The sequence below is a fragment of the Chlorocebus sabaeus genome, chromosome 19 (assembly GCF_047675955.1).
Source record: "Chlorocebus sabaeus isolate Y175 chromosome 19, mChlSab1.0.hap1, whole genome shotgun sequence".
Taxonomy (NCBI): domain Eukaryota; kingdom Metazoa; phylum Chordata; class Mammalia; order Primates; family Cercopithecidae; genus Chlorocebus; species Chlorocebus sabaeus.
Window position 1 is genome coordinate 31,655,719 of NC_132922.1, and position 121,896 is coordinate 31,777,614.

At 47.8% G+C, this 121,896-nt stretch overlaps 4 protein-coding genes and 1 long non-coding RNA gene across 10 annotated transcripts; 3 read left to right on the top strand and 2 right to left on the bottom strand.

Annotated features, from left to right (window-relative positions):
- The first annotated feature begins 31,318 nt into the window (after positions 1-31,318).
- CLDN5 (claudin 5) lies at positions 31,319-33,227 on the top strand. The gene has a single exon (XM_007975039.3). It carries the CDS (start codon positions 31,993-31,995, stop codon positions 32,647-32,649), a length of 657 nt encoding a protein of 218 aa, XP_007973230.1. The 5' UTR covers positions 31,319-31,992; the 3' UTR covers positions 32,650-33,227.
- Positions 33,228-35,639: 2,412 nt separating this feature from the next.
- CDC45 (cell division cycle 45) lies at positions 35,640-79,069 on the bottom strand. Of its 3 annotated transcripts, XM_007975042.3 has the most exons (20): positions 78,953-79,069; positions 78,504-78,698; positions 78,305-78,364; positions 77,491-77,583; positions 75,149-75,286; positions 73,686-73,829; positions 61,638-61,693; positions 59,985-60,033; positions 58,558-58,619; positions 56,827-56,877; positions 50,945-51,064; positions 48,942-49,073; positions 48,597-48,695; positions 47,824-47,985; positions 41,352-41,490; positions 41,191-41,274; positions 39,596-39,714; positions 39,348-39,424; positions 37,341-37,406; positions 35,640-35,772 (listed from the first exon to the last, which is right to left on the bottom strand). In XM_007975042.3, exons 2-19 carry the CDS (start codon positions 78,552-78,554, stop codon positions 37,342-37,344), a joined length of 1,701 nt encoding a protein of 566 aa, XP_007973233.1. In that variant the 5' UTR covers positions 78,555-78,698; positions 78,953-79,069; the 3' UTR covers positions 35,640-35,772; position 37,341. The 3 variants fall into 3 exon arrangements, with proteins under 3 accessions (XP_007973233.1, XP_072863129.1, XP_037850776.1); XM_073007028.1 differs by lacking the exon at positions 78,953-79,069 and having other exon boundaries at positions 78,504-78,768; XM_037994848.2 differs by lacking the exons at positions 75,149-75,286; positions 78,953-79,069 and having other exon boundaries at positions 78,504-78,770.
- Positions 79,070-79,319: 250 nt separating this feature from the next.
- UFD1 (ubiquitin recognition factor in ER associated degradation 1) lies at positions 79,320-109,415 on the top strand. 2 transcript variants are annotated; one of them, XM_007975040.3, is made up of 12 exons: positions 79,320-79,447; positions 82,882-83,014; positions 83,378-83,410; positions 87,239-87,360; positions 91,044-91,174; positions 93,768-93,840; positions 100,875-100,943; positions 102,126-102,191; positions 102,408-102,455; positions 103,276-103,364; positions 104,204-104,285; positions 108,589-109,415. In XM_007975040.3, exons 1-12 carry the CDS (start codon positions 79,445-79,447, stop codon positions 108,661-108,663), a joined length of 924 nt encoding a protein of 307 aa, XP_007973231.1. In that variant the 5' UTR covers positions 79,320-79,444; the 3' UTR covers positions 108,664-109,415. The 2 variants fall into 2 exon arrangements, with proteins under 2 accessions (XP_007973231.1, XP_007973232.1); XM_007975041.3 differs by having other exon boundaries at positions 79,326-79,447; positions 82,882-82,988.
- Positions 108,520-111,395, bottom strand: LOC103223004 (uncharacterized). 2 transcript variants are annotated; one of them, XR_005239161.2, is made up of 2 exons: positions 111,289-111,395; positions 108,520-110,752 (listed from the first exon to the last, which is right to left on the bottom strand). It is a non-coding gene; the product is annotated as an uncharacterized lncRNA (long non-coding RNA). The 2 variants fall into 2 exon arrangements; XR_493653.3 differs by having other exon boundaries at positions 110,982-111,384.
- Positions 111,396-111,451: 56 nt separating this feature from the next.
- Positions 111,452-117,445, top strand: C19H22orf39 (chromosome 19 C22orf39 homolog). Of its 2 annotated transcripts, XR_012089539.1 has the most exons (4): positions 111,452-111,527; positions 111,644-111,811; positions 114,811-115,516; positions 115,559-117,445. XR_012089539.1 is itself a non-coding variant. In XM_007975045.3 (3 exons), the coding sequence occupies exons 1-3, from the start codon at positions 111,504-111,506 to the stop codon at positions 114,934-114,936; spliced, it is 318 nt and encodes a 105-aa protein (XP_007973236.3). In that variant the 5' UTR covers positions 111,452-111,503; the 3' UTR covers positions 114,937-117,445. The 2 variants fall into 2 exon arrangements, 1 of the variants encoding a protein (XP_007973236.3); XM_007975045.3 differs by having other exon boundaries at positions 114,811-117,445.
- The last annotated feature ends 4,451 nt before the right edge of the window (positions 117,446-121,896 follow it).

Here is a 121,896-nt window from a genome sequence, read left to right on the forward strand (position 1 = left end):
TAGAAACAATGAAAAAAGGGAAAAAAACTCAAAAATCACCTTTTTTTTTTTTTTTTTTGAATAGCTCTAGACATTAAAGGCTTGCAGCAGACTGGGCGTGGTGGCTCATGCCTGTTATTCCAGCACTTTGGGAGGCCAAGTCAGGTGGATCACTTGAGATCAGGAGTTTGAGACCAGCCTTATAGCAAAACCCAGTATCTGCTAAAAATGCAAAAAAAAACAAAAACAAAAACAAAAACAAAAAACCAGCCAGGTGTGGTGGCACATGCCAGTAACCCCAGCTACTTGGGAAGCTGAGGCAGGAGAATCACTTGAACCGGGACGCAGAGGTTTCAGTCAGCTGAGATCATGCCACTGCACTCCAGCCTGGGCAACAGAGCAAGATCTATTTAAAAAAAACAAAAACAACCAAACAAAAACAGGCTTGCAGCAACATGAGGAAAACATTCAAGAGAAATGGCTCATTCTCAGTAAGAAATAAAGGCTGAAATCTTCCCAAATTTGATGAATTTGGAGTTAGTAGTTTAAAAAAAAAAAAAATTGTTCTAGCAAGAAAAGCCCAGGATCAGATGGCTTTACTGGCAAATTCCACCAAATATTTAAAGAGGGGTTAACACCAGTACTTCTCAGATGTGTCCAAAAAGCAGAAGAGGAAGGAACACTTTTGACTTATGCTGTGAAGCTCGACAAAGGCATCACAATAAAAAATACAGACCAATATCCCTTATAAATTCGGATTCAAAAATCCTTAATGAACAACTAACAAACCAAATTCAGCAACATGTTAAAGGATTGTACACCATGACCAAGTGGAGTCTATCCCAGGAATGCAAGGTTGGTTTAAAACACAGAACCCAATCAATGTAATACATCATATTAATAGAATAAAGGGACGGAACCACAAGGTTATCTAAATAGATAACAAAAGAATTTGACAAAGAAACATTTAACAGGCAGAGTGTGGTGGCTTATTCCTGTAATCCCAGCACTTTGAGAGGCCAAGGCGGGTGGATCACCTGAGGTCACAAGTTTGAGACCAGCCTGACCAACATGGTGAAACCCCATCTCTACTAAAAATACAAAAAATTAGCCAGGCATGGTGGTAGGTGCCTGTAATTCCAGCTACTCAAGAGACTGAGGCAGGAGAATCGCTTGAACCTGGGAGGTGGAAGTTGCAGTGAGCTGAGATCACACCATTGCACTCCAGCCTGGGCAACAGGAGTAAAACTCTGTCTCAAAAAAAAAAAAAAGAAAAAAAAACATTTAACAAAATCAGTGTACCCTTTAGTGATAAGAATCATTCAACAAACTAGGTATAGTAGGGAACTCACACAGTTTGATAAAGGGAATCTATGAAAAACCCACAGCTAACATCATACTTAATGGTACAAAACTGAAAGCCTTCCCCCTGAGATTCGGAACAAGACAAAGATGGCCACTTTTGCCACTTACTTAACATTGTACTAGAAATTCTAGGCAGGGCAGTTAGACAAGAAAAAATAACAAAAAGTCAACTAGAATGGAGAGAAAGAAGTAAAACAATCTCCATTTGCAGAAGACATGATCTTGTATAAAGAATACCCTAAAGAAGCTGGGCGTGGTGGCTTATACCTTTAATACTAGCACTTTGGGAGGTTGAGGTGGGTGGATTGCTTGAGCCCAGGAGTTCAAGATCAGCCCAGGCAGTCTGGCAAAACCCCGTCTCTACAAAAAATTAGCTGGGCATGGTGGCACACACCTGTAGTTCTAGTTAGGAGACTGAGGTGGGAGGATCACCTGAGCCTGGAAGATTAAGGCCACAGTGAGCCACGATCATGCCACTGCACTCCAGCCTGGGTGGCAGAGCAAGACCCTGTCAAAACAAAACAAAACAAAACAAAACAAAACCCTAAAGAATCTGCACAAAAACTGGTAGAGTTAACAAGTGAGTTTAGTAAAGTTGCAGTAAATAAGTGAGTAGTAAAATTACAAGATTGATATACAAAACCAGTTGCATTTCTATCTACTAGCAATGAACAATTTGAAAATCAAATTAAGAAAATATAGCATCAAAAGAATACTCCTTAAATACTTAGAAATAAATTTAATTAAAGAAGTGCAAGGCTGGTATACAAAAACTACAAAACATTGTTGAAAGAAAATGGAAAGATATTCTATATTCATGGACTAGAAGACTTAACATTAAGATCTTCAAATTTAATGCAATCCCTATCAAAATTTCAACTTTTTTTTTCCCCAGAAATGGACAAGCTGATTCTAAAATTCATTTGGAACTGCAAGGGACCAGAAGAACCAAAGCAGTCTTCAACAAGAACAATGTTAGAAGACTCACTTCTCCATTTCAAAACTTACTACAAAACTATAGTAATTGGCCGGGTGCAGTGGCTCACGCCTGTAATTCCAGCACTTTGGGAGGCCGAGGCAGGTGGATCACTTGAGGTCAGAAGTTTGAGACCAGCCTGGCCAACATGGTGAAACCCCATCTCAACTAAAAATACAAAACTTAGCTGGGTTTGGTGGCAAGTGCCTATAATCCCAGCTACTCAGGAGGCTGAGGCAAGAGGATCGCTTGAGCCTGGGAGGCTGACATTGCAGTGGGCTGAGATCGTGCCATTGCACTCCAGTTTGCCTGGGTGACCAAGTGAGACTCTGTCTCAAAAAAAAAAAAAAAAAAAAAAAAAAGTATATGTGTGTGTGTATATATATGAGAGAGAGAGAGTAATCATTACTGTGTGATATTGGCCTAAGTATAGATACAGAATAGAATTGAAAGTCCAGAAATAAATCTATACATTTATGTCAATGTCAGTTGACCTTGAATGTTTGCCAAAAACATTCAATGGAGAAAGAGTAGCCTTTTCAACATACGGTGCTGGGTCAACCAGATATCCACATACCAACAAATAAACTTGGACCTCTATCTCAGGGCTAATATGAAAATTAACTCAAAGTCAACTAAATACCTAAATGTAAGAGCCAAATCAATAAAACTCTTAGAAGAAAATAGGTAAAAATCTGCATGATCTTAGATTAGGCAATATTTAGATCTGGCACCAAAAACATAAGCAGCCAAAGAAAAAAATAGATAAATTGGACCTTATCAAAATTAAAAATATGCATCAAAGGACACTACCAGTAAAGTAAAAAAACAACTCATTGAACGGGTAAAAATATTTGCAAATTACCTATGTGATAAGGGTTGAGTATAGTGAATATTTATGAGCTCTTATAACTAAGCAGAAAAAGATAACTCAATTTGAAAATGGGCAAAGGATTTGAATAGACAGTTTTCTGAAGAAGATATGCAACTGGCCAATAAGCACATGGAAAGGTACTCAATACTATTGGTCATCAGGGAAATACAAATTCAAGCCACAATGAGGTACCACTTCACATCCACTAGGATGAGTACAATAATAATTTTTAAAAAATAAGTGATGGTAAGAACGTAGAAAAACGAACTTTCATACATTGCTGGTGAGAATATAAAGTGGTGCAGCTACTGTGGAAAAGTTTAGCAGGAATTCGGAACATTAAATATAGAAGTACCTTATGACGTAGCACTTCCACTTGTAGGTACTCAAATGAAAACATATGTCCTCACAAAAACTTGTACACAAATGTTCATAACAGGCTGGGTGCGGTGGCTCACGCCTGTAATCCCAACACTGTGGGAGGCTGAAGCGGGTGGATCAGTTGAGGGCAGGAGTTCCAGACCAGCCTGACCAACATGGTGAAAACCCATCTCTACTAAAAATACAAAAAAATTAGCTGGACGTGGTGGCGGCGCCTATAATCCCAGCTACTCAGGAGGCTGAGGCAGGAGAATTGCTTGAACCTGGTAGGCAGAGGTTGCAGTGAGCCAAGATCATGCCATTGCACTCCAGCCTGGGCAACAGAGCGAGACTCTGTCTCAAAAAAAGAAAGTTCATAACAGCGCTATTCACAATAGCCCAAAAGTGGAAGCAACACAAATGACCACCAACAGAAAAATGGATAAACAGAATAAAGGAATATTATTCAGCATCACAGATAATGAGGTGCTGAATCAGGCTATGGCACGGATGAACCTGGAAGATGCCAGACACAAAAGCCCACATACTGTGTGATTCCAGTTCTATGAAATGTCCAGAACAGGCAAACCCACAGAGACAGAAAATAGATTAGTGGATACCTAGGGCATGGGGTGGGGAGAAGTGGGGAATAACTGCCAACAGATTGGGGGTTTCTTTTGGGGAAATGGAAATGTTCTGTACATTGTGGCGATGCATGTACAACATAGGGAATATACTAAAAGCCACTGAAGTATAAACTTTAAAATGATTAATTTTATGTTTTGGGAATTATATCTCAATAAAAAATGTTTTAAAAAGGAAAGAAACAGCCGAGCATGGTAGCTCATGCCTGTAATCCCAGCACTTTGGGAGGCCGATCTCCAAAAGACAGAGGATCTTTTTGGAGATCCTCCCACTTTGGTGGGAGGATCACTTGAGGCCAGGAGTTCTAAACTAGCCTGGGTGACCATAGCAAGACCTCATCTCTACAAAAGAAAAATTTAAAAATTCACCAGATGTGGTGGCACGTGTTTGTAGTGCAAGCTACTCAGGAGGCTGAGGGAGGAGGATAGTTTGAGCCCAGGAGTTTGAGACTGCAGTGAGCCATGATTACACCACTGCACTGCAGCCTGGGTGACAGAGAGACACCTTGTCAAAAAAAAAAAGGAAAAAATTCCAACTAGAGCGGTCTTAATATAGCAATTTATTGGCTCATGCCAGTGGCTGTTCAGAGGTAAGGTAGGCTCCAGGACTGTTCAGCTTACAGGCTCTACAGAACCGTCATAGAGTCTGGACGCAGTGGCTCATGCCTGTAATCCCAGCACTTTGGAAGGCTGAGGTGGGCGGATCACTTGAGGTCAGGAGTTCAAGACCAGCCTGGCCAACATGGTGAAACCCCATCTCTACTAAAAATATAAACATTAGCTGGGGCCAGGCGCAGTAGCTCATGCCTGTAATCACAGCACTTTGGGAGCCCAAGGCAGGCAGATCACCTGAGGTCAGGAGTTCGAGACCAGCCTGGCCAACATGGTGAAACCCCGTCTCTACTAAAAATACAAAAAAATTAGCTGGGCGTGGTGGTGGGCCAGCTACTTGGGAGACTGAGGCAGGAGAATCGCTCAAACCCAAGAGGCAGAGGTTGCAGTGAGCTGAGATCGTGTCATTGCCCTCCAGCCTGGGCTACAAGAGTGAAACTCTGTCTCAAAAAAAAAAAAAAAAAAAAAAAACTGTCGCAGAGACCTGAGTACCTTCCATTGCTCCACCCCTCAGCTTTATCCTAAGGCTGGCTCCCTTAGTGATGGAAGGGTGGCTGCCAAACAATAGGAGTGTGGAGCTTCCCTCTTCGTGTGTTGCTAGGGGCCATGTTTTCACACGGCTGTATCTTGAAAATAAGAACCCTGGTCCCAGAAGCCCCTGTGATCTTGCACTGGCCAATTGCTGGCCCACACAGGGTCACATGCGCATTCTGAGTCCATCTCCAGCACGAAAGGAAATGCATACCCAGTAGGCTGGGGCCTAGCCTCTAAACCTATCATTGTCAGAGCAGTGGAGATGCTGTGATTTCAGGGACTAGTGACACCAGTGACTCGGGTCAGTCCAACAAGCCACCTTACAGCCACCTAGCAGAGCCTGGACCTGCCCCAGATCTCTGTTGCTGTAGATATTTTATGACGACCCCCACTGTGCAAGATGAAGAAATCTCCTTCCTGCTCTACCTCCCGTTTCCATCAGCTTTACTATTATTTCACATCATCAAAGTTGCTTACGTTTGCCTTTGTTCTCACATTACTATCTCCCATCTGGGACTTCCTGGTTGACAGGGTGGAAAGCTTGGGCTTCCTTTATGGTCATGCTGGCCTGCTGATCCTGGGGCCTCTGGCCCTGTGTTGGGAGGTGGCTGTGGGATGTGGGGCGGTCCCATCCCAGGGCAGACCTCTTTGTAGGGTGCCTGTAGTGGCTGTACTCCAAACACCCCAACCTCAGTGGCCTGAAACAGCAACAGTCATTTCTGTCATCTCTCATGGCTCTGGGGTCGACTGGGCTCCCCTGGGTGCTTCTGGCTCGGCTAGTCACAGAGGCTGGGGTTGCCTGGAAAATTCTTTCCCTCTTTCTGGTAGTTGATGCTGGCTGCCAGCTGGAACATCTACATGTGGCCTGTAAGTCTGGTCTGAGTTGCTCACAACATGGCGACTGGGCTCCAAGAGTGAGCCACTGAAGAGGACAAGGAGCAAGCTGTGTCAGCCTCAAAGTCACATAGCATCATTTCTGTCACAACCTTCCCAGGTGCAAGGAGAGGGAATATAGACCCCAGCTTTTGGTGGGGAGCACATCCGCGTTGTATCATAAGAACAGCACATGATTGTACACCCATGTTCATTTGCAACAGCCAATACAAGTGTATTTTTTAAAACACTTTTTGAGGCTGTCTCACTCTGTCACCCAGACTCAAGTGCAGTGGTGCAATCACTGCTCACTGCAGCCTCAACTTCCCAGCCTCAAGCGATCCTCCCACTTCAGCCTCCCAAGTAGCTGGGACTACAGGCATGCATCATCATGCCTGGCTAATTTTTTTTCTAGAGATGGGGTCTTGCTATGTTGCCCATACTGGTCTTGAATTCCTAGGCTCAAGTGATCCTCCCACCTTGGCCTCTCAAAGTGTTGAGATTACAGGCATGAGCTACCATCCCTGGCCCCAAGTGGACTTTCGGTTGATGAATGAATAAACAAATGTAATATAACCATATAGGGGAATTTTACTCAGCCTTAAAAAGGAATGAAGGGGCCGGGCGCGGTGGCTCACGCCTGTACTTTGGGAGGTTGAGGCGGGTGGATCACCTGAGGTCAGAAGTTCGAGACCGGCCTGACCAACATGGCGAAATCCCATCTCTACTAAAAATACAAAAATTAGCAGGGTGTGGTGGCAGGCGCCTGTAATCCCAGCTATTCTGGAGGCTGAGGCAGGAGAATCACTTGAAGCTGGGGGGAGGATGTTGCAGTGAGCAGAGATCTCACCACTTCACTTCAGCCTGGGTGTAAGAGTAAAACTCTGTCTTGAAAAAAAAAAAAAAGTGGAATGAAGGGCCGGGCATGGTGTCTCACGCCTGTAATCCCAGCATTCTGGGAAGCAGAGACAGGTGGATGCTTGAGCCCAGTAGTTTGAGACCAGCCCAGGCAACATGGCAAAACTTTCTCTCTATAAAAAATACAAAAAAATTAGCAAGGCATGGTGGTATGCACCTGTAGTCCCAACTACTTGGGAGGCTGAGGTGGGAGGATTGCTTGAGCCTGGGAGGTAGAGGCTGTAGTGAGACATGATCAGGCCACTGCACTCCAGCTTGGGTGACAGAGCCAGACCCTGTCGCAACAACAACAACAACAAAGGCTGAGTGTGGTGTCTCACGCCTGTCATCCTAGCACTTTGGGAGGCCAAGGTGGGTGGATCACTCGAGGTCAGGGGTTTGAGACCTGACCAACATGGAGAAGCCCCATCTCTATGAAAAAAAAAAAAAAAAAAGCCAGGCATGGTGGTGAGCGCCTGTAGTCCCAGCTACTTAGGAGGCTGAGGCAGAAGAATTGCTTGAACCTGGGAGGCGGGGGTTGCAGTGAGCTGAGACTGCACCACTGCACTCCAGCCTGGGAAACAGAGTGAGACTCTGTCTCAAAAAAAAAAAAAAAAATGCATGAAGTACTAATACATGCTACAAAATATATGAACTTTGAATTTTGAGGCCATTATGCTTAGTGAAACAAGTCAGTCACAAAAGGGCAAATACCTCATGTATGATTCCGCTTACATGAAGTACCTAGAGTAGTCGAATTCATAGAGACAGAGAGTAGATATGGTTGCCTCTAGGGAGGAGGAAAGAGAAGGGTTCTGGGGAGGTAGTGTTTGGCGGGTATGGAGTATCAGTTTTACAAGATGAAAAGAGTTCTGGAGATGGGAGATGGCTGTACAACAATGTGAATGTACTTATTGCTACTGAACTGCATACTGAAAATGGTTAAGATGAGGCCGGACGCCATGGCTTACGCCTGTAATCCCAGCACTTTGGGAGGCCGATGCAAGTGGATCATTTGAGGTCAGGAGTTTGAGACCAGCCTGGTCAGCATGGCGAAATTCCTTCTCTACTAAAAATACAAAATTAGCTGTATGTGGTGGTGTGCACCTGTAATGCCAGCTACTAGGGAGGCTGAGGCAGGAGAATTGCTTAAACCCGGGAAGTGGAGGCTGTAGTGAACCAAGATCGCGCTACTGCACTGCAGCCTGGGCGACAGAGCAAAACTCCGTTTAAAAAAAAAAAAAAGTAAAGTGCATGTCATGTATATTTTACCACATTCTTTTTTTAGACACAGAATCTCACTCAGGAGTGCAATGACGTAATCATAGCTCACCGCAGCCTTCACCTCGTGGCTCAAGTGATCCTTCTGCCTCAGCCTCCTGAATACCTGGGACTACAGACATGTGCCACCACGCCTGGCTAATGAAAAAAAGTGTTTTGGTTTTTGTTTGTTTGTTTGTTTGTTTTTGGTAGAGCTAGGGCCTTGCTAAGTTGCCCAGGCTAGTCTCAAACTCCTGACCTCAAGTGATCCACCTACCTTGGCCTCCCAAAGTGCTGGGATTACAGCCATGAGCCAGCGTGCCTGGTCTCATCTTAACCGTTTTCAGTATGCAGTTCAGTAGCAATAAGTACATTCACATTGTACCATCCACAATTTTTAAAAAATTAAAACGAAAAAGAGAATGTGCAGGCCAGGCACGGTGGCTCAAGCCTGTAATCCCAGCACTTTGGGAGGCCGAGACGGGCAGATCATGAGGTCAGGAGATCGAGACCATCCTGGCTAACCCGGTGAAACCCCGTCTCTACTAAAAAATACAAAAAACTAGCCGGGCGAGGTGGCGGGCGCCTGTAGTCCCAGCTACTCGGGAGGCTGAAGCAGGAGAATGGCGTGAACCCGGGAGGCAGAACTTGCAGTGAGCTGAGATCCGGCCACTGCACTCCAGTCTGGGCGACAGAGCGAGACTCCGTCTCAGAAAAAAAAAAAAAAAAAAAAAAAAAAAAAAATTAGCTGGGCATGGTGGTGCACGCCTTTAGTCCCAGCTACTCAAGAGGCTGAGGCAGGAGAATCGCTTGAACCTGAGAGGCAGAGGTTGCAGTGAGCCGAGATCGCATCACTGCATTCCAGCCTCGGCGACAGGACGAGACTCTGTCTCAAAAAAAAAAAAAAAAAAAAAGAAAAAAAGAAAAAAAGAAAAAGAGAATGTGCAATGGGTGATATCTTTGAATGTCTCTACATTTGGTGGCATCTTTGGAAAATACAATCTGCCACAGAATCATACAACATACAGTTCGGGGGCTTGTGCCTCTTATCCGCTGTTACCTTTATAAAATTCATACAAGCTGCGTGTTGCTCTACATTGCACGTATTCCACTGTATGGATATACCACAATGCATTCATCCAGCCTATTGTTGACGGACACTTGTGTGCACTCTAGTTAGCACTATTAAGGGATTAAGGACAATGCTCCCATGGATATTCTTGTACCACTGCTCTGGCACACATGGGTCCTTGTTTTCTGGCTCATGGGCTAGGCACTCGTTCTGCTTCGTGAGATACTGGGGAACTATCTTCCAAGTGGTTGTGTCACCTCACATTCCCACCAGGTGTGTGGGAGACCTGTTCGTAACCTCCCGCACAACACTCTAGAACCACCAGGAGACCTCCTTTAATGGACTCTGCTTGGTTTCTTTCCTGGCAGGACCTGCCCTTTCGCCCAAAGCTGCACGGCGGAGCCAGTTTGCTGCCTCCCCGACCACTGTGGTGGGCCCTCCCAGGAACTGCTCTGCCTGCCTCACAAAGCTGCTCTCAGGGCTGAAGCTGACAACTGCAGCCATCCTTGCCCTTGCTGGGGGCTCCTTCAGGGCCGTGTCTCCTGCCTGGGTATCCTTAACTATGCCCTGATCCTATCTGCTTCCTCTCTTCCAAAAATTCTTCAAACTCTTCCAAAATTTCTGGTCAACTGATGGCAGTCTCGAATATTTCCCGTCTTACTGTGGGCTTATTAGTTTTCACTGTCTTCACAGTTAGATTACATGGGACTGGGAGGGAGATGAGTGAGTGTGCAGGTTCTGTCTGCTCTCCTGGGCTCCTTCCCTGGCCAAAGCCCCCGGCCCTCCCCCTGGAGCCCAGCATGTGGCCAAGGATGCTCCCTGCCCCAGCCAGATTACAGGCCCCATGTTTCGCTAGTCGCGGCCACCCAGCTAAAACACATTTCACCTTTCCTCCCAGCTGGATGTGGCCGTATGACTATTGTTGAACAGCCGCTTCTGGGAAACTTTGCAGCAACCTACGCTCTGGGCTTCAGTCCTGCAAACTCTCTTGCAGGGCACTGGCTGGCCTCCCAGCACCGCACCCCAACTGACCCTCCCTGGGGTTCCGCCGTTGCCCCCCGCCCTCCCACTGGTACTTTTTCCTGCTTTTAGCCAGGTCTCCCGTTTCCCTTCACCCTGGTGAACTCCTGCTTGTTTCTCTAAACCCACATAAGGGGCAGCTACTCCTCCCGACCTCTTAGCTTGCCAGGTAGGTGGCTGTGTCCCCTCTGCCCAGCCCTTCTCCATCCCCTGTCACTTCAGTCTGTGGGGCCTGTCCCCACCGCCCCAGGCTTGGTCCACAAGCAGGTGGAATGAGAACGGGTGAGCCCACCGTCTGCAGCAGCGCCTTCTGCAACGCGGACGTTCCTTCCACCAGCATGTGCTACAGGGGCCAGGCCAGCCAAGGCCAGTCACAGGGCAGGACATCCCCACTTGTGCCTTTTCCGTAAAAGTATGAAGAGAAAGGAGTGTCTAAAGGGGGCCGATGAGGAGAGCCAAGGGCTAGATGTGTATGTGCCTGCATGCCCACGCACGCCCCAGGTCCTGCCAGCCCCCGAGGGGTGCGGGTGGGCAGAGAGGGACTGCACATCCTCCAGGGTGACTGGGCTGCCAAGAGCAGCCCCGGGAAGGGCTGCAGGCCCTGGGAGAGTGTCCCCATGCCCTCTGCATGGTCTGCTCTGGTCCTGGATGTCCAGCTCTGGCTCACTTCTTGTTTGGACAAACGCCCACCCAGGCCAGGCCTGGGTGCCAAGTCCTGAGGGCTTGACAAAGGCAGGGTGAGAGCCAGATAGGATCTAAGGACTGGCTCCTGGGAACAGTGTGGGTGCCCGCCCCGTGTTTACACCAGCTTCCTGCTCCTGGGCTCTCCGTCTGGCAAGCTGGGTGCGGCCACAGTCTGAGAGGGCAGGGAGGTCGGGGGCCTTCTCCCAGCCCTCCTGTTGCACTCTGCACACCAGTCACACCCAGCACGTGCGCTGGGCAACAACAGCATGTGAGCTGGTAACAGATGACACATGCTAAGGCTCTGGTATCGGGAGAATACCCACTGGAATGGGAGGAGGGAAAAACACTAACCTCAGACATTAACTTTGGAGGGCAACCATGAAACAGGCACAGTAGTTACAAGTGCCAAACAGGCTGGAGGGAAAGCAGGGAATAAAAGACACACACACGGCCGGGCGCAGTGGCTCATGCGTGTAATCCCAACACTTTGGGAGGCCGAGGCGGGCAGATCACTTGAGGTCAGGAGTTCGAGACCAGCCTGACCAATATGGTGAAACCCCGTCTCATCTCTACTAAAAATACAAAACTTAGCCGGGCATGGTGGCAGGCACCTGTAGTCCCATCTACTAGGGAGGCTGAGGCAGGAGAATCACTTGAACCCGGGAGACGGAGGTTGCAGTGAGCTGAGATTTTGCCACTGCACTCGTTTGGTGACAGAGCGAGACTCTGTCTCAAAAAAAAAAAAAAAAAAAAAAAAAAAGACACACACTCTTTCTCTCACCCAAAAGATGCAAGAAAGGAGCAATGAGTGGGAGAGTCGGGCATAAAATGTCACAGATAAACCCAAATGGGCCAGGTGTGGTGGCTCACGCCCGTAATCCCAGCACTTTGGGAGACGAAGGCAGAAGATTGCTTGAGGCAGGAGTTCAAGACCTGCCTAGGCAACATGGTGAGACCCTGTCTCTGCAAAAGAAAAAAAAGTTTGGAGTGGTGATGTGCACCTGTGGTCTCGCTACTTGGGTGGAAGGCTGAGGTGGGAGGATCACTTAAGCCCAGGAGTTGAAGGCTGCAGTGAGCTATGACTGCACTACTGCACTCCAGCCTCTGTGACAGAGTGAGACACTGACAAAAAAGAAGGAAGGAAGGAAGGAAGGAAGGAAGGAAGGAAGGAAGGAAGGAAGGAAGGAAGGAAGGAAGGAAGGAAGGAAGGAAAGAAAGAAAGAAAAGAAAGGGAAAGAAAGAAAGAAAGTCAAGGGAGAGAAAGATACACCATGCAAAGACTAACCAAGAGAAAACTTGTTAATTGGGTCAATATCAGATTGAATAAAATTTAAGGCAGCCAAGTCAAACATTGATTTGTTGGAAGTATATGAAAATATAAGAGAGGCTCTTATATCAACTTTATGCCAACAAATTTGGAAACAGATGAACTGGATAATTTCTTGGAAAAACACAGGTTTATTTTAATGGAAAAGAAAAGAAATAAACCTCAATTGTCTTAACAGGTTTATTTTAATGGAAAAGAAAAGAAATAAACCTCAATTGTCTTAACAACAATTACAGAAATGTAATCAGTAATTTAAAATATTCCCCTCCTCCCCCAAAAATGTTAAAATAACTTTGCAAACAAATTCTGCCTTTCAAAAAACAGACAATTCCAACCTTGTAAAAATTATTTCAGAGAATAGAAAAGTGAGAAACACTTTCACTTCAGTTTTACAAAACGAACCTAATCTTGATATACAAACTGAAGAACAGGACAAAAAAATAAAATTACTGGTAAATTTCACTCATGAACAGAGATGCAAACTGAATCCAATAATATATAAAAAAGATAAATCGACCGGGCATGGTGGCTCACAGCTATAATCCCAGCACTTTGGGAGGCCGAGGCAGGCGGATCACCTAAGGTCAGGAGTTCAAGACCAGCTTGGCCAACATGGTAAAACCCCGTCTCTATTAAAAATATAGAAATTAGCCAGGTGGCGTGGTGGTGCGCGCCTGTAGTCCCAGCTACGCGGAGGCTGAGGCAGGAGAATCTCTTGAACCCAAGAGGTGGAGGTTGCAGTGAACTGAGATGATTCCAGCCTGGGCGACAGCGAGACTCCGTCTCAAAAAAAAAAAAAAAAGATAAATCATCATGACTAAGAGTTGGATTTATCGCAAAAATACAAGTTTGGTATAAAATTACGTAGTGTGAATCACGACATTAACAGAATAAAACAACAACTACAACAAAATTTCAACAGATACAGAAAAGCCCTATCTTGTACTCTGCCCCACCCCACCCCACCCCTGGCAATCCCCATTCCACTTCCTGTCTCTATGAATTTGACTATTCTAGGCCCCTCCTCATATCAATGGAATCATACAGTATTTGTCCTTTTGCGTTTGGTTTATTTCACCTGGCATCATGTCTTTAAGGTTCATCTATGTTGTGGCATGTACTGGAATCTTCTTTCTTCTTAAGGCTGAATAAAGTTACATTGTATGGATATGCCACTTTTAGGTTTGGTTATTTGTTTATCTCGTCATTCACTGATGGACATTTGGGTTTTTCCACCTTTGGGATGTCGTGAATGATGCTGCTATGAACATGGAGGTACAAATGTCTGTCTGAGTTCCTGGTTTCCTTTGTATTATTGAATTGCTTTTACGTGCTTGTCAAAAATCAGCCGGTTATACTTTTGTGTGGGGCTGTTTCTGGGTTCTCTAGGCTGTTTCACTGAACGAATGTGTCTATCCCTCCACTAATGCCAAACAGTCTACACAAATCTTGAAATTTGGTAGAGTGACTCTTCCCACTTTATTCTTCTTTTTTGGAATTGTTTTAACTATTTTAATTCTTTGTTTTTTCTTATAAATTTTAGAATAATCTTGCCTATATCTATAAGAAATCTTTCTTTTTCCTTTTTTTTTTTGAGACGGAGTCTCGCTCTGTTGCCCAGGCTGGAGTACAGTGGCGCGATCTCGGCTCACTGCAACCTCCACCTCACAGGTTCAAGTGATTCTCCTGCCTCAGCCTCCCCAGTAGCTGGGATTACAGGCACACACCACTGCGCCCAGCTGATTTTTGTATTTTTACTAGAAATGGGGTTTCACCATGTTAGCCAGGGTGGTCTCCATCTCCTGACCTCGTGATCCACCCTCCTCAGCCTCCCAAAGTGCTGGGATTACAGGCATGAGGCACTGTGCCTGGCCAAGAAATCTTTCTAGAATTTTGAAAGGAATTGAACTATTCACATCTTTACCATGTTGAGTTTTCCAGTCCATTAACAGACCATGTCTCTCTATTTATTTATATCTTCTTTGATTTCTTTCACCAGGGTTTTGTAGTTTTCAGCATGTAAGTCCTTATCCATACAAACCTGTATTTGGTTAGATTTACGCCTAGTTCATTTTTTGAGTGATTGCAAATGATATTATTTTTTATTTTGGTTTTCATGTGCTCATTGCTAGTATATAGAAATAGCAATTGATTTTTGTATGTTTATCTTGAATCCTTGTATCTTGCTAAACTCATTTATTAGTTCTAAGGCTTTTTAAAAGATTCCGTGGGAATTGATACATCGACAATTATGGTATCTGAAAATAGAAACAGCTTTAGTTTTTCCTTTCTGATCTCTATCTCTTTCCTTTCCTTTTCTCCCCTTTCTGTAATGTCTGGAACTTCCAGCACTATACTGAGTAACAGTAGCGAAAGCAAAATTTTTGCCTTGTCCCTAATTTTCAGAGAAAAGTATTCAGCTTTCCACTATTAAGTATAATTTTAGCTGTAGGTTTTTTGTAGACACTGTTTATCAAGTTGAAGAAGTTTCTATTACTAGTTACCAACAGCTTTTATCATGAATGGGTGTTGAATTTCATCAAATACTTCTTTTGTGTCAATTAATATAATTATGTGATTTTTCTTCTTTAGCTTACATTGGTAAACACTGATTGATCTTTGGAAGTTGAACCAAGCTTGTATTCTAGGAATAAATCCCATTTGATCATGGTGTATAATTATTTTTATATACTGTTGAATTTATTTTATAAAATATTATTGGGCCGGGCGCGGTGGCTCAAGCCTGTAATCCCAGCACTTTGGGAGGCCGAGACGGGCGGATCACGAGGTCAGGAGATCGAGACCATCCTGGCTAACCCGGTGAAACCCCCGTCTCTACTAAAAAATACAAAAAACTAGCTGGGCGAGGTGGCGGGCGCCTGTAGTCCCAGCTACTCGGGAGGCTGAGGCAGGAGAATGGCGTAAACCCGGGAGGCGGAGCTTGTAGTGAGCCGAGTTCGTGCCACTGCACTCCAGCCTGGGCGACAGAGCAAAGACTCCGTCTCAAAAAAAAAAAAAAAAAAAAAAAAAAATTTTATTAAGAACGTTTGCATCTATATTCATGTGGGATATTGGTCTGTAGTTTCCTCTTTCTTCTTTTTTTTTTTGCTTTATTTTTGGTATCAAAGTAATATTGGTTTCATAGAATGAAGTGAGTTCCCTCTCTCTCTCTCTCTCTTTTTTTTTTTTTTGGTAAGAGAGTTTGAAATTGATTGGTGCTAGTTCTTTTTTAAACATTTGATATGGCCAGGCACTGTGGCTGACGCCTGTAATCCCACCACTTTGGGAGGCCGAAGCGGGTGGATCACGTGAAGTAAGGAGTTTGAGACCAGCCTGGCCAACATGGCAAAACCCTGTCTGTGCTAAAAATACAAAAATTAGCCACGCATGGTTGCAGGCGTCTGTAATCCCAGCTACTTGGGAGGCTGAGACAGGAGAACTGCGTGAACCCAGGAGGTGGAGGTTGCAGTGAACTGAGCCACTGTACTCCAGCCTGGGCAATGGAGCGAGACTCCATCTAAAAAAAAAAAAAAAAAAAAAAATTTTGGTAGAATTTACCAATGAAGCCGTCTGGCCCTAGACTTTTCTTTGTTGGAATTTTTTTTTTCTTTTTCCTAACTCAATTTGTTTGTTATATTTGCTCGTGTTTGTTGTTGTTTGTTTGTTTTTGAGATGGAGTTTCGCTCTTATTGCCCAGGCTGGAGTGCACTGGTGCGATCTCAACTCATTGGAACCTCCACCTCCTGGGTTCAAGCGATTCTCCTGCCTCAACCTTCTGAATAGCTGGGATTGCAAGCATCTGCCACCATGCCCGGCTAATTTTTTGTATTATATTTGCTTGTTATAGATCTATTCAGATTTTCTATTTCTGTTTGAGTCAGGTTTGGTAGTCTATGTTTCTAAGAATTGGTCAATTTCATCTAGGTTAACTAATTTGTTAGCATGCAACTGTTCATAGTATTCCTCTAAATCACTATTTTGGTCAGGTGTGGTGGCTCACATCTGTAATCCCAGCGCTTTTTGAGGCCGAGGCCAGTGGATCACCTGAGGTCAGGAGTTGGAGATCAACCTGGTCAACACGGTGAAACCCCGTCTCTACTAAAAATACAAAAATTACCCCAACGTGGTTGTGGGCACCTGTGATCCCAGCTACTCAGGGGGCTGAGGCAGGAGAGTCACTTGAACCCGGGAGGTTGCAGTGAGCTGAGATCGCACCACTGCATTCCAGCCTGGACGACAGAGCGAGACTCCATCTCGAAAAAATAAAATAAAGTAAAAAAATAAATACATAAAATCACTATTATTTATGTAAGCCAACAAGTGGTATCTCTTCTTTCATTCTAGATTTAGGTAATTTGAGTTTCCTCCCTCTTTTTAGGTCAATCTAGCTAAAGATTTGTCAATTTTGTTGAACTTTTCAAAGAACCAACTTTTGGTTTCATTGATTTTGAGGTTTCTTTATGGCCCAAGATATGGTTGGTTCTGTGGGCACTAGAAAAGAATGTGTAGTCTGCTGCTGTTAGGTAGTGCTCTGTAAAAATCCTGGTAGTTAATGGTGTTGAGATTCTGTGTTCTTGCTGATTTTCTGTCTAGTTTTTCTATCAATGATGAGCGAGAAATGTTGAAGCTTCAACTACAATTGTCCCATATTATCTATTTCTCCATTTAGATTTATCAGTTTTGCTTCACATGTATTGTCAGCTCTGTTGTTTGGTGCCTATATATTTAGAATTGCTATGTCTTTTTGGTGAATTGACACTTTTATCATTAATGTGCTTTTTGTATTTATTTTTTTTTTTATTTTATTTTTTGAGACTGGAGTCTCGCTGTGTCGTCCCAGGCTGGAGTGCAGTGGCTGCGATCTCAGCTCACTGCAACCTCCCCCTGGGTTCAAGTGCCTCTCCTGCCTCAGCCCCCTGAGTAGCTGGGACTACAGGCTGCCCGCCACCACACCCGCTAGGGTATTTTTGTATTTTTAGTAGAGACGGGGTTTCACGTGTTGACCAGGTTGTTCTCCAACTCCTGACCTCGGTGATCCACCTGGCCTCAGGCCTCCCAAAGCGCTGGGATTACAGGCTTGAGCCACCGCACCCGGCCCATTATGTGTCTTTGTCCTAGTAATTTTTCCTTCCTTCTTTCCCTCCTTCCTTCCCTCCCTCCCTCCCTCCCTCCCTCCCTCCCTCCCTCCCTCCTTCCTTCCTTCCTTCCTTCCTTCCTTCCTTCCTTCCTTCTTTCCACCCTCCCTCCCTCCATCTCTCCTTCCTTTCTTCCTTTCTGTCTGCCTGCCTGCCTGCTTGCTTGCTCTGTCGCCCAGGCCGAAGTGCAATGGTGTGATCTCAGCTCACTGCAACCTCTGCCTCCTGGCCTCCTGGGTTCAAGCAATTCTCCTGCCTCAGGCACCCCAGTAGCTGGGATTACAGGTGTGCACCACCATGCCTGGCTAGTTTTTGTATTTTTAGTAGAGATGGGGTTTTGCCATCTTGGCTAGGCTGGTCTCAAATTCCTGGCCTCAAGTAATCTGCCCGCCTCCACCTCCCAAAGTGCTCAGATTGCAGGCACAAACCACCGCGCCCGGCCCAAGAGTGCTATTTTATTTTGTTTGTTGTGTCTCTTTTTGTTTATTTCTCTTTACTTTTCACTGCTTTCCTGTGGCTTACTTGAATATTCCTTAAAATTACGTTTTGAGGCTGGCACGGTAGCTCACGCCTGTAATCCCAGCACTTTGGGAGGCCGAGGCGGGCAGATCACGAGATCAGGAGATCGAGACCATCCTGGCTAACACGGTGAAACCCTGTCTCTACTAAAAATACAAAAAAAGCCAGGCGTGGTGGCGGGCGCCTGTAGTCCCAGCTGCTCGGGAGGTTGAGGCAGGAGAATGGCATGAACCTGGGAGGTGGAGCTTGCAGTGAGCCAAGATTGCACCACTGCACTCCAGCCTGGGCGACAGAGCAAGACTCCATCTCAAAAAAAAAAAAAAAAAATTCATTTTGTGTTTTCGAGTGTGTCTCTTTGTATAGCTTTCCCCCATGTTCTTCCTTTCTTTTATTTATTTATTCTGAATGAATTATATATAAGCTACAACAGTTCATTAAAGAAATAATAATTGTATAGGTAAGATGTAATACATTCATGTAAAATTTCAAACAATATAGAAAGTCGTGAAATACAGAAAACGTACAGAATACAAAAAAAGTTAAAAATCCCTGATATTTCCCCCAGTAAATCCCAGAGTCTCCTACGCATAGGCAATAATAGATATCAATTTGGCATGTATGCCTTAGACTTTTATCTGTGCATTTGTATTCATAAAAGTAAACATAAAAGCACATAGTTGGGGCTGGGCGCGGTGGCTCACACCTATAATCCCAGCACTTTGGGAGGCTGAAGTGGGCGGATCACGAGGTCAGCAGTTGGAGACCAACCTGGCAAACATGGTGAAACCCCATCTCTACCTAAAAATACAAAAATTAGCTGGATGTGGTGGCGCATGCCTCCAGTCCCAGCTACTCAGAAGGCTGAGGCAGGAGAATTGCTTGAACCCGGGAGGCGGAGGTTGTAATGAACTGAGATTGCGCCACTGCACTCCAGCCTGGCGGAGGTTGTAATGAACTGAGATTGCGCCACTGCACTCCAGCCTGGGTAACAAAGTAAGACTCTGTCTCACTAAAAAGCAACAACAAAACAAAACAAAACAAAAAAACAGTACATAGTTTCATTTCTGTGGGAATTTAAGTTTATGCAGTATCATCCTACATGTAATGAGATAAACTTGAATGATGTTTTCACTAAATAAGATCTGTTAGAGATATGTCCAGGTCAGTGCATATAGATCGACCTCTTTTTAAATATATTTTTAATTTTTAATTTTTATTTTTTATTTTTATTTTTTCTTTGAGACGGAGTCTCACTCTGTCGCCTAGGCTGGAGTGCAGTGGTGCGATCTCAGCTCACTGCAAGCTCCGCCTCCTGGGTTCACGCCATTCTCCTGCCTCAGTCTCCCAAGTAGCTGGGACTATAGGTGCCTGCTACCACGCTTGGCTAATTTTTTTTTTTTTTTTTGTATTTTTAGTAGAGATGGGGTTTCACCATGTTAGCCAGGATGGTCTTGATCTGCTGACCTCATGATCTGCCCATCTCGGCCTCCCAAAGTGCTGGGATTACAGGTGTGAGCCACCGCGCCCGGTCAAGATGAATTTTTTAAGCTTCTACATATGAATAAGAACATGTGGTGTTTAACTTTCTGTCTCAGCTGTGTGTGGTGGCTCATGCCTGAAATCCCAGCACATTGGGAGGGTGAGGCAGGAGGATCACTTGAACCCAGAAGTTTGAGACCAGCTTGGGCCACATTGTGAGACCCCCCATCTCTAAAAAGTAAAATACCAGACAGGCACAGTGGCTCACACCTGTAATCCCAGCACTTTGGGAGGCCAAGGTGGGCAGATCATGAGATCAGGAGTTTGAGACCAACCTGGCCAACATAGTGAAACCCTGTTGCTACTAAAAATGCAAAAATTAGCCGGGCATGGTGGTGGGTGCCTGTAGTCCCAGCTACTTGGGAGGCTGAGGTGGGAGAATTGCTTGAACCCAGGAGGCAGAGGTTGCAGTGAGCTGAGATTGCACCATTGCACTGCAGCCTGGGCAACAGAGTGAGACTCCGTCTCAAAAAATAAATAAATAAATAAATAAATAAATAAATAAATAAATAAATAACCTTTCTGTTCCTGGCTTATTTCACTTATAGTGTTTTCCAGTTCCATTTATGTTGCCATGAATGGCAGGATTTTTTTTTTTTTTTTTTTTTTTATGGCTGAATAGTATTCTGTTGTGTATATGTACCACCTTTTCTTTATCCATTCCTCTGCTGTAAGAACACCTAGGTTGATTCGCAGTGAATAGTGCTGCGGTAAACATAAGGGTGCAGATGTGTCTTTGATCAAGGATTTCCTTCCTCTGGATTAACGCCCAGTCATGCAGTTGCTAGATGGTATGGTATGTCTATGTGTGGTTTTTATGAGGACCCTCCGTGCTGTTCTCTATTGTGGCTGGGCTAGTTTATGGGACCAGATGTGTGCACTTTCCCACGAAGAATGTGTAAGAGTTCTCTTTCCTCTGCAACCTCACCAGCATTTGTGATTTTTTTTTCTTCTTGATACCTTTGTATAGCTTTTTAGTGGTTGCTGTAGGATAAATATATATAAAATGTATATTATATAATCAAAGTCTCCAGGTGTCAATATTTTATTATTTGGAATAAAGTGTAAAAACCTGACCTCCCGGCTGGGCGTGGTGGCTCATGCCTGTAATCCCAGCACTTCGGAAGGCTGAGGGAGGCCGATCACCTGAGGTCAGGAGTTCGAGACCAGCCTGGCCAATGTGGTGAAACCCCGTCTCTATTAAAAATACAAAAATTAGCTGGGCGTGGTGGCGGGCACCTGTAGTCTCAGCTACTCGGGAGGCTGAGGCAGGAGAATCACTTGAACATGGGAGGCGGAGCTTGCAGTGAGCCGAGATCACACCACTGCACTCCAGCCTGGGCGACGGAGCGAGACTTCATCTCAAAAAACAAACAAACAAACAAAAAACCTTACCTCCCTTAATGTCCTGTTACCCTCCCCCATTTATAATACAATTATATATCTTAGATATTTCCTCTACATACATTGAGAACCATTTAAGCAGTGTAATAATATTTGCTTCAGCCATGAAACATAATTTAGGAAACTCAAGAGGAGGAGGAAAGTCTATTGTATTAATATTTACCAGTATTTTGCTTATCATGTTCTTTCTTCCTTCCTGATGTTCCAAGACTCTTATTTTACCATTTCCTTTCTGTTTAAGGAACATCCTTTAGCATTCTTTCAGCATATATTGCTGGCAACAAATTCTCTTAGTTTTCCTTCACTTGAAAAAACATATTTTCCCCCCTTCATTCTTGAATAATATATTGACTAAACATAGAATTCTGCATTGAGATTTTTTTTTTCTTTCAGCACTTAAAAAATGTGCTACTTTCAGGCCGGGCGCGGTGGCTCAAGCCTGTAATCCCAGCACTTTGGGAGGCCGAGATGGGCGGATCATGAGGTCAGGAGATGGAGACCATCCTGGCTAACACGGTGAAACCCCTTCTCTACTAAAAAATACAAAAAATTAGCTGGGAGTGGTGGCGGGCGCCTGTAGTCCCAGCTACTCAGGAGGCTGAGGCAGGAGAATGGCGTAAACCCGGTCGAGATCCACTGCACTCCAGCCTGGGCGACACAGCGAGACTCCACCTCAAAAAAAAAAAAAAATGTGCTACTTTCTTCTGGTCTCTCTGGTTTCTGAAGAGAAATTCTCTGTCATTTGATTCATTTTCTTCCCGGATAGGTGAGGTATCATTTTTCTCTCTAGCTGAATTGTCTTTAGGTTTCAGAAGTTCAATTAAGATGTTTTGAGCGTGGCGCGGTGGCTCCCGCCTGTAATCCTAGCACTTTGGGAGGCCGAGGGCAGCCAGATTGCCTGAGCTCAGGAGTTCGAGACCAGCCTGGGCAATACTGTGAAATCCTGTCTCTACTGAAATACAAAAAAAAAATTAGGCTGGGTGTGATGGCTCACGCCTGTAATCCCAGCACTTTCGAGGCCGAGACGGGTGGATCCCGAGGTCAGGAGATCAAGACCATCCTGGCTAACACGGTGAAACCCCGGCTCTACTAAAAAAAAAAAAAGAAAAAAAAGTTTGCCGGGTGTGGTGGTGGGCGCCTGTAGTCCTAGCTACTTGGGAGGCTGAGGCAGGAGAATTTCTTGAACCTGGGAGGGAGAGTTTGGAGTGAGCCGAGATGGTGCCACTGCATTCCAACCTGGGGGACAGAGCAAGAATCTGTCTCCAAAAAAAAAAAAAAAGATGTTTTAGTGTGGATCTCTTTAAGTTTATCATGTTTGAGGTTCAGTTTGACTTTTCTCCTCTCTCTCTCTCTCGATAGGGGTCTCATGTTGCCCAGGCTGGTCTTGAACTCCTGGGCTCAAGCGGTCCTCCCATCTTGGCCCTCAAAGGTGTGAACCACCACACCTGGCCTCACTTAACTTCTTGAATCTGTAGTTTTTTTTCTCTCTCTCTCTCTTTTTTTTTTCTTTTTGCTAAATTCAGGAAATTTCCAGCTATTATTTCTTTGAGTACTTTGTTAACCCCACTCCCTTTCTCCTCTCCTTTGGGCACTCTCATGACATGGATGTTAGGTCTTCTTTATGATCTCATATTTTCTGAGCCTTTGTTTATTCTTATTTTTTCAATGAATTTTCTCTCTCTTGTTCAGATGAGATAATTGGGTTAAAAAAATGTTTTTAATAGAGACAGGGTCTCACTATGTTGGCCAGTTGGTCTTTAACTCCTGGCCTCAAGTAATCCTCCTGCCTCAGCCTCCCAAAGTGCTAGGATTACAGGTGTGAGCCACTGTGGCTGGTCCAGATGGGATAATTGCATTGTTTCAGCTTCCAATTCACCAGTAGTTTCCTCTGTCCCTTCCATGTTGCTGTCCGGCTGATATCCAATGACCTTTTTAAATTTTGGTTACTATATTTTAGTTCTAAATTTTTTTTTTTTTTTTTTTTCAGAGACAGAGTCTTGCTGTGTTGCCCATGCTGCAGTACAGCGGTGCGATCTCGGCTCACTGCAACCTCTGCCTCCTGGGTTCTAGAAATTCTCTTGTCTCAGCCTCCCGAGTAGCTGGGATTACAGGTGCCTGCGGCCACACCCAGCTAATTTTTTTGTATTTTAGTAGACACAGAGTTTCACCATGTTGCCAATGCTGGTCTCGAACTCCTGAACTCAGGCAATCCACTTGCCTTGCCCTCCCAAAGTGCTAGGATTACAGGCATGAGCCACCATGACTGGCTTAGTTCTAAAATTTCTATGTGGTTCTTATTTCTTATTTCTTTTTTTTTTTTTTGATGGAGTCTCGCTCTGTCACCCAGGCTGGAGTACAGCGGCGTGGTCTCAGCACACTGCAAGCTCTGCCTCCCAGGTTCACGCCATTCTCCTGCCTCAGCCTCCTGAATAGCTGGGACCACAGGTGCCCACACCACGCCCAGCTAATTTTTTGTATTTTTAGTAGAGACGGGGTTTCACCGTGTTAGCCAGGATGGTCTCAATCTCCTGACCTCGTGATCCACCCACCTCAGCCTCCCAAAGTGCTGGGATTATAGGCATGAGCCACCGCGCCCGGCCGTGGTTCTTATTTCTTTGTAAGACTTTCCTATATTTTCATTTGTTTCAAGCATATCTGTAATCACTCACTGAAGCATTTTTATCATGTCTGCTTTGAAATCTGAATTAATTCTCACATCTGTGACATCTCCATCTTTATGTCTGTTGATTGTCTTTTTTTTTTTTTTTGAGGCAGGATCTTGCTGTGTTGCCCAGGAGAGCTATGGCACGATCTCAGCTCACTGCAACCTCCGCCTCCCAGGCTCAAGTGATTCTCATGCCTGAGCCTCCAGAGTAGCTGGGACTACAGGCATGCACCACTAAGCCTGGCTAATTTTTTATAGAGATGGGGTTTCACCATGTTGGTCAGGCTGGTCTCCAACACCTGACCTCAAGTGATCTGCCCACCTCGGTCTCCCAAAGTGCTGGGATTACAGGCGTGAGCCACCGCACCCGGCCAATTTAGTATCTGACTGATACTTGGTATGATGACTATTCTTCTTTTTTCTTTTCTTTTTTTTTTTTTTTTTTGAGACAGAGTCTTTGTCTGTCGCCCAGGCTGGAGTGCAGTGGCATGATCTCGGCTTACTGTAGCCTCTGCCTCCCGGGTTCAAGCAATTATCCTGCCTCAGCCTCCTGAGTAGCTGGGACTACAGGCGCCCGCCATCATGCCCGGCTAATTTGTTTGGATTTTTAGTAGAGACGGGGTTTCACTGTGTTGGCCAGGATGATATCGATCTCTGGACTTCGTGATCCGCCCGCCTTGGCCTCCCAAAGTGCTGGGATTACAGGCATGAGCCACCCTGCTGGGCCTGATGACTTATTTTCAATCAGAACTTAGATAATTTGGCTATTATAACACTGTGAATCAGCTGGGCGCGGTGGCTCACGCCTGTAATCCCAGACCTTTGGGAGGCAGAGGAGGGCGGATCGTGAGGTCAGGAGATCGAGACCATCCTGGCTAACACAGTGAAACTCCATCTCTACTAAAAATACAAAAAATTAGCCTTTTTTGTAGGTGTGGTGGCGGGCACCTGCAGTCCCAGCTACTCCAGAGGCCGAGGCAGGAGAATGGCGTGAACCCGGGAGGCGGAGCTTGCAGTAAGCTGAGATCGTGCCATTGCACTCTAGCCTGGGTGACAGAGTGAGACTCCATCTCAAAAAAAAAAAAAAAAAAAAAAAAGACTGTGGATCTTATTTAAATCTTGTGTTTTAGCAGGGGCTTCCTCTGACACCATTCTGGCAGTGACAGGGGACACTTTACTGCTAGGTGGAGGTGGAAGTCCACGTTCTCCACCCTACCTCCATTGACACCTGGGGCCACAGGGATCCTTGTGACTGCTTGGTGGGGCTGGGAGTTCCTGCTCCCCACTCAGCCTCCTGTGATACCCCAGGCATGGATGGGGGGAATGCCTGCTGCTGATCCCCAAGTGGCCTCCACTGGCACCGTGTGTGGGCGGGGAGAGCCTCATCACCTCTGGAAAATGATGAAGGTCCTTACCCTCTACTAGGTTCCTCTGACAGTACCATAGTGAAGACCTGGAGGGGGCCCTTACTACCATGTTAGGAGTGGAAGTCCAGGATCCCCATGTGGTCTCCACTGACACCGTGGTCAGGGAGGGGGACCTATTTCCACTCAAGTCCTCCTTGGCCTCTTCCAAACACCCCAGTAGGAGGCTGGAGCATCTCGTTACAGCCTGGCAAGGGTAGGAGTCTAGGCTCCCCACTGGTCTTTGCTATTGAGGGCAGGGTTGGGGCCACAGTTTTTTCTGTAATAGTTTGGCTTGAGTATAGTGATTGTTGTCTAAAATATTTTTGTTTTGCTAGTCTTTGTCCTGATCTTTTGGCTAGACAGAACAGGCTTTGCTTGGGACTTATTTTGTGCCTGTACCCATTGGTATTTCTGGGTGTCCAGCTCCTCTGTATGCAGTTTGGTATACATGAATCAAAAAGATAACCTAGGAGGCTGGGCATGGTGGCTCATGCCTGTCACCCCCGTGCTTTGGGAAGCTGAGGCAGGAGGATCCCTTGAGACCAGGAGTTACAAGATTAGCCTGAGCAACATAGCAAGATTATCTCTAGAAAAATTTAAAAAAAATATTAGCTGGGTGGTGGTGCATACCTGTAGTCCCAGCTACTTGGGAGGCTGAGGTGGGAGTATCACTTGAGCCTAGGAGTTCAAAGTTGCAGTGAGCTATGGTCGTGTCCCTGCACTCCAGACTGCGTGACAGAATGAGACCTGTTTCTGAAATAAATAAAGTAAGAATAAAAAACAAAAAGACAACCCAGAGAAACACCACCATTTCATCTTTGGCTCTAAGTCTCTAGCTTCTCTGCCTTCTTTATAATACTTAGAATCTCCTTATGTTTGCTTTATTTATAACATTTAGGGTTTTTATTTGTGGAAGGAATAGGGAAACATATGTTTATCTGTCTTCTAGGAAGCAGAAGTCTATTTTGTCTTTGTTTTTTGAGATGGAGTCTTGCTCTGTCATGCCAGCTGGAGTGCAGTGGCACGATCTCAGTTCATTGCAAACTCTGTCTCCTGGGTTCAAGCGATTCTCCTGCCTCAGCCTCTCAAGTAGCTGGAATTACCGGCGCCCGCCACCACACCCAGCTAATTTTTGTATTTTTAGTAGAGACAGGATTTCACCATGTTGGCCAGGCTGGTCTCAAACTCCTGACCTCAGGTGATCCGCCAGCCTCAGTCTCCCAAAGTGCTGGGATTACAAGTGTGAGCCACCATACCCGGCTACCTTCATTTATTTTTTTCAGGCTCATTCATGGACGTGATATTGTCTTCATTTTTGAAATATATTTTTGGTGAGTGTAGAATTTAGGTTAAGGCTGGGCGTGGTGGCTCATGCTGTAATCCCAGCACTGGGATTGGCGAATGGATCACTTGAGTTCAGGAGTTTAAGACCAGCCTGCACAACACGGTGAAACCCCATCTCTACAAAAAATTTAAAAAATAAAAATAAAATGAAATAAAATAAAATAAATTAGCTGGGTGTGGTGGTGCACGCCTGTAGTCCTAGCTATTTGGGTGCTTGGGCAGCTGAAGTGGGAGGATCACTTGAACCTGGAGGCTGAGGCTGCAGCAAGTCATGTTTGTGCCGCTGCACTGCAGCCTAGGTGACAAAGTGAAATCCTGTCTTTAAAAAAAGAAAAGAAAAGAAAAAGAATTTTAGGTTACAGGGATTTTTTTCTTGCAGTACTTTAAAGATGTTGCTATACTATCTTCTTGCTTGCATTGTTTCCAACAAGAAATCTCCTTCTTCTTGATTCCTCTGCACACAATGTGTCTTTTTCCTCTCCATGCTTTTAAGACTTTCTCTTTAGCACCAGTTTTACGAAATTTGGTTTATGATGTACTTTGGTGGACTTTTTTTTTTTTTTTTTTTTTTTTTTTTGAGAAGGAGTCTCGCTGTGTTGCCCAGCATGGAGTGCAATGGCATGATCTCGGCTCACTGAAACCTCTGCCTCCCAGGTGCAAGAGATTCTCCCTCAGCCACCTGAGTAATTGGGATTACAGGTGCACGCCACCACGCCCAGCTAATTTTTGTATTTTTAGTAGAGATGGGGTTTCACCATGTTGGCCAGGCTGGTCTCAAACTCTTGACCTCAAGTGATCCGCCCACCTCGGCCTCCTGAAGTGCTGGAATTACAGGCGTGAGCCACTGCGCCCGGCCTGGCTCGCCATTCTATAGACCCCTTGACCCTTCGTGGATCGTACCAGAGCTCCCTGCCCCCAACTCCCTCACCCGCTGGGGAAGTTAAAGCCACAATCACCTCCAATTCTGACTAACAGCCAGCGATGCCTACTCTGAGGGGCAGGTCTGAGGTTGGATGAGCTGTGAGGGCCCAGGGAGCCTGGGAGGATGGCACTCAGGAGTGGAAGAAGAGAACTAGGACTGGCATCGGCCTCCCCTGCAGCCTCGCAGCCTCCACCATGGGGGGCTTTGTTACCAGTAAGGAACTAAGGCAGAGAGGCCACCTCACTAGTCCAGACAGTTTCTTGCTTGCGGGGGAAAATCTGACTCCATGCCTGCGCTTAACCACAAAGAGTAACAACAATGCCAGCAAAACCATCGAGTCTAGCACTGTCCAATCTGGATGCTGCTCACATTGTCACAGCCGCCCAGTGGCCCCACACAGGGTGTCTCGGGCACCTGGTGCCAGCGGTCAGTGACTCACGAGGACCCCAGCTGCTGCTCTCAGCCTGCAGGAGTACTGGCTTGTGTCAAGAAAGGGCACCAGGCCACACTCTGTGCTTAGAGGCTCTGCAAACATTTGAGGAAATGGAAGGACACATCCTTAACTGTTTCAAAACTGAAAGATAGAAGAAACGCTGTTCTTCACTTCCCCTGAAATCAAATCTGTTAACTAGGAGCTTCCCAAACCCAAATCCCCAGGAATCTTGAGCCTAAATTTAGCTTATCCTTGGAAGGTCACCAGACTACCCTGGGGCAGGGTCAGCCAGCAGCTGCTCAAGATAAACTTGGCTTTTCTGCAGACTCAGGCTTTTCTCACACACAATTAATGAGATCCTGCCGTACTTCCCCTGGGAAAGCAGAACAATGGCTGGGGTGAGCAGTTGGCCTTGGCCAGCGCTCTTCGCCAAGGGCCCTTCGCCAGAGATCAGGGGTTTGTGTCCCTGCCTGAACAGGACACCTCCGATCTCCACCTGCAGGCTCTGGACCACCGTGGCACTCTGGACATAAGGTCACTTCTGTCCCTTGGATGCCCAGCCCCTTCCCACCTCTGGGATCTTGCACTGGCTATTGCTTCTGCTCTGGCTGGAACTTATTCCCCGGATCCCTGTGAAATGTCACCTCTTCAGAGAGGTCTTCACCACTGTCTTTCCTGCCCAGTTCTTGGTTGATAGGTTCCTGTCAGCTCTTTATGGGCAGAAGCTGCCTGTGCTGTGTGCTCTGCCTAGAGACAGTGCTTGCCACACAGTAGGTGGGCAGACCCTCCATCAGTGGCAGGAAAGGTGGGTGCACCCTCATGCCCCACTGGAGTCTGGCCTGAGCCACTCAGAGGCCAGCCTCCATCTCAGGTGGGTTTGTCCGGGGTAGTGTCAGCCCCTGCGGCCCTCTCTGGGCCTCTCTGCATTGGCACTGGTTCCACTGCAGCCTGGGGCCTCGACCAACAGGGTAGAAATCAGATTGTGAAAGGTGAAGCCTGAGACTCCTCTGCCACGTCCCTGTGATGCTGTGAGGCTGCCGCCAAAGAAACATGAGCTTGCTGGGGCCACCCTAGGGTGCCAGCTAGGAGAGAAGAAAAACAGGCAGCCAGGTGAGAAGGGAGAGCCTTGGGCTGGCTGCAGCCCCAAGCTGGCTAGAGGGCGACAGGCAGCCTCCTGTGCAGGACAGAAACACGAAGACAGCCGCCCTGTGGAGGTTATTCCTGGATACCGGGTGGGAAAATCAACAAGCAAATGGACAGGTCCAGCTCAAGCCTCTAAAAGCAATGCTGGGGGACGGTGCAGCAAGGTGTTCCTGGAAGTGATCTCGGCAACACAACTTAGAAGATGAGCAGGCCGGGCGCGGTGGCTCAAGCCTGTAATCCCAGCACTTTGGGAGGCCAAGACGGGCGGATCACGAGGTCAGGAGATCGAGACCATCCTGGCTAACACGGTGAAACCCCGTCTCTACTAAAAATACAAAAAATGAGCCGGGCAAGGTGGCGGGCGCCTGTAGTCCCAGCTACTCGGGAGGCTGAGGCAGGAGAATGGCGTCAACCCGGGAGGCGGAACTTGCAGTGAGCCGAGATCACGCCACTGTACTCCAGCCTGGGCAACAGAGCGAGACTCCGTCTCAAAAAAAAAAAAAAAAAAAATACAAAAAACTAGCCGGGCGAGGTGGCGGGCGTTTGTAGTCCCAGCTACTCGGGAGGCTGAGGCAGGAGAATGGCGTGAACCCGGGAGGCGAAGCTTGCAGTGAGCTGAGATCCGGCCACTGCGCTCCAGTCTGGGCGACAAAGCGAGACTCTGTCTCAACAACAAAAAAAACAACAAAAAAAAAGATGAGCAGGACCCAACCTGACAGACCCACACCACGGGCAGAAGAGGCCAAGGTAAGAGACGGCCCACGTGAGGCCCATAGGCAGGTGAGTCTGCTGGGGCAGAGTGTGTGCTCAGGGCCTCGCCAAGCCTGGTGACTAGACTGGCCAGTTCTAGCACATGGAGGTACACATCAGTCCAGCTGCTCTAGGGGTCGGCTCTTTGTCCATGGGCAATGTGAGCCATGGAGGGTCTTAGGTAGGGTGAGGCCCAGGAGAGGGGCCTGCCGGGGTGGCCTAGCTGGGCAAGGGCAGGTTCCTGATGAGCTGAGGAGGCCACAGCAGTCATCCCAGGAAGATGGTAGCATGGAAGGGCTGGGAGTAGGGGGATCCAGGGAAGGTCCCTGGGCTTGGGCTAGGGGGTAGTAAGAGTGAGAGGGTGGGTGGGTCAGCTGGACCCCTGGAGTACACAGAGATGTCCAGGAGGGTCTGTAGAAGAAGGGGCGTGGCCCATGGGTCTGCAGCAGGAGGGATGCAGTGACTAAAGTGATAGCTGGGAGAAGGCAGTGGTCCTCAGAGCCATACCTGGTGGGGAGAGGCCACGTGGGGCTGAGCAAAGAGGGTACGATTTCCCTCCAGCCTCAGGGCTGGGCACACTTGCCTTCAGAGCCTCCCCACACTAGGTGAGCCAGATGCTGGCCTTACCTCATTTACCATCTCAGAGCCATCTGAAGGGGGAGAAGGGAACCAGGCCCCAGGAGGCAGAAAGTCATCAAAGCTCCCACATCTGTGACCAGCCTCAGTGCCATGCTTTTTCTATGGAGGGTCCTGTCCAATGGAACTGAGCACAGACCAGATAAAAGAACTGGGCACCCAGTGGCTTCAGTCCAGGGCCTGGTGTTCAAACTTTACTGGAAACAAAGGGGCCGACAGAGATTGAAGAAAGAACTGCTAGAAAGGGGCTGGTGTCCCCATGGGACTGTGGGTTTTGGAGCCTTGTGCCCCCACCTGAGCCTCAGGGGGCCCGGAGTGTCCACCCCAGTGGACCTTTCGAGAAATGGCTGGGCCATTGTGCAGAAGAATGCCCGGAAATCCCGCGCCGCCCTCCCCCAGCAAGGATGGGGGCTCTTCCTCCTGGCCAGGAAACTCCAAGTTGGCTTCCGGAGGGTGGCCTGGGGGCTGGGGTGCCAGGGACACCATCGCCACTGGTGGGAGGGCAGGGCACAGCCCCTCCGTGTCCCTTTGTCTCTCCTGTCTGAAGGCCAGAGCAGGCTGCTAGGCCTGGGGCCACCACTGCCCCTGGGTATACATTCAGTGTGCTGGGTCACTGAGAATTTCCTGAAGTGGTGTCACCTGAGCTGGGCCCCCAAGCATGGGGTGCGGGCAGTACCGCAGGAAGACGAGCAGCCCCTATGAAGATTGAGAGGTCTGGGAAGCCCCTGCAGCTTGGGAAAGTGGGGGTCGCCAGGCAGGGGGAAAGCCCTGTGCCACCGCTTTGTGCCAGAGACTCAGGCTCCAGAGAGGCAGTGAGTGGCATGGCGGGTGTGAGGCTGGAGCCTGGGCCTGACCTCCATATGGCTGCCTGGCGTCTCCGTTTGCCCTAGGGGTGAGAGAGACAGTACCGCGACTAGGAGCGGGGCTGGAGAGAGAGTGCGGGAAAGGGCCTGGGTGGGGCTTGGACTCCGGGGCGGGCTTTCTGGAGACACCCCCTACAAGGGCCTCTACGGCTGTGACAGGGGTTGGGGGGTGGCGGCTCCTGCAAACCCGGGTCAGTGGAGTGGAGCTGGCTCCGGTGGAAGAGACCACTGGGCTCACTAGGGGATGTGGGAGTGGACCGGGTGGTGCAGGCTGGGGGTCAAGCGCCTTCTGAAGTGACGGGGCCGGAACACGCAGGGAGGCGGCTCAAGAAGCGCGCCCTAGTCCAGCCCAGAACGCGCTTGGCCGCGACTAGGATAACTGCGGGTGGGGCTGGGGGCGGCGGCCGGGCGGGGAGCCGTCCTGCGCCCTCAGCTACCCCCCAAGAGCCGTTGTTTTCCTAACTTCAGCTGCCAGGGGCTCTGTGATTGGCTGCGGGACGACGGCCCGCGCACGGATTGGCTGCTTCGGGCCGGGGGGCCGGGCCCGGGGGACAGAATCCGCCCCCGAACCTTCAAAGAGGGTACCCCCCGGCAGGAGTTGGCAGACCTAGAAGGTGCGACAGACCCGCGGGGCAAACGGACTGGGGCCGAGAACCGGGAGCGCGGGCGCAAAGGCACCAGGGCCCGCCCAGGGCGCCGCGCAGCACGGCCTTGGGGGTTCTGGGGGGCCGTCGGGCTCGCGTCTCTCCTCTAGCCATGGGGTCCGCAGCGTTGGAGATCCTGGGCCTGGTGCTGTGCCTGGTGGGCTGGGGGGGTCTGATCCTGGCTTGCGGGCTGCCCATGTGGCAGGTGACTGCCTTCCTGGACCACAACATCGTGACTGCGCAGACCACCTGGAAGGGGCTGTGGATGTCGTGCGTGGTGCAGAGCACGGGGCACATGCAGTGCAAGGTGTACGACTCGGTGCTGGCTCTGAGCACCGAGGTGCAGGCAGCGCGGGCGCTCACCGTGGGCGCCGTGCTGTTGGCATTCGTTGCGCTCTTCGTGACCTTGGCGGGAGCGCAGTGCACCACCTGCGTGGCCCCAGGCCCGGCCAAGGCGCGTGTGGCCCTCACGGGAGGCGTGCTTTACCTGCTTTGCGGGCTGCTTGCGCTCGTGCCACTCTGCTGGTTCGCCAACATTGTCGTCCGCGAGTTCTACGATCCGTCTGTGCCCGTGTCGCAGAAGTATGAGCTGGGCGCAGCGCTGTATATCGGCTGGGCGGCCACCGCGCTGCTCATGGTAGGCGGCGGCCTCTTGTGCTGCGGCGCCTGGGTCTGCACCAGCCGTCCCGACCTCAGCTTCCCTGTGAAGTATTCGGCGCCGCGGCGACCCACGGCCACCGGCGACTACGACAAGAAGAACTACGTCTGAGGGCGCTGGGCACGGCGGGGGCCCTCCTGCCAGCTACGCCTGCGAGGCATTGGACGAGCCTGGGGAGCCCCGCATGGACCGGCGGCTTCCGCCGAGTAGCGCAGCGCGCAGGCTCCGCGGAACGTCCGGCTCTGCACCCCGACGCGGTTCCTGGATGGGCTCCTGCCTGCGCCCGCAGCTGACCCTCTCCTGCCACCAGCCGGGCCCTGCCCTTAACAGACGGACTCGGACAGTTTCCTTTTCTGTGCGCGGCGCTGTTTCCACAGGCAGAGCGGGTGTCAGACTGAGGATGCCGCTTCCCCTCCAAGACGCTGGGGGTCTTGGCTGTTGCCTTACTTCCCAGAGGCTCCTGCTGACTTCGGAGGGGCGGATGGAGAGCCCAGGGCCCCCACCGGAGAGATGTGTACAGCTGGTCTTTACCCCATCAGCAGGGCCCGAGCCCAGGGGCCAGTTACTTGGCCTGGACCTCCCGGTCTCACTCCAGCATCTCCCCAGGCAAGGCTTTGTGGGCACCGGAGCTTGAGAGCGGTCGGGAGTGGGAAGGCTAAGAATCTACTTAGTAAATGGTTTGAACTCTTTCCCGCCTGTGTCCTGTTCTCTGTCCAGCCATCTCCCGTGTCCAGCAGCCCCATTCATCACCCACTAGCCCCGCCCTCCCAAGGACTCCTGTAGAGACCTCCTCCCAGGGCTGGCGGCTGGGGCCATTTTCCCCATCCTCCCTGCTACCTTCCCACCAGGTGGGAGACACAGCCACCACTTACTACAGCCCAGAAAGGCGGGATCTGCGGTCAGAAGAGCCGCTGCTGCAGTCATGGGGCCCTGGGGCCCGGGATGGGACAGGGGCGGGGGCAGCGGCAGACCCCAGCAGGGTGAAGCGCCCTCAACACAGGCTGGTGAGTGGGGGTCCTGCGATGTGGGAAGTGCTGGGGGTGGGCAGTCAGGCCGCTGGCTTCTCTCAGAAAGGGTCGAGCCCCACACAGCACAGGGCGAGGTTTTCCACTGCCGTCTCAGGGTTTGCCTAGTTCCGGGTCCCATCAAGTGGCCACAGGTCTGTAGAACTCCCGACCAGGCCCTTTCCAATGGTGGGTGGGGCAGGAATAGGGGTGAATGCAGGACACGCCGGTCAACAGTGGGGTTGCCATGGGAGGAGGTGCTGACAGCTGGTTGCCCAGAGTACCACAGCTTGGCTCCAGCCCCTTATCCTGGCTCCTTCACCAGTCCCAGCGTAGCTCCCTACAGAGGCTGTACCCACCCACCCTGCCGGCCTGGCAGCCTGCCCAGACTGGTACTGACAACCAGTGCCTGTGCCAGCCCCTGCTGGGGGCACCTTCCTCCTCCAGGGGCTGTATGACCTGGGAGTCAGGGCTGGCCCCTGCCAGGCATCTCGGAATAGGGGCTCCAGAGCCATCTAACAGTCACTGAGAGCTCATTGTTTTTAGCCTTGTTCTAGGTACTTTGAATTAACACATTTTTAACTTTTGACATAAAGCTAGAAGCAGAAGAGAGCAGCTGATGAAGGGGGCATGCTGCAGGGAAGAGCTCTAAGCCCAGCTGGAAGGAAGACTTGGCATCTGCTCCAACCTGGCCTCAGGGGCCCTGCCCAGAAATGTCTGGGCCACATCCAGTGGCAGGGAGTCTCCTAGGTCTGTCCAGGCTACCACCATGGGGCAGTGGCAGAACCCCAAGAATGTGGGCTCAGTGGGGCTTAGGGCAGCCGCTGGAATGTGTGGCAGCTTCCTGGGAGCTGCTGTGGAACCAGAGGTGGGATGAGTTACAGGGATAGGGGCCCCATAGTGCAGAGGTCCTCAGCAGGCCTGACCTGTGCCCCACCTGGGCCTGTAGAGCAGGGACCAAGAGCAGTCCCCAAGCTTGGGAGTGTGTGATCCCAGAGCTGTGGCCCTGGGCAGAGCCGGAAACAATGGTCCTTACACTCTTGCATCTGGCCACTGGGGCTGGGTAGTACCAAGTCTGGTGCGTTTGGTCAGAAGCCGAGGCTCAAGGCTGCCTGGGAGGGTTGCATCCCACACAAGCCGTTTCCTAAGAAAGGAAGGGCATGGGGCTGGGCATGGGATGGCTCATGGCTATAATCCCAGCATTTTGGGAGGCCGAGGGGGGCGGATCACAAGGTCAGGAGATCAAGACCATCCTGGCCAACATGGCAACACCCCATCTCTACTAAAAATACAAAAATTAGCTGGGCGTGGTGGCCATACCTGTAATCCCAGCTACTCAGGAAGCTGAGGCAGGAGAACCGCTTGAACCCTGGAGGCAGAGGAAGCAGTGAGCCGAGATCGTGCCACTGCACTCCAGCCTGGCGACAGAGCAAGACTGTCTCAAAAAAAAAAAAAAAAAAAAAAAAAAAAGGAAGGGCACGGAAAGGCAGCTGCACAGCCTCTGAACTTTCCCAAATGGCCAGGGTGGGCAGCTCAAGGGTCCCAGGGAGCTGTGCAAACCACCAGAGAGGAGGGGAGGGGCCCAGCCCCCAGTCCAGCTCTGACCCTTTTGTGCCCACTGCCCTTTGCCAAGGGCTGCACCAAGACCAGCCCCACCTATCTGTGTGCGCTTTTCCAGGTCACTCTTTCTGAGCTTTTCCCCACTGACTTAAAACCTACCCAAATCACTCCTGCCTTCAAAGACCCGAAAAAGTGCTGGACGGTGAGACCCACGGGTGGAGGGATGGCTGAGAGAGTGGACTAGCTATGTGGCTGAGGCCAAGTGGACCGGAGGAAGTGGTAGGTGGACAGAGCCAGGTGCTGGCTGGCACCACTAGGCAGTGGCCGGTGCAGGTGCTGTGAGGAGGCGGGGATGCTGAGGGGTACTGACCTCTGCCCACTGCCACCCGGAGGTCCTGGAGGACAGAGTGAGGAGATCTTGTACTTCGGGCCAATCCTCATGCTGATTTCCTGCCAGGCGCTGAGGGTACCTGGGGCCCAGGACCTATAGAAGACTCAAGGCACACCCAAGCACTGGCCTCGAGACCAGAGCCACAATGGGGACGGAGCCTAAAATAAGCATTTTATTTAATAAAAAATGGCTTCTACATCTCAAACCACGTACATAACTTACAATCTAAATGAAAGCCAGTTATATAAATAAGGAGGTCATTCCTGAAGAAATCAAATTCTAGAAAAGAAAACAAGAAAAAACAAGTTTCAAACAATGTTGATGTGCCACCACATTAAACAAACTGCCCAGGCATTCCCGCTGGGTAGTGCTTCTGAGTAGCCAGGACTGCTTGTGGGGGTGAGGCCACCCCAGACTCAGAGGCCTCTGCTGTCCTCACAGCACCCCTTGCCTGGGCTGAGCTGTCCTACATCAGAGCTCCTGCCCGCTGGTCCAGGCACCTTCTCACCTCACGGACCCCGCCCAGCTGCTCAGCCAGCCCCCTGGCACCCTCCCATGGGGTCTCTCCCTCTATCCCTCGGTACTCTGCTGCTCAGCCCTCCTGGCCCAGGCCACCTGTACCCCTGCCTCAGTGGAAGAACACACAGCAGCATAACATCATCATCAAGCAGGCTGCAGGGAAGGGGTCTGCCTCTAGCACCCACTCCACTGCCGGAGAGCCCCACCTCTGCATCTGCCCCACCCTACACAGTCCTGTGCTGATGCTCACATTCATCGTCTAAGGAGAGAGTGGGCCCCATTTTTGGATGAGGAAACAGGCTCAGTCTGATTAGGTGGCTGGTCCAAGGTCACTGCTGATGAGCCTACAGAACTTGCCAAAAACCCGAGGGTCTGACCCAGAACCCCTCCCCTAACATGGGCCCTGTGTAGTCCAGGCCACCCTGAGAGGAACTGTGGGGTCCCTGAAGCCCCCTGTGCTGTTGTCAGTCGAACACCCCCACTCCAGCCCCAACAGAACAGGTGCTTGCCCCTGGAGGGATGGACAGACGGACGGATGGGTGGGAGAGTGGGAAGGACCCCAGGCCTGGCCTGAGGGACCTCCTACAACAGAGCCTTGGCAGGGCCCTTCTGCCATAGCCGCAGCCTCCAGGCTAGGGCTCCGGGAGATGCAGGGCTGGATGTGGCATTCCCTCTGGGGAACCTGGGCTGAGAGATGGTCACAAAGACACAAGGCAGGCCTATTTCCTGGGAACCCTTAAGAAAGAGGTAGTACATGGGGCAGTGGGAGGTGTCCCGGGTCAGTGACCTGCCAGTGAATCCCACCGGGGCCCTCAGGACAGCTGTGTGCTGGTGAAGGCCCCAGCAGAACCGGCACTTTGGAATTCTCAGCTGAGTGGCTGCCAACAGCTTTGCTTTCTCATGAGCCAAGCACACAAAAGCCTGCATGCCTGCTCTGTGGGCTCTTGCCCAGCACTTGACATGAAGGCTGTGGGACAGGAGGCTCCAGGTGGCCTCCGAGGGCAGCACCAGGGAGTCTGTGTGTGACATGTGTCACACGGGATGCCCAGCCCCAGAGTGCGGTCAGCAGAGGGTGAATACCAGCTCTTTCTGAAGGGATCGCAGGGGCTTAATGAAATTAGCTACCTCAAAATGCCCCATTGTGGCCCTGCTGGCAGCCTAAGGACAGATGTGCTTAGGAAAAATGTGTTGGCTCCAATCTCCTCAAGAACGCTGCTTTGGTCTGAAACCCAAGTAAAAGCCTCCGTTGAGGAAGGACAGAGCAGGGCATCAGGGTCGGGCTCTGAGGGGGCTGCTACAGCTGCCCCTGCAGAACCCCTGTAACTCACCCTAGGATAGGAGGGAAACCAGTGCATCCAGAAACTTGCTCCGATCCTCAGCTTTCAGCTCAATTACTGAAGTAATGAAAGAAAAACAGCCGTGAGAAGGGAGGAGTAGGAACACAAGGCAGGGCACAGAACTGCCCCCGCCGCCTGCCCTCCACCGCATTCCAAAGTGTGCGGCTCCTCCTGGTCTGTGGTGTTCTGCACTCAGTGGTTGTGTCTCTGTCTCACTGTACCTCGTCGTCAGAACTGCTGTCTGCACTGCTAGAGAGGCCAGGGCTGGGGACTGCAGAGAGAACCCCGCCCCGGGAAGCCAATAGAGGGGACACAGGGAGGGGCCCTACAGACCTGGACAGAAACGGGCCTGCCCACCCCACCTGGCATGAATCCTGGTCCCCAGAGTGGGTTGTGGAAGTCCTTGGGTGGGGCAGGACACTTTTGGACGCACTCTGGCCAATGCCTCGGCTTCAGTGTTCTCTTCCCCACAAGGGGACATGGTGCAAACTGCCCATATCACAGGGCCCTCAGGCTCAGCTGAGCACACAAACCCTCACCACAAAGCAAAACCGGCCCCCAGAATGGGGCTGGCCTGGCCCTGGGAGCCGTCTATGCCGCCAGCCACAGCCCCGAGAGCCCCAGATCCAGCCCCACACAGGCAGGTACTGGCCATGGCCCACTCTGCACCCCCACCCCTGGCTCTCTACCCTCAGGGAGACCAGGCAGTTCCCAGCCCGAATCCTCCCTGTATAATGAAGCCAGATATTCTGCAGGCCAGTGGGTGTCCATTCACCTCTCCCACAGCACAAGCATGAAAGAGTGAGCAGGGGCTGCTGTGCGGGGTGAACCGACACCATACAGTGCCACAGCCATGGCTGGGTTTGGCTCAAGGAAGGCAGCTCTGAGATGGCTGAGGCCACTTCAACAAAGGCTGGATCTCCCATGACAGTGTCTATCATTGTTGAGGAATCTGTGGTGATGAGGCAAGAAAATTTCCTTTCTCAGAGGTGCGGGAAGTACTGAGGTTGTTATGAGCTGAACTGTCTCCCCCAAATCCCTATGTTGAAGCCCTAACCTCCAGGACCTTAGAATGTGACTGTGGCAGTTAAGTTCAAATGGGGTTGTTAGGATGGGCTCTAATCCAGTCTGTCTGGTGTCCTCGGAAGATGAAACGGTTTGGACACACACACCAGGGAGGTGTGCAGAGGGAAGACCACGTGAAGACACAGGGAGAAGGTGGGCATCTGTGTGAGCCAAGGAGAGAGGCCTCAGGAGAAGCCAGCCCTGCCCCGCCTTGACCTGGGCCTTCTTGCCCCTAGGACTGGGAGGAGACACGTGGTTGAAGCCACCCTGTCTGTGGTATTTTGCTATGGCAGCTTTAGCAAACTAACCCAGGGTGAAATATCAGTAAGTCTGTTTTACTTTAAAGCCTGTCAATAAGAATAAGAAGGCAAACACAGCCGAATGTGAACCATCTTCTGTGCTGGTGCTGGGGAAGCAACAGGCGGGCAGGCCCATCTATTCTGGGCTCATCTGACACATAGGTGGGGCTAGTGTCCCAGCTGTCTCACAGGTAGCACCTATCACGACACACACCCCTAACCCGTGGAGAGGGGGCTGGCACAGCATGGGGTGGTGTCCTGGGTCATCACAGGCCCTGCTGTTTCCTCATCCCATGAAACAGAAACAACCCAACCCTGACAGGTGAGGCCGAGGCCCAGAGGCCCTGGTGGCCAGTTCTCTAGGCTTGCTGGGAAAGTGATCCTTAGCACTGGCTGTAAGGCCAGAGTCAGGCCTGTCATTCCCTGGGAAACACTTTTTCCCTCTCTAAGGAGCCTGAGGCTCACCAGAGCTCCCTGAGCCACCAGGAGTAGCCTGTCTGAGGGCCGGATCTGGAAGGTCAAGAGAGCTGTTGGCCAGGCTCCTCCAGCCATGCCAACTTGCCTGGTTCCAGGGCCTGCAGTGGCATTGAAGGGTCAGGTGGGGAAGTGTGGCAGAGTGGCAGAAGACTCTTACCTGAGAGGTCAAAATGGTTGTGCAGCATCCGGGAGCTGGTGCTTTCCGCTGCCTTCTCAAATGCCCGCCCAAAAAAGCTACAGACACACAAGACATGTCGGGGATCAGGCTGCCTGCAATGGACCCTTCCCATCCCCGGCCCCAGGACAGACACTAGAGGCAAATACCACTCTACTCAGCAGGGCTAATAAGCTGACACCCCCAACACTCCCCACCCTCCAGTCCCAGGACGAGTGGAAGTTGCTCACTTCTTCCTGTCCGAGCTGTCAGTCTCTGGGGGGATGCCCACCACGGTCACTGTGCCATGCTCCACGCTCAGGGGGGCAGCCATCACCAGAGGCAGCAGCTTGCAGCGCCTGTTCTTTGTCTATGGAGTTGGAGAGAGCACCCTCTGTCAGAGTACGATGGGCCCCAGCTCACCACTCAGAGCCCGACAGCACCCAGTCACTCTACTCCCCAGAGCCTCCAGGGACTCTCATCAGAGAAGATGCCTTGGTCCCCACCCAGCCACCCCAAGTTAGATGCCCAAGGCCAGGGTCTAATTCCCAGTCCAAGGAGCTCTCCAAGCACCTGCCCTCCTGTACCCACAGTGTGGTACTGTGGCCACGATGCTGTGTCCCCAAGCCTCCTTGTGTACCAGCCTAGCCCCACTGCCCCTTGGCTGTTTGTTGCAGGGAGCCCGCCCTGCCATCTCCTCCCTCACCTCCTTCAGGTCCTGCGGCAGCTGCCACCTTCTCCAGGAGGCCCCAGGCCACCCCGCCTCGTCCTGCTCCATCCCCTGGCAGCACATGCTCTCATCTTAACCGCAGCTACCACTCCTTATCCCCTCTCGCTGGCACGCTCCCTCAGGATAAAGGTTCAGGGCCTCCTTCTCCGTTGTGCCTGCAGCACCCACACCCTACAGCCCAGGTGACCAGCATTCCTGGTGTGTCTAGGACTGAGGGGTGTCCCAGGATGTGCACCAGGATGGGCAGTCACTCCATGACAACAGGGCCAGGCAGGTGCTGGATGTTCAAAACATGTCTGATAAATGAATGGATCCTGTAAAGTAGGTATGTGTTCATCCATTTCATGGATGAGGAAACAGGCTCAGATCAGATTATCTACCTCACGTCACACAACTGGCAAATGAGGAGGCTGATCTTTGAACACAGCCTAGAGGACTTCAAGGCCCATGCTCTGTCCCTAGTTCATCTTTGATATTACCTGGTTGATAGAACACATGTCATCTGTCATCATTTTTCTGGTTAGTTCAGTAGCAAAAGAAAAGTTCAACTTCCTGTTAGCACATTTTGTTTGAAATAGCCCCCTGCATAAACGCTCATCCTCGAAGCAGAGGAGGACTTCAATTATTGAAATGTCACATCTTGGAAGAGCCCCATGTTGGCTGGGTGAGGACCCCTGCCCTAAAGCCAGCCAAGTTAGGAGTGTGTTCCATGTCAACGCAAAGAGGGGGTTAGACCACACAGAAGACAAAGCCAGGCACAGGAAATCAGCCTAGTGGACAACCTGTTGCTGGGAAGCCAGTCTCTGCTACAACCATCCTGCTTTCCCTGACCTGCGACAATAGCACACAAGCCCCAGCCCTGTTCACTCCGCGAGGGCCCCTCCCTACTCGTCTGAGTGACTTAGACAGCCAGTGATGAATCAGAGCTTGAGAGAACTGGAAGGTTCCTAGGGGTCAGCTGAGGAAAAGACAGCTCAGAAAAAAGTAATGGATATGCCTAGACCTTGTAGCTGGTGAACAGCCACAGGCACCCCAAGGCTGGCATCTAACTCCCAGTCCAGGGAGCTCTCCAAGCACCTGCCCTCCTGTACCCACAGCACCCGCCTGGCCTCTCACCGAACACACAAAGGACTTGAGCAGGTGTTTGCTGAGCAGGCTCAGGGATGCCGGCCTGGAGAACAGCATGACATCTGGAGTGCCCTGTGGAGGCGAGACAGATGGTCAGACGAAGCCACTGGTGCTGTGGCCAGGCGCCTGTGCTCTGTGGGAAGCCTGACCTCCATGAGGGAGCAGTACAGGAAAGGCCCCTGGGAGATGACGAGGTTGGTGCAAAGGCAGCTGGCAATGGTCTGCTGGGTGGCTCGTAGCTGCTTCTTGGCGAGTTCCAGGCCATGGTAGAGTTTGTCCAGGTTACTCCTGCAACAGGGCAGACACATGGCTTTGGTGGTGCTTTGGTAAAATACCAAAGTCACAAATAAGATTGCTTGGCTACCAGTTCAGAAAGAGGTTTGGGGATAAGAATTTATCTTCTCTCCCTCCTGAGTTCTCTCTCACATGAAAGGAAATAATTTTTTAAATTGTATAAACATGCAGCAATCCAGTAAGAGGTGGGAGAGGGTGCAAGCATCAGAAGACAGAAGATTAAAAGCCAACAGAGGGAAGATCCCACACAGGAGGGCCCAGGAGGACTGACACAGGGGAGGCTTGGGCAAGGGCTGGAGGTTGGATGACGGATCGCCTCAAACTCAACAGATTTTTACTCTTCCCTCGAAAAAGGGAGGCTCCCCTCTGAGTACATGAAATGTACCCTCTGTGTATAAGTAGAGTCCTCAAGCAAAGCCTCTGGGCTTTACAGTGGGGAGTCACAAAGTGTCACAGCTGGCTCCTGCCTGCAAAGGTGAAGCGATGTCTTATGACCAGTGAGCTCAGCCAAAGGTCCACGATCCCCTTCTCGAATATGAAAGACATCAGATCATTTGAGAAATGCCTGTGGCCTGAAAAAATAACCCTGAAGGAAACAGATAATTTGGAGAACAAAAGAAAGTTAAAATGAACTCTAACTAGTATCTTCAGAGAGATGTGTGCAACTCTTACATTCCTAAACCAAGAACAGGATGCTATGAAAAACGAACAGTCAAAAACTAGGAAATGTTGATGGAAATAAAAACAATTGCAAAAGATAAAACATCCACTCAAAGTCCAAAGGATAAGTCAAGAAAAGCTTCCTCAACATAGGTAACAAGACAAAGTTACGGAAAATGTAAGGCAAAAATATAAGACAGAGCATCATCATTCCAGGAAGCCTGGAAAGCAAGAATAAAAAACATGGATGTTTTCTGTGGAGGGAATAGTAAAGAAATAGTAAAATGAAGATACTGTCAGATATATAAGAACTCAGAAAGTTTATCTCACATGTGACTTTTATTTGAAAGTTACTTAAGAACTGTGCTCTAATTTAACGAGGGAGTAAATGAAACAAAGATGAAGATCTCAAGAAACATTGGACCTAACTAAGAGGCACAGCCAAGATTTGGACATCCATGAGGATAGTGGAAGGCAGGCCTAGAGAGCTGTAGGTCCAGGCTGTGGTGAGCAGACAGAATCCCAGACTCTTCAGCAAAAAGGGGCTCAGAGAATAACGGCTGGAAGGAGTTTAAGGGAGAAAAAAATGAATGTGATAAAGGAGGCAATTAAAAACGCCAGGAAAAACAAAGAGCCGTGCCAGATAGTAATCCACTATTACACATGATTGTCTCTGGAATAGTTTATTAGCACAATAAAGTAAACTATTTGTTGACTTTCATCTTTTAAAATCAACCTATAGGCTGGGCGCAGTAGTTCACGCCTGTAATCCCAGCACTTTGGGAGGCCGACCGAGGTGGGCAGATCACGAGGTCAGGAGATCAAGACCATCCTGGCTAACACAGTGAAACCCCATCTCTACAAAAATTAGCTGGGCATGGTGGCGGGTGCCTGTGGTCCCAGCTACTAGGGAGGCTGAGGCAGGAGACTGGCGGGTGAACCCAGGAGGAGGAGCTTGCAGTAGCCGAGATCGCACAACTGCACTCCAGTCTGGGCGACAGAGCGAGACTCCGTCTCTAAAAAAATAAATAAATAAAATAAAATAAAATAAAATAAAATAAAATAAAATCAACCTACAGCCAAAGATAAGACAAATTATCTTTTTCTCTATCCCAAGATTGTTATCAGTCTTGAAAACGTAAAAGCACAAATTTCAGAAAATACCAAGGACAGCTGAAGAGCAAAGTAAGGCTGTTTCCACAGCTTGGATATCTGTCCCCTCGAAACCTCATGTTGAAATCTGATCCAAGATCGCAGAGATGGGGTCTAATGGGAAATGTTTGGATCATGGGGGCAGATCCCTCATGAATAGATGAATGCCCTACCTGGGGCTAGGGGGTATAAGTGAGTTCTTACTCTATTAGTTCCCATGACAGCTGGTTGTTAAAAAGAGCCTAGTACTTTCCTCCTTTCTCTTCCTTCCTCCATTACCACATGGTCTCTGCACACACCAGCTCCCCTTTTGCCATGAGTGGAAGCAGCCTGAGGCCCTCACCAGATGCAGATGCCCAATCTTGAGCATTCCAGCCATCAGAATTGTGAGCCAAATAAACCTTTTCTCTTTATAAATTACCCAGCCTCAGGTACTCCTTTATAGCAACACAAAATGGATTAAGAGTGTTTCAAATATCCTTTTCTTACAAAGTAGGGAGACGAGACACTGGTGATGAAAGAAGACATAAATATGTTAAAGTTACAAAGAAGTTAAAAATAGTGGCATAACTGTACCAACAGGAGGGAAGGTGGACAAGAGTGGGACAGATGCTCCTTTGTCACAGTAGGAAGTTGGTAGACAATGTCTAAAGCCTACCCATCAATGCTGGGACGATGGCAGCAACAGTGGTAAGACAGTGTTTGGATTTCCCCAAATTTCTAGATAAAAGTAGAGCAACTATATTGCAAAACGAAAAACTTCGGACACACATTTGCAACAAATTAAGAGAACAAGGGAACACTTCAAACCCCAAAGTGTAAGCAGGTGAAAAGAGACCATGAACAGCCAGACAGGTACACAATCTATATCAGTGCGAGAGAAAGCCGAGAGGTAGTGAGACCTAAGAAGACTTAAAACTCCAGGCAACTGGAGAGCAGTGGCCCAAACTGAGAGGAAGTTTGCCCTATGCAACAGCAGGTGAGTGCAGTGGGCCAAGGGAAAGTATAAGGGGCCTCCCTAGAGTGCAAGGAGTCCTGGTAATGAGCAAGGGGTCCTGTTAAACAGCAAGGAATCCTGGTAAAGTATAAGGAGACTATAGTAAAGAGTAAGGGGCCCAGCCTGGCCAACATGTCTCTACAAAAAATACAAAAATTAGCCAGGTGTGGTGGCACATGCCTATAGTTCCAGTTACTTGGGAGACTGAGGCAGGAGAATCGCTTGAACCTGGGAGGCAGAAGTTGCAGTGAGTGGAAATCGTGCCACTGCACACCAGCTTAAGTGACAGAGTAAGACCCTGCCTCCAAAAAAAAAAAAATTAGCCTTCAATGAATCATACTCCTAATGTAAGGGCTAAAACTATAAAAGTGTTAGTAAAAAAAATAATGTGAAATCTTCATGACCTTGGGTTAGGCAATGGTTTCTTAGCTATGACACCAAAAGCGCAAGAACCAAAGGAAAAAGCAGATCACTTAAATGTCATCAAAATTAACAAATTTTATATTTCCTAGGACACTGACAAAGTGAAAAGCCAGCCTACAGAATGGGAGAAAATATTTGCAAATTACTTATCTGATAAGGGATTTGTATGTAGGATATATAAAAATTTTAGGCTGGGCACGATGGTTTATACCTATAATCCCAGTTCTTTGGGAGGCCAAGGCCAGAAGACTGCTTGAGCCCAGGAGTTTGAGACCAGCCTGGGCAACATGGTAAGACCTCATCTCTACTAAACATTTAAAAATTAGCAGGTGTGGAAGCTCATGCCTGTAATCCCAGCTACTCAGGAGGCTGAGGTGGGAGGATGGCTTGAGCCAAGGAGTTTGAGGCTGCAGTGAGCCATGATTGTACCACTGCATTCCAGCTTGAGCAACAGAGTGATACCCTGTCTCAAAAAAAAAAAAAAAAAAAAAAAGACAAAGGACTCAAATAGACAATTCTCCTAACAAGATACACAAATGACCAATAAGCACATGAGAAGATGCTCAGCACTATTAGTCATCAAGAAAATGCAAATCAAAACCATGAGATACCACTTCATACTCACTGGGATGGCTGTAATCCAAAAGATGGACAAAAACAAGTGTCGGTGAGGATGTGAAGAAACTGAAACCCTCCCATCTGGTGGGAATGTGAAATGGTGCAGCTGCTGTGGAAAACAGTCTGGCAGTTCCCCAAAAGGTTAAACCTAGTGTTACCATGTCACCCAGTATTTCCACTTGTAGGTATATAACCAAAAGAAACAAAGACATGACTACACAAAAACTTGTACATCTAGGTTCACAGAAGCATCAGTCACAATAGTCAACAGGTGGAAACAAGCCACATGCCCATCAACTGATGAACTTATAAATGAAATAGAATATATCCATCCAATGGAATATTATTTACAATAAAAAGATATTGGCTGGGCGTGGTGGCTCATGCCTGTAATCCCAGCACTTTGGGAGGCCAAGGCAGGCGGATCACAAGGTCAGGCGTTTGAGACCAGCCTGACCAACATGGTGAAACCCCGTCTCTACTAAAACTACAAAAATTAGCCGGGCTTGGTGGCATGTGCCTGTAATCCCAGCTACTCGGGAGGCTGAGGCAGGAGAATTGCTTGAACCCAGGAGGCGGAGGTTGCAGTGAGCCGAGAACATGCCACTAGACTATAGCCTGGGCGACAGAGTGAGATTCTGTCTCGGGTGCAGGGGGAGGAAGACATATAGTACCAATACATCCTACAATATAGATGAGCCTTGCAAACATGATGCTAAGTGAAGACCCCAGTCACAAAGAACCACATCTTGTATGATCCCATTTGTATGAAATGCTCAGAACAATCAATTCATAAAGACAAAAGGGAGATTGGTGGTTGCCAGAGGCTGGGAGGATCTCTCTGGGGCAATGAAAATGCTCTAAAATTAGATAGTGGTAATTGGTGCACAACCTTGCAAAACCTAACTGTAACCTACTAAAAGTCATTGCAGGCTAGGCACAGTGGCTCATGCCTGTTCATCCCAGCACTTTGGGAGGCTGAGGTGGAAGGATTGCTTGAGCCTAGGAATTTGAGACCAGTATGGGCAACATAGTGATATCACATCTCTACAAAAATTTTAAAAATTAGCAAGGTGTGGTGGCATGCACCTGTTGTCCCAGCTACTCAAGAGACTGAGGTAGGAGGATTGCTTGAGGTTGCTGTGAGCTATGAGCATGCCGCTGCACTCCAGCCTGGGCAATAGAGCGAGACTCTGTCTCTAAAAAAGTAAAAAAAAAATAAATAAAAGCCATCATATTGTACACGTTAAATGGGTGAACTGTATGGCATGCAAATTGTATCTCAATAAATCTGTGGGAACAAAAAAGTGTGCTTGGGAGCAGAACCAGGAAATCCCAGAAAGCAGGCCCCCATATATACATATGCATCTTTACCACTGCACAAAAGCAACAGAAGTGGCAGCTCTTGAAGTCAGAAAAGCTGTCCGAATCATGCCTCCTCCTCCTAAAAAGTCAGGGAAATGAAATTTATAAATAAAGAGCATGAGAGAAGTAGCAAAGTCAAATCCCCTCAAAGTCTCTACTAGAAAAAAAGAGAAGGAACAGGAACACCTCCCTGGACAATGAAAGCACACTAATGTGAAAGTTGCAGATCCCAGGATGAAATCACTTTTTGTCAGGCCCAAACAAATTAAAGCTGGGAAAGCACCAAAGAAGAGAGCTCCTGCTTGCATGTCTGGAATAAAGACTCAAAGACTTTCTAAATAACCCCACAAGAAATCCCTTCTTTAGGACTGCAACAATTCAGATAAGATGCTCTTAAAATATAACACTTGCCCAGTAATGCATCTTCACCAATGAACTGATACCAACTCTGGCTTTGAGTCTCTGAAACCAATGAATTGTTTCCAAGCTAGCTTATGTGAACTTCTCCTTTTGCCAATAAAAGCTTCCCCTTAGCCTCCTCTCTTTGGATGCATATTTGGGTTACCATAGCTGTGCATCACAGACACTGTAATCCTCTTTTCTAATTCCCAGATAAATTCAATGTATTTGGAGATATTTTTCTGACACTAGAAAGACATGCTAAAAAAAAGATCCAAATTGTCACATTCTATTTCAAAACAAGCAAAAAGACAAGGAAAAATACAGGACATCTCAGGAAGTAAGAAAAGAAAGAATTGGAAAATTAAAAAATTGAGAAATGACAACTAAACTGTAAGATTAAACACAAGAATGAATATACACAACAAACAATGCCTTTTGTTAAGAGATACAAAAGGTAAAAAAAGAAAATTTTAAAAATCAAAAAGAAAAAAGAGCCAAAAAGGATTCAAGAGAAAGTGACAAATACTGAAGAGGGGCAGGTAATATGTCAGGTACATGCCATGCTGGCATTGTGATTCCAGTTCACACAAGCAGTTTCTGCAGGACACAGTCACTCCCACAGCCCTGGGGTTCCCGTAACTGACCTCCCTGGCCACTATGAGAACGAGTGGTGGCCCCATGAGGCAATGGCAAACCCACAGCCCTCCTACCTAGAGAGGCTGTCCAGAGCCTGGATGAAGTGATCTGTCCCTGAGCCATCCTTCTCGGGGCTCTCCATCAAAGACATGGTGGCAAAGACCACGTCGCTGGCCAGGAACTTGTGCTTGAACCCAAAATGAATGCTGAAAGTCTGCACGCGCATGTCCTTCATCCTGTCACGGAAGCAAACACAGCTGTCACCCTCAAATTGTGGGCGAGCTCTCAGTGCCAAGCAGGCCAACAGATGTGCTAATGTCCCTCACATGCCCGAGCCAATGCTTCTAGCACAGCTGTGCTGCTCAGAGGATGAGGCAGGTCAGAACGTCCAGACATACCAGCCCTGCAGCCCAGAGTGGCCAGATGCCTTCTCGTCAACAGCTGTTTGGCTGGCTTACGGGTGTGTGGGGTCCTCTCCCACACCCTAGCATGCCAGCTGGCTGGGGTGGGAGAAGACAGGGGCCTCCAGGAGTGCCCACGGACTTGGTCGGGCAGAGTTCACCTGAACCTGGCTCTGTGGCCCATTTGCTGTCTCCAGTGAAACAGACTGGGATCGATCTCACAGGTCCCACAGCAGCCCTGGGATCCAAGGATCCTAAATCTCACAAGCTTGAAAAAGTCATATTTTTAACCCAAAAAGAACTCAAGACTTCAGGAATGGCCAGACTCGCGTAACACTAATTGTACATTCTTGGGTTGTTGTTTTTTTTTTGCATTATTTTAGGAGCACAGTTAAAGTAGAACTTTTCACTTTAAAGAAGCTAAATCCAGAAAAATGTGTGTTTACCCAAATTTATTTGCAGACTCTTCAATCATTTCCCGCAAATTCTCCTTCAAGGAGATGTCCATGGCCTGGAACTTCTGCTTCACCTGCTTCAGGGGAAGACTGGAAAGAACAAGCCCAAGCCACATGAGCGAGGTCACCATACACCGACAGGGTGGAAAGAAACCCAAACCAAGGGCAAGCAAGGATGTCCCCGCACCGGCATTCAGAGGATATTCTGGGATCTAGGGCGAGGAGCTTATGGCAGGACAGGCTGCATTTTATAACTAAGTCGGTTACAACAAAGCAGAGGGGCTTTTCCCTTGGGGGTGGCCAGGGCTGGCACTGCAGGCCCAGGCAGTCACTCACCCCATGTCTGCGAGGAACTCCTGGAGCCGTTTCTGTCCATGCACAGACCACAGCTTGAACCTGGCTGCGGTATAGCTGGTGTTGCACAGGCTGTCATGGAGGGACCAGTGCTGATAGAGCGCCAGGCGGAGGCTGGGCCTGCAGTCAAGGAGCATGCAAGCACCCACTGGCTGCCCTGAGCACACAGTCCCAACCTCGTAACTCCAGCAGGTGGGCCACTCTGATGGCGGGACCCTTCCTCGCCAGGCCTGCCTGCACGACCAGGTATCCCAAGGGTGACTTGGAGCCCTTTGACCTTCTTAGCTTAAGTTGACCCATATGGAGAGCCTGTGAAGTGACAGGCACAGACCACCATCCCTGTCTGACAGGCAGAGAATCTGGAGCACAGGGGTCTGCAGAGTCCGTGTGCTGTGGTCACACGGAGCAGTCACGACCACACATGACATGGGAGGCTGGGCTGACCAGCTTGTCGTCCTGCACCTCCTGCTCCACTGAGCCCAGCCCTCACGAAGCTCCCCCATCCTCAACCCTTTTTTCTTTTTTCTTTTTTTGAAACAGAGTCTTGCTCTGTCACCCAGGCTGGAGTGCAGTGGCACAATCTCAGCTCACTGCACGCTCTGCCGTCTGGGTTCACGCAGAACATTCTCCTGCCTCTCAGCCTCCCAAGTAGCTGGGACTATAGGCGCCCACCACGCCCAGCTAATTTTTTGCATTTTTTAGTAGAGACAGGGTTTCGCCATGCTAGCCAGTATGGTCTCAATCTCCCGATCTCGTGATCCGCCCGCCTTGGCCTCCCAGAGTGCTAGGATTACAGGCGTGAGCCACCCCGCCCGGCCTCCTCAGCACTTTTCTTAAACATACCCATGACAGCTCCTGGCACTGTGAGTGCAGCTAGTGAGTGTGGACTGCCCCCCACGGCGGACCTCCCCTTTACAGGACGAGAGCCTGGTCCTGCCTGCTTCCTCGGCATGCTCAGTCCCCACCATTGCCCCTCCCAACTCCTGGGGACTCCCAGGCCTTCAGACCACCATGCTCCCTGCCCACATTCCAGAAGCTTTCTGAAGCCCTGGCATCCTCAGCTCCCTGACTCCCTCCCTCCTGCCTCAGTCACACACTCCCATGGTCCCTGGGTAAGTAGTCCACCTTGCCACACACATGATGGGACCGGTTCCTATGCACAGCGGCTCTCCTCCCCAGTTCAGCCAGCTCTGCCCTGCTTCCTAGGCTCTGATGGCCACCTGACTACTGATGTGCCCACACTCACTCTTCCTCCTTCCCAGTCATCACAGTGCAGAGACAGGGCAGCTCCATCCCTGACATCATGTAACCTGACTGCTCACAGCCACTGGTGCAATCTGGGCCGAACCACTATTGTGTGGCCTTGGAGAGCTGTGACCATCTCCTCACCCCCAACCTACCTCTACTGGGCAGCCAAGGGACCTTTTAAAAACCCTGACTCAAACTCTGGTCACTCCACAATCTCCCGCTGCCCTTGGCTCATAAGGCCTGCTCTGGCCTCCTGACACCTGATCCCAGTCAGTCCCCCAGTCCCTCCTGTGCTCACACTGAGTGTGGCTGAGACTGTGTGAGATGTGGCCTCCCCATGGTCTTTCCTGAGCACTCCACTAACGTCCCATGTGTTTCTCAAAGAAACATCATACTGTGTGATTACATGGTAGCTCCCTTCTTCTTTCCTGACTGCATGAACCGCTACCCTCACTACCACGTCCAGAACCAGGCCCACAATAAGCACTTTACAGGGATGTGCTGGAGAAGGGTGACACTTCCAAACTCAGCTCTGGCATTTAGAAGCCAAAGCCACACAGATGAGCTGGGGTAGCACACCACAGCCCCTTCCCCCAAAACTTCCCGTCCCACCTGCTTTTCCTCCTGGGGATGTGGGCCAGAACCCACAGAGGGTGACAAAGCAAACAAGGCTCACTGAGCAGAACCCTGGAGGCAGGGGTGCTGCCTGTGTCCCTCAGGCTGGGCCACAAGGATACTCATACTCAAAGGAGATCCGCGTGCAGTCCACGGAGAGCATGTTTTCCTCATCCTCGTTCCGGTGGTTGTGGCGGGAAACGTGGCGCTGCAGGACACCGACATCAGTCACATATTTCATTCTGGAAAAAAAAGGTAGCACAAGCCTCGGCTGGTTCCCTCCAGATCTTACCAGGCAGCCTGAGCCTAGGCTCCATTCCTGCTCAGGAACTCCCTCAAGGGCCTGCTCACCACGGGAGCTGTTCCCATGCAAGGACTAAGGACATGCAGCCTGCATAGAAACCAAGCAGCCAGGAAAACATGATTGGATGGAGCGGGGGGGTGTGGTCTCCAGCCTTGCCCACCTCCTGTCCTCATGGGTCTCACACCTCCTGAGAAACGGGCACTGCAGAGCCCACAGCCCACACAGCCAAGATGATAGACTCCATAAGTGACAGGGATCCACAGCAGAGTGGGTGAAATGTTCCCTATACACTTTACAAAATTAATGAGGGCAGGGGGAGGGGAGAAATGAAAATGAACCCAGCTCGCAGCACGTCAGCATCAGTCACTAGGTCGGCGTGCTCTCTGACTGCTTCCTCATAGTTGTTTGGTGTCTATTGCCTCAGAAGCATGGAGACCCCTTCACAAGATTGTAGTTCCCCTCACTGCTCCGTAGATCACAACTTGAACCTTAGGAAATGCTGTTTTCCCTCTGAGATATTCCTGTGGGTCCCGTATACTGATGGAGCTACTGACTCAACTGCTCTGAAGGACCCCATGAGGAGCTGACTCACCCGAGTGGTTTGTACACCTTGATGATTTCATCCCCCTTCCCCCACCAATCAACTATCCCAATTTTCCAGCCCCTCACCCTCCACAGTCCCCTTAAAAACCCCAGCCCAGGCTGGGCGAGGTGGCTCATAACTGTAATCCCAGCACTTTGGGAGGCCGAGGTGGGTGGATCACCTGAGGTCAGGAGTTTGAGACCAGCCTGACCAACATGGAGAAACCCCGTCTCTACTACAAATACAAAATTAGCCTGGCGTGGTGGTGCATGCTGGTAATCCCAGCTACTCAGGAGGGTGAGGTAGGAGAATCGCTTGAATCTGGGAGGCAGAGGCTGCAGTGAGCCGAGATCGCACCATTGCACTCCAGCCTGGGCAACAAGAGCGAAACTCTGTCTCAAAAACAAACAAACAAAAAAAGACCCAGCCCAGAACTCCTCAAAGAGATGGATTTGAGGGTCTCCTCCCATCTCCTCACTCAGTGCCCTGCAATCATGAAACTCTTCCTCTGCTGCAAACTCTGCTGTCTCAGTATAACAAGTCTGTTACTACACAGCGGGCATACAAACCTGCTGGTCCTATAACACATTATGGTGAGCCTAGCCTGGAGCCCCTTGCGGGCATTTGCCTGTGGCTCGGTGCCCCTTTGCTGTTCAGTGGGAAGGACCCAGAGACAAGTCCAAAGCCCAAGTGGCCCCTGGGTTCCACTGAACTATGGGTGCCGCCGGTACCCTGCCTGTTGACATGGCAATGTCAGGCCTTTGGTGCGTAGACTGCTCACAGCAAAGCAAGTTTCTGGTTTTGAAAGGCATCTTAGGTAAGTTTTCTCAATGCAACCAGCACCCCTTTCTCCTCTGATTTGCTGGCCCCTTTGGAGGTCTTGTGGCTCCCTCTGAAGGCTTGAGGCCTCCTCTGAGGTCTTGTAGACCCTCCCTAGTAATAGGAAAGGCCTTGTTTGAGGGGACTTCGTCTACATTGGAAGGAGACCAAAAAGAACTGCTTGGGAGAAATCCTCTTGACTTCTAAAATTTGTAACTTGATTTTGGAAGGCCTTTTGTCTTTGTCTTGTTATGAATGTTTATGTTTATGAAAGGGATCCCTGAAGGAATTAATGGCAGAAGCTCAGCAGGCCTAACTCAGGTTGATCATATGCTTTTTCATCTTACCCAGAGACCACCCGCTGAACTCCTGGTTGGAGGTAATTCCTCCCAACTTTGAGTAGATCAAAGGTGCTGGGGGCTGACAAGGGCAAATGTGAGCCTCGCCACATCAAATCTGGGTGTGAAGTGGAGTGATTAGTGTCTGCATTTTTGTTGGGTGTATATCGTCTCAGCTGGAATGAGAAATATTGATTTGGTTACTCCAAGCTGGGCACTGGGCTGCATCTTGTAAAACTGGGAAGACAAGAGATATATGTCTTCATCAGGTTAGTGCAATGTATAACTTACCCACTAAAAGAAGGAATTCCTGTGGAAAAACTATGAGGAAAGTTTCTGTCTGCTTTCTTTTTTTAAAACAGGGTCTCACTCTGTTTCCCAGGCTGGAGGACAGTGGCACAATCACAGCTCACTGCAGCTTTGACCTCCCAGGCTCAAGTAATCTTCCCACTTCAGCCTCCCAAGTAGCTGGGACCACAGGCGTGCACCACCATGCCCAGTTGATTTTTTTTTTTTTATTTTTGTAGAGAGGGGTTCTATGTTACCTAGGCTGGATTCCTGCAATCCTCCTACCCCCAACAAAGTGCTGGGATTACAGGCATGAGCCATCACCCCAGTCTCTTTTCTGCCTGCTTTGAATCTGGTGTTATTAAGCTACTGGTATTGAGATAAGACTCACTGTTTATGGTATTACTAATTCAGAGCTACTTGGAGATTTTGTTTTGCTTATACAGCTCAGCCAGTTGTAGCTAAAATGTAATCATTGAAAACTTGAAAGTAGAAAAAAGAAGAAAGGGTAAGTTTTTAAAATCAAACTGCTATAGAAACTGCTTTATTCAAAATTTTAGTTCACAGCCTTCATTGAATTACCTATTGGGATAAACAAGGTTTATTTATGTGAATGGTTCCAATTTTGTCAGAAATAATTTGGATCCAGCCCTCTTTTATAAACTGGTGAGCTGTCTCATGGCTAGAGTTCTGCAGTAAAAGCTGTACCTTTGTATGTGTGTGTATGTGGGTTAAAATCAATTTAGATGTATGTACATGTGTTGTGTTATATGTTGTGTCTACACGGTACCAAACTGGCTTATAAATAAATGAGTGCTCATAAACAAAGTAAATAAGTTCAAACATTTTTCAAGTTCATGTGACTTAAATGATCTTTAGTAAATAAGCTGGCTTTACAATCATTGGTAAAATAAAAATAGAAATGTCTTCAAAACTATCAGCATACATCTTTTTTCTGAGTTTATTGACCGAACAATTTTATATTTGTCTCTACTGGATATTTAGGGTGTCAGGACTTTGCATAAAAGGTTATAAGACTATAAACCTAACCAAAACCAGAATGATCTTTGTATGATTTTTTGACAAATAAGATTAATATTGTTGGTTTAACGATAACAGCTGAATCTTCTGAGTTGTCAGCAAAAATACATATGCATTTAACTTTAAGGTTCTTAGGTGAACATCTGATGGTCACAGGTTACAAAAATGATTAAGAAGGCCAGGCATGGCAACTCACATCTGTCATCCCAACACTTTGGGAAGCTGAGGGAGGACTGCTTGAGCCTAGGAGTTTAAGACCAGCCTCGGCAACAAAGTAAGACCCCATCTCTACAAAAAAATCAAAAAAATTAGCCAGGCATCGTGACACACGCCTGTAGTCCCAGCTACATGGGAGGCTAAGGTGGTGGGACTGCTTGCTCCCAGGAGGTTAAGGCTGCAGTGAGTTATGTTTATGCCAACGCACTCCAGCCTGTGAGACAGACCCCATTTCAAAAAAAGAAAAAGGTTAACAATAATTTGAAATGATGACTAGTTTTGTCTAGTATCTCAGTTTTCGTAAGTAATCTAGGCAAACTTAAAAATGCAGGAAATGTAAATTGTTATGAAAGCTTGTAGGCAAACTTTCTATGTAGCTTAAAATCCTAAAATTATTTTAGATGCTTGTTGGGTGTCTGGGTCATTTCCAATTAAGAAAGGGTTATAATATGCCACAAGATTCCGAGGAGGCCACAAGATCTCCAAGGAGGCCAGCAAATCAGAAGAGAAAGGGGGGTGCCAGTTGCATGGAGAAAACTTTCCTAAAATGCCTTTCAAAACCAGAAACTGTCTTTGCTGCGAGCAGTTTATGCATCAAAGGTAGACACTGCCCCGTCAACAGGCAGGGCACCAGCGACAGCCCATATTTCAATGGAGCCCAGTGGCCCCTTGGGCTATCACTGGGTCCTGCCCACCGAACAGCGAAGGGGCACCTAGCCACGGCAAATACCCATAAGGGACTTCAGGTAGGCTCTCCAAAATTTTTTGTTTGTTTTGGTTTGGTTTTTTTTGAGACGGAGTCTTGTTCTGTTGCCCAGGCTGGAGTGCAATGGCACGATTTCGGCTCACTGCAGCCTCCGCCTCCTGGGTTCAAGCGATTCTTCTGCCTCACCCTCCCGAGTAGCTGGGACTACAATACAGGTGTGTGCCATCATGCCCAGCTAATTTTTCTATTTTTAGTAGAGACGGTGTTTCACCATGTGGCCAGTCTGGTCTCGAACTCCTGACCTCAGGTGATCCACTCACCTCTGCCTCCCAAAGTGCTGGGATTATAGGGGTGAGCCGCCGCGGCCGGCCTCCAAAATGTGTTATAGGACCAGGAGGTCCATATGTCCGCTGTGCAGTAACAGACCTGTTACACTGAGATAGCAGAGTTTGCAGCAGAGGAAGAGTTTCATGATTGCAGGGCACCGAGTAAGGAGAAGGGAGCATTTTCAGTTCTCCCTTCCCCCTGCCCTCATTAATTTTGTAAAGTTTATAGGGACAGTTTCAGGTACAGATCCTGTACAGGAAGTGCCACTGAGCACAATGACAGCAGGAAGACGCCACTCTAGGTTCCAAAGGGCCACCAACCAGGACAGTGACCGTGGGGCCTCACCTGACAGACTGCTACAGACCAGGAACAGTGCCTATCAGTGCATGCACCATGGTGTTTCTAGCCCCTACATTATCTGTGCACAGATTCCATGCTACTCTTAACACAGGAAGGGACTGAGGCCCAACAAGGCAGTGGGCTGTGCCAAGGTGACCTGTCCAAGCAGCAGCCCCAAGCCTGAAACTTGGGCTTCTACTGCCTTGTGGGCCTCATTGCAGGACCCAGACAGGGGCAGGGCTGGGGAGGCAGGAAATAGTGGCATGGGGCCTATTCAAACTGCATGAGGAGACCAGCGCCCAACTGGAGGCTGTGCCAGGTAACAGCTTGGGGACATCTACAGGGGTCCCCTAGGAGAGGGCCACCATGTTGGGGTCTAGGTCCATGCCAATCCCTAAGAGGTTCTGCCTGATGGCCACTAGAGAAGGATGGCCCACTTCGTGCATTAGCAGGGATGGAAGAAGAAGCCGACCCCCACTTCACCCCACAGCATCTGCATTCTGAGGCAGCCTTGCAGCTCACCGTCAGTCTATCAGATGGGGAGCCCACCACTGAGGGCAAAAAGGGGTTCTGCTTCACACCAGACCCCTTAAAATCCTCTGGAGCCTTCCCCTTACCTTTGGGGTCAAACCCCTATCCTTGGCAAGATACTCAGGGTCTTCACTAGGGGCTCTCATCCCGCCCCCAACCTGCTCCTATGTCGTCTTCCCCCAACCCCGACCTACTGCAAGGGCCACACCTCAGCACCTGCCTCTAAGCCTGGCCCTGCCCACAGCACCCAGCACAAGCAGGGCACTGCGAGATAACTGGGGAGGCTGGCTCTACCTGCAAGATGAAGAGGCCACACAAGGCCACGGTCACTTGGTTGGTACTTAGTTAGCCCTTCCTCAGTGACAAATGCCTGGGCCCAAGGAGGAGGACCAGTTCTCACTTCTCAATAGGACCCTACAGAGACCCTGCTAAAAACTTAGTGGCTACGGTCAGGCTGTGCACCTGGCCACAGCACAGGGCTGACTCTGCAAGGCAAGGGAGTGTGTCCTTACTGAGTGATCTTGTCTTGCACCCACTGGTCCGTTAGTCCAACGATGGCCCACCTGGAGGAAGAGAAGGCAGTGGAGACGGCCTATAGCCCACCTGGACTCCATGAGGCCTGGGGGATGGAGTGAGATGATGGAACGGGCCCAAGCTCAGCACTCTGGGGAATGTCCTGCCAGTGGGGCCAGACCCTGGCTTGCCTCAGTCAGGTGGCCTCTCTCCTTGAGGTGGAGAGGTTAGACAGGTAACTGGGGCCTCGCAGTGCAGTGTCTGCCACTGTGGGAGCTTTAAGTACTCAGAGGAGGAAAACCTCCCAGGGCAGTCATGGCAGCTGTAACAGGAGTCAGCACTCCTGTCCACTCCCAGGCCATGCTCTGCTCTTGTCCTGCACTCCTGACCCCAACACTCAGAGTGAAGTTGATGTAGGACCATGGCAGAGGCCTGTGCTGAGTTGTTGGTGATGCTGGTATCACTTCATCTCTCTGAGTCCCTCATGTCACCTGCCCCCAGCACAGGGGACCCTAGTTGTGTTCACATCTACTCATCCTACAGCTTAAAGGAGCAGGATGTAGAGTAGCAGTGTTTAGGCCTCTGGTGAGCTTCAAGGCTCTTGTCTTCAGGCTCATCTTTTACCTATGAGATCCAGGCAAGGCCTGGCTTCCCCAGCATGACGGCCAGCCCATGGCAAGAGTGACTGGGCCCCACTGTGCTGAGTCATGCCAGGTGCAGCCCGCACAGTGGACTCAGAGGAGGGATGGTTCTTCCTACATCAAATTTTGCCACCGTGTGCCGGGGCTGCAAGGATGCCTAGCAAGAGCTGCCTCCTTTTTTAGAGACGGCATCTCACTTTGTCACCCAGGCTGGACTACAGTGACACAATTGTAGCTCATTGCAGCCTTGAACTTCTGGGTTCAGGCAATCTTCCTGCCTCAGCCTCCTGAGCAGCTTGGACTACAGGTACACACTACCACACTCAGCTAATTTTTGAGACAGTTTCATTCTTGTTGCCCAGGCTGGAGTGTAATGGCCCAGTCTCGGCTCACTACAACCTCTGCTTTCCGGATTCAAGTGATTCTCCTACTTCAGCCGCCTGAGTAGCTGAGATTATGGGCATCCACCACCACGCCCGGCTAATTTTTTTTTTCTTCTATTTTTGGTAGAGACACGGTTTTACCATATTGGCCAGGCTGGTCTCGAATTCCTGACCTCAGGTGATCCACCTGCCTTGGCCTTCCAAAGTGTTGGGATTAGAGGGGTGAGCCACCACGCCCGGATAGTTTTTTCTTTTTTTGAGACAGGGTTTCACTTCATTGCCCAGGCTAGTCTCAAACTCCTGCACTCAAGTGATGCTCCTGTCTTGACCTCCCAAAGTACTGGGATTATGGATGTAGGATTAGGATGTGAGCCACTGCAAAGGCTGCCTCCTTCAAACCTCACACTCCTCCTGTCACTTGAATTTACTGAGCACAGGCTGAGTAGCAGGAGTGGGGAGGGTGAAGCTATACTGTATCCTCTTCCTCTGCATTCTCCGACACTCCAAGTCCCATGTTTGTGTGAAGCTCCCAGAGCTTCACAGTTAGGAAGAAGACCAGAATCACATACATTCCCAGAAAGGAGCTGTGTCTGACACTCCTGGTGGGGACAGAGGAAGTGCCCTCCCTGTGGGAGGACAGAGCTGCTTATGTGCCACTGACCAAGGCAACAAACTCTCCCACACAGCTGCCGCACGGGCTACGTACCACAGCATGTCATTCAGGTCCTTGGACAGCATCCATGCCAGCTCAAACATCACCATGGCTGACTGCAAGGAAGCAGAGAAGTCTAAGGCTCATGGGAGGGGCATGTGCTGGGGCTGGGCCATGAGGCCAGGCTGTACCTGAGCCAGAAGGGCCCTGGCAAACGCCTGCGGATGGAGGGTCTGCCTGGCCAGGGAATGTGGGTGGATTCCAGCCCGACATGTGGGATGAGTACACGCTAAACTGAGAAGAGGACTGAAAGTAACTCCTTTGCTAGCTAAAATCATTACTGTCTGTGTATTTTATCCTGTAGCAAGGGTAGAATTCACTTGGTAGGGGCAGCTCAGGTGTAGCACTGGCTGGGGCCTCTTTGCATCTCCCTGGGTTCCTCAGTGATGCCTGAGGCAGGCACTGAATCATGAAAGTCAGAAGATCCCATCGTTTGCCTGGCTCTGCATCCGCACACTCCTCCTGCTTGGCTGGCGTCCTCAAACACATTCCCAGGAAGGCTAGGTCAGGCAGAGCCCTGGGTCCAAATATTTGAATATTAAAGAGGGAGGGGCCTCAGGACCTCTTGTGAGGAGGGTCCTTCCAACAGGGCTGTCCACATCGGAGCATTTAACTCCCATAAGCAGAGGGTCTCTGTTTGGTAAGACCTCGAGGAAGACTGGTGTCTGACCAGAAGACCCTAAGATCCCCTTTGTCGTGAGATGTGGGCTTCCTCCAGGGAGAGAATTTCCAAGGGAATTTGCCCATGTATCTGGAGGGAGGTATTTTCTCTAAGCTAGCATCAACAACCTCCTCACCAACTGCTTAGAATTTTCCATGTGCAAGGACTGAGCAGAGACAGCAAAGGATGATCCTTCAAAGGACAATGGAACCTTGACAATAGAAGGGACACTGGAAATACGGTGTCAGAGTTCAAAGTCCCAGCATTAAATTCTAACACTAAATACAGGATGTTTTATTGAAACTAATTTTTTAGGGCTCTTTAAGGCCTTGAGCTCTGCTCAACACTATCAACATAGTAGGTTTTCCACACTAAATTCTGTTTTATAAAAGACACACACTGATGTACTGTTAGAAGTCTATATAGCGTTTTATCTTCTCGCACAGAGACTGGTCCAAACTCATTCTGTATTTTTGATGATAAGCAAAAATAAACGCTGCTCTTCTTTGATCACCTATTGGGTGCAAACAATCATCTTAATAATTACCTCTGAAATGAGGATTATTCTCTTTACAGAGGAGGAGGCGTTTAAGGCTCAGAGAGCTTGCAACAGCTGCCCAAGGTCACACAGGGGGAAGACATGGAGCTCAGATTCAAACCAGGCTTTTATGGCTCTAAAATCTGTGTTTCTTCTTCACATTTGAGGACACTGACCCCTGGAGTCAGAACTTTATAGTGAGTTGCACCTATTAGTACTTACCGATGTCCCATGATATTCATACTGTTCGTAGTCAAAGAGGATGTCTCTTCTGTAATGACATAAAATGCAGGTCTTCAACAAGCAGCAGCAGTACAGGAAGCCAAATATTTTGGAAAAATGCTAAACTTGACAGTATTCAATGAAATGCAAATTAAATCATGGTACTATTTGTTTTCACATATTGACTTAGTTTTTTCTTTTTCATTGAGACAGGTTCTTGCTCTGTCTCCCAGGCTGAATTGCAGTGGTATGATCACAGCTCACTGCAGCCCCGACATCCTGGGCTCAAGTGATCCTCCTAACTCAGCCTCCTAAGTTCCTAAGTAGATGGGGTTACAGGCATGTGCCACTACACCCAGCTAATTAAAAAAAAAATTTTTTTTAATAGAGACAAAGTCTCACTATGTTGTCCAGGTCGGTCTCAAACTCCTGGGCTCAAGCAATCCCCCCACCTTGGCTTCCCAAAGTACTGGGATTATAGGCATGAGCCACCATATCTGGCCACTTATTGACTCTAGCAGAATGTATATGTGTAACATTGGGAAATTAACACAAACTGCCAGTGGCAATGTATGATGTAAAGTGGTATAGTTCCAGAATTCCAATTCAGAGAAATTGTCCCATAATTACAATTCAAACAAAAAAGCAAGACAAAACTTGCTGTGTGCACAAAGTAATTCACTGAAGCCTTATTTATAATGGCAAAATACTGGAAGTAACCTACATTTCAAAAAGGGAAATTGCCAATTAAGTCCTATGCTGTTTAGAAAGCCTATTCAGAACTATTTTAAATGGCTATATTAAGTAGAAAGATGCAAAATCAGATGTATATCATGTAAAATATGCACAAGTATGTATAACCCAGGAATAGAAATCCAAACCCAGAATCTCTTGGAATTAGAAAGTGTGATTATGAATTATTTTCACTTTTCTTTCCTTATACTTCCTGAAATGGTTTTACATTATCCTTTTTTGGTTTGTTTGTAGAGACAAGGTCTTGCTCTGTCACCCAGGCTGGAGTGCGATGGCACAATCATAGTTCACTGCAGCCTCGAACTCTCCTGGGTTCTCCTGCCTGGGCCTCCCAAAGTGTTGGGAATACAGGCGTGAGCCACCACACCTGTCCTACATTGTCCTTATCCGAGGGGGCAGCCTTCCTCCTGTGGCAGTGGCAGGAGTGCATGCCCTCAGCTGAAACAGGGGAAATATCAGCTGGATGGCCTGGGAAACCTTCCATGACAGATCCAGCAAGGGCTTCCCCCAGGACCCACCTCAAGGGCACTGCTGCATGCTCACTTCAAGCTAGAATAACCTTTCCAATATTTTAATTTTTGAGCACTTCTTATAAATAATTTATAAATCAAAGTATCTACACTGGAAAAACTCAACAAAAATAAAGAGCCAAGGCCATGGTCTCTAATGGATGGCATGTACCTGGGAGACCTTGGGGCTATCCTGTCACTCATAGGACCGGGGAACAGCCTGGAGCTCTTCTCCAATGCAGCGGCCACAGGTTCACTCTCAGAACCACTGCCCAAAGGTTCTAAACTGAATGAATTATCCTGAGACAGAAAGTCAGAGGTATGGGTGGCACCACAAAGCACCAGGCAAGTGGGCTCCTGGTGCTGGGAGCAGCTGGAAGCACAGACTCACCTGCGGGCCTCCCACTCTCGCCGCTGCCTCCTCCGCATGGTTTCCTCCACTATCTCCTGATACAGGGACAAAGAGAACAAAAGGTGGGGCAAATGCACCAGGAATTTTTCCCCACAGCCTGAGAAGGTTCCAATTTGGCAGAAGTCAGTAGGCCCAGACCCCCGAGAGAGAACATGGTCACACACCAGTGCCCCGAGCACAGCCTGTTCCTACAGAAGAGAAGCATGGAGGCAAGGGATGACTGCGACCCCTTCTGGCTCCCAGCTCTCCAGACACTGTGAGCAGAAAGAGTGGGGAGTTCCTAAGCACCTGTTCCAGGCAAAACTGTGTTCATCCACCCTAGCTGGATGAATACAGCACTATGGGATCTAAGGTAAGCTCACACCCACTCTGTACCAGCTTCCACATCAGGAAGGACGAGAGCTAACATTTCTTATATTCTACCATGCGTTAGGAACTACTCTAATGTTACAGGCACAACCTCGTTTAATCTTCAAAACAAAGGCATGGAATAACGTGGTAGGTTTAGAAATCCATGGTCCCGAGACTCCTGCTTCTCAGAAGATGGAGTAGATATATTTTTCCCCATACATTCATTAAATATATCGAAAACCCTTCGACATCATAGATCAAACAAAGTAAGGCTGGGCGCAGTGACTCACGCCTGTAATCCCAGCACTTTGGGAGACAGAGGCAGGCGGATCACATGAGGTCAGGAGTTAAAGACCACTCTGGCAAACATGGTAAAACCCCGCCTCTACTTAAAACACAAAAATTAGCCGAGCGTGGTGGCACATGCCTGTAATCCTAGCTACTTGGGAGGCTGAGGAGGAAAACTGCCTGAACCCAGGAGGTGGAGGTAGCAATGAGCCAAGATTGTACCACTGCAATCCAGCCTGGGCAACGGAGCGAGACTCTGTCTCAAAAACATACAAACAAACAAAAAAAAAAACAAAGTAAGACTCCGAAAGGTAGAGGTGAAGGCAGAGCAGTTAGGGACTCTGGGACATGAGGAACAACAAAGCGTTCCTTGAGTTTTCCTTCTGGCTCATACATGCCAGACTTGGAGCTGAAAAGCCAGCAACCTAGAAACACCAACAGGTGCAGACAAAAAAATAAAACAAAACAAAAAAAACCCCACAAAAGCTGCTCTGTCTAGTCAAAGGACTGGGAAGGAGCAGCCTCCCAAGACAGAAAGCTTTTAGGCAATAGCCCATCTACTCTAGCCAACACCAGCAAGAACATCCATATCCACCCCAGCAAAGGCCTAGTGGGAGCCTAGGCTCCCATCCTTGCGAAGCTGTAGCAAGGCACCCAAATCCTTCTGTCTGGTGGTATCAGAGAGGCAAAGGAGGGAACTGAGACTGCCACCTCTGCTGGTTGGTCACAAGTCCATACCCCACCTCTGGGTGGGAGAACCAAAGGTAGGAGAACCTAGACTTCCACCCCCACCTTCCAGTAATGAGAAATTCCTCCCCTCCCTGCTAGGAGGGTATCAGAGGCAGCAAAGTGGGAATCCTGGACCTTCACTGCCCCAGGTGATAGACATCATAGGGAACCTGAACTTTTATCTCTACCTGGCATCACTCACTCTCCTTGCCAGAGCTGTGTCAGAGAAAGCCAACTAAAACAGAACACTTAAAGAAGACATGAAATCTCATCACATAATACAAAAATCTCCTGGTTTCATTTGAAAATCACTCATCATACCAAGAACTAGGATGATCTCAAAATGAATGAAAAAAGACAACCCACCTATGCCAACATCAAGATGACAGAGTTGTTAGAATTATCTGCCCAAGATTTTAAAGCAACCATCATAAAAATGCTTCAACGAGCAATGACAAACAACTGAAACAAATGAAAGCCAGGAAGCCTCAGCAAGAAATAAGAGATCTAAAGAAGAGACAAGGGGCCGGGCACGGTGGCTCACGCCTGTAATCCCAGCACTTTGGGAGGCTGAGGCGGGTGGATCACAAGGTCAGGAGTTTGAGACCAGCCTGACCAACATGGCGAAACCCCGTCTCTACTAAAAATACAAAAATTAGCTGGGCGTGGTGATGCATGCCTGTAATCCCAGCTACTCAGGAGGCTGAGGCAGGAGAATCGCTTGAACCCGGGAAGCGGAGGTTGCAGTGAGCCAAGATCATGCCACTGCACTCCAGCCTGGGCAACAAAGCGAGACTCTGTTTAAAAAATAAAAATAAAAAAAAATAAAGAAGAGACAAGTGTTCTAAACAAAGTTTAAGAAAGAAACAATATGTATATATATAAAAAAGTTTAGAACTGAAAAATACAACTGGAATATTAACTCACAAAATAGGTTCGAGAGCAGAATGAAGGGGACAGAGGGAAGAATGAGTGATCTAGCAGAAAGACAGAAATTACCCAGTCTGAACAACAGAGAAAAAATAGACCAAAAAAACTAGAACCTCTGGGACATGTGGGGCTACAACAAAAGAGCTAACACTTACGTCATCAGTGCCCTGAAGGAGGAGAAAGAGGGTGTACCGAAAACACACTTGAAGAAATAATGGCTGAAAATTTGGCAGAAGACATAAACCTGCTTGCTGAGTGTGGTGGTTCACGCCTGTGATCCCAACAGTTTGGGAGGCCGAGGCAGGCAGATTGCTTGAGGCCAGGAGTTTGAGATCAGCCTGGCCAACATGGAAAAACTTCACCTCTACTAAAAAAAGTAGCCAGGCATGGTGGCACATGCCTATAATCCCAACTACTCAGGAGGCGGAGGTTGCAGGTCCTCCAGCCTGGGCGACAGAGTGAGACTCCGCCTCAAAAAAAAAAAAAAAAAAAGACATAAACCTGCAGATTCAAGAAGCTGGGTAATGGGAAGTGGAGGTTACAGTGAGCTGAGATCATGCCACAGCACTCCAGCCTGGGCGACAGGGCAAGACTGAAAAAAAAATAAAAGAAACAAATAGGATAGACACAAATCCACACCAAGACACATCCTAAGATCCTAATTAAAATTCTGAACACACAAACAAAACCAAAATATTTCAAGAACAGCCAAAGAAAAATAAGACTTTAATGACAAGGAAAAAGCATGAATGACAGAGGATTTCTCATGAGAAACCATGGCAGCCAGAGACAGTGGCACAGTATTTTCCAAATGCTGAAAGAAAATAAGTATTAACCCAGAATTCTACATCCAGTAAAAGTATCTTTTTGGAATATAAAAAAAAAAAAAAATCAAGAAATTCTCAAAGATGGAAAACTAAGGGAATTTATCTCCAGCAGCTCTCCCCCAAAGGAACGATTAAAGGAGACTCTTAAATAGAAACAAAACGGAAAAGAAACCTTGGAACACTGGAAAGGAAGAAAAAAATACAGTAAGCAAAAATGAGGTAAATACAATAGGTTTTCCTTATCCTTTTGAGTTTGTAATTATGCTTGATTACTAAAGCAAATATTATAACACTGTATATGTGGAGGAAATATTTAAGAAAATTATATTATAAATGGGGCAGAGTAAAGGACATTAAGAGAAGGCCAGGCATGGTGGCTCATGCCTATAATCCCACACTTTGGGAGGCTGAGGCAGGTGGATCACCTGAGGTCAGGAGTTTGAGATGAACCTGGCCAACATAGTGAAACCCATCTCTACTAAAATACAAAAACTAGCTGGGCATGGTGGCGCACACCTGGGGGCCCAGCTAGTTGGGAGGCTGAGGCAGGAGTATTGCTTGAACCCAAGAGGTGGAGGTTGTAGTAAGCTGAGATTGTGCCACTGCACACTGCACACCAGCCTAGGTGACAAAGTGAGACTCCAGCTCAGAAAAAAAAAAAAAAAAAAAGAAGGTAAGATTTCTACGTATGACTCAACTGGTAAAATGATGATACCAGTAGACTGTGATAAGTTATGGATATGTAACGTAATCACCTGAAAGAACCACTAAAAAATCTATACAAGGAGATATACTCACAAACACTAGAGGAAAGAAAAAGAAATAAAACAGGCTGGGCGCAGTGGCTCACACCTGTAATCCCAGCACTTTGGGAGGCTGAGGTGGGCGGATCACCTGAGGTCAGGAGTTCGAGGCCAGCCTGCCCAACAAGGTGAAACCCCATCTCTACTAAAAATACAAAAAATTAGCCGAGTGTGGTGGTGGGCGTGTGTAATTCCAGATACTCGGGAGGCTGAGGCAGGAGAATCACTTGAACCTGGGAGGCGGAGGCTGCAGTGAGCCAAGATTGTGCCATTGCACTCCAGCCTGGGTGCTGAGTGAAACTCCATCTCAAAAAATAAATAAATAAATAAATAAAAAAGAAAAAGAAAGAAAACAGAATTAAAAAAACAGAGACCAGGAAACAGAAAATAAAATGTCAGACTTAAGCCCTAACATGTCAATAATTAAAATACATGTAAGTGAGCTAAGTTTATCAATTGAAACATAGAGAATGGCTTTAAAAAACATGATTTAGCTGGGCGCGGTGGCTCAAGCCTGTAATCCCAGCACTTTGAGAGGCTGAGACAGGCGGATCGCGAGGTCAGGAGATCAAGACCATCCTGGCTAACAGGGTGAAACCCCGTCTCTACTACAAAAATACAAAAAACTAGCTGGGCGAGGTGGCTGGCGCCTGTAGTCCCAGCTACTCAGGAGGCTGAGGCAGGAGAATTGCTTGAACCTGGGAGGTGGAGGCTGCAGTGAGCCAAGATCGCGCCAGTGCACTCCAGCCTGGGTGATGAGTGAAACTCCATCTCAAAAAATAAATAAATAAATAAATAAAAAAGAAAAAGAAAAAGAAAGAAAACAGAATTAAAAAAACAGAGACCAGGCCGGGCGCGGTGGCTCAAGCCTGTAATCCCAGCACTTTGGGAGGCCGAGACGGGTGGATCACGAGGTCAGGAGATCGAGACCATCCTGGCTAGCACGGTGAAACCCCGTCTCTACTAAAAAATACAAAAAACTAGCCGGGCGAGGTGGCGGGCGCCTGTAGTCCCAGCTACTCAGGAGGCTGAGGCAGGAGAATGGCGTGAACCTGGGAGGCGGAGCTTGCAGTGAGCTGAGATCCGGCCACTGCACTCCAGCCTGGGCGACAGAGCGAGACTCCCTCTCAAAAACAAAAACAAAAACAAAAATATTTAAAAATACGACCCATCTATATGCTGTTTTAAAAAATTCACTACAAATGTAACAATATAGGCAGAATGAAACTAAAGAATGTGAAGATATATCATGAAAACATTAATCAAAGGAAAGCAGGAGTGGCAATATTAATATCAGATAAATCATACTTCAGAGCAAAACAAATTACCAGAGACAGAGTGGGACACTAAGTGAATAAAAGGGTCAATCCACCAAAAGGACACAACAATCCTAAATGTGTGTGCACAAAACAGCTATAAATACATGAAGTAAAAAGTGATAGAACTGAAAGGAGAAACAAATAAATCTATAATCACAGTTGGGGTCTTCAATGCCCCTTTCTGAAGAGTTGAAAGTATTACTAGCCAGAAAAGCAGTAGGCAAACACAACTCAACACCACCATCAACTCTCACCATGTAAGTGACATTTCTAAAACACTCTACCCAACAACAGCAGACTATGCATTTTTTTGAGTAACTGCAAATGATACTGTATTTTAAATTTTGGTGTCCATATATTTATGGCTAGTACGCAGAAATAAAAAAAGTTGTTCATGTTTTTATGTAGGTATAAATCTAACAAAACACAAAGAATTTATACACTGAAAACTGCACAATGCTGATGGACGAAAAAAGGAATAAGCCATTGATACAAGCAAATGTGGATGAATCTCCAAGAACTATGCAGAGTGAAAAAAAGCCAATCCCAAAAGGCTACATACCGTATAATTCCATTTCCATTTTCATAATATTGTTGAAATGAAATTACAGAAATGGAGCTTGCTAGTGGTTACCAGGCAGCAGACAAGTGGGTGTGGCTAGAAAAGGGCAATAGAGAGATCCTTACAGTGACGGAAATGTTCTGTATCTTTTTTTTTTTTTGAGCAATACCCATGGGTTATTTTGGCAGTTTCTGAATGCATAAATGGAATAGACATATTCAGTTTCTGGCAGAACTTTCACAGTAATTTCTAACCTTTAGAGTGCCAACTGAAAAATCACATGATTTATAAATTTAGAGAGGAGACTTTTTCTTTAGAGATAGTCTCACACTGTTGCCCAGGCTGGAATGCAGTCGTGCGCTCACAGCTCACTGCAGCCTGACTTACTGGGCTCAGGTGATTCTCCCACCTCAGCCTCCTGAGTAGCTGGGACCATAGGTGTGCACCACCACACCTGGCTAATTTTTGTAGTTTTTGTAGAGACAGGGTTTTGCCATGTTGCCCAGGCTGGTCTCAAACTCCTGGGCTCAAGCGATTGGCCTGCCTCAGCCTCCCATCCTGACTGTGATATTATACTATAGGATGTTAGCATTTGGGGAAGCTGGACAAAGTATATAAGTGATCTTTCTTTTTTTTTGAGACAGTCTCGCTCTTTCGCCCAGGCTGGAGTGCAGTGGCGCAATCTCGGCTCACTACAAGCTCCGCCTCCTGGGTTCAGGCCATTCTCCTGCCTCAGCCTCCCGAGTAGCTGGGACTACAGGCGCCCGCCACCTCGCCCGGCTAATTTTTTTTTGTATTTTTAGTAGAGATGGGGTTTCACTATGTTAGCCAGGATGGTCTCGATTGCCTGACCTCGTGATCCGCCCGCCTCAGCCTCCCAAAGTGCTGGGATTACAGGTGTGAGCCACCGCGCCCGGCCTATAAGTGATCTTTCTATATTACTTCTTACAACTACATGTGAATCTATAATTATCTCAAAAGAAAAACTTTAATTAAAAAAAAGTCATGGTCCTGGTGAGGAAACTTTCTGTGGGTAATGGAATTGTTCTCTATCATGGTGGGATGGTGGTTGCATCTTTACACATTTGTTAAATCTGATTGAATTGGACCACCTAGTGAATTGTGTAGACATTATGCGTCAATAAAGTAACAAAATTCCCACAGCCTGAGATTTCTTTGACCCTCTCACAATGCATGGTGGGGTCTTGTCCCCTCTGTTGTGGCTACAGGCTGCTGAGGTACTCTAAAGCTGGTCGGGAGAGCCATGCAGTAGCTGCCCAGGTGACTGGAATATTCATGCTGGAAGCCTGAGCAGTCATGTTGTAAGGAAGCCACATGCAATGGAGAGACTCTGCAGGTGCTTGGCTCAGCAGTCCTGGTTTGGAGCCATCCCAGCAGGTGTCTGAGCCATGCTTCCAGTTATTAGCCATTGAGTCCCCAACTGAGGGCCCAGATATCACAGAGCAAAAAGATGTCAACCTTGCTGGGCTCTGCCCAAATTCCTAAACTACAGAATCCATGAGCATAAGGAAAAGGTTGTTTTAAGCTGCTAGGTTCTAGAGTAATTTGTTAAACATCAGTAGGAACCAAAAGAAGTAAGTCCAGTTATTCTCTTCATTTTACAATGGCACATAGAGGTTAAGTCACTTGACTACGGTCACAAAGCTGTTATAGCAGATACAAAATGTGAAACCTGTGACCTGAACCAGGATATCATAGCACCTGTAGAAGTATAATTATGGTTATTTTTATAGTGGAATCTCATCTTTGCTGAGGTCCAGCTCTAACATCCCACCTTTAAAAGACAAGCAAAAATGATTCTTGACCTCATGTCTCCTCTTTTCTTTTTTTTTTTTTTTTTTTTTTTTGAGACGGAGTCTCGCTCTGTCGCCCAGGCTGGAGTGCAGTGGCGCGATCTCGGCTCACTGCAAGCTCCGCCTCCCGGGTTCACGCCATTCTCCTGCCTCAGCCTCCCGAGTAGCTGGGACTACAGGCGCCCGCCACTGCGCCCGGCTAATTTTTTTCTATTTTTTAGTAGAGACGGGGTTTCACCATGGTCTCGATCTCCTGACCTTGTGATCCGCCCGCCTCGGCCTCCCAAAGTGCTGGGATTACAGGCGTGAGCCACCGCGCCCGGCGTCCTCTTTTCTTTATAACAGAACTCTTTTTCTTTTTTTTGAGACAGAGTCTCACTCTGTTGCCGAGGCTGGAGTGCAGTGGTGCAATCTCAGCTCACTGCAAGCTCCACCTCCCAGATTCACGCCATCCTCCTGCCTCAGCCTCCCGAGTAGCTGGGACTACAGGCACTGGCCAACAGGCCCGGGTGATTTTTTGTATTTTTAATAGAGATGGGGTTTCACTGTGTTAGCCAGGATGGTCTCGATATCCTGACCTCATGATCCGCCTGCCTCAGCCTCCCAAAGCGCTGGGATTACAAGTGTGAGCCACCACGCCTGACCTATAGGAAAACTCTTTAAAACAATTATTTATAAACTATTGTCTCTAAACCTCTTTGAATGTGCACCCCTATTAATAAAAATATTTCCGGGAGGCTGAGGCAGGAGAATGGCGTGAACCCGGGAGGCGGAGCTTGCAGTGAGCCGAGATTGCGCCACTGCACTCCAGCCTGGGCGACAGAGTGAGACTCTGTCTCAAAAAAATAAAAATAAAAATAAAAATAAAAATATTTCATTCTTTTTTTTTTTTAAGAGATGAGGTCCTGCTCTGTTGCCCAGGCTGGAGTGCAATGATGCGATCATGGATCACTGTAGCCTCAACCAACCTCCTGGGCTCAAGGCATCTTCCCACTCTAGCCTCCCAAGTAGCTGGGCCTATGAGACCGTGCCATCATGCCTGGCTAATTTTTATTTTATTTTTTTTTTGTAGAGACCATGTCTTGCTATATTGTCTAGTCTGGTAAAAATATTTCTTTCTTTTTTTTTTTTTTTTGAGACAAGAGTATTACTCTGTTGCCCAGGCTGGAGTGCAGTGGCACGATCTTGGCCTCCACCACTCGGCCTACAACCTCCGCCTCCTGCGTTCAAGCAATTCTCCTGCCTCAGCCTCTCGAGTAGCTGGCATTACCGGCATCTGCCATTGCTCCTGGCTAATTTTTGTATTTTTAGTAGAGACGGGGTTTTTCCATGTTGGTCAGGCTGGTCTCAAACTCCTGACCTCAGGTGATCTGCCCGCCTCGGCCTCCCAAAATGCTGGGATTACAGGCTTGAGTCACCATGTCAGGCCGGTAAAAATATTTCTAAGAATATACCTCTAATATACACATGCTTAGTTATAAATCATGCACAGGTTTTAATTATATAAAAAGTACTCTTCTCAAGAACGCTTAATGTTATTAAAATCAAGGCTCTAGACCTAATTTACAGATCTTAGAAAATGCAGGGATAGAAAAGCAAATTAAAGTACTCCAGGAAGAAACAAGTAGTAGTAAATATTAGAAAAGATGACTGGCCTGTAGTGTCATTAAAAACAAAACAAAAGAAAAAAAAGAGGTAAGGTACAGTTCTAGGTTAAGAAAGTAAAGAGAAATAGCTAAATGTGTTAACCTTGATTGGAGAATAGTTCAGAAATAAAAATAGCTGCAAAATATATTTTGAGGACAATTAAAGAGACCTGAATATGGGCTGAATATTACCTGATATTAGCATATTATTCATTTCTTCTGCATGACAATGGCATTGTGTTTATGGGGAAGAATGTCCTTATTCTTAGGAGCTGCTTACGAAAGAATGTGTGGAATGGTTTCTGGTTGGGTGTGGAGGTGCACGCCTGTAATCCTAGCTACTTGGGAGGCTGAGGCAGGAGCCCAGAAGACAGAGGTTGAAGGGAGCCGAGATTGTGCCACTGCACTCCAGCCTCAGTGACAGAGACTCCATCTCAAGAAAAAATAAAATAAAAAATAAAAAATAATATCATAGTTTCTGCAACCTATTCTCAAATGATACAGGAAAAAGAATATGTAGAGAGAAAGCAAATGTGAAAAACTGTTTTTGTCTTTTTTGAGATAAGGTCTCTTCATGTTGCCCAGGCTGTTCTCGAATTCCTGGGCTTGATCAATCCCCCTGCCTTGGCCGCCCAAGTAGCTAAGACCACCTATAGTCATGATCCACTGTTGACTCTAGATTGAAGATATATGGATATTCACCGTACTATCCTTTCAACACTGCATACATTTCAAAAAACTTCAAAATAAAAAGTTGGTGGGAAATTATGCCTATTATATTTCATGAATATTATGTTAAACATTTACAAACACAGATTCCAAATTGATGTGTTAAGTATGTAAAAGGAAACGCTGATATTTTCTTGCATCTCATCAAGACAACCTACCTGCTCTTCATTGCCAAACCCACTGGTCTATTCTCATTGGCCTGTTCCTTTGGCACTGCTGGCCGAGCCTTCCTTGAAACTTTCCTTCCCACCTCAGAGCCGCAGTGTTTATGGATGCTCTGCCCAGGAATCCTCCTGGCTCATCCCATGCTAACTCACGTTTGGTACCTGAAAGCTTTCCCTAATTGTGCTCATTTACATGATCAGTATCTGTCTCTCCCACTGGAAAGCTTTGCAAAGGCAGGACTTTGCTCTCATCCCTGCACCCCAGGGCCTAACTGGTACCTGGCACATAGTAAGTGTTTAAAAAATATGTTTATTAGTCAGAATGGAAAATTTCAAGACTTACCTGTAGAACATGAATGTTTCCAGGGAAAATCCCATTAGACACTGATATTTGGGAACCAATGAAATGCAGCTCATCAATAGTTAAAAGAATGCTATGGCCGGGCGCGGTGGCTCAAGCCTGTAATCCTAGCACTTTGGGAGGCCGAGACAGGCGGATCACGAGGTCAGAAGATCGAGACCTTCCTGGCTAACACGGTGAAACCCCGTCTCTACTAAAAAACTAGTCGGGCGAGGTGGCGGGCGCCTGTAGTCCCAGCAACTCGGGAGGCTGAGGCAGGAGAATGGCGTAAACCCAGGAGGCGGAGCTTGTAGTGAGCTGAGATCCGGCCACTGCACTCCAGCCTGGGCGACAGAGCGAGATTCCGTCTCAAAACAAAAAAAACAACAACAACATAAAAAAGAATGCTATATATAAAAAAATTCAGAGAACAAAAAAGACCTCTCACAAATCAAAGATTAGAAGATAAAAACCAAGCTGAGTGTAGTGGCATGTGCTTACAGTCTCAGCTACTTAGGAGACTGAAGTGGGAAGATCGAGTGAGCCAAGAAGTTTGAGACCAGAGAGAGACCCTGTCTGCGGGGAAAAAAAATAAAGACCAAAAAGTCTTCCAAAAAATAGAACAGACAAAGAGCTGGGCAAGAAGTAAGGAAATATAAGAGTGGATCCAAGAGGTTCCTGATGAGACACCCAAACCTAGTGAAAGGGGTGACAAAGGTGAGAAAGAAGAGAAGCATGCCTCAGTTTCAAGGGCACTGCCCCTTCCTCAAATGGAGAATGTCCTGAATGTCTCAAATATGGCTCAAAAAGACTTTCCAAAAGCACATTACTGGGAAATGTCAGGCTGAGGATGAAGAGAAGACCTTAGGACATTCCGGGGGCAAATTCTAGGTCACACACCAAGATCAGGAGCCAGAGGGCATCTTCAAAACATCCTATGGCCCTCCGTGCTATAGGAACCACCACCTTCTGCCTATTGTTTTACATCTGGCAGAAGCCATAGTGTTGGGTAGGCCCCTGGGCCCAGCCCCAGATCACTAAGCAGCTCAGACCCAAGGTCCACATGGTGAAAAACATTCGTATCTGTACATACAAGATACCTCCCCTGGAGTAACTGTCTGGGACTGGGCCTGGCCAAGGGATGCAGACCCACATTGCTCCTCTGCAGTGACTGCACAGTGAGTGATGCTAGAAGACAGTAGGAAAGGAAGGGGTGGGAGTTGCACTATTTATTGCTTCTCTACATTATTTTTTTGCTATCTAGCTGCAGAGCTGAGCTGTCATAAGTTTCATTTCATCTGACAGGATCCTATTGGACAGATAAGCCACTATTCAGGGAAGTCCAGTAACCTGCCTGAGGCCACACAACGAGGGGACAGCAGAGCCCAGGGTCAGCATCCATGCCTGTTAACTTCTCCACTTCCCACTGCCCTCAGTTACACCTGGGCCTGGCAGCCTTTAGGATGACCTCTGACCTCTGGGAGTGCAAGTTCCTCCGGGATGGCTGTGAGAGACCCAAACACACCTCTTCTAACCGTGTGCGCTTCTCAGAAGGCTCTGACCCATCGCTGTCATTTCCTGAATGCTCTTCATCCTCCTCTTCATCCCTGAAGATGTCTTCATAGGCGGGAACTTCAAGGTCATCATCTTGTTTAATGAGTAATTTGATCTAAGTTCAAAACAAAAAGGAATTAAGCCTCTCCTCTTTCTACGGAAAACTACACAATATGTTCTTCTGCAGAATCTTATCATTTCCTAATAAGCTGACTCAGTTTCCTGTTCATACAAATAGCTACCAATTTAATAAGAGTTCCAGGCTTCCAAGGAATTTTCTTGTTTTCATTACCAGTGAGGCACCAGAGTTACACCATACGTGGTATGCAGAAATTACGAAAATCTGAAAAGAATTCTTTGAGGACCATCTAGTCTACTGAAGTCTGGAAACACAGCATCCTCTTATGTCATACGTGAATAAAATGAACGCCCCACAACCTGGCCTCTGATAAAGGACATGAAGATGTGTAACCCCTAGGTGACTAAAACTCCTGTCTAAAAGTAACTCCAGGCTGATTTTTCTTTTTTACTTTTTTTTGAGACGGAGTCTCGCTCTGTCACCCAGACTGGAGTGCAGTGGCTGGATCTCAGCTCACTGCAAGCTCCACCTCCCGGGTTTACATCATTCTCCTGCCTCAGCCTCACGAGTAGCTGGGACTACAGGCGCCCCCTACCTCGCCCGGCTAGTTTTTTGTAATTTTTAGTAGAGATGGGGTTTCACCAGATTAGCCAGGATGGTCTCGATCTCCTGACCTCGTGATCCGCCCATCTCGGCCTCCCAAAGTGCTGGGATTACAGGCTTGAGCCACTTCGCCCAGCCTCTTTTTTTTTTTTTTTTGAGACGGAGTCTCACTCTGTCGCCCAGGCTGGAGAGCAGTGGCACGATCTTGGCTCACTGCAAGCTCCACCTCCCAGGTTCACACCATTCTCCTACTTCAGCCTCCCAAGTAGCTGGGACTACAGGCGCCCACCACCATGCCTGGCTAATTTTTTGTATTTTTAGTAGAGACGGGGTTTCACCATGTTAGCCAGGATGGTCTCAATCTTCTGACCTCATGATCCGCCCGCCTTGGCCTCCCAAAGTGCTGGGATTACAGGTGTGAGCCACCACGCCCGGCCAACACTCCATTTCAACTAAAAATATAAACAAATATTTTCTGAGCGTGGTGGTATGTGCCTGTAGTCCCACCTACTAAGGAGGCTGAGGCAGGAGGGTCAGTTGAACCCAGGAGTTTGAGGCTGCAGTGAGCCATGATTGTGCCACTGTACTCCAGCCTATCTCTTAAAAAAAAGATGACAAAGACCAAGTTCTTGTGTTCAGGCTGTTCCAATCCCACAGGATAGTCAGACACACACCTTACCAAGAACACCAGGTGAGACATTGTACATGGCATAAAAAGTACAGACAGTTTGAGGGCAGAGCACAAAAAGTACCTGGGTATTGTTGTACACATTGATGACATTGACTGGCCTATGGGTGTCACACACAAAGAATATAGTGTCTTCATCAGGTTGAAGAATATCCAACAGGTCTACATTAGCTCCACAGTTTATGAGAATAAAATAACGAAACTGAAAAAAAGGAAGATATTGTAAAGTAGCTATAACGAGGAGGCCCCTTTCCCTTCACCACTAAGCCTCTGAGTTGTTCTGCTTAAACTTACTAAGTCCCTGACATGTGGCGAGGCCCACGTGGCAAGGGATTCCAAAAAACGGCCAGGCTGGCATGCTAAGTGCTTTAGCATGGTGCCAGAGCAGGGTGGGCCCTGGGGCTCCATTTTCCCCAGGAGCACACTGAGACTCAGCAAGCCCAAGTCTTATGGACAGCTCAAGAAACTAATGAGGAGCAGAGCAAGACTTCAAGCACATGATTGTGTCTCTCCAGACCTCACGGTACTATGCTGCGTGCCTCTCCAGGCTAACGGCATTGTACAGGTTTAAGTTTTTAGCAAATACTTTATGGGTACTTAAATATTAAGTCCTTTATCACACTCCATCACTATCGCATGTGCTTTCCTTATCAATACCTAGCTGGTGCGGGTCCTTGACATAACAACAGGAACACCAGGAGAGGACTTGTCTCTGCCAAAACAATCCTAGATACGGCTAGGGACTCCAGGGTCCCTCTTCCATGTCCCATCCCCTCTCTGTGGGGTCTACAAGGTCCCATCTCTCATTTGGCCCCATGCAGAGGTGGGAGGAATCCTGGCATCTATTGTTTAAATTTATTCCTATATTTCAAGTTGGAAACCAGGATGCATTTTCTTGGAGAAATAATATAAAATAGTAGTGTATTCTAAAATAATTTTAACTAATTCCAGCACTTTAGGAGGCTGAGGCAGGCGGATCACTTGAGGTCAGGAGATCGAGACCAGCCTGGCCAACGTGGCGAAACCCCGTCTCTACTAAAAATACAAAAATTAGCCAGGCGTGGTGGCGGGCACTTGTAATCCCAGCTACTCGGGAGACTGAGGCAGGAGAACAGCTTGAACCCAGAAGGTAGGGGTTGCAGTGAGCCAGATCGCACCACTGCACTCTAGCCTGGGTGACAGAGCGAGATTCCGTCTCAAAAAGAAATAAATAAAGGCCGGGCGTGGTGGCTCATGCCTGTAATCCCAGCACTTTAGGAGACCGAGGCAGGCGGATCACAAGGTCAGGAGATCGAGATCATCCTGGCTAACATGGTGAAACCCCGTCTCTACTAAACATACAAAAACATTAGCTGGGCGTGGTGGCAGGTGCCTGTAGTCCCAGCTACTCAGAAGGCTGAGGCAGAAGAATGGCATGAACCCGGGAGACAGAGTTTGCAGTGAGCCGAGATCATGCCACTGCACTCCAGCCTGGGTGACAGACCGAGATTCTGTTTAAAAAAAATGTATATAGGCCGGGTGCGGTGGCTCAAGCCTGTAATCCCAGCACTTTGGGAGGCTGAGACAGGTGCATCACGAGGTCAGGAGATCGAGCCCATCCTGGCTAACACAGTGAAACCCCGTCTCTACTAAAAAAATACAAAAAACTAGCCAGGTGAGGTGGCGGGCGCCTGTAGTCCTAGCTACTCAGGAGGCTGAGGCAGGAGAATGGCGTAAACCCGGGAGGCGGAGCTTGCAGTGAGCTGAGATCCGGCCACTGCACTCCAGCCTGGGTGACAGAGCGACACTCCGTCTCAGGGGAAAAAAAAAAAAACTGTGTGTATATATATATATATATATGTAAGTAAAAAATAAAGTGTATATATATACATATATATGTATATATATAATATATATATAATATACATATATATGTATATATAAAATATATGTGTATATATAAAATATATATGTATATATGTGCATATATGTATATCTATGTATATATGTATATATGTGTATATATGTATATCTATGTATATATGTATATATGTGTATATATTTAAAAAGTATATATACACATATATATGTAAGTAAAAAATAAATAAAATAAACCAAAATAAAATAAAATGATTTTAACTAGACCATATTAAAAACTGCTAGATTCCAAGCACCTTACAATCAAATTTCTGCAAAACAAGTTCAAAGTTAGGGGCTATCCACATTCATTATCTTTTTTTGCTGTCAATTTTGCTTCTACAACTTGGGCGTAAGTCACCAGTACATACAGCATGTTTTTCTCTTCTGTATTGCCTAATGTAGCTGATACTTAAATACATACTGAATCTATTGTGGACATAGAATGCTGTGTCAAGAAATTACAATTGAGTAAAAAAGGCACGTTATTCTAAAATACATCTTCAATACCTGTTCTTTATGCTCAAGAAATGCAGTTTCAAGTTCTTGCCACCCAGAAACTGGAACCAGCGTATACTGCACGTGGTCACACTGGAACAAGGCCTGGAGAGAGAGTGTTTTCAAAGCCTATCTTATTTAGGACATTGGCAATTTACCTTGAAAAGAAACCGAGTTAGATTAGATGGATTGAGAGATAAAAGACACGGAATAACACTAAAGTTAGTGAAATGCTTCCGGGAAAAGCTAGGTGCTAGGCATATGAGTGTTTACCATACCATCCTGTGAATTTTGCAAATTACCAAATTAAAACATCGGTGAGAAATGCCGATTTAACTTCCAGGCCTTCTGAAAAGTTCCTGATCCAAGGGCCAGACCAAAACAATGTAAATACCATGCCCTATTCAAAACCAAACTAACGATCCTCCGTAATAGACTAGGAGCTCCCATATCCCCAGCAACACCTATGACTCAACGGTACCCAGAGTTGTCACAGATTCCTCTCTCTCAAATCCCCCATTTGAGAGGCCACTACAGATCCAAAGTTTCCCCCAAACGCCAACTGCTTTGTTCACCTATTCATATTAAGAGTTTGTTGCAAAAATACAAACTAGTCTCTTTACCTTTTACTTAATCCTCTATCCCACCCCACACCGTTGGGACAGGGAGGCAACCTCTCCTCTCACCTGCTGCTCACCTCCTGCCCGGCTCCCTCTCCCGCCCTAAGCCCTCAGCATCCATCCTGACTCTCTGCCCGCCCTGCGCCCCCACGCAGCACCCTCACCTCTCGCGCCGGCCCCGCCCTCCCAGGCCCCGCAGAACTCACCTGAAGGATCTTGCACGCACACAGAGCATCCACGTCCGAGGCCACGAAGAGAAGGACCCTCTATCGGGGAAAGAGCGGACGGGCTGAACGCGGCGACCCGAACCCCGGCCCTCCCTTGCCTCCCGGTCACCCACGGCCGCTCCTCCTCATCCCTTCCCCACCAGCAAGGCCTCGGGGGGGATCCCGGACTGGGCGTCACCTGGCTCTGGACCACCTCGTAGAACTCTTTGCGGAAATCGGACACGAACATAGCCACGGCAGCCGGACGCCTGGCGCTCGCGCTGAGGTACCAAGAGCCCCGGCGGCGGTCAAGACTCCCGCCAAATCACGGCTCCTCCGATTGGTCCAGGAATCACCAACCAATAGCCTCTTAGTTCCCAGCCTTCCTTTCTTTCTGATTGGACCACATTGGAGGCGGCCATTAGCGCTCTGCCATTCCCGGCTAGAAAACTCCAGCCCGCCCCAAAAGAAGGGTCACCTCTGAGGCCGAACGCAAGCACTGTTGCCCCTTTCAACTCTGACTCGCTTTTACCCAGAAACGCGACGCTCGGCGGACATCTTTACTTTGGGAAGAGAAGCCTACTGCCTCCCACTGGGAACCCCCAGAGAAAGTACACTTCTAGCCATACATTAAACTCAGTCACATACCGAATGGGGCAGCAGTCACGTTTGCAATAGGTTTTTGGTGTGGTCTGAAGAAGGATTTGTAGCTTAGTTCCGCCCGAGTCCTAGATGGCTGAAGCTGAGGCATTCTGGGTAGTGCATTCTGGGTAGTGTAGTCGTAAGGACAATGGGCCCTACTAAATTCGTCTGGAGGGGTTGAATACTATCAAAACGTAATTTAAAATAACTTTAAAAAGTACCTACTAACGAGGAAATAAATCACGAAAGGTCATTTTAATGCTTCTGCTGAGGGTGTTTTAGAGCCTAGCATCTTCGCCTGGCCTTTTCTCTTTTGCAGCCGACGCTTTGTCCCGGGCACCCCCCTCCGGGTCTCGGGTCCGGCACTTCCGGTGAGCCTCTGGGGCGTACCGGCTTGGCGCGGCGGAGGCGGCGGCGGCGGCGGGCTGGGAGAGCGGTCGGCGGGGTACGTTCGTGGTATTGTCTGAGAGAAGCGGAGTCTGCGAGGTGGTGTCCATCATGGTAAGCGGTGACGGGCAGCGGGCGGGGTCTGGGGGTCTGGCCCGGGGCCTGAGTTAGGGCCCGGCGGGGCGGCGCGGGACGGCGGCGGAGGTGCCAAGTCACCGAGGCCTGAGTCAGGCCTGCCGGCCCATCGGCCGTCCTGGGCACAAGCAGAACCCTTGACCACTAACCGCCTGTGGTCGCGTCCGCCAGTTCTGAACATGGCCCGCATTCCGTCTCAGCCGTACTGGCCGTCGTTGACGAAAGAAAGGAAAGTTTGTGTCCATTCACGGGTTTTCCATGTGCTGGACGCGCAACAGGTTTCCATAAACCCAAAGTTAGTTGCAAGGTTGCTGGGGATGGAAACAGGATCAGGCGCTCCCCAGGGAGAAATCTTAGAGGGCATGCCCGGTCTTGGGGGACACCCAGCTCTTGCCCCAGTTCCGTGAGCTCCGTGTCTACAGGTTCGTGCCTTCGAATCTGTACAGCGGTGTTGTGTTCGCTAATGATAATGATGGAAGCTAATACCTGCTGGTACATTTCCTGTTACATAGCTTTTAACACCTGTACTCCCTCATCACGCCTTATTTCTTTTAATCCCTACAATTCCTTTGGAAGCTAGGATGATTATTTTGAACCTGAGAAAACTAACGTTTACAGAGATACTTTATTCGAGTCACAAAAGTAGGGAGTGGAGAGTTGAAGCCAAGTCTGTCTGGCTGCAAAACACTCTTCGATATTGTCTTCCTGTCACCTGTTTATTTTAGTAAAGACAAGGAATGATTGTTAGATTTTATTCCAAGTGTGCCACTGTCAAACCCTGGCTTATTTCAATTCTTGAGTTCATCCACTCAAGAATACCTGATATGTTCCAGGCAATGTGCTAGGTCTCGGGATTGGAAAGGAAATTGAGAGATGGGATCTGGAGCAGCAAAGAAGGAGCAGAAGGTCGGGTTCATGGGTTAACTGCAGGCAGGTTGTTAAGTATGTTGCCCCTTTGTGCGGATTTACCTTTTATGTTCAAAGAAAAGAAATGGCTTAGATAGGTTGGCTAGTGAGAAGCATTCAAGGGAAGCAAGCCCCTACCCTTTTCTGGTGTTGTTCACCCAGAAACACTATTTCTTGTGTTATGGTTCTGGCGAAGATTTAGTTAACAGTTATGCTGCTTAAAAGAAGAAAGACAAAAGATTGGAAATTACTGTGCTGGAGTGCCAGGGAGTAAAGAACCATCCAAGAAATTAGGTGGGAACATGCTATGTTTGCATTTTAGGAAATGGCTAATTCAGCTTTCTAATTTTGGAGTTACTAGTAAACTCGTTTGTCAGTAGGTGGCATTCATTCTACTAAACATATATTTGGAATCAAGTCAAGAAATTTTCTGTAATAGAGACTTTTTCTTTAAATTGTGGTTAAAAAATCCAAATTTTAACCATTTTTAAGTCTATAGTTCAGTAGTGTTGAATACATTCACTAGCAAGATTTTCTGAACTTTTTCATCTTGCAAAAATGAAACTCTACTCACATTAAACAGTAACTCTCCATTTCCTACTCCTCACAGCCCCTGTCAATCTCTATTCTACTTTGTTCCATGAATTTGCCTACTCTAGGTACTTCCTAGAAGTGGACTCATAAAATATAAGTCCTTTTATGACTGACTTATTTCACTTGGCATAATATCCTCAAGGTTCATTCATGTGACAGGATTTCTTTCCCTTTGAAAGCTGAATAATATTTCATTGTATGTATATACCATACCAGTATTTGTTTGTTCATTCATCTGTCATTGGACACTTGAGTTGCTTCCACCTTTTAACTATTATGAATAATTGTGCTATGAATATGGGGTGTACAAAAATCTCTTCTTGATTCTGCCTCCAGTTCTTTTGAATATATAGCCTACTGTGAGATTTTATGTGGTTTCAGTTACCCAAGGTCAACCATGGTCCAAAAATTTTAACATAGAGACCACATTCACTTACCTTTTTTTACAGTGTATCCTTATAATTGTTTTATTATAACTTGTGAATCTCTTAGTGTGCCTAATCTATAAATTAAAATTTTTTTTTTTCTTTTTGAGATGGAGTCTTGCTCTGTTGCCCAGGCTGGAGTGCAGTGGCACTATCTCAGCTCACTGCAACCTCCGCCTCCTGGGTTCAAGCGATTCTTCTGCCTCAGCCTCCTCAGTCGCTGGGATTACAGGCGTGTACCACCACACCTGGCTAATTTTTGTATTTTTAGTAGAGAGGGGGTTTCCATGTTGGCCAGGCTTGTCTCAAACTCCTGACCTCAGGTAATCCTTCTGCCTCTGCCTCCCAAAATGCTGGGATTATAGGCGTGAGCCACCACGCCCAGCCTATAAATTAAACTTTTTGCAGATATGTATAAGAAAATTGTAGATATGTATAAGAAAAAAAATAGCATATATAGGTTTCAATATTATCTCTGGTTTCAGGCATCCACAGGGGATGTTGGAATGTATCCCCTGTGGATATGGGGGGTGGTGGGAGGAATACTATACTTTGAGAAAACCTCAAATTGATATGTTTGCTAAGCCTCATCTGAGTCTACAGTTTAAGAACTAGGATCTTAACCTTTTTAATGGCATCATGTTTTAGCTTTGCTTGTTGCTATAAGAAAGCATCACAACATAGTGTGACATGTACCTAGTCTGCTGTGAGAGCAACTGAAGGGGCACTAGCCCTGACCCTCAGCAGAGCAGCAGAGGCTTCCTGGGGAAAGGAAAGGGTGGTAATTGGAACCCAGGAGAAGGGGTATAACCACTGGGTACCTGTTCCTCCTGCTGCCTGGAATGCCTTTTCCTATTTTTTGCCTGGCTCTCTCTCATAGCATTCGGGTCTTTGTGCAGAGTCCCTTCCTAACTACCTATTTAAAATAGCATTCCCAGGAGCCCTCTACTTACTCTGCTGCTTGTCTTCAGAACTGCCGGACACACATGTCCCTTGCTTTGAGTGTATATCTCCCTTGGTTTGAGTGTCATTTTCACCAGGACAGGGGTGGTATCTATTTTGTTAGTGGACAAACATCACTAGAGTGGTGTTTCCCTTGTGCTCATGTCAGAGCCTGGCAGACAGTAGGCACTCAATAAAGAGATGTTTCAATTAACAAATATTGTTTAGATTAATGATAGTAAGAAAAGTGTTCAAGGCAGAGGAACTAGCCCAGGCAGGAGTCTGTGGGGCTGTCAGTACAAGTCTCTGAGGTATGCAAGAGGTTTGGCCTTGATCCTGAGGATGAAGATGGGAGCACAGCCCTGAAAAAGGTTCAGGACAGGCTTGGCATGGCCTGTTTTATATTTAGTAACATTACATTGAAGATTTCAGTACATTGTATTCTCTGACAATGTTTAGCAGCATTGATTACTCTGACGTGTTTTGTCTTTTGACATGAAGAAATGTACCTTTGTTTTAATACTTGTTTCTCTTTCCTCCTTCTAGTTCTCTTTCAACATGTTCGACCACCCGATTCCCAGGGTCTTCCAAAACCGCTTCTCCACACAGTACCGCTGCTTCTCTGTGTCCATGCTAGCAGGGCCTAATGACAGGTCAGATGTGGAGAAAGGAGGGAAGAGTATGTGCTTGTTTTTATTTGAATAGTAACCTTTCCTGCCCTAAGTCTGCAATGCTGTAGCCTTCAATGGTACTTACTTTGCATGTGGGAGTCAGAAGCTAGTGTTACTGTGAAAATGGTGCTTATTCTAGACTTGCTTTGTTGGGGTGGGGTGCTAATTATGGTTAGGTTTATGGCTGATAACCATTCAGTTCCCAAAATAAATTACATCCAGTAAGGTTCTTTATGAAAGATCACTATGACATTCTGGCTACCCTAAAAACCGTTTAAGGCTTTTTGTTAGATATAAAGAAACTGCATCTTGCCTTTGGTCTATCCTTTTTATTTTTATTTTTTAATATTTCTTAAATGTTCTTTCCACAGTAATTATGCCGCCCTCAGCCCTGGACCAACTCAGTAAGTATCTTCTGAGTGACTTAAGAACTTAGTAAATATAGACACCAAGAGTCAGCATGGGCTCCTCAGTATATCCAGACACCAGTGCCCTTTGTCAGCATCTAGCTGTGAATTGTCCCTGGAGGGCATGCGCTGCACTGGGAGAACCTGGGTCACAGGTACCTAGGGCAAGACCAGGGCCCCCTGAACTTCAGCTTCATCACTGCCCTGGGTGCTTCAGGTCCCTCCTCTGTGAAGGGAGTTCCCTTCCCCTTCCTGATCACCCCCACCCCACTCCCCCTACCCCCACAACTTTTCTCAGTATTCTGTCAGGATTAAATGAAGGTGCAAGTATCAGGTGCTTTGCACAGTACCAGGGCAGCTGATGCCATTGGCTGGGCTTACTAGATTTTTTTCCCTAAAGGAAGAATTGGTCAGCTCACAAGAGGGCGCTGTGAAGCAGGTTCCTCATCCCCTCCCCAAACATCTTTCATGAGCTCCAGACCCCCATTTCTTTTTTTCTTTTTTTTTTTTTTTTTTTTTTGAGATGGAGTCTTGCTTTGTCGCCCAGGGTGGAGTGCAGTGGCCGGATCTCAGCTCACTGCAAGCTCCGCCTCCCGGGTTTACGCCATTCTCCTGCCTCAGCCTCCCGAGTAGTTGGGACTACAGGCGCCCACCACCTCGCCCGGCTAGTTTTTTGTATTTTTTTGGTAGAGACGGGGTTTCACCGAGTTAGCCAGGATGGTCTCGATCTCCTGACCTCGTGATCCGCCCGTCTCGGCCTCCCAAAGTGCTGGGATTACAGGCTTGAGCCACCGCGCCCGGCCCTTCTTTTTTTTCGAGAAAGAGTTTTGCTCTTAGCATCCAGACTGGAGTGCAGTGGCGCAATCTCGGCTCACTGCAACCTCCGCCTCCTAGGTTCAAGTGATCCTCCTGCTTCAGCCTTCTGAGTAGCTGGGATTATAGGCACCCGCCACCACACCTAGCTAATTTTTTGTATTTTTAGTAGAGATGGGGTTTTGCCATGTTGGGCAGGCTGGTCTCGAACTCCTGACCTCGGGTGATCCGCCTGCCTCAGCCTCCCAAAGTGTTGGCATTATAGGCGTGAACCACCATGCCCTGCCCAGACCCCCATTTTTAATCGCCAGTGCACCACTGCGTCCTCAGCATGTCAAAAACTGAGCTATTGTCTTCCATTCCAGAAACCACCCCTCTTGCTGGGCTCCTGCCTCTTACCAGGCGTGCGATAGGCCCACAGGGGTTGTAAGAGTGGCCACATTCTTCCTCCCTTTTCTCTGACCCCTTATCCCACGAGAGCAACCTGGAAACCCATGCCCTAGCCCCATACTACACAGGCACAGAAAATCCCAATCATGGACAACCCAATCAGTGATGCAGTCATTGCCTTCCAGACTTAAGAGTGTTTCTGGTGTGAATTCTTCCCGTGTGAGGCAGGAGACTGGGGCTCGCTAGGAGGACAGGTTCATGCTTGGTGTTGGGGGCCTCTGGTGGCAGCAGGCTGAGAACAGGTGCTGGCTGTGTTGTGACTCACCTCGGGCTCTTTGCCCAGCCTGACTCCAGAGTAGCAACTTGACCTCTCTGAATCTCAATGTCCTCTTCTTTAACTGGGGACATCCACAGTGTCTATGCATCGGAAGTACTATAGTGTCTGTGACACCCTGAGCTATCTGATTCCAACCACAAGGTGGGAGGTAGTCCCTGAGCCAGCACCAGCTGTGGCTATACCCAGTGGAGGCCTCAGCTCAACCAGTAGGTCAACAGAGCTATGGCGTTCATAGTTCTCATGAAGACCCCGTCATTACAGAGGAGAGAACGGGCCCCCTAAAAAGGTCTTCCTTTCAGGTCATGCTGATCCAGGAGTCAGACACCAGGTGTGACCCTTGGCACAGGTGTCCAGAAGAGACTCAGGGGCTGGGTCATTGAGATGTAGCTCAGATCAGTGTTGTTCAAATCTTTTAAGTGATGGGAGAAACTTTTTCTGTCTAAATCTTATAGGAAGTCCTCTAATTCATAAAATGGGGGTCTCTGCTCTTTTTGGAGGAAGTGAGGGGGTACAGAGGGCCTGGGAGCCTCTAAGTCACAAAATGCAGTTTGAGAGTCAGTGCACTGAGGGACATTGGAGTCTCTCTCACTTGCAACAGTCTCAGACCCTTGGCTGGGCCCAGTCCAGTTTCCTGTGTACCAGCTGTAGGTCAGCTCCATGGCTCTACAGCTGAGAGATGCACTGGGACAGAGGTCCTGGCCCCTTTACTGCCAGTGTGAGTCACCCTTGGTGATAAGAGGGAATGCCCTCCCCTACTGTACCTCCATGCTGCTCCCAGAGGTTCTCTGTAGCTTCCTGCCCAAGCTTGCAACTTGATTTGCTTTATTAGAATTTGTAGGGAGATCTCAAATGGAATCTGCTTTACCTCCTAACACTAACTATGATTTTTGTTGGAATATTTGCCTAAACTAACAAGCTAAATTCTGCTTTGATGGTTGAATCCCTGGACTTAAGCCAGCAGCCTGGGTTTGAATCCTGGCATCACCACTTGTGTGTTGTGAGGTCTTAGGCGTGTTACTTAACCTGTGGGCCTCAGTTTCCCCATAGATAAAAGGGGATAATGATAGTACCTAACTGACTGTTCTGGGAAGACTGAACAAGGGCCTTACACATGGCAAACACCATCACTATCATCAGTTCCTTCTCGGTCCTCTCCCCCAGGGCCCTGTGTCTCCTGGGTTCCTGCCTCTTTCTGCCAGCCCCTCCTTTATGTGCCTGTGCACCTCTTGGGTCAGCACGTCACCAATCCAGCTTACTTGCCTCTGGCCCTGCTTTCAGCTCACACCTCAAGGTCCACCAGAGAGAGGAGGCGTCCTATGTCATGACCCTGCTGAGAGCCCACACTGCCCGCTGGGCCCAGGCCCTAGGTTCTACCCCGTGTGGTGCCCCTCCCCTTCCCAACCACTCCCACACCTGTCCCCAGCCTGTCTTGCCTAATTGCCCACCATTTCTGAACTGCCTGGGCTCCTCTTCCCTTCCCCGCCTTTGCTCAGGCTGCCGTCTCTGCCTGGATTTCCTCCCAGGTCTGCCCGCCCAGTGCCCAGCCTAAAGAACTCGGCCTCCAGGAGCCTAGCCCAATAGCTCTGTCGCCTCCTGCCAGCCCTTCCCACAGCACCTGTAGCATCTGGTTGTGGTTTTTTTCTTTGTTGGAAGGTTTACCTTTAAACTAGAAACCTTTAAAGATAGGGATTTTGTCCAGGACATGGTTGGCACTGAAATTATTTATGAATAAGTGAATGAACACATCACCTTTTTTTTTTTTTTGAAACAGAGTCTCGCTCTGTGGCTCAGGCTTGAGTGCGGTGGCCGGATCTCAGCTCACTGCAAGCTCCGCCTCCCGGGTTCACGGCTTTCTCCTGCCTCAGCCTCCCGAGTAGCTAAGACTACAGGCGCTCGCCACCGCGCCTGGCTAGTTTTTTGTATTTTTAGTAGAGACGGGGTTTCATCGTGTTAGCCAGGATGGTCTCGATCTCCTGACCTTGTGATCCGCCCGTCTTGGCCTCCCAAAGTGCTGGGATTACAGGCTTGAGCCACTGCGCCCGGCCGAACACATCACTTTTTAGAATGTTGACTTCAGAAAATCACAAGTCTATGCCAGTGCTGTGTTACCAAGTTGCCAGGCTCCTCCTTGAGCCATGCACTGTGCTCTTACAGAGGGGCTTCATCTGCCAGAGGAGTGTGGGGTTTGAAGGGCAGGGTTGTGGGGAGGCTCCTATGGGAAGGCATGGGCCGAACAGGTTTCCCTTCATAGGAGTTGTGCCTCATAGCCTCTCTCTTCTTTTCAGGCCGACTTAATATTACGTATCCCATGCTGTTCAAACTGACCAATAAGAATTCGGACCGCATGACGCATTGTGGCGTGCTGGAGTTTGTGGCTGATGAGGGCATCTGCTACCTCCCACACTGGGTGAGTGGGGCTGCCACTTAGGCAGAGACATCCCCTGCACTCGAGAGCCCTGGCCCTGGAGCAGGTGGCCCAGCCTACTCCTCCTGCTCAGCATCTCAGCCTGACTTGACCCGGCGGGAGAGAAGGGATCCAGAGCAATGTCCTGTGCCTTACGCAGGCTGGTGGGCTCTGGACGTACCTGTGGGCCACTGTGCTGTGGGAGCAGCCTTTTCTTTGATAGCTGCACAACTGGTTGTCCAGAAACAACAGCTGAATTGTTCCATCTGTGATTTCCTGGGTGAGGCTTTTTAAAAAATAATGGAGCAACAGTGTTTTTTAGGTGGTCTAGTAAGTAGGGTGTTTGAGGTTTTTATGCTTTCCCCTACTTTTAGTAGTCTGTCACAACGTATGTGTTTTTAGTTACCTCTAACTTAGTCTCCCACATCTCTCAACTGAACTGCTGTAGGAATGACACTTTTCTCCTTACAAGCAGGCTCTCTTTGGAAAGTTGACTTGAAGGACGTCATTGCAGATCTGGGCTGGGATATCCAGGGCGTGTGAGCCACCAGAGCCTGCCCTCGAGGCTGTACCCCTCAGAGAAGTGAGCAGAACTGTGCCAGTGCTGTAGGGAGGAGCCTGCAGCAATGAGAGTTCCACACAGGTAGCTGTGGCCCACTTGGCTCCTTCTTCTCCTCACTCCTCTCCCCAGCTCTGGCACATTAGGGAAGTTCACAAACGGACCTGCTTGTCCTTCTCTTTATGCTTGAATTACATCAGGCATACTGAGAGACCCTGCAGTGAGCTGTGGGCTGGGAACTCCCAGGAGTGCTTGCTTGTCTGCCACCAGGGAGGTGGTCTGAAGCCCACCTCTCCTCCTGATGCCCTATCATGCCCTGCCAGACGTTCAGAAGGGATGGCCTTAACTAATATTTTCTGAGATTAAATATGAATTGAAATTCTGGCCAGGCACGGAGGCTCACGCCTCTAATCCCAGCACTTTGGAAGGCCGAGGCAGGCAGATCACTTGAGGTCAGGAGTTTGAGACTAGCCTGGCCAACATGGTGAAACCCCGTCTCTACTAAAAATACAAAGATTAGCCAGGTGTGGTGGCACATGCCTATAGTCCTAGGTACTTGGGAGACTGAGGCAGGAGAATGGCTTGAACCCGGAAGTCTTAGGTTGCAGTGAGCCGAGATCATGCCATTGCACTCCAGCCTGGGCGACAGAGCGAGACTCCATCTCAAAAAAAAAGAAAAGAATAATATGAATTGAAATTCTGAAGGTCCCTTTCCTCCTTTAGCAGGTGACCTTGCCCATGCTGCCATGGCAGTGGCATTCTCTTCAGCCTGGGTCCCAGGGCCCTTCCCAAGGTCTGGGCCTGGCCAGTGTCTCCCCCACAAAAGCCCTGCACTCCCATTGCACCTCCTAGTGCCTGGCCTTCCCATGCTGCCTCCTCACCTCAGCTGACCAGGTCTGCCCACCCTGGCCTGTGGGGGGCTTTTATGCCTCAAAGCCCAGATAGGCTCACCTGCCCTCCCAGGTATTTGCTGCTCAGCCCCTTGCTATTCTTGTGTTTGTCTGCAGGTGCCCCCAGGGGCCTGAGGCCATGTTCTGCTCATCCGGTAGAACACCTGGTCACTGAAGCCACTCTTGGTAGCTGAAGTGTCAGGCAGTGACTACTTCCCCAGTCCCTTCTGTGGCTTACCTATAAGAGGAGGTGGTGATGCTGGGGATACAGTCAGTGTACCTCGAAGGTTTTCCTTTAAACCATAGACTTGAAGTTTGGGTGGCCTCTTGTCCAAGCTGTTGGGCTGCTTTAGACCAGGAAACTAATTGAATCCCTTTCTCCCATGGAAAGCCTCTTTAGGTAGCCTGGAGCTGGTTTGGGGTGTGAAGCCATCAGGCCACCTCTTCCCCTGAGCTGGCCTTCTAGCTCCTGGCATGGGCAGGCAGGTGACAGGTGTCCCCCATCTGCTGTCTTGGAGGCCGTGTGAGCCAGTGCTTTTTCTGGGCTGGTTGGTGGACTCCTTCCCACCCATGCTTCCAAGCTTCTTCAGGGTGAGCCAGCCTGGAATAGGTGCTGGCCTTTTTCCTTGCAGCCAAGGCTTTGTCTGCCTACCTAGATCTGAGCCCTGGACTAGCTGCTCGTGACACACAGATACTCGGCTACCCATTGTGCTGTATGCTCTAAAATGCTACATGGGGAGGGCCAGGTGTCAGCTCCTTCTGCCTGCTTAGTGCTCTCAGGCCTCTTCCAGCAGCCCATTTCTCACCTCAAGCCCTAGTCTGACCTCTCTGCCTCTCCATCTCACATCACCTATGGCAGTGTCCTGCCTCTGGCTGAGGAAGCCACCCCCATCCCTGGTCAGACTTCCCTCAGGCTCGAGATTGCAGCCCAATGTCCTTCCCCTTGCTGACATACTTCCTACAAAAATCTACCCTAAGGGACAGTGCGCCTGGCCTGCGACTGGCTGACTCTGAGCCTTAGAGTACTTCCTGTTAGAACATCACTCCTGGGGATTCCAGACCTCAGTTACCAAAGCCAGTTGCCTCTGCATCCTTCTGTGCCTGTCTGTGGCATCCAGTAGAGTGACCACCCTCTATTTCTGCCCTTACTAGCCTGACAAGCAGCTGTCAGCGTGAGTGTGCGGGGTCCTCTGCACGCCTGTCCACAGGGTCCACCACTCAGGCTTCTCTTGTGGCCTAGGCACAGCCTCCCAGGCACAGTCTTGGCCTCAGCGTGCCTCCCCCTCCTCATGAACTCCCTCTCATCTGTGACACAGCCCTCAGTCCCCTCTTCCCTTGGCTGTTAAAGTCACCTTCTCACTGCCACTCTCAATGAAACATTCTTAAAGGGATGTGATACCTGGGATTTGCTTCAGGGCATCTAGTGTGGCCTGAGACTGGGTGTGAGGTAGTGCCGATCGATGGGCTGAGCCATGATGTGAGCACTATCCAACTGTCAGGGCTGGGTGCGTGGGAGCTCTCTTGTGTGGCTCTTTCTACTCGTGTATATGTCTGACGCTCCTTTTAAGATGGTTTCAAATAAGACAAACAAAATTTCATTGCAAGAGATATAGAGCCTCTAACCTGAGTCTGGGCTCCCTGCACATCCAGTACTCATGGGCACTGTTTATCTCTTTCCCTCTCACTCCTCAGCCGTCGTCTACCTGGCTGGGTTGTTTAATAGAGGCATGTGGAGGCTTTGTCAGATTTTTTTTAACCTCCACAGCAGAGACCTTTGGGGCCTTGTCACCATCTTGCAGCCTCAGCTGTGGTGGGCCATTCCATTGCCAGGTCAGCCTTGCCTTGTGCTGCTTTTGTCGTACCTCAGTTGCAGCCCTACTTGCCCCGTGGCCTTACTAGTTATTTGTGGGACAGCTTGGAAGTACGGTGAGTGACTGTTCCAGGAAAATGCTCTGCCCCTGGGAAGCCTGGAGCTAGTGAGCAATCCTGGCGGCCCTGCAGAGATGCGTTCACACTGTGAGCTGTGCAGCTTCAGTAGCACCCCTTTATTGGCCTTCTTCCTTCCACATCACTTGATTTTTCCCTCCTCCCTGACATAGTGTCACAAATTACTTATCTTGCCTCAGGTTCCTCTTCCAAGGACCCAAGTAAGACTGGCCTGCCCAGTGTAGAGGGAGCAGTGGTTGTGGAGGCTACTTCATCTCTAGGAGTCTCATGTAACCTCTTCTTCCTTTCAGATGATGCAGAACTTGCTCTTGGAAGAAGGTGGCCTGGTCCAGGTGGAGAGTGTCAACCTTCAAGTGGCCACGTACTCCAAATTCCAGCCTCAGAGCCCTGACTTCCTGGACATCACCAACCCCAAAGCCGTGTATCCTTTTCAAATAAGCAGAGTTCTTCTAGACAAAGGAGAGTATGCTGGCGATTGTTAAACATCATGTACTGTATTTAATCTGTGTCTGCTTTGGGGATCACACATTTGTGATTCAAGTTGTGATTTGAGAATAATGGGGTTCAGCTAGCACATCTGCGTGACCCTGGCCAAGTGCACTGGGTGCTGTCTGGGCTACCTCTGTCACTTCCCAGACACTTCCTGGAGACCACAATGAAGCCCTTCTTTCAGTGGGTCTGTGTCACCTGGCACAAAGCCAGGATGTACAGTATGTCCAGTGGAAGGAGGGAGCAGCTCATCTGCCTTCAGCTCCAGCCCCTTCTGTGGCTCCCTAGTACCTCTGCCCAGCCGTGCACTGGCCCGTGAACCTCACTGCATGCCAGCCTGAGAGCTCATTCACTCCAGGCCAATAGGTAGCAATGACTGCAATTTCTATGTCACCAAGCAGAAAGCAAAGGTATCAGGTTCTAGTGGATTCTTTATGTTCACCTCTGAACTTAAGCCAGGTGTATGTGTTGACAGCATCAGGAAGTAGGCAGTGCAGGTACGGGACGGTGCTGTGTGCACTGATCAAGATCTCTAGTTCCATGGCCCCGATTTCCTTGTTAAGGTCATGGCATAAGAGTGGCCACTCCATTCTACTTCTTTTTTTAAAAATTTTTTAAATGCATACTTGAGAAAAAAACAAACAGTTGAACAACACGGACAGAAAGGTAAGAAAAGCTGCCTCCCTTCCCAGTAGCCCTCTCTCCAGATGTTTTCTTAGGAGCAAGGCACTGCTGATTGTGCTCTGGATGCATATGGGCCACGTATATCCCATGCTGCCCATGTCCTGGACACGATAGCCTTGTTGAGCCTCCTGTCCCACAGGCAGAGGGATGTCCTATGGGAACAGCTGGTTAACTTGTCCTTCAGAGCTCTGACCTAGAGGTGCTTGTTTGGCTATCAGTGACCAGGAATGGGCCCTGCCCATTTTCTCAGGGTTTTACATGTGTTGCAATGCAGACTCTTTATTTTATTTCTTTTTTTTTTTTTTGAGAGAGTCTCACTCTGTTGCTCCGGTTGGAGTGCAGTGGCACAATCTCAGCTCTGCCTCCCAGATTCAAGTGATTCTTCTGCCTCAGCCTCCTGAGTAGCTGGGATTACAGGCGTGCACCACCACGCCTGGCTAATTTTTGTATTTTTAGTAGAGTCGGAGTTTCACCGTGTTGCCCAAAGCTGGTCTCGAACTCCTGACCTCAGGTGCTCCACCTGCCTCAGCCTCCCAAAGTGCTGGGATTACATGCATGAGCCAGTGCGCCTGGCCCCAAGGCAGACTTATCAGGTTGATCTCAGATGCTGTTTTTGTCAGCACAGTTAACTTGTTAGTGTGTGGAGAAAGGGCATCACTTCCATCAGTTGAGAGCCTGGTGTTTTCTGGTCTGGCTGAGGTCTGGATGAAAGCAGTCTTGGCGCCGAGCAGAGAAAGTGGGAAACTGGTGCTGCAGCAGGCGCCAGAGTACGCAGAGGCCATATGGGGAGCCAGCTGTCCTGCAGAGGCCTCGTGTTCTCAGCCTGAGGGCTGTGACTCTGCTCCTCCAGCTGCTGCAGTGGAAGTCAGAGAAGATGCCCTGGCAGGGTCACTGGAGGAGTGGAGGGAAGGGCACTCTGTACTGTTTCACTTCATGTGCAGGAGCAAAGAAAGCATTCACCACATAAGGCACTTTTCACAAAGTTGCTGTGGTTCTGGAAAGCTGTTTGACCGAACGAGGTGAACCTAGATAGCCTCGCCCTTTCATCCTCAAGTTAGACTCTCACAGTGGCAGGCTCTGGAGCCATGTTTCTTGTGACCTTTTTATGTAAAGTAATTCAGCAAATTGATGAGGAAGACATGGTTAAAATATTCCACATGAATAGACATTTCCTTGTATGGGCATTTGGGTTCTGCTGTCTTTTACTGTTATAAAAAGTATTTGCTGGTTTCTTTAATTTTTATTAACTAAAGTTATCAGCTCAAAAGATAGAAACAACAAAAGTATAAATGAAAGCATCTTTCATTTTGAGGAACTTTTGAGAGTACCTATCTGACTCATTAAATCTTTTTTGTTCTTTTGTACTCCCATAGGATTTTTTAAAATCCCATGGTATAATTTGTACACAATAAAATGCACACAGTTCAGCCAGTTTGAAAATGTGTACACCCATGTAACCAGAACATTTCCATGTTCCCAAAAGGTACTTTCCTGCCAGTCCCCACCTGATCCCCTGGCCCAGAAACCTCTCAACTACCTCCCATCCTCATAGATCTGTCTTTCTTAGGGTTCTGTGTGGATGGAATCTCACTGCCCTTTTGTGGTTGGTTATTTCCCCTTCCCCCAGCTTGGCATTTGTGAGATTGATCCATATTATTGCATGTTAGGAGTTCCATCCTTCCTTATTGCCAAGTAGTACATCATTGTGTTAAAGCTTCGTGTTTCAAGTACCATCATGGTACAGTCTCTACCTACGAGTCATCATCTAACCCCTCATGGAAACTTGTTTCAGATTTAAGGTATCCATCTTGCCATGTTGCCTTGACAGAGTGTGTCTGCAGATTAGAAAACGCACTTAGGAACTTTGCCTGTCTGACCACCGGGGATGTGATTGCCATCAACTATAATGAAAAGGTGAGCCCAGTTCATGCAGGTCATGCCTGACAAGAGCCACCTGCAATGTCCATTCTGATGTTTGAATGGGGCTTCTTTTTAAGCGGGGTATGCCTGTATCTTATCACCTAATTACCGCCTACTGTTTGGTTATTAAGTTTTCCCGGGTTCATATTTAGAGGCCTAATTCATTTGGTAACTCTGTTTTGAGGATACATTGCATTTACAGGGGAATATTGATAGACTTGTTAGTCATAGCTCTGTGTACCTTGGTGGCTACTGGTTCTATCTTGGTTTGAAAGGTCCCCACTGCACCTCTAATCTAACCTAAGCCCTTTGTGGGGCTGTGGAGACACAGTAACAACCCTGCGGGGTCCTTGTCCTTGGGATCCCTGCCCCACAGAAGCTGACAGGCCCTTCAGTGGGGCCAGGTGCTCTGTGGCATCTGAGAAGCAGAGCCTGGCTCTGCCTTAGGGCAACACCTCCTAGGCTCACCTCTCCTGCTGGGAGCCCACATCCTCCTCCACCTCCTCCTCCTGTTTTCTTCAGCTTCCGTTTTCACTTAACAGCTTCTCTAGGCTTGACCTTTCTGACACAAGTCTCTCAGGTCTGAATGCCTCTGTTTTCATCCCTGATTTTATGCTGTTTGGGTGTCTGGATCTAGACAATTTAACTGTAAAGTGAAATGACAGGACTTACTCCAAAATTCAAGAAGGCATTCACTTTCCTATTACCAATGGGAACATGCCTGAGGGAGGATGTAATAGTTGGCAGTCCTGCCATCAGGCTGTCCTACCACAGGCGTGGAGCACAGTACTATGGGTGCCCCTGTTCACTGTGACTGTTGACAGTTGACCCTCCCACAGAGCTGTTGCCAGGGCTAGCCTTAGTGTTCAGCAGTGACCACAGCCTGGCTTGACTGGGCTTTCCCTGAAGCTAGCACTTAGCTCCTTCACAGCGCTCTCTGGTCCCCTCAGGGACTGGGCCGTCACAGCTGTGTCACAGCTGCCTGTGGTTTAGCCAGTTACTCCCTCCGTGTCAGTGCAGGGATCCAGCTTATTCTCTGGCAGTTTCCTTGTATTTGAGGCATCTGACCTTATTTTTCAGTTTTGTGGGTTTCAAATCACACTTCCTTTTTTTCTTTTAATAAACTAAGAAATAATCTTGTTCCCTTTAGCTTTGTGGAGAACATTTTAGGTGTCATTTACCTTAACTGAATACTCTAAGCTTTTGTAACTAATTGCAGGCAGTTTAATGTTACTGTTTTTAATGTTAAGGTAGTAATACTAAATATAACTCCTAAACTGATGATAAAGGATATATAAACTGATGATAAAGGACACCTGTGGTGGCTCACAGATACTTTGCACTGTAAGGGAGGGTAGATTATATAGAGTATATGTAAAACTGAAACACAGGTTTGATTTTCCACTTTTAGAAGTAGGGAAAACTAGATATGTACTGTTGTGCTTATAGAGAATTTTAAAGACTCTAAGCAGGGTTGCCCTGAGGGCAGATAGCTGTATCAGTGCTCTGGTGGGAGATCAGACTCGGAGATCAGGGTTGAACTGGAACCCTTAAAAGCAGTAAAATAGACACAGAGGTGGGTGTTGTCCTTGTCTCAGGAGAAATAAACACAGATCCTCTCTGGAAAAAGCACTCCAGTTTAGTTAAGCCTTTGGGATTGCTGTCAACTGAACAAGCAAACAAGAATGCATAATTAAACCACACGAAAGCAGAGACAATAAATATTAGATCCCTAAGGAAATCAGCATTAGAATTTCTAGATACAAATGTAAAATAATTAGATATAAAATGTTCAAAGATATTTTTAAAAATGGAATTATAATAGCAAGCAACAAAAGGCTATCAAAAATAACCAGAAAGATTTGAAAAACAAAACGTTAAACAACAGCTATAAAAGAGTTAATGATGATGAATCTGAATAAATAACAGAATTTCACACAGAGGAGCAAGGGGATAGAATATACGAGAGCTTGAGATGTTGAAGACACTGAGAAAACATGCCCGTTGCAATCCTAGTAGGAAAGAATGGAGGAATTGCAATAATCTGAAAAGATGATAACTGAAATTGATTTAGAATTGGTGGTCAGCCCATCACTACAGGAAGTTTATAATGTATAACAAACAGAATAAGCTACAGGTAGAAAATACCAAATACAGAGAGGTAAGCAGGGGGAAAACACAGTATCTACAGAAGAACAGCAAGTAGCAGATCTTTGAATAGCAACAGTTACAGCCAGTATCAAGTAACTATCATCAAAACCTTCCTTAAAGAATAAGGGCAAAGTAAAAATATTTTCACATGAACCAAATCTGAGAGAGGTTATTTACCAATGGAATTTTAAAAGCATGTACTTTAGGAATAAGCATTATCCTAGAAGGAAAGCAAGAAGGAATAGGGAATAAATAAATTGGCAAATATGAAGCCAGGGTAAATGTTGCCATATAAAGCAGTAATAATGTTTAATATATGAAGCTTAAAAAATGACATCTAAAATGTTGGAAAAGAGTAAGTAAAGACTTACTCTCCTTTGTCTCACCCTGGCTAGAGTGCAGCGGTGTGATCTTGGTTCACTTCAGCTATCGCCTCCCCAGTTCAAGCGATTCTCCTGTGTCATCTCAGCCTCCTAAGTAGCTGGGACTACAGGCGTGTGCCACCACATGCGGCTAATTTTGTATTTTTAGTAGAGACGGGGTTTCACCATGTTGGCCAGGCTGGTCTTGAACTCCTGACCTCAGGTGATCCGTCTGCCTCAGCCTCCCAAAGTGCTGGGATTATAGACGTGAGCCACCACGCCCAGCCTAGACTTACTCTCTTGAGAGAGTTGTTTAGAATTAAAGTTTTCTGTTTACTATTCAATAAAGTCAATTTAAAAAGATAGCTGAAGCTGGGTGTGGTGGCTCACGCCTGTAATCCCAGCAATTTGGCAGGCTGAGGTGGGTGGATCACTTAACTCCGGGACTTTGAGACCAGACTGGGCAACATGGCAAAACCCCATCTCAACAAAAATTACAAATTCGCTGGGCATGGTGGCATGCACCTGTAGTCCCAGCTACTCGGGAGGCTGAAGTGGGAGGATCGCTTGAGTCCGGGAGGCAGAAGTTACAGTGAACAGTGACCGTGCCACTGCACTCCAGCCTAGGTGATAAAGCGAGACCTTGCCTCAAACAAAAAAAAAGCAAACCCTGAAAAGTCTACATACATATTGAATGTTTAAAAAGGTATAAAATGACTTAGATAAAGCAGATACCTTGAAAGGTAAAACAACTGTGAAAAATTTTATACTAAGAAATGAGCCAACTTATTTGACATTGATAAATTATTTCCTAGAGGAAAGTATAATTGAAGTTTGACTAAAGAAAAAAAAAAACAGTCTAAATAATTGTATAGCCAGTCAAGTAATTCAGTCAGAAAAATCTTAATCCAGGAAACCCAGGCCCAGATGGTTATATATGCAAGTTCTTCCTCACACTCAAGAAATAAATTGCTCTTGGATATTCTGAAAACAGAGAAAGAAAATATTCCCCAATTCATTCTCTGAGGTCAGTATAACCTTGATCACCAAAACCACACAAGGATAGGAGAAAGGTAAATTACAGATCATTGTCACTTGATACAGATATATAGATTGTAGGTAAAATATTGACAAAAGAATCTAGTCATATATAAGGAAGATTCTATATGGCAGCTTAGTGTAATAAAGCTCCAGTAGTTAAGATGCCATATGGCGTTGGTTCTGGAGTAGACAAGTAGGCCAGTGGAACAAAGCCTTATATACAAAGAATCTTGGTCCACCACTGAGGCAACATTGATGTCACCAGGCAAAGGAGATACTGGGGTTGGGGAATCTAGGACATTGACTATTCCTAAGATGAAAAAACAAATTGAGTTCCTAACTCACACCATAGTAAAAAAAAAATTGCAGATGAATGAGTAAATAATATGTGGCATACACATACAATGTAATATTATTCAACATTAAAAAGGAAGAGAATTCTGACACATGCTACCACGTGGATGAACATTCTGCTCAGTGAAATAAACCAGATGCAGACAGACAGATACTACAATTCCACTTACATGAGGTACTTAGAGTAGTCAAATTCCTGGAAGACAGAAAGTAGAATCACCTGGGCACCATGGCTCACACCTGGCATCCCAGCACTTTGGGAGGCCAAGGCTGGAGGATTGTTTGAGCCCGAGAGTTTGAGAGTAGCCTGGGTAACATAGTGAGATCCTGTCACTACAAAAAAGTAATGCAAAATTTTAAAAATTAGCTGGGTGTGGTGGCATATGCCTATAGTTACAGCTATTCAGGAGGCTGAGGCGGGAGGATCAGTTAAGTCTGCAGTGAGCCAGGGTCATGGCCCTGCACTACAGCCTGGGGGACAGAGCAAGACCCTGCCTCAAGAAAAAAAAAAAAAAAAAAAAAAAGAATGGTGGTTGCCAGGGCCTGGGGGAAGCAGGAGTCAAAAGTGAATGTTTAGAAACTTATAGCAATTTGGCATTGTCGTTACCTCCACACAGATGGCCACAGAACCGGTCCTTGTGCTGGTGAACTCTGGGCATCTGGTGTGTGTTGTGTCTTGCTTCTGTGCAGGAGGACCACGTGGCAGTCCAGCAGACTGCACATTTTTAAAAACTAGGTCTTCCCAGGTAGTTTGAAGAGCACCAACCTAGAAAAGTAGTCCCATAGTTTAAAAAAAAAAAAAAGTGTTTAATATTATGCCAATACATAAAAGTAAATGGAAAATGTCACAGGAATATTTATCCTTACTAAACGCAATACATTCTGGTACTTCTAGGGTACTGTCCTCTAATTCTTTCCTTTTCAGTTCTGCTTGTGGCCCTATTGGTTTTATGACCCATTGATTGGTTGTGGCCTGCAATTTGAACACATAAAAACGGTAGAGAAGCTTTTGAGCCAAGCCCTAGGAGACATGTTTGAATGTTTATAGTAGTGTCATTAACATCGCAAAATGATTGGAAACAGGCCAGATGCTCAGTGGATAAATGGTAGTATATTCACACAATGACAGATCCTTTTTATTCCGTGTTTATTCAATAATTATGACACTTTTAAAAGTAGATTTGGCCCTGCCTAGGTTTTTTTTTTTTAAATGGTGAGACTATCCAGACTTTTTTAAATGATTGTAAAAGCAAGACATACTGGCCAGGTGCAGTGGCTCACGCCTGTCATCCTAGCACTTTGGGAGGCCGAGGGGGGTGAATCACAAGGTCAGGAGTTCAAGGCCAGCCTGGCCAACATAGTGAAACCCCGTCTCTACTAAAAATACAAAAATTAGCCAGGTGTGGTGGCATGCATCTGTAGTCCCAGTTACTTGGGAGGCTGAGGCAAGAGAATCGCTTGAACCTGGGAGGCGAAGGTTGCAGTGAATTGAGACCACACCATTACACTCCAGCTTGGGTGGCAAAGCGAGATTCCATCTCAAAAAAATAGAAGCAAGACAGACTTTAGATAAAAGCAAAGAACCTGAAATGATGCAGGAAAAAGTAGATAGGGCCGCTTTTAATTTCTATGCTTCTAGATTTTTTTTTTTTTTTTTTGAGATAGAGTCTCACTCTGTCGCCCAGGCTGGAATGCAGTGGCGCGATCTCAGCTCACTGCAAGCTCCACCTCCCGGGTTCACACCATTCTCCTGCCTCAGCCTCCTGAGTAGCTGGGGCTACAGAAGCCTGCCACCACTCCTAGCTAATTTTTTGTATTTTTTAGTAGAGACGGGATTTCACCGTGTTAGCCAGGATGGTCTCGTTTGCCTGACCTTGTGATCTGCCTGCCTCAGCCTCCCAAAGTGCTGGGATTACAGGCGTGAGCCAATATGCACAGCCCTGCTTCTGGACATTTTTTATGTGCATTTTTTACATTCGCGAGGTCATCTTAGACACAAGCAACTTGACTGGTTTTAAAATTCTTTTCCTGTTGGCTGCATAGCATACCGTTGTATAACTATAAATTTATATATGAACAAATATAATTCAGCTGCATTTTGAGTATATAGACAGTCCCTGACCATGGTTCTGCCTAGAATTTTTGAACTTTGTGATGATTTAAACATGATACACATTCAGTAAAATCCATACTTTGAATATCTATAAAACCATTCTGTTTTTTATCTTCAGTATTCAGTAAATTACATGAGTTATTCAACTTTTGATTATAAAATAAGCTTTATATTAGATGATTTTGTCCAACTCTAGGCTAATGTATGTGTTCTGAGAATAGTTAAGGCAGGCTGCACTATGATGTTTGGTAGGTTAGGAGTATTAATACATTTTTAATTTATGATAAGTTTATGGGACTCGGTTCCATCGTAAGTCAAGGCGCATCTGTACAGTGGCATTAGTGACATTGGTATGAGCCTTCTTAGAATGTTCTCATTGGGTATGGCTAGTTATTTACTTAGAATAAATTTTGAAGGCCAAGTGTGGTGGCTCACGTCTCTAATCCCAGCTCTTTGGGTGGCTGAGGTGGGCAGATCACCTGAGGTCAGGAGTTCGAGACCAGCCTGGTCAACATGGTGAAACCCCGTCTCTACAACAATCCAAAAATTAGCCACGTGTGGTGGTGCATACCTATAGTCCCAGCTACTAGGGAAGCTGAGGCAGGAAAAGTGCTTGAAGCTGGGAGGCGGAGGTTCCAGTGAGCTGAGATTGCACCACTGCACTCCAGCCTGGGCAATAGAGCAAGACTGTCTAAAAATAAAATAAATAGTAAAGTTCCAGAAGTGAACTTTCTGAGTTAAAGATTGTTAGTGTCTTTTGCAGTTAGCTGTATAACTACCTTGTCTAATTTGAACCATATCTGGGGAACAGCATCTCTTCTGCGATGGGCACAGGGCAGCCTGTCCCTTATGGTAGTGTTGTCACAGCAAGAAGTGCGGCTGTAGGTTGTGTCATGGGTGTGAATGCTGTGTCATTCGCAGGAGCCGGTAGAGCCACAGTAACATGGACAGCGACAGCTTCAGTGCTGCCAGGAACCATCCAACTGATTTCTGTGTTTGCCCCACAGATCTACGAACTGCGTGTGATGGAGACCAAACCCGACAAGGCAGTGTCCATCATTGAGTGTGACATGAATGTGAGTGGATCTGTCCAGTTACAGTGAGCCTGGGCCCTGGGAGGATGGGCAGTTGGTGACCACTGCAGGCCATGGTATCAGGAGGGCATCAAACAGCCCCTGGGACTCTTTGGGCAAAGAGGAGGAAGACGCTGTCAGAACATCATGAGGAGACTGTGACCTTGTCATCTATCTCAGGGCCAGTTGAGGCAACAGAGTGTTGCCAGTGCTGCCATGGTTAGCTCTGACCTGTTGAGGAGTGAATTTTATTTATTTATTGAGAATTTATTTTTTGAGACTGAGTTTCACTCCTGTTGCCCAGGCTGGAGTGCAGGGGCCTGATCTTGGTTACAACCTCCACCTCCCAGGTTCAAGCGATTCTCCTGTCTCAGCCTCCCGAGTAGCTAGGATTACAGGCATGTGCCACCATGCTCGGCTAGTTTTGTATTTTAGTAGAGACGAGGTTTTACCATGTTGGCCAGGCTGGTCTCAAACTCCTGACCTCAGGTAATCCACCCACCTTGGCCTCCCAAAGTGCTGAGATTACAGATATGGGCCACCATGCCTGGCCGAGGAGTGAATATTCTTAAGAGCTAAGGAAGCGTACTGAACCTTCTGAGTAGGAATGAAGTGCTGATGCACACAGCATCCTGGTTGTATTACTAGGGAATACTGCTGAGCAAAAAAGGCCAATCCCAAAAAGTTACTTCATTATATAGCATCCTTAAAGTGACAGAACTTTAGAAATGGAGAACAGACTAGGGGTTGCCAGGGCTTAGGACTGGTGGAGGGGGCTGGGAGACAGCTGGGTATGGTTATAAAAAGACAACATGGGCAATCCTAGTGGTGGTGAAATTGTTCTACATCTCGACTGTGGTGGATACATGGCCCTACACAGTGATTACATTGTATAGAACTAAAGATGCACGTAAACAAAAACATGTGAAACTGGGAAATCTGAATAAGAGCGGTGGGTTGTGCCAGTGTTAATATCTTGGCAGCAATACTTTACTGTAATTTTATAAAATGCTACCGTTGGGAAAACTGGGCAAGTGTACAAGGCATCTTTCTGTATTATTTCTTAAAACTGCATGTGAATCTACAGTTGTCTCAATTAAAAGCAAAAAAGATAAGGCAAAAAAGATAAGGAAGCCAAGGGTGGCCATGTCTGAATATTTTACTTTTAAAATCCTGGAAACACAGGTGGACTTTGATGCTCCCCTGGGCTACAAAGAACCCGAAAGACAAGTCCAGCATGAGGAGTCGACAGTAAGTGTTATCCCCAGTGTCCTTTGCTGTCCTGCTGCATGCTGCTTTTGAGTTCCTGGTAGTGACTCATGGGTGGCCTCTGCTGGTGTTGGTGTCATATCCTCTGCGTCCCTTCCAGCCATGCTTCCGGGGGACATCCTAGCTGGGGGTAGGGGGTGAGAGGGAAGCTGGGTGTTCCCGCTGAGGAGCTCACCTATTTTTCTTTTTCTTTGTCAGGAAGGTGAAGCCGACCACAGTGGCTATGCTGGAGAGCTGGGCTTCCGCGTGAGTACCAGACCACTTGACTTACGTTGCTGTGCCCTCTGCTCCTTGAAATTAGAGCACTCACTCAAGCTGTTCTCCATGATGCTCGATGGACATCAGCAGGGGCTGGGCCTCTGGGTACCTGTGCACATGCATGCAAATCTGCCACTTGCTCAGTTACCAAACACTTTTATATCCACTCTCTGCTGGAATCTTCCCAACAGCCCCATAAGGCAGTCCAGCTTTTTAAGAATTTCTAACCTACCGAAGAGTTTAAATAGTACAGTAGACATATACTCTTCTCTTAGGTTCACCAAACGTTACCACATTTGCTTTCTCTCTCTTGTAAATTATGTTTCCTTTTTTCTTTGCCTGTACCATGTGGGTTGCAAACATAACCTTTAGCATAACCACTGGCAAGGCTCCGTGGGAAACAGGTGGAGGTGGCTCATGTGTGGGCACTGAGGTGGCAGGAGGTGCCAGGAAGCAGCAGAAACGGCAGAATGATGGGAAGTTGAGCTATGGGGCAGTCACAACAGTGGCCTTAGCCCACCCACAGAGCTTGAACTGGGTGGCCCTGCAGAGGCAGGGGTCAGGCCTTTTAACCTAACACCGACTGCTGGCTGCCCTTGGCCAAGTGGCTGTCTTCAGCTCATGGCCGCCCCCTGAGGAACTGGGCAGAGTTCTCAGCTGCCGGCACCCCAGCAGCTGAGGAGTCAGGGCTTCGGTCCTGAAGGGTCTGCACAGCACCCCAGCTCACATCCCTGCAGTGATCTCCAAGCAAAGGACATATCTGTCCTCACACTTAGGCTCATTATATGACTCAGCTACTTCTGTCTAGGCTTTCTCTGGCTCTGGCAATAGACTGGATGGAAAGAAGAAAGGGGTGGAGCCCAGCCCCTCCCCAATCAAGCCTGGAGATATTAAAAGGTAAGTCTGTCCTGGCTCTCCTTCAGGACAGCAGGAGGATCTGTGCCAGCCCTCTGGGGTGGGGCAGCCTCACCCCAGTTCTAGAGACAAAGCCTGGGCCAGTAGGCCCAAGGGACTTTACCCTTACCTGCTCTCCTTGGTGGGGTGGAGCACAACATGTCCCTCCTTCCACAGTGCCACCCCCAGTACCACTGTGGTCCAGCCTCACTCCATACCTCCAATTCAGTGTCTTCTTGCCCCCAGTGGCTTTCCGAAGATGTGCGTCTGATCAGATCTGTCTCTTATTCAAAACCTTTCTGGTCCCTATTTGGTGATCTGCCTATTTTCCTGTTTTGTGACTTTGAATTATTAATCAGGTCACATTATCTCAGTTCCCCTGAAAGTTCCCTGAGGAGCTACCTCAGATGTGCTTCTGTTGCTGGGTCCAGGGACCCACAGCAGACCCTTCCTCTGGTGGCCATGATGGCAGGGGCAGGGCTGAGGTGTGTCAGTTGTCTGTTGTGTGTGTGAAATCAGGAGAATACTGGAGTGAGAGTCTAGCCACCTCAGGGGGTTCTGTGAAGCTCAGGACAGTGACAGTGAGGGCTTCCCAGTCCTTCAGATGACCCCTCTCCATAGACAGGTACAGAGCCTAAAGCCCCTGGCCCTATACCCAATGCTGATACTAAACCAGGAAGCCAGTTACCTTCTGCTTCCCTCCTGGGAGGATGCCAGGAAGCACCAAAGGGCCCAGGTGGGGTGCAGCAGCATCTTTTCTGCATTCCTCTTCACTGTCATAAATGAATTTTAGTCCTTTTTTCCTGGAAATAACATTTCTCCTTGTCTCTCTCTTCTTACAGAGGAATTCCCAATTATGAATTTAAACTTGGTAAGATAACTTTCATCAGAAATTCACGTCCCCTTGTCAAAAAGGTTGAAGAGGTGAGTGTATTTCCTTGGTTGGTAATGAGGAGATTTATTTGCTAGTGATGACTGAGGTTCCTGGCATTCTGAGTAGGGGTGTGTATTAGTCTGTTTCCAAGCTGCTGGTAAAGACATACTGGAGACTGGGCAATTTACAAAAGAAAGAGGTTTAATGGACTTAACAGTTCCACATGGCTGGGGAGGCCTCACAATCATGGCAGAAGGCAAGGAGGAGCAAGTCACATCTTACATGGATGGTAGCAGGCGGAGAAAAAGCTGGCGCAGGGAACCACCTCCTTATAAAACCATCAGATCTCATGAGACTTATTCACTCACGAGAACAGCACGGAAAAGACTCACCCTCATGACTCAGTTCCCTCCCACCGGGTCCCCCCCACAAGATGTGGGAATTCAAGATGAGATTTGGGTGGGGACACAGCCAAACCACATCAGGGTATCTGTCATGTTTTCCCTTTCCTGGGGTCCCTCTGCTCCCTGGTGTCCTGTTTTTTTCTGTAGTGCTGGTGTGGGGTGTGTGAAACAGAAGACTTACAGCATGGGGGTCAGGACCTCTGTCTTGCTCTAGAGCTGACTCCAGGCTCTGTTATCACAGAACTGTGTGCCCTGGGTGGGCTTCATCTTCCAACAGAGACCTTGAACTTCAAATATAGGGAGTACCTTCCAGCTGAGCAGGGTGGTGGTGGGACAGAGGAAGGCAAGGGCTGAGCATCCTGTAGACATGGGCACTTTGTAGGAGTGGGCCAGGCCCAGCAGCAAGTGGAACGCAGTCACCTCTGTGTGATGAGGATTTCTAGAACACCAGCACTTCAGACCCATCGCTTTCCTGGTTCCTTTTCTCAAAGGATTGGACCCTTGAGGATCCAGGAGTAGGGCTGAGGGCAGATGTACTGAGTCACCCATTCAGGGCCAGCTGCTACATAGGACCCATCCCTGGCCCATCCTGATTACTGAACTCTTCTCTTTAGCACTTGGGGTGGTTGGGGACAGAGACCACCGTGAAGTTTGCACACCTGGTCCTACTCACAACCACTTCTGGGCTCAATGTTCAAGTTGAAACAGCATTGAGACCTTTCAGGCCCAGAGGAGCAAACATAGTGGCAAATCAGACCTCACCCTCCAGCTCCTCCTTCAGGCACCATCCAGGCTTCACCAGCTGCAGGCTGCCTTTCTCACTAAAAGCCAGTGCCTGACTCAGACCTAAGACTTCAGCATGGGACATCCCCCAGGCTGACTGTGACCTGACTGTTGCAGATTTACAGAAGGCAGGGTAGGCCGGTGGGCACAGCAGGCCTGTTTGACCATAAATATGTATTTAAGAAGTATATGTTTAAAGATGGGATTGAAGACACATTTAGCTCTACTCCATCCTGCAGCCCCACTAAGGCTGTGGCTAAAGGTCATGAGGTAAGAAAGACAGTGAAGAGGAGGCAACTACAAGGCTTTGGAAACCCAGGGTACCTTAGTAGATCATAAAAAGCCTAGAAGCAGTTCTGTGTAGATTGTGTGTAGACTGTAGAAATCTCAAAAGGCACCTCTAGAAATGAGGGACTAATGACAGAACTCTGTTACTAAGCAGTTAGAGCTGCATTACCCTCCCTCTCCCACCCCAGAAGGCTGGAGGCCCGACTCCAGTAGGACTCTAGACTGTTACTCTGAAGTGAAGGCCATAGTCAGAAAGCTTCCCATTCCAACATCTAAATAGTAGAGGATTTGTGGGAAGAACAGCCACAGAAACCAAAGGAGCAGAAATCATCAGGGAAATAGTTTCCCCAAAGATGGACACAAGTTCGCAGATTTGAAGGGTCCACTGAGTTCCAGCAAAATGAATCAAAATAGCCCCACTTTGAGGCAAAGAAAGATCCTAAAGCTTCTGGAGAGAGAACAGAGGTATCACCATGGATCAAGGACATCATCAGCCAAGCGCCATGGCTCACGCCTGTAATCCCAACACTTTGGGAGGCTGAGGCGGGAAGATCATTTCAGCCCAGGAGTTTGAGACCAGCCTGGGCAATATAGAGAGACTCTGTCTCTACAGAAAATTTTAAAATTAGCCAAGCATGGCAGCACGCACCTGTAGTCCCAGCTGCTTCGAGGCTGAGTTGGGAGCATCACTTGAGCCTGGGAGGTGGAGGCTGCTGCTATGAGCTGAGATCACACCACTGCACTCCAGCCTGGGTAACAGTAAGGCCCTGTCTCCCAAAAAAGGGACATCATCTTAGCAGGACACAGAGGAAACTGGAAGATAGTGGAGCAATATCCTCAAAATTCTGAAATTTTTTCCAACCTAAAATTCTGACCAACTCTTAAGAGCTGGATTGTTTCCCTCCAGTGTTTCTGTGTTGAAGCCCTGACCCCCAGTAACTCAGATAGGGCCATTTAAAGAAGCAATTAAGTTAAAATAAGACCATTAGAATTGGCCCTAATTCAATCTGGTGTCCTTTTAAGAAGAGGAAATTTGGGCCGGGCGTGGTGGCTCACGCCTGTAATCCCAGCACTTTGGGAGGCTGAGGTGGGTGGATCACAAGGTCAGGAGATCGAGCCCATCCTGGTTAACATGGTGAAACCCCATCTCTACTAAAAATACAAAAAAATTAGCCGGGTGTGGTGGCGGGAGCCTGTAGTCCCAGCTACTTGGGAGGCTGAGGCAGGAGAATGGCATGAACCAGGGAGGCAGAGCTTGCAGTAAGCCGAGATCGCGCCACTGCACTCCAGCCTGGGCAACAAAGTGAGACCCCGTCTTAAAAAAAAAAAAAAGGAAATTTGGACATAGGAGGGGCCATGTGAAGACACAGCAAGAAGGCAGCCATCTGCAAGTCAAGGAAAAGGGCATCAGAGGAAACCAAAACTGCTGACACCTTGATCCTGCACTTCTAGTCTCCAAAACTATGAACAATAAATTTCTGTTGTTTGAGCCACGCTGTCTTTGGCATTTTATATGGCAGCCCTAGCAGACTAACATACCAACCAGACTATCAATGAAATATGAGAGTAGAAAAAAGGAACTCACAAGAAGATAATCCTTATGCATCTTTTCTCAGGAAGCTCCTAGAAGGGGTCCCTCACTAAAATGAAGGAATAAGGTAGAAATAAAGTCATAGAATCCAGGAAATAAGGAGCCCCCACTAACATGTACGGCACCTAGAGAAAGGCCAGTCCAGGTATGGCAGGGTGAAGGCCCAGGAGGACACAGCTTTGTCAAAACAGATGAACTCCATGCAATGCAGGCTGTGCTTGAATATATAGAGAAAGAAGCCAAACACAGCTATTGACACCAGGATAAATGGAAGGCTGTGTGGCAGAGGAAGACTAAATGCAGCCGTGACTCAAATTTACATGAATGTTACCACATAAATACTAAATGGTGTTCTACTGCAGGTATAACATGCTACAGTTAGTGGGGAGCCAGGTGCAGGGATTTGTGTTGAACATTCCAGAATCCTCTTCTTCCTAGGTAAAAGTTGAGATAATGCCTCAGACTGACTAGCGATGAAAGCATGTGAAAAAAAATATGTGCAGTTTTCAAAGGCTTGGGAAAAAAAAATCCCTCTTTCTGCTGATGGAAGGATAGCTTAGTAGAATGTTTCTGAGGGCTGGTTGGTCTCTATATGTTAAAAGCATTAAAAATGTGTACACGCTTTGACCCAGGAATTTGAGCTCTAAAAAAATATCAGAGCTGTGTGCAAATACATTAAGCTGCTTACCACAGCAACGTCCACTGGTAGAAAACTGGCTCTCCTACATAATGGAATTCTTTTTAACAGAATTCAGTTCTGTAGCCTTGGGAGTATACTAGATAAGAAGTTTATTGGCATGAGACGTCAGAATTAAGTGGGAAAACAGTTCTTCAAGCATGTACAGAAAAGTGACCTGAAGTTTTTGGGTGATGAACTTAGAGGTTTTTTTTTTTTGGGGGGGGGGGGCAGGGTCTTGCTGTGTTGCTTTGCCATCCAGGCTGGAGTGCAGTGGCACAATCATAGCTCACTATGGCCTTGGCTCAAACCATCCTCCCATTTCAGCCTCCCAAGTAGCTGGGACCATAGGCGCATATCACACCAAGCTATTTTTGGTAGAGATGGGGTTTCACTATGTTGCCCAGGCTGGTCTTGAACTCCTGGGCTCAAGCATTCCTCCCACCTTTACCTTCCAAAGTGCTGGGATTACAGGTGTCAGCTATCGTGTCCAGCCTGAGACATTTCTTATGAGTAATATGGATGGTATGGGTACGTGAGTCTATAAAGTAAGGCATTTATTGTAAATCTCCAGGGAGTTTCTGAAAATAGTATCTTCTCTTCACACCTAGGATGAAGCTGGAGGCAGATTCGTCGCTTTCTCTGGTGAAGGACAGTCGTTGCGTAAAAAGGGAAGAAAGCCCTAAGTGAAGACTGTTGGCTGACTGGAAAATAATAAAAGAATAAATTGCAACATCTTGGCTTTTAGTTACTGGCACTGACAGGGATGAACCTCATCAGAATACTCTGTTACTTAAGATTTGCTTAGAGTTACCTAAGAATTATCAAGTTTTACTTGAAGTGGAGCAGCAGGACTTTGTGGTTGTATGCTTGATTTGGGGAAAGACAAAGAGCTGTCCCTGAGGGCCTGTAGGCAGCTGCCGCCTCACCTCTTCATGCTTTCAGCTTGAGGGGAGCTCCCACTGCCTCAGCAGGAGCAATTCTGTATCCCTAATTCTGTCAAAACCAATGGAGGTGACTAAATTATCTAACATGAAGTGTTCTTTCTTTTTCATTTATCCTTTCTTTTCCTAGGTCAATCGCATAAGTGTCAGTCTTTGGCCTAAAAAAAGGGTTTAAATAGACGTGTGTTCTATACATAGTGGCTGTCCCACTACTGTGGCTGCAATTTAAGTATTTGACAAAGAATGTTTCTATTTTTATTTTCCATATTTTTTTCAAAAACATCACTCAGAAAAACCTGATCTAAATGAGTTTACACTTTTATTCTCATTTCATACAGACATAACTGGCTCCTTAGTTAACCTGTTCATAGTGAAACAACTCCATGGAGAAGCAAACATGTGAATGTTGGAATGAACAAATGCTAAAGAGATGTTCCTCTCTTTCGTTCTTCCCTACTCCCCCACTCCTAATTTTATTAAATCATCCAAGCTTCTGCTGGCCTGTCTTTATTTTTTATCAGTATTTATTTGGTCTTAGGTCTTCACTTTCTGTAACGTGAGATCTTTTGACATGCTAGTCTGATTATTTTAAATTTGTTCCCATGAGCCACTGTGCCTGGCCCCGTTGGGAATAATTCTAAGCCAAGAATTTCAAGTAAAAACAGGCAATAACTAAAGCCTAAATCTAAATGTTTGATTAGGTACTAACACAGACTGGTGGTTGGGCCTCTGACCAGAACTGAAGGAAGTCCTGTTGGCAGATGCCCCGTGTTCCATCTCACCATTAGAAAACTTCCCATCTGGGGCTTCTCCTGGAGAAAGTAGGAAGAAACAAGGCTGCCTGATCCCTAGGTGGCAATGGCTAAGCCCAGCAGGGTCCCCCATGAGCCAGGGCTGACCCCGCTTCTAGGCATGGGGATCCTGCCCTGGTCAGGGCCCCTCCAACACTCCAGAGAGGAGAGGATGGTGGCCCCAGGGTCTATCCACATGTCTTCATTGAAGAGTGTCTATGAGTGTCATGATGTTCAGTACTTGGCCTGTGGCACAAACCATCATCACTGGAAATGGGCGTGGTTTTGGAAGGCATAAGCACTGTGGGGACTTACCTGACCCTCCACTGACAAAGTCTCAGTTTTACTAGCAGAGGGAGAAACCCTCCTTGGTGGGTAGCAGCTTTCATTTGCAGGATCACATCAGCTAACAAATTGTCACTTTATGCATAATCAAGAATGTTGCAGTACCTCTGGCTCTGGGTTTTTGTCTTCACTAAGCAATACCTGCTGTGTATGCAGTGAAACGCCTGGTCCTTTGCTGGAGGCACACTCCCCTGCCTGGACCAGGATGGATTCCATTGCAGGGCCTTTTAGTGGGGCCAGTTGGAGCACTGATTCTGGTCGTTACTCCTGCACCCTGGCCTGCAGCCTTCCTCCCAGTGTCTTCTGTGGGCTTGGTCCTTGAGCCAGCTGCCTCAACAGCAGGACCCCTGGTAAAACTGCAGCTTTCTGACCCACCTCCAGGGAGTCTGTCCCAGTGGACACTTCTGCAAGCCCACCAGCTTCCCCTTTGCTTGCCTTTGTTGCCTCTTGTGCATTGCTCCTTTTTATAAACGTTGCAGCCAGGCGTTGTCACTCAGCCTATAATCCTAGCACTTTGGGAGGCCAAAGTGAGAGGATAGCTTGAGGCCAAACTAGCCTGAGTAACTTAGCAAGACCACATCTTTACCAAAAAAAAAAAAAAAAAAAAAAAAACTAAAAATTAGCCTGGTGAGGCGGTGCATGCTTGTGGTCCCAGCTGTTCGAAGTCCTGGAGTTCGAGGTCGCACAGCAAGACCCTGTCTCGAAAAATAAATAAGGTAAATGTTACATGTCTCCCGCACCCTTAGAATCGAGCTACAGACCTCCAAGCCACTCCTACCCCGCTCACCCGTGCTACACACCGCCTCCATGCCTTTGACCGCCCTATGGCCGTGCTCGGATTGCCTTCTCAGCCTCCACTTCAAGCCTGCGTTCCCTGGGCAGGTCATCCAACCCTAGATCCACCACACGTCATGCCCAACCAACCTCGGTTACTTTGCGAGTTCACCTCCATCCTGAGTGGACGCTCAGACAAGACCACCAGAGCTGCAGATCTGGGAGGTTCGCTGCACTAACTTGATGCTCAGTACATACTTTTGAAAATAAACCGCATTGTTGAGATTTGAGAAAATCTCATAAAGCTGCTAAAAAGAACTGGCCAGAGCCGTGTGATTTTAGAGGCGACTGACGTAAGGTAGCTGCGCGGCCCAGGATGCCCTCATAGCCCGGGGTGAATGGCGCTGGCTTCGCAGTGGCCGAGTAGGCTCCGCGCCAGGCCTCGTCCAGGACTTACCCTGCGACCGCGGCCCTCCGCGCGCCGCAGCCGCCCTCGGTTGCTATTGGTTGCTCGTCCTGTTTGTCCGAGCTTCTCTAAGATGGGGGCGAAGATGTAATTGAATGTGTCGGTGCTCATTAGTTATTCTATCAGTCGATCACGAGGTGCCGCTTTCTTCATTCATCATTGGCTGGCGGACTGATGGGCGGGCTTGGCGCCCCGGTCGCCCAGACATGGCGGACGGCAGCGGCTGGCAGGTGAGTGTGCTCGGGAGCCGGGAACTACCGGGGTCTTCCGGAGGGAGGGAACGGGACAGGCTCCGGGCGTGGGGCGCGGCTGCCGGGCCCCGCTCAGGCGCCGCCTCTCGCCGCAGCCGCCGCGCCCTTGCGAGGCCTACCGCGCCGAGTGGAAGCTCTGCCGCAGCGCCAGGCACTTCCTGCACCACTACTACGTCCACGGCGAGCGGCCGGCCTGCGAACAGTGGCGGCGCGACCTGGCCAGCTGCCGCGACTGGGAGGAGCGCCGGAGCGCCGAGGCCCAGGTGCGCCGGGAGGGGGGGGGGGGGCGGCGCTTGGGAGCGCCTTGCAGGGCCCAGCTTTCCCCACCCCTTCACGCCCCAGGCCCCGCGACCTAGCGGAGAACTGTCAAGGTCCCTACCCTCCTCACGCTTCCTTTCTTTTGAGAGATGGTATAAATTAGCATATCAACAGGACTTTCAGAGCGCGTGAAAGACAACGAAGGAGACCAGCGAGGAGGGTGTAGAGTGGTTTAGAGAGCAAAGAGGGCAACCGTCCAATGTTAGGGCCATCAGCTGGCCTACGCAGGAGGTGATGCTGCTGAGTCCTGAGTGACCAGGAGCCAGCCTTCATCCAGCCCCGGTAGACACTGCTGAGAAACAGAGAAGGCCTGTGTTCCTGAAGCAGAGGGTAGGTGGATGGTTGGAGAGCGGTATACCAGGGACCTGGTGGGCCTTGATACGGAGTTTAGAATTTAGTCTAAAGTGTGCTGGGAAGCATAATTCGATTTATATCTTTAACAGATCAGTCTGTTAGCAAAGTGTGGTGACGTGCACCTGTGGTCCCAGTTACTTGGGAGAGTGAGGCGGGAGGATCGCCTAAGCCCGGGAGTTCAGAGCTGCAGTGAGCTATGGTCACGCCACTGCACACCAGCCTGGGCAACAGAGGGAGACCTGTCTCAGGAAAAAAAAAAAAAAAGAGAGAGAGAGGAAAAATAGTTCAATCTGTTTGCTAGGGTGTAGAGAGTATTTTACAGGAGCAGAGAGATCGGTAAGGAAGTGGTTCTAGTTGTTTATTCATCCAGCAAATATGTACTACATTGGGTACTCTTGGGGATGCACGAGTGATAAGAAGAGTCTCTGCCCTCCTGGCACCCACACTGTAGTCTAGAATATACAGTCCTACGGTGGACCCCTTGTGGGAGAGGAGATGGAGAGAAGCCAGCCGAAAGGGGCAAGGCTCATGTGGAGTGCCAAGGAATGAGAATCAATGGGACTGATCAACACTTCAACATTGTTAAGTGTATACAGTGATCTGAAAGAGATGAACTGATGTGGAAACCAGACTGCTGTATAAAAGAAAATTATGACTATTCCATAATATGTGAAACTCAAAAAAAGTAAGAAAGCTGACAGCCTGTATAGCAAGAGATTAATAATTTTAATGTATGTATATCTGCGTGTGTATAAAGAGCTCTTATATATCAATAAGAAATATAGGGATTATTTCAGAATGGAAAAATGGCCAAAGGACACAAAGAAGCAATTCATTAAAAAAGAAAGCCAGGTGGGCATGGTGGTGGGCACCTGTAATCTCAGCACTTTGGGAGGCCAAGGCAAGGGGATCGCTTGAGCCCAGGAGCTTGAGACCAGCCATGGGCAACGTGGTAAGACTCCATCTTTATAAAAATAATAAAAAAGAAAAAAAAAAAAAGCCTGGGCGTGGTGGCTCACGCCTGTAATCCTAGCACTTTGGGAGGCCAAGGTGGGCAGATCACCTGAGGTCAGGAGTTCGAGACCAACCTGGCAACATGGCAAACCTCCATCTCTACTAAAAATATGAAAATTAGCCATGGATGGTGGCACACACCTGTAATCCCAGCTACTCGGGAGGCTGAGACAGGAGAATTGCTTAAACCTGGGAGGTAGAAGTTGCAATGAGTTGATCGTGTCACTGCACTCCAGCCTGGGCCAACAGTACAGTAAGACTCCATCTCACGAAAAAAAAGAAAAAAACCAAATGGCCAGGTGTCAGGTATATAAGTCTAAATGACAGTAACAGCAGGTTTTGCCCAGCAGAAAGTCGTTAAGTGTTGATGGGGGTTTGAAGAATTCCGGGTAGTTGTGCAGTGTTGGTGGGCGTGTCGGGTGTTCTGATTATGTAAATGTCAGATGCATACCTTTTGACTTTAAGTTTTACTTCTGGAACTTTATCCTAGGGAAGTAATTGGTAACAGTGTACAGTTAAAAGTTTAGAATGCTAATTATGTTTTTGATACTGCAAAAGCTGAAAACAACCTAAATTTCACTAATAGACATTTGACCAATTAGCTTTTTCCACAAAGTGAAATACCGGATAGCCTTTGAAAGGAATAGTCAGTCATCTACCTGGGTGTGGAAAAGTGCCTACAGTGTATTGTTTAGTGAAAAAAAAGCAGGAAGTAGACTAGCCAGCAAAGATTATCCCATCATTAGGGAAACATGTTAGCTCTAAAATTTGGACCAAAAAAACGGTATCAGGGAAGCTGTTAACTGCCACATTGGGAATGGACATTTGGGAATCTTTAATAGTCTGTGCTACATTTCTGATAGCTTTTTAAACACGATCAAAATATTTTATTTGAGGCAATAGAGCTTGAACAAAGACAGACATGTAGACAGATTAAATGATCTGTGTAAAGAGGCTCACATAGCACCTGATACCTACCAAGGGCCCACAGCGAAGGTCTCCCGTGTTGTGATACACTGACCCGTGTCTGTATTGGGATACAGTAGCTAGAAGAAGCTGATGGGTTGAATGGCACTTGTGGCACCACTCAGGCAGGTGGTCTGTCCTCTGGACTCTTCCCACCCTTCCAGGATACCCTGAGCATGTATTTCTTCCCTGTCTTCCTCCCTTCTTCCCTACCACACTCCTCCCTGCAGCTCCCCACAGCTGCTGTCTCAGACTCTTCTCTCCTCTCCACTCAGCACCCCCAGGCTCACTCTCAGCAGGTGAATATGCCCCAGACTCACAAGGTGAGCCAGAGCCATTGAGCCCTGAGGTCCAGGAGAAGATATTTTAAAATTCCTCAAATTATTATGACCTATTCAGTAGTTTTTCACAGTAGTTTGTGAGAACAAAATGATCTCAATCTCTGTGCGCTAATATGGAATACTCGCCAAGGTATAGTAGGTGGATGCAGCTGTGCTGCACGGTGGTGTGCACCATAGGCCCCTTCCTGTCCATCTGTGTTTTGGGGGGAGGTACAGGGGTCTTGAGGGTGCTCAGAGCCTGGGGAGTGACTAGAGTCTCATTTGCACAGCAATCCCTCTGTGAGAGCGAGCGGGCACGAGTCCGGGCTGCACGGAAGCACATCCTGGTGTGGGCCCCGAGGCAGAGCCCCCCTCCAGACTGGCATCTCCCTCTGCCGCAGGAGAAGGACGAGTGACAAGCACCCCTGCCATTGGCCTGTGCAGCTTCCTTGGTCTGTTTCAAGTTGCTGTTGCACAACCCTGGGGACTATGACAGTCTACACAGTCTAGTGGGTCCCTGTGAGCTCTTGCTGGGTTTGGAACATGGAGCAGGACATTGCTGGTCCTACGTGCCCACCCCTCACCTGCATGCAGGGTACCCTGACGCTGCGATGTTCTGTAGGACAATTGCACCGCTTCAGAGCTTCCAGGAGGCCAAGCATTATGGCCAGGTACCTGTGAGCAGCCAGGTCAGGCTGGGCACAGTAGCATAGGAGATGGCGGTCCTGAGGTCTAGGCTTCTCAGGTAAACTGAAGGGTAGTCCTGACCTGTGTGGACACACAGGTGGGTCATAATGAGGTAGCTAAACAGTTGTGCCATTGTGAATGTCTTTCCTAGTCCTTGGGAAACTGCCTGCTATGTCTCAGGTTTGGTGAACATTGTGAGTACTCACACTCTGCTCCACTCAGTTCCACTGCACGTGCAGGCAGGTGTGCCGAGCAGGCAGGGCTTGCTGGCCCCTCTGCACCAGCAGGCTTCACTTGTTAGGCTCCCAGGTCGGCCCCTGGAGACTCTAGTTTTTAAGAAATGGCTCCCAGGTCGGCCCCTGGAGACTCTAGTTTTTAAGAAATGCACACAGCTACAGAACACACAACATTGCATAAAGAGGGTTTGTGGACTCAGCTTAAGAAATCCAATTCCAAGACATGTGGAATTAAGGACTCCTTCCCTCAAAATTTCCCCTGGTGGTTAATGTATCAAAAACCATTTCATCGGATTTCAAACAGAAGCTGAAAATTAAGTTTACATTTGTTAGATTTTATATATGTGTTGTGTCTGGACAGTGTTAGAAATGTGTATGCTTATTCTCTTGTAGGTGTTTTAAAATGTATGAACCACCAAAAACACTATTTCTCGAAGAGGTCTCTTTATTACTAATAGAATGGTTTCTCATCCTGTGGTGGCCCTGTTATGTGATGCTGAGGGCTAGGCTGGGTCTCTGCCCAGCACCCTCCCTGCTCTCTTCCTGGACACAGGCAGCAAGTTGAATCTCTTTAAATTTGTTCTTTGGGGTAGAACAATCTATCACTTCAGAAGGGTGTCCATTAAAGAACAGTATTTCCCTGCTTGAGTGTTTTCTCCTGTGCTCCCTAAGAGCCCCTGTCTGTGTCTGTGAATGGTGGGGGTGGGGGCTGTGCTCACGGGATCCCAAGAGCAGGAGCATCTACAGCGGAGCCAGGGTTCCCCCATCGTCAGGGGAGTATTGATGTGTCTAAGGCAACCAAGGTGCCTCCAGCATGGCTGTGGCTGGATTAATGAGCATTTCCACCCAGTGAGGGAAGAGAAGAAGACTGCTAGGGATCTACAAGGTTTTTCTTACTCTTAAACACAGGGAAGGGGCATCTGAATTTGCAGTCTGCTGTAATCCCAGCACTTTGGGAGGCCGAGGCGGGTGGATCACTTGAGGTCAGAAGTTCGAAACCAACCTGGCCAACATGGTGAAACCCCATCTCTATTAAAAATACAAAAATTAGCTGGGCATGGTGGCATGCGCCTGTGATCCCAGCTACTCGGGAAGCTAAGACACAAGAATCGCTTGAACCCCAGAGGCAGAGGTTGCAGTGAGCTGAGTTCGTGCCACTGCACTCCAGCCTGGGCAACAGAGTAAGACTCTGTCCCAAAAATAAAATAATAAAATGAATTGGCAGTCTGCATGTGATGCCTGGGATTGCAGCAGCCGCCTTCAGGTTCGTGGGGCGGAGCTGGAGAGTGCAGCAAAAGCCAGGGCATGCCAGCCAGCACCCCAGTCCATGAGGGGCCTTCCCTCAGTGCAGCCATGCTCCCTGCCGCCTGCTTATTTAGCAAGGTATGCAGTGTGCGACTGCATGCTCGGTTAGGAAGCATTGAGTCCTGCCTCTGTAGTGCAACTGTCATATTTTGCCTCCTTCTTCACTACTCAAGTTCCCCACATCAGCAGATAATCTCTCTGGACAGGATGTTCTGCATTTGTTCCTATGGCGATTCCTTCACAACATCTGAGTGTCCACATGTTGGACAGGGTTTGGGGCTTACAAGACCACAGTTTCGAAACAGACAAGTTGTCTTCAAAGAGTTTCTGTTGTAGTTTGGGGAAAAGACAGACATTAAACATCAATAAATAGGGATTTAAAATGGTGGCTGGATGTGGTGGCTCACGGCTGTTACCCCAGCACTTTGGGAGGCTGAGGTGGGAGGATTGCTTGAGCCCAGGAGTTCGAGACCAGCCTGGGCAACATAAAAAGACTCTATCTCTACAAAAAATAAATGAGCCATGCATGGTGGCACGCATTTGTAGTTCCAGCTACTTGGGAGTCTGAGATAGGAGGATCATTTGAGCCCAGGAGTTTGAGGCTACAGTGAGCCATGATTGTGCCAGTGTACTTCAACCTGGGCGACAGAGCGATATCCTGTCTCAAAATAAATAAAAATAAAATGGTGGTAATTTCTGAAGCAGTTTGGATAATTTTCTTTTATGGTGGTGTTATGAAGAAAACAAATACTGTAATAAGAGCAGTATCTTTCACACTTTTTGGACAGGTGCTAGGCATGGTGGCTCACACCTGTAATCTCAGCTACTTGGGAGGCTGAGGCAGAAGGATCACTTGGGGATAGGAGTTTGAGGTTGCAGTCAGCTATGACTGTGCCACTGCACTCCAGCCTGGGCAACAGAGCAAGACCCCGTCTCTAAATAAATAAATATTTTAAAAATAAGTGTTTTGGATAAAACCCCATATTAATAATAAGTATTTTACATCATTATCTGGCATAGACTGTTATATATAGCATATTATTGTTGAAATACAAAATAATATGTATCCATACTGTATGTGATACAGTGCCATTTTCAGTAACTGCTGTACACACAGCAACTCAGATGAAACTCAAGGAAATTCTTCGGAGCAAAACCAGCCAATCTTGAAAACATACATGTAGCAGGATTCCATTTATGTAACATTGATGAAATAATGTAATTACAGAGATGGAAAACAGATTAAAGGTTATCAGGGGTTAGGTTAGGGATGGTGGGGGGGTGGTTCACATAAGGGAGTCCTGTGGTGTTGAAAACTATCTGTCAGCCTGACTGATGGTTACACAGGGCTATACATGAAGTCAAAATTGTGTAGAGTTAGGTACACAAAGGAGTACAGATGTAACTGGGGAAACCGAGTATGTTCTGTAGACTGTACCAATGTCAGTTTTTGGCTCCTGACGCTGTACTATAGTGTATAAGGTGTTAACATTGGGGGAGGCTGGGGCAAGGGTACGCAGCACCTCCCTAGACAACCTCCTATGCAACCTCCTGTGAATCTATAAATACTTCAAAATAAAAAGTTGAAAACAAACTGTCGGGCATGACCTACTGAACTGATTGTACAACCTAACGGATGAAACCTACTGTTTTTAAAAGCACTGCTATCAAGCACCTGTGCTGGACACTTACCTTGGGCGGGGAGGTGGGGGAGGCCTCGGTGTCTGAGCCCAGACCTGGATGAAGAGGCTCAGCTCCTGTCAGGCAGAGAAAGGGACCCACAAAGGCAGAGGGACCTGACACCATGTATTGATAGGAAGGGGTGCTGTGAGCTGTAATCAGGAATCAGGGGATGAGACTCTCGGGGTGGCAGGTAGCCAAAGACCTGACCTGACCTGGTTCTACAGACCTCTGGCTGCTGTGCAGAGAAGGGGTGGGGCGGCTAGATCAGTTGGCCACTGCAATAGAATAGGCAAAAACCGATGATGACTTGGACCTCAGAGGCAGCAGTGGAGGTCATGAAAAGTGGTTCCATTCAGCATTTGTCTCAGGTGGGGCCAAAGGACTTAGAATCCTTAGGCAACATTTTTATCCAGGACTGATAAAGAGTTTTTAAAACAAAGTTTTTTCTTTTGAAAAAAGCAGTAGTCCCAGCTACTTGGGAGGCTGAGGTGAGAGGATCGCCCAGGCTATGGAAAGGACAGTCTTTTCAACAAATGGTTGATGCCTGGAAACTGGATATCCAAGAGTGAAGTTGGACCCTTACCAAACATCATATACAAAAGTTAACTCAAAATTGACCTAAATTGTAAGAGCTTAAAATTAAACATAGAGAGTATCGTCACAACGTTGGATTTGATAGTAGTTTCTTGGATATGACACCAAAGTCATCAACATTAAAAAGAAAAAAATAAACAAATTGGACTTCATGAAAATTAAAGGCATTCAATTTCACATCAAAAGACACTATTGGCCAAGCATGGTGGTTCACTCCTGTAGTCCCAGCACTTTTGGAGGCCGAGGTGGAAGGATCACTTGAGCCCAGGAGTTCAAGACCAGCCTAGGCAACATAGTAAAACCCTGCCTCCATTCTTTCTAGAAAAAATTTTGTGAAAAACCACACTATCAGGCCAGGCACTGTGGATCATGTCTGTAATCCCAGCATTTCGGGAGGCTGACACAAGAGGATTGCTGGAGGCCAGGAGTTCAAGACCAGTTTGGACAACATAGCAAGACCCCATCTCTACAAGTTTCTTTTTTTTAAAAAAGGTAGCTGAGCATGGTGGTGCCTGTCTGTAGTCCTAGCTACTCAGGAGGCTGAGGTAGGAGAATTGCTTGAGCCCAGGAGTTTGAGGTTACAGTGAGCTATGATTGCACTACTGCACTCTAGCCTGGGTGACAGACCAAGACCCTATCTCTTAAAAAAAAAAAAAAAAAGACACTTAACGACAGAATAAAAAGGCAATCCACAGAATGGGAGAAAATATTTGCAAATCATGTATCTGACAAGAGATTAATAGAATTATAGAGAACTCCTAAAACTCAGTGAGAAAAAAAGTTCAAAAATGGGCAAGGGGCCGGGCACTGTGGCTTAGGCCTGTAATCCCAGCACTTTGGGAGGCTGAGGCAGGCGCATTACCTGAGGTTAGGAGTTCAAGACCAGCCTGGCCAACATGGTGAAATCACGTCTCTACTAAAAATATAAAAATTAGCCAGGTGTGGTGGCATGCACCTGTAATCCCAGCTACCTGGGAGACTGAGGTTAAATTGTTTGAACTGGGAGGCAGAGGTTGCAGTGAGCCAAGATTACACCACTGCACTCCAGCCAGGGTAACAGAGTGAGACTGTTACAAAAAAAAAAAAAAAAAAAAAAAAGGACTTGAATAGACATACAAATGGCCAAAAAGCACATAAAAAGATGCTCAGTATCACTGACCATTAGGGAAATACAAGTCAAAACCACAGTGAGATATCACCTCACACCCATTAGGATGGCTACTATTAAAAAAAAAAAAAAGTGTAGTAAGCATGTAGAAAAATCGGAACCTTGGCTGGGTGCGGTAGCTCACATATGTAATCCCAGCACTTTGGGAGGCCAAGGCAGGCGGATCACCTGAGGTGAGGAGTTTGAGATCAGCCTGGCCAACATGGCGAAACCCCATCTTTACTAAAAATGCAAAAAAAAAAAAAAAAAAATTAGCTGGGCACAGTAGCACACGCCTGTAGTCTCAGCTTGGCAGACTGAGGCAGGAGAATCACTTGAACCCGGGAGGTGGTGATTGCAGTGAGCCAAGATCATGCCACTGCACTCCAGCCTGGGTGACAGAGTCAGACTCCGACTCCAAAATAAAAAAAAGAAAGAAAGAAAAGTTGGAATCCTTGTGCACTACTGGGAAAATATAATGTTACAGCAGCCATGGAAAGCCGTATGGTACTTCCTAAAAAAAATTAAAAATAGAGTCATCATATGATCCAGCAGTTCTACTTCTGGGTGTACATCTAAAAGAAAGCACAGTCTTGAAGAGATATTTGTACTCCCGTGTTCATAGCAGCATTATTCACAATAGTAAAACGTGAAGGTAACCCAAGCGTCCATCAAAAGATGGATAAGGAAAATGTGGCATACATATAATGGAACATTAATTCAGCCATGAAAAGAACATTTGATACACACTATAACATGGATGAACCTTGAGGATTATGCTCAGTGAAATAAGCCAGTTACACAAAGACAAACACTATGATTCCAATTCTGTGAGGTACTTAAGAATAGTTAAAATCACAGAAAAGGTAGAATGGTGGTTGCCAGGGGTTGGGGGAAGAGGGGAACAGGGAATTACAGTTTAATGGGTAGAGTTCAGTTTTGTGATGAAGAGTTCTGGAGATGGACGGATGGTGGTGATGTTGTCCGATGGTATGAATGTCCTCAATACCACTGAGCCATACAGTTAGAAATGATGAAGATAGTAAAGTTTATGTGTGTTTTACCACATTTTTTTTTTTTTTGAATGGGAGTTTCGCTCTTCTTGCCCAGGCTGGAGTGCAGTGGTGCGATCTCGGCTCACTACAACCTCCACCTCCCGGATTCAAGCGATTCTCCTTCCTCAGCCTCCCGAGTAGCTAGGATTACAGGCACGTGCCACCACACCTGGCTAATTTTGTATTTTTAGTAGAGATGGGGTTTCACCATGTTGATCAGGCTGGTCTCGAACTCCTGACGTCAGATGATCCACCCACCTAGGCCTCCCAAAGTGCTAGGATTACAGGCATGAGCCACGGTGCCTGGCCACCACAATTTTTAAAAAAGGGAAAAAAGTGAACCACACGCTAGGAAGACAACCTAACTTCTTATTCCAGTGAAATGTTTCCCTGGTTTACCTGCAGTAAGGTGGTTAAAAAAAAAAAAAAATCCTTTCTGAGGTTGTGATCCAAGCCACTGGGGAAAATGGCTCTATTCATACACTGGGCCTGTACTGTGACGGGCTGAATTATGTCCCCTACAGTTCCGATGTTGAAGTCCTACCCATACGACCCTCCCACTCCCCCCAACCCCATACCTCCGAATGTGACTGTATTTGGAGGTATTTGGCGGTAGCATTGTTAAAGAGATAATGAAGTTATAATGAGGTCATTAGGTGGGCCCTATTC

Coding starts and splice junctions, on each gene's coding strand:
- CLDN5 (XM_007975039.3), top strand. CDS start 31,993: ATGGGGTCCGCAGCGTTGGAGATCCTGGGCCTGGTGCTGTGCCTGGTG.
- CDC45 (XM_007975042.3), bottom strand. CDS start 78,554: ATGTTCGTGTCCGATTTCCGCAAAGAGTTCTACGAGGTGGTCCAGAGC. Junction 77,584..78,304: donor GTGCGTGCAAGATCCTTCAG/GTGAGTTCTGCG, acceptor CTCTCTCTCCAG/GCCTTGTTCCAGTGTGACCA. Junction 39,715..41,190: donor TCAAGTCCTTTGTGTGTTCG/GTGAGAGGCCAG, acceptor CCAACTCCATAG/ACAAAGAACAGGCGCTGCAA.
- UFD1 (XM_007975040.3), top strand. Junction 91,175..93,767: donor ATCACCAACCCCAAAGCCGT/GTATCCTTTTCA, acceptor GTGTGTCTGCAG/ATTAGAAAACGCACTTAGGA. Junction 103,365..104,203: donor AAGCCTGGAGATATTAAAAG/GTAAGTCTGTCC, acceptor CTCTTCTTACAG/AGGAATTCCCAATTATGAAT.
- C19H22orf39 (XM_007975045.3), top strand. CDS start 111,504: ATGGCGGACGGCAGCGGCTGGCAG. Junction 111,528..111,643: donor CGGACGGCAGCGGCTGGCAG/GTGAGTGTGCTC, acceptor CTCTCGCCGCAG/CCGCCGCGCCCTTGCGAGGC. Junction 111,812..114,810: donor GCCGGAGCGCCGAGGCCCAG/GTGCGCCGGGAG, acceptor TCATTTGCACAG/CAATCCCTCTGTGAGAGCGA.